General features: G+C 48.2%; 6 protein-coding genes across 12 annotated transcripts; 3 read left to right on the top strand and 3 right to left on the bottom strand.

Annotated features, from left to right (window-relative positions):
* Positions 1-5991: 5991 nt before the first annotated feature.
* Positions 5992-14660, bottom strand: MDH2 (malate dehydrogenase 2). Its single transcript, XM_049803113.1, has 9 exons — positions 14525-14660; positions 12557-12725; positions 11684-11767; positions 10559-10668; positions 9909-10034; positions 9161-9238; positions 7905-8004; positions 7309-7460; positions 5992-6297 (listed from the first exon to the last, which is right to left on the bottom strand). The coding sequence occupies exons 1-9, from the start codon at positions 14594-14596 to the stop codon at positions 6166-6168; spliced, it is 1023 nt and encodes a 340-aa protein (XP_049659070.1). The 5' UTR covers positions 14597-14660; the 3' UTR covers positions 5992-6165.
* Positions 14661-14849: 189 nt separating this feature from the next.
* STYXL1 (serine/threonine/tyrosine interacting like 1) lies at positions 14850-25698 on the top strand. 2 transcript variants are annotated; one of them, XM_049803573.1, is made up of 9 exons: positions 14850-15014; positions 15796-15857; positions 16339-16465; positions 16786-16842; positions 17787-17932; positions 19317-19462; positions 20559-20653; positions 22708-22817; positions 25033-25698. In XM_049803573.1, the coding sequence occupies exons 1-9, from the start codon at positions 14912-14914 to the stop codon at positions 25162-25164; spliced, it is 978 nt and encodes a 325-aa protein (XP_049659530.1). In that variant the 5' UTR covers positions 14850-14911; the 3' UTR covers positions 25165-25698. The 2 variants fall into 2 exon arrangements, with proteins under 2 accessions (XP_049659530.1, XP_049659531.1); XM_049803574.1 differs by lacking the exon at positions 16786-16842.
* A 122-nt stretch (positions 25699-25820) lies between these two features.
* Positions 25821-35454, top strand: TMEM120A (transmembrane protein 120A). 2 transcript variants are annotated; one of them, XM_049802345.1, is made up of 12 exons: positions 25821-25980; positions 28473-28591; positions 29109-29225; positions 29729-29788; positions 30520-30615; positions 30924-31013; positions 31410-31475; positions 31878-31939; positions 32193-32285; positions 33051-33115; positions 33740-33808; positions 33898-35454. In XM_049802345.1, the coding sequence occupies exons 1-12, from the start codon at positions 25906-25908 to the stop codon at positions 34009-34011; spliced, it is 1026 nt and encodes a 341-aa protein (XP_049658302.1). In that variant the 5' UTR covers positions 25821-25905; the 3' UTR covers positions 34012-35454. The 2 variants fall into 2 exon arrangements, with proteins under 2 accessions (XP_049658302.1, XP_049658304.1); XM_049802347.1 differs by lacking the exon at positions 29729-29788 and having other exon boundaries at positions 33898-35410.
* Positions 35411-67011, bottom strand: LOC126039315 (NADPH--cytochrome P450 reductase). Of its 4 annotated transcripts, none has more exons than XM_049802343.1 (17): positions 66924-67011; positions 64606-64741; positions 53657-53849; positions 46252-46300; positions 45264-45392; positions 44492-44641; positions 43490-43614; positions 42470-42559; positions 41897-41995; positions 41113-41229; positions 40166-40284; positions 38776-38957; positions 38469-38618; positions 37632-37899; positions 37028-37173; positions 36679-36764; positions 35411-36427 (listed from the first exon to the last, which is right to left on the bottom strand). In XM_049802343.1, the coding sequence occupies exons 3-17, from the start codon at positions 53833-53835 to the stop codon at positions 36283-36285; spliced, it is 2034 nt and encodes a 677-aa protein (XP_049658300.1). In that variant the 5' UTR covers positions 53836-53849; positions 64606-64741; positions 66924-67011; the 3' UTR covers positions 35411-36282. The 4 variants fall into 4 exon arrangements, with proteins under 4 accessions (XP_049658300.1, XP_049658301.1, XP_049658299.1 ...); XM_049802344.1 differs by lacking the exon at positions 66924-67011 and adding an exon at positions 66809-66827; XM_049802342.1 differs by lacking the exon at positions 66924-67011 and having other exon boundaries at positions 64606-66090.
* Positions 67012-70670: 3659 nt separating this feature from the next.
* RHBDD2 (rhomboid domain containing 2) lies at positions 70671-80305 on the bottom strand. The gene is made up of 6 exons (XM_049802439.1): positions 80253-80305; positions 77927-78076; positions 77471-77700; positions 75907-76308; positions 75380-75530; positions 70671-73153 (listed from the first exon to the last, which is right to left on the bottom strand). Exons 1-6 carry the CDS (start codon positions 80303-80305, stop codon positions 72721-72723), a joined length of 1419 nt encoding a protein of 472 aa, XP_049658396.1. The 3' UTR covers positions 70671-72720.
* TAF15 (TATA-box binding protein associated factor 15) lies at positions 80247-102965 on the top strand. 2 transcript variants are annotated; one of them, XM_049802763.1, is made up of 16 exons: positions 80253-80313; positions 84451-84487; positions 85623-85671; positions 85871-85961; positions 86040-86157; positions 88909-89192; positions 90019-90133; positions 97095-97129; positions 97755-97787; positions 98363-98472; positions 99018-99147; positions 100360-100449; positions 101828-101912; positions 102003-102088; positions 102193-102295; positions 102599-102965. In XM_049802763.1, exons 1-16 carry the CDS (start codon positions 80304-80306, stop codon positions 102636-102638), a joined length of 1416 nt encoding a protein of 471 aa, XP_049658720.1. In that variant the 5' UTR covers positions 80253-80303; the 3' UTR covers positions 102639-102965. The 2 variants fall into 2 exon arrangements, with proteins under 2 accessions (XP_049658721.1, XP_049658720.1); XM_049802764.1 differs by lacking the exon at positions 97095-97129 and having other exon boundaries at positions 80247-80313.
* Positions 102966-104888: the final 1923 nt, after the last annotated feature.

Genomic DNA, 104888 nt, shown 5'->3' with positions numbered 1-104888 from the left:
GCTGTTATTGTAGGGACTATGTAAACAAGGGGCTTAGTCGTACGTTGGACCGGCTCTATTAAACTCCAGCCAAGCAGTGGGGCTGGGTGTGGGAGCTGCGGTGCAGCCCCTGGAACATCACCAGGGCAGCTGCTGCCTCCCTCTGCTCCTGTCTTTGTCCCTGCCACGTCCCCCCAGGGTAAGAACAGATGCCACCTCCTAGGAAAAACCTCCTGCGTGGTCAGGGTCTCTCCTGGTTTAATGCTGGAGGGGCAAAACAGCCCATGACAGGAAAATCCAGCATCCCCAGGGTGAGCCCGTGCCCTTTCTACCACCACCGTTATCTTTCCAACACCTGCAGCGTCTGCAGCGCTGAATAATGCATCAGGCCCTGAGAAACAAAGAAGATGAGGGGATGTGGTCGGGTCCCCCCCTCCAACAGCAAAAGCAGTACAGGGAGACCATGGCACGGGGGGGGCAGCTGCCCCACGGGGCTCCCCAAGCTTAGCTAGGAGCTGCCAGGAGCCAGGGCTTTGCAGCGGGGCCCCGTCGGGATTTGGGAAATAGACTGGGCAAATAGCAATGGGAGATCTAGTACAGCCCGGCCCAGGGTGCAGGATCCCAGCCAGAGAGCTGGCACCGGTGGTAAACACGGCCAAAACCATGCCTGGAATGGGATGGAGAAAGGCAATAGCCATCCAGGTTAAGAAAAATGGAGAAAAGCGGCAAGCAAAAGCTGCCAGGCAGGCAAAGAGCCGGGGGGTGCAGCCAGGAGAGAGGCATGAAGGGATGATCTGGTGGAGAACAAAAGGGGAGAGATGGCAGGAGTGGGGAGACGGGATGGTAATTGCAAGCAAACAGGCAGAGCCAGCCGCGGCGGTGGGGAGAGGAAGAAAATAATCACTTGAAAGAAACCGAGGATTCGGGAAGGAGAAGGGGGAAAAAAAAAAAAAAAAAAGGCGATAAATAATTAAAGGAGATCAAACGAGGCAGGCAGCAGAACAGGCCTAATTGCAAGGATTCGTACTGAGGTTCGACATCTCCACCAGCCGCCTCCTGACGCAGAAGAAAGGGCGGCCGGGAGCGGCTCTGCCGTGCGGGGAGCGTGCCGTTGGCGCGGCACAGGCAATAGCCACTGATCAAAGCCCAGCGCTGACTTTCTTGATGCTCAGCAACCCCGCCTGAGCCGGCGAGGGAGCGGGGAGGAAGGAAACACCAGCAAAAGGGGGGAGAAAAGCAAAGGCCTGAAGGCGAAGGGGATGGGGGATACCGTTAGCCCCCAAGAGCCCGGGGTGTGATGGGGACGAGGCATCTGAACAGCCCCACGTGCACCCAGGGTGACCTTGGGCCATTCGATCGTGGCCCCGTGGCTGGAGGCTCCCATCGATTTGGGCTCAACCCCGTAGCCCCGCAGCCCCGCTCAGTGCTGAGGTGGGTTTGCTGGGTCTCCTCCTGCTCAGCCAGGGCTCCCTAAGCCTCCTAGCCCTGGGCAGGGATTTTTCTTCCCTGTGGATTTGTCTGGCCACTCTTTGAAGCCCTGGGAAACATTTTGCACCCACGCTGTGCTGCAGCGAGGAGGCACCTGCGTCCCGGCACCCACCTCCCTCAGCTCCTCCAGGAGCTGCAGCTTGCTGCTTTGCTTTGGCACCTCCTGACTCGGAGGAGAAACAAGGACGGGAGGAAAGAATGAGCCACCACTCTCCTTCCAGCCTGAAAGGACCTCCGAGCAGTCATTCATCACCAGAGCCAGCCTTTGCTTTTACAAACCCAAAGGGCAGCCCTCCCAGAGCCATCACCCAGCGTGGGAGAAGCAGACCCGCTGCCGGCCCCGAGTCCCCCCACCGCATCTTTCCCCATGACCAGCTCCCCCAACCTCCTCCGTGACACCATCTGATCTGTCCCAGAGTCCCCAAGGACCCCTGCGGGCAGCAGGTGCCAGGGACGGGCAGAGCAGTCACAGAGCTCAGCTCGAGCGTGCTAACCTCTCCTAACAGGCAATCAAATCCCCGCCCCGGCAGGAGTCCCTGCATATTAATTGCACTGCGTTATCCAGCCATCTGTTCCCACAGCCAGGAAAAGAGCAGTCCCTTTGGTCTCCTTTATTAACAGGTTTCCCTGTAAATGCAAACAAACCGTCCTGCCTCAGCACTGCGCTCCAGCTCTGCTTTGAGGCACCCGGGAGGGAAGCGAGAGCTCATGGGCATTTTAGTAAATCAAGAGCAGGGAATGCAAAGGTGGTGATTTCACGCTGCCTGTGGCTAGGTGGGAGAGCCAGGGGAGGGGGGAAGAGGCGTCTGCAAAGCCAAAACTGCAGATCAGATGGTTTCTGATCCTCCTGCTCACATTAAAGCCTCTCACCATGGCCCTGCAAGGGAAGAGGGAAGCTGAGCCGGCTGCAGGGGAGAGCTGCCCGTGCCCCCAGCTGTGCCCAACCCACCTCGGGGTGTATTTCCCCCCTCTCCTTTCCCTGCTCACCCACCATCTCCCTGGGCAGAGGATGCTCTGCATAAAGCAGAGCCCAGGCCGGGCTGCTTCACTGCAGGGAGGTTTTACACCCCTACCAGGGCTGACCCTGCCCGTAAGCAGTACGTGGTGCACCGGAGGGGCTCTGCACAGCCACACGTGGTGGGATGCCAGATCCACCCCGGTGAAACTAAGTGGGAGCTGGCTCTGTCAGCCGGCAAGGAACTCGCTATGCCTGCTGAGCAAAGCATGAAGCCTCCAAAAGGGGATCAGCCGCACAAAGCCTGCCGTCAACCGCCAGCCCCAGTAAACCGAGGCTGAGCAGCAGTGACGGGGGGGGGACGGGACACCAGCATCTTTGCAAGGTATCTCCAGCCCCTCTGGTTTTGCTCCTTTTCCGGAGCTGGGAAGGCAGCCAGCTTTGGCAAGGCAGAGCCTGCACCCAACTGTCTTCCTGTCGTTGTTTCCCCTGCTTCTTCTAAATATCACCAAAATGCCAGCAATTGTCCCCAGGCTGCGGGGGTACCAGCCCTACCCAAAGTCTAGCTGCTGCTGCCACCTCCCGGCTCCTGCTGCCCAGAGCCCTCCCAGAGTGAGATGGGGCTCAGGGTGGCAGGTCTCTACCCCCAACCCCAAAGCACTGGTCCTTAAACAGAACCAGCAAGAGAAAATAGTTTTCCCAGGATTGAGGGACATGGGGCTGCCAGCCTGCACCCTGCTCCTGCGGGCATCCCACCTGAAGTCCCCCTGGGACACCAAGGTCGATCGCGATAAAAGACCCGAGCCGTAATGTTCACCATTTGCTTTTCTCCTCATTTCCTCCTCTCCTGCACTTTACCATGTTGCCCCAGCAGCACGAGTGGCAGGTGGGATCAAGTGACCTGACATCTGGCCATCTGGAGCATCTTTATTTATTGCTGTTAACACACATCTCCTCCGTATCTTGACATCTGGGCTCCAGCACGGAGCTGAGCTGCCTGAGGAGGCGGTGGCAGCTCCATGCACATAAACGATGCTGCAATGGAAGATGTCAGATACTTAAAGACCATCGAGACAAAAGTCTGCTCAGTAAACAGGATGAAACTCAAGAGATCTGAGCAGGGCAGGTTTTTCGCCTCCTCTCATACCCAGCCACAGCAGCCTGGTTACTCACCTCCACGGGAGGTAAAAACCAAAGGCTGCCGGCACCGGAGCTAGCGCCGTGACTCAGCAAGGCAGCCACACCGCAGCAGCTTACAGGACAGAGGATGAAGGTCGTGTCTCTCGTTAAGAGAGACAGCACCAGGAAACAACTTCCAGGGCAAAGCATCGGCTTATCTAGGTATGCCCAGCTAATTCCTACTTCTCCCGAGGAGGGGTACGCCCCAGTTCCTTTCCTCCTCTGCAGAATCTGTTCAGAGAGAAGGGGTGGGATGTCCCACACTTACCTTTGCAAACCATCTTCAGTCTTCATAGCGATTAAGTTATCCACCACAGCAGTGTTCAGCCAGGGGGACAGGACATTTGACCAAGCAGAGCACACCTACACAAGTTCATTTCTGACCCTCATCCAATGTCCTCCCGGTCTCTGCCTTTACTGCAGAAAGCCACAAGAAGGGTGTCTCGGTCCCTTCCCAAAAGAAGAGCAGATTTCCAGGCACAGGGAACAGCTGCAACTCCAAGCACGAGGCATGGGATTGGGAGGGAAAAAACAAACCAAAAACCCAAACAGTGCAGAAAGAGAAGGGACATTGTTAACATTAAGGGGATTTGAAGGAGACCCTGAAGAATCTACGAGTCAGCAGGTGCTGGGAAGTAATCCTCTTCCATCTCAGCTCCACTTAGCCATGCTGTTCCCGAGTCCCTACTGGTATAAGTGAAGCTTTCTGCTTGTCCATGCAATTCCCCCAGACTCTGCTGGATTTGGACTGCTGACACAAGAAAAAGAGAATAACCCAAGCCACACTATGAACCTCAAGTTCTAAAAATCTCCAACCCTCAGCAATCCACTCTATCTGCTGTATTAAAAATAGCAGGACTAGAACAAGTGTATGTTATTTTCCTCCTGGTTGGAAGGCAAGGCTTTCCCCGCAGCCCTTAGCTCAGCAGCTTCGTGTCGTAGTTCCCCTGGACCACCTGGGCACACACACTGGGGGTGCAGACCACTAGCTCTGGCAGATGGGTACGCATGAGTTTTAAATAACCCGTGCTGCCTATTTCTGGATACAAAATTGCTGACAGGCCTGCAAGACCCCTACATCCAGCAACCTGCCTTGTAGCAGTCTGCCACACACTTCCCCTTTATTGTTCTGAACAGAGTCCATGCTGCATTTACTAGGTCTGGCCAGTCACTCTTCCTCTCAGCATCCTCCCCTTCTGACATCCTTCCCTGCCCCCCTCCAACTCTATCTTTAATTCTTTAATCTTTAATTCTATTAATACCACCTAATAATTACTTTGTTCCAAGCCTGCTGAGTAATGACTGCCGACGCTTCTATTTCATTACTATTCCTGTAAAGAAACCAAGCTTTAAGACATTGAATTTCTGCAGAGAGGAGTGACAAGAACTGTGCTTGCTGTCCTCTCTGCCTACAGGTTCCACAGGGCAGGGAAAGAGGCAAGCGCTTTATTCTCAGTGCACCTTCAACAACGTCACAACTGTGTGATCCAGTTCAGAATGATGAACTAATTAAAATTTTAAAAAAATTAAAAACAGTTCAGATAGCTCAGGAGAGAGTTAGAATACAAGAAGTGGGAGGAACTAAGGTGGCAGTGACCAAACAGCATCTACCACCTTTAGGTATCTTTCTTATGAGAAGCTTCTACACCAGGTTCTCTTGCTCAAATCAGCACTCCCCTCAGTTCCTCCAGAGTTGCTGGGCTTTGCTGTTTCCTTCACCTAACCAAAATAAAGACTGTTCAACTTAAAATTCAACCTACATGGATTAGAGCAATTCAAAGCAATAGGGTAAGCAGCCCACAGAGCATGGAGGAAGAGCGAATTAATAGCTTCCTTCATTAAAGCTTACCTTCAAAGAAGTCAGCAACAGAACTTATCATCACCATTTTCTTGCAGACACTTATTTTTATATTCACAAGAGGATGAGTATAAAAGAAATTTATGTAGATGCTAAATCAAGGCTTTTGTTCCTAACTAGAAAGAAGTCACTCAGCATTTTAATTCTTTTTCTTAGAGCTGGACTGATGTTTCAACCACTGTGCTCTTTTACCAACTCTTTTGAAATCAAATTACGTAAGAGATTAAGGCAACAAAAGGTAACAAACAGAGGTAACACCACCTCCTGAAAAAACCCACCTCTTGGATCACTTCATTCAGTTATCCCTTTCGCAAGCCTCTTCACCCTATCTTGATCTTATTTGATCATGCCTGGTTTCCCAGCTGCTGCACCAAACAAGTAGCCCAAGCCAAAACCCAAGCAGCAGCAGAGTTGAGAGTGATTGGTTCACCCACTTTAAGAGGCTATTTTATCCCTACTGAAACTGATAACCTTTCAGAGACCTACAGCTTCTACCTTCAGAAGACAAGCACATCAGGACAATTCCAGATGATACACTGAAAAAATGAGGCCATTTTATTGATGATTAGACTCTGCACCGGAAACAATCATTAAACTAATACAGACAGACTTCAATCAAAGCACGAGCTTTGAATCAGAAGTCGTAAAGTGACATGATGCCTTAATAAATTAAGGAAGTTGTTAATTCCTCTCCGTCATCAACTCTTCACTTGAAGTTCTTCGCAAACTCCTCTCCTTTCTTAATAGAAGCCTTCAGCTCAGACATGGCCTCAGCGACCATCTTCTCTTCAAAGGGGGAGATCTTGCCAATACCTAGGTTCTTCTCAATTCCATTTTTCTGAGGGAAAGAGGATTTAAGGATTAACCATTCATCGAATGACCTAGAGAGTAACTTAATAGCTCTGATTAGGTATTATCCAGCTGAGATGGAGAACCAGCCTGGGACCTGTCATCTCTAGTCTGCCAAGCCTTCTTGGCAAGGCTCAAAAGCCTCTTATTATCTGTAGCAACTTCTACAGCCTTCACAAACTTCTCATTCACTGTTCACAGGTGTGAAACTTGAAGCTAGCCCATCAGCTCCTTCAAGAGGAGGCCGATACCAACTGCTCCTTCATACCTCTTCCTATCTTCAAACCCACTGTCTGGCAAAAGAATTTCTCTCCTCTGGTGTATGCCCTTCCCTTGCTGCTGGCTTGCAATCTGAAACTGCTTCAGAGTTGCACTCATAGGTTTTTGAGATCTCATGCCTACAACAAAACCTTTCCCCCTTAATAGGCCCCTACTTCCATTCCCTCACCAGCCAGCACCTAAGACAGCACACACCATCCTTTGCATCCCAGCAGGCATGACAGGGCTGCAGCATCCTTGTTTTTCACTCCACCCACAGGGGAAGGGTGACAAAAGGAACACTGCTTTTAGAGTTCAGTAGAGGTCCTGAAAGCAATCTATTAATCCTAATCCATGCCACAGTTCCCCATGTGCCTCAATTTCTGAGGGATTTGCTCGCAGCAGATCAAGCTGAGGAGACAGGATTGCTGACCCTGGTTAATCATATGAAAGCCCTTCATAAACAGGCACTAACTTGAGGCAAGCGTGACCTCTTAAGCCAAGTCTGAATCTCTGGTTACTCAGTGACCCACAGCCTAAGAGCAGAAAAAAGCAGCAGCATCCCTATTAAGCATGAGCATATGCCTAAGTACAATACCCAAATATTCAAGAACTATCAAGGTACACTCAACTGTAAACCTCAGTGACACCTAGCATTAGACTGTATTGAAATCACCGAGTAAAACCCACAAGACTAAATCAGTAGCTGCTGTTTATAAGCCTCATCATTTAAAGCACATACTCCGAGTAGCAGGGGTGTAGAGAAGTACGGGCTCTCCGTCTCTTCCGATCGAACAAAGGCACATTCAATAACCCCTTCCTTTCCATTCATTGCATCCACCAGAGAGAACACAAATCGAGCACCAGCATAGGCCATAGACAAGGTGGCAGATCCTGTAAAAGTTAAACCACTTTTAGAACAGATCACACTGAAATCTGGTACTTTGTTTAGCATCAAAGGCTTCCATACTGATATGTTTACAGAGCTGCAGTGTCATTGACTTCAAGCACACAGCCAGTTGGATAAAGCAGCAGCTTTTGGTCAGCTACATGCTATTTAGTTGACCAGATTTATAGGAAGAAATAGCTTAATTTGACAGAGAAGATTCTTTTTAAAGCCATACATGGCATGGGATCAGTTAATGTTTAGTCTTACCTATGTACCGAGCTGCTTCTAGTACCACAGTTCAAGCAGTCGCTGACATGGCAGAGCAGCTAGGTTTGTAATCAGCAGTTCGTAATTCTGCACCACAGTTGTAAATAAGATTAAACTGAAGAGGACTGCATCCATTCAGCTGGCCAACAAGAATTACTTGGAAGCTTTAGTCAAGAACCAACCTGCTCCTGCTTTAGCTTTGACAACTTCAGTGCCAGCTTCTTGAATTCTCCCTGTAAGCTTTTCCAGCTGATCCTGAGGGAAGTCCACTTTTGGTGTGCACTAGATTGGAAAAAAGAAGTTATTATCAGATAGCAGGACCCCTCCAGATTCAGCATAAGGCCACCCACACGATGCTTTTTGTACCATTACAGTTGTTACCAACAGTTCTCAAGTGGGAAAATCAGTTACCCCAGCTCACAGATTGTGTGACACTGACCACCTGCAAGCGTTCACCGAGGCTGCTGGTTATGGCATGGACTGTAACAGGAACCTAGCCATGCCTAGCTTGCTCAAGGACAAGCTGCAGCCTGACAGCAAAACCCGGGCTTGCCACGGTTACTTGCTAGTCTGTGGTCCTTTGCACTAGACAGATGCTCTCCAAGCATGTAACAGGCCTCAGGAATTTCAAAAAAAACTAAGTAAATATTTGGGTCACTGTGGCATTACGGAAGTTGAAAGCCTTATGAATGATCGTCTGCCAGCAGTATTTAGGAAGTTACTGGACCTTCAGATACAGCTACGCAAATACGTTAAGCACAGCTGTGTCTGTCCTGATCGACTGTCTAATGAAAGCACCCTCTCAGCATTCAGCCCTTGCTCTTATTCCTCAAGAACATCCTTCTCTGAAGGATACTTTACTCCCCACTTAGAGCAAAGCTTTCTCCACTTTCTTGCAAATTGCTCCTTGGACATAGCCTAGCCGTCTCCTCACGAAGCGGCAGCCTGCTTTAGAACTGCATTTCATTCTGGCTTAGATGCACGAAGGGAGCCTCTCCCTGACTACCAGTCATTACTGAAGCAGGCCTCCCCACACAGCTTGAGCTACGCCTCCTCATTTCAATGCTGCATGTTGAAGTGGTGTTTGTAGTTCACCACAGCAAAATCAATTTCCTTTTCCTGCTGAAGTAAGGTATTCGTATCATGAAATACCTGTCACAGAAAATAAAAACCAAAACAAACAGTGCCAAGACATGTGAACACCCACACTACACCTCAGTTCTTATCCCAAACTCCTTTAGAGGAGAAACGCTGGAACTATTTTAGCTCATTGCCTTCCAGGATCCTGTACCTCATCTCAGAATGAAAGCAGCCACATGAGCAAGGAAGACTGTCTCTGCTGTATCTTAGCACATTCCATGCCATCATAAAGGCACTTTACATCAAAACTAACATATTGATGGGTGTGATGCCACACACGGCAGTAACTATGACTTACCTGAGAGATCAGAGGGATGATTGTCTTTCCGGCATGGCCACCAATAACCGGAACACTTACTCGAGCTGGATCTAAGCCCTAAAGGAAACATGAAATTTTCCAGCTTCTGAAGCATATGGACAAGAAAAACATCTAAAAACCCCATGCTTCATTTTCTGCCCCGGGTATTTGGACCCGTCTATAACCCAGTGCTACACAGGGCAGGAGTTTCAGAGGCAGCTATACTCCAGGGACAAAGCCAGATCTACAGAGTTGAACTCCAGGTTACCTTAATAATTTTAGACAGTTACAGGATATTATTAATGCAAGTTCTGATAAATAGCAGCACAAATACAAACTCCACCAGAGCTACTAAGAGCAGTAACTTGCTACACCTCCTGATACTTTGCAGAATATCCTGTAACACACAGCACAGATAGTTTGACTTGCAAATACATACTACGATTCAACCCTCTCCTCCGGTTGCACCAGCAGGGTTGAAAATGCCAACAGAATTAAGGCAAACATGTAGCTTGCTCACAGGGGACAGCTATGAAAAGGAAAGGTCAAAGTCTCTTGAACCACATTTTGCAAGAAACCCTATCCCCAGGCTCCTCTAGAGAATGGAAACAGGGAATCATTGCCTCTGCCTCTAGCACCACAGAAATCTGAGCTCCTTTGGCTCTCTGCAGTGATTTTAAAAGCATTTTTGATAGATTTGATGACCGAAGTAGGCAGTATCCCTCCCCCAGCATCTGTTATGACCTACCTTTAGTTCAGCCACAAAAGTATTTGCTCTGACAATGTCCAGCGTTGTAACACCAAAGATTCTGTTGGGATTATACACACCATGCTTCTTGAAGACTTCTGAAGTTATTGGGATGGTTGAATTTACCTATAAGCAAGAATAGGCAAGCATTCATTAAAACCAGTATAATAATGAAGCCAATGCATGAACTGAACAGGCCAGCAAACAACCTGAAGTATACTTCCAACTTGAAGTCAACTGTAGCCAACAACTTTAATTCCTAAATTGAAGAGCAATTCACAGTCAGGCTGGAATAAAAATCATCCATTTTAAATAACCATTAAGACAACAAATTCATTCATTCACATTACAAAAGCTCTTCCCTTAGTGAGCTAAGACTTCTATTCCAGCTAATACATCAGCATGTATTATAACCATAGTCACACAGATGTTGAGATATTAAGCACTTTTTTATCCAAGTTTCCTCTGACTTAAATATAGCCAAGAAAAAAGGGTTAGTAGAACCAGGCTTTTAGTTCTTTTCTGTAAATACACTGCAGACCTTAGAGATACTGGTCAAAACTAATAGGAACTCAGATTACTCTAGTATTCTCAGTCTGGACTTGCCCCTCCCCCCCGCTACATTTTCAAGGTCTCCAGAAAATGCTTACCGGGTTAGAAATAATACAGATCATGGCTTCTGGACAGTGCTTTGCACAGGCAGATGTCAAAGTAGCAACAATGCTAGCATTGGTGTTGAACAGGTCATCACGGGTCATACCTAAAACGCATCCAGTACAGTATTTTAAGTTACCCATAGGCTACTAATTAACGGACAAGCAACCTAATCAAAAAGCAATATTCTGCTCTAGACAGAGAGACATCAGCTTCTGGTTTCATATATCAAGAGAAAACTCTCCAGCTGCAGTAATGAATTGGCTCCAAAGGTAGCTCCTCTCGCTAATAAAAGATTACTGCCCTTTCAGAGAGATCAGCCCTTTTCAGGAGCAACCAGCCCAGCTGTCAGTTGTCAGAACGTATTTCAACTAGGGAGCCTGAAGTACGGTGTGACCATACTGACCCACACCAGTGTACCAGTGGTGCTCAGAGCAGCATAACTGCTCCTGAGATGAATTCTCCTCCCCCCTGAAGTCACCTCCACAGCTACAGTTTGAATGCCAACTGCTCTGTGCAAAATATTGCTAGTTGCTTAAGTGCCACCTCCCATTTCTGTTGCAGCAACTACTTTAACCATGAAAAATGAAGAATTAGGGAGAGCTAGGCATTAAAGTCTAGAATTTTGCTACATTCCCAATAGGATAGTGAAAAACAGAGTAGAAATGGAGCAGGTCAGGGACATTCTAGGAGGGATTAACAGCATTCATTCAGAGACGCTCTAAGAAGTTATCATCCTATTAACGCAAAACAGATTATTTCTATTCTGCTGAGAAATGAAACAAAGAACCAGGGTTGTTTTGGGTTTTTTTTACTAGAGTATTGCTCTGGGCAAGAAACACTAAGGGAGATTCAGGACCACTTGCAGGGAAAGTCTTTGCACCTCTCCACAGAACTCCAGAAATCAATTCTGCCCATTTTACAAGGGACATTCTAAGACAGAAGCAAAATGAGATGCCTGATACCACAAGCTCTAGGTCAGTGTCATTAACAGACTACTTACATCCCAAGCCAACACTGAGAGCACTGTAAAGCACCAGACACAGCTTTATTTGTGTTAACAGTACTGCAGAGATACACTTCAATGAAGCCCTGGGTCTTTTTAACAAAAAACAACATACCTGGTTTTCTAGGGACTCCCGCAGGAATAACTACAACATTACAGCCCTTCAGACATTCTGGCAACTGCTCAGGTCCCAGGAAGCCTGGAATGGAAGACATTCAGGCATTACGTTTTTGCCAGTTATTAAACATCTGACGCTTTGAAGTACAAAATTATGCCCAGAGGCACCCAATTCCTTTTTTAATTTAGCCTTCAATTCAGACTTACACTGCAAAGCAAAGCAATACAATCACAGATGGATCCTATTTGATGTTCTATTGTTGTTTCAAAACTTGCAAAATGAGAGTGATGAGAACCTCACATTCATCTGTTTTGAAACACCTCACTTCCTCCCGTTACGTGTAATTTACTCTCCAAAAACCCTAGCTTGGCACTACAGTCAGTGCCCCCAAAGAACTGCAGATAGGCATATTCAAGTAAAATGTAACCTCTTGGTGATATTCAAATAAAATGAAGATCAGCAGGTTAAGTTGTGATTTCATCAGAACTTGACAGCTGTCCCTTCAGAAAAGCAGCACGCAGAATTCACGTAGACACCCAGGGAGTGTTAAGTCTATCTGTAGTCAAACTTTTAAAATCAATGCTCAAGCTTTTTTCTGAGACAATTTTACTGAATATTTCCTGCCAGGTATTACAAATTCCCCTTCAACAGTGCAACCACAGACCATTTTCATCTCCATACATGTCAACATAATCAGCTAAACCTTAATTAGTGATGCACTGCTTGAGAAAAAGCTACTTAAATTGATACTAGGTTTCAGGTTCATGTGAAGATTCCCCTTCACAAGCACAGCAATGGGCATCTCCAAGTGTCAGAGACACCCAAGAGGATGCCTTCAGAACACAGACCGTTTCCAGCGGCTTGCAGTACCTTTAACATTTGCTCTTGTCTCGATGTGGCTGAGGTCAGCTGCAACACCTGGAGTGTGAGCGATATCATAAAGGCTGAGCCTGCTCACCAGTGGGCTGTTCTTCAGGAGAAGGGAGAGAGGCTGGCCAATGCCTCCTGAGGCCCCCAGTACTGCTACCTTGGCATTGTTCTGAGGAAAAAAGACGACAAATACATTGAAGAGATGTTTTGGTAGTTACTGCAGCAGTGACCTTGGGGATTTCACCACACTTTCTTTACTTTTAGTTCTATTTCTCAATTCCTTTATCAAGCACTATGCAAAATAGATTGCCTAAGCCCACAGAAAGCAACCATCACTACAGCCTCCCAAAGATCCTTGAGGTTTATTGGTAGGACAATTAGAGAAAAATGGGGTTTTTTTGCGATCTGAAGCTCAAAAGGGAAGCAAGGCTGGGCAAAGTAACCAAAACGACCATCTTTCTTCAGATAGCAACATCTGCCTGAGACTAATACCTGCTACCCTGTGGACCTAGGTCTGACTTAGGGCAAAATCTGGTTTGCAGTTTTTCTAGTTTTCATTGCCAGTATCAAAAAAAATATGCCTTCCCATTTGGCAAATCAATACATTTAATGGACTACAATAAACATAACAACCACTGTATGTATGTGAAGAAAATGCATACGCCTGAAATAAATTCAAAATAGTACCTGCAGCTGCCTCAAGGTTGAAGCCTGAGAACATTAAGTGACTATAATTTCCAGCTTTGATCAAGTGTGGCTGAGAAGCAAATAAAACCAACGCTGTTTTGTTGCCCTGGTGAACCAGTTTTACCCTAACATGCTCACTGGAAGAAAGTTATTTCTCTCTAAAATAGCTGTGCTCCTGTTTGTAGAGGAAGTGTCACTAGGGAAGAGGAAAGCTACATTAAAAGTCCAGAACAATCTTAAAACGCAACACTCTGCCAAAGTGATGGAGAACCAGAGGCTACTGCAGGGACGTAACATGGTAATACAATTACCACTGATAAGGACATTCTCTATCACATTGTCTTACCAGATAAAGCCATAATAGCTCCAAGTCCCTGCACGAACAGCTTGATTATTATGCTCTGACAAGAAATAATCTACCGAGGAGCTAGATCAGCCTAACCACAGCTCAGTTTTCTTGCTATTCCAACAAATGTAACTCAGCATGAAACTCTCCAAGGGGAAGCAAAGTCTAGCGTTAGTCACTGTTATGCCCCATATTTATGGCTGACCTGATACCATGAGATCAAAACCGCATTGCTAATAAATATAATTCCTATCAAAATAATTACACAAGCCTCTCTTGTAAAATGCACGTTTATAGCTACAATAATCATTCTGTCATATGCCACTGGGAACTACTTACGTTAGAAAATAGATGTCGGTCTCTATCTACCTACCACGTAGCGGCAGCCCTCTCCTGGTATCAAGAGTCACGCACAATGGATTTCAGCATATTAAGGATTACTGTTAACCCCCCAACCGCCAGCTTTAATTCTTCGTTCATTTTGAAAGCAGGGGCGTATTTTCAGAAGAGGAAGGAAGCAGCGAGCAAACCGGCGTTATCACCCGTTAGAGAAATTCCCCTAGAACCGACAGATTTGGCCAGCAAGCGTCTGGAGAAAGACATCAGCCTCTCTCCCGGCCAGCAGCCGCAGGGCGATGCCCCACAGCGCGCCCGCTTTACCGGCCGCTGACACCGCACCAACCCGGCACCCCCGGCACCGACCCCGACCCCCGCTCCTCACACCTCCCTCACAGCACCGACTGAGGCGGTGACCCCCACCGCCTACAGACGCCCCCAGCCCCTCCTCACCGCACACAGGAGGGCCGAGCCCGCCGGCGGGCCCGGTTGCCCCCTCACAGAGGAGGAGGGGGAGGAAGGCCTGGGCTCCCCACCCCGGCCCCGAGGGGGTGCGGGCCCCGTGCCGGCGGGGAGGCTGACGGCGTGGCGTAGCGTACCTGGGCGGTGGTGGCGAGGCCCCGGCGGAGGGCCGCTGCGGCGGCGGCGGGACGGGCGAGGCGGGACAGCATGGCGCGGCCGCTCCGGTGACTCCAACGACCTCCACGGCAGGGCGCCTGCGCGGGACCGGCCGCTCTTCTCGCGAGACTTCCCGTCGCGGGTAGGGGGAGGGGGGGAGAGAGAGAGAAAGCCTCGCGAGATCCGCACCTGACGTCACCCCTAGCGACGGCCCGGCGCGTGCCCACCCTAGCAACCAGGCGGCGCCCGCGGGCTGCGCTCCGCCGTTGCCACGGCAACGCGGCCAGCCGGGCTGTGAGGCCTGTCGGCGATAATCGCCCCGTCGGCGATAATCGCCCTGTCGGCGACAACCGCCCTGTCGGCGGGGGATGGCGGGGATGGAGCTCTGCGAGCCCGGCCGCCTCTACAACATCCTCAACCAGCAGCGGCGGGTGTCCCGGCTGGCGGAGCCCAACTACCTGTGCCTGCTGGGTGAGCCGGCGGGCGGGAGCCCTGCTCCTGCTGCAGGTTTCCTGAGGAGAAATGGGGTTTGTGGGCTCCGGGGAAGAGCACACATTACGTCTCGTAATTCCTGGGGCCTTGCAGTTGGGGCCTTTCTCCCATCCCATTTCAGGTGCCGTGAGCCGGTACTGCTTTTGTCACGTCCAGCTCCTCCTGCTCTGATGCGTCCCAGGGATACACACTCTTCCCGGCTGCTCCCGGAGGTTGTAGAGGTGGACAAGATTTTTTGACCATTGCATAAAAATTGCTGAGACACATTTGCATCCGGCATGCTGCCAATACCCCCCAAAAGGGTGCCTGATATTGCAACATTATTAAGTGTTTCAGCGAGGGAATCGGCCAGTTTGGGAGTGGGATTGGGGTCTCTCCGGTGCCCCTCTCCCCGTCTCTGGGGCAGCACAGGGGTGGAGGTGCTGGACACCGGGAGGTCAGAGCAGGCCCAGTGAGTGGGGGCCTGGCTACGCCACAGGGCAGAGCAGAACAGAGCATGGGACTGGCGCCATGAACACCGCGGTAGGTACCACGCTTGGGTCAGGACTAAAGCTGCTGGCATCACCTGGTGTTACACGTAGACTCGTATCAGTATTGGCATTCGTTACAGCCACATCAGAAAGTCTCAGTGTCTAAAAACCCGAATCTCTTTCCCTGGTTGATGTTGGTGCCTGAATTCCCACTGACTGAATTACAAACAGGATTCTACCTTTAAAGCATCAAACAAGCCAATTGCTCTGTCTTGGTTGGTTTTTTTCAGATGCTCGTACTCAGCGTGAATACGATGAAAGCCATATTATTACAGCACGCAGGATTGAACAGGTGAGGGGCTTACCGTTTGTGTAAACCATCCTTGGATTTAGCAATTAGCAGTAAGCCAAAATCGGCTTTAAACCCGCGGGAATTGTCCCAGTCTCTCCCCTGCCTGTTTCAGCCATGTTCCATTTCTGCCACTGGGGGGATGTATTCTGTCACAAAGCAAAGGTGGCTTCAGTAGCCCAAAGGGTTGGCACATAGGAGCTGTATATCAGGAAAAATATTGCACAAGAATTAACATATTTGGCCTTGTCTCACAAAGGACTGTGCTGGCATCTTTACCGCTGCAGCTGATGAAGCAATCCGGCGTAGTTTGCGTCATTTCTGAATTCTAACTGGGTCTTTCACCGTCAAGTGCAGACATAGCCCCAAACCTATCCCATAGCTATAGAGTAGTAACTTGCAAGATGTCGCAGGATGTAGCATTGATGCCACAAGAAAAGAGTGGAGCTGTGCTCCTGATAGAAATCCTCTGTGGTTTTGGTAGAGTCCTACAGGGGAGTACCTGGTACCGGATTCAGAGGAGCTGGGGTGTGTCAGATACTGTGTGGTGTATGACTGTGAGACCAGCTCTTTGGATTGCTGTGACTATGAGGAAGAGGAGAAAGAAAAAGGTACGTGTGACCCATGTCAGTCAAGACCTCACTGTCAGATAGGTATTCTTCCCATTTGTCATTTAATTTTATGAGCTTATTAGAAGAGATGCAAATTTACCCAGTTTTATTTGAAAAATGAACATCTGTGCTATACATGTGGTTTTTCACTGTGTTGCATATGTTCTTAGGCTTCAGAAATCCAGGTTTTATTTCAAAGCGTCCTGGCAGACCTGGTTTCCTATCTGTGGACTGATCCCTCTGAAGTTCCTTGTTGCATATGAGGAATTTTTTTTCCCACATTTCACTGAAATTGGGCTTGTCCAATGATTGTCTTTTAGGGAGCAGTGGGTCTTTACACACTGAAAACACTGACTCAAGTTCCGTATGTTCACAGAGTGAGTACTTCCTTCTTTGAGGGTTACAAAAGGCTTTCACATTATCATATTCTAAAAGACTTAGCTTTAATGGGGGTGGTGATTTGATGGAGTTCACCGAGAAGTGTGAAGAGCTGGAAACTTTTCCATGTAATTGTTCAGTCTTCCCTGAACCATGGAAATGTTTAGCTTTCACGCATCCTTTGGCAAGGAGTTCTGCTGTGTGCAGAACCACTTCTGTATGTTTCTTTGGCTCCTATTAGCTTTATAAAGGCTACTGTAGTTTCAGCAAAGATTTACATCATTTGTTCAAGAAAAATATCTGGGAGTGTAAGGGGAATGAATAAAGCAAGCATGCTTATAAACGCTCGGTGATGAGACAGTAGCAAGGGAAGGTGTGAAGAATCAGAAGTGGGTTTCTATTGTGCTGATCTATTTATGAAGCAGACATAGCTAGAGGCAGGTGGGATGGATCCCTTGGGAGAAGGGGGGGGGCAGCCATCTCACATATTATACTTCACTGAGGGGAGTGTTCAAAACACTTGTGAAGAATTTATTCACAATACCTCCTTCTTTCCCCCTTTGCCTAAAGCAGACTAAAGAAAAGGGGCTCCATTAAACTGAGATTATTAGATTTAAATTAATAATACTTCCCTATTAGGGAAATTATTACAAGCATTTCCCAAAGAATACTGGGGAGGGAAAAAAATCTTGATCTAGACTTACAAAAGAAACCAGGAGAGGAATAATAGATCAGGACAAGAGGTGAAAACCAGCATGTTCTGTGACTGACCTGTAGCAACAGTAAAATTTTGAATAAGTCTAGCTTTTAACAAGGCTCTCTACAGACCATTAGGTGAAATGAAAAGGAATTTTCTGTCGGTGTCAGTGGGACAGATGTAACCTCCAGTGCTGATGGAGGCACTCTGAACCTGCCCTGGCAAACAGCTTTTTGATCTCATTAGATGCTGAGGAAGGAACTGCCGTCCAGTATGCCAGAAGCTTAGAGCAGTTCACCCGCCATCCCGTCCTTGTCCTAAGGGGAGGATACAAGCGTTTTTCAGCTTGCTATCATTTTCTGAGGACTCAGAAGATATTGTGGATGCCTCAGGTGAGATGAGACTAATTTGCAAGTAGAAGACGTTAGCATTCATATTCAGCTGATGATGGCTAATGAATTCAAATTAAATGGTGTTGTAAACCTGCTATCAGAATAATTTCAAACAAAGGAATTAAATGTAATTTGAGTTACTGTGCTTGCCCTGAGTCTCACCACTAGTTCTTTTACAGCCACACTTTGCCTTTTTTTCCTCTTGTGTGAAAGAAAGCTCATGAAAACAACCTGGGAGGGTTTCTCTGATAACCCTGAAACTGGCCCACTGGAGAGTACAGATAACTAAACAAACAGTAGCAAATGATGAAAGGAAGCAGGTTCTTCTCTCACACGTGGTTATCTGGGATGGTACACGGTAAATGTTTTCAGACAGAAGTACAATTCCTATCAAGCATTGTGTTCCATGTCTGCAAAGCTTTTCAACAGGAAGGATCACAAAGCAAGTGCTGGTGCATTGTTTCAACAGGCCCAGAAGGAAAACAGCCATCCACGGGAACACTGGTATCCTAATTGTTTGGTTTCATCTACAAACATTGATCTATTTAGCTTATGAGAAACAATTACCCTTTTTTCCACATCTAGGACAGGACCTGAGGCAGTGCAGATTTAGAGGGCGCTGGACAGCAGAGAGCATCTCATCGCAACATGTCTTTTGTTTCCACTGTTCCTATTCACTTCTGGTTCACGTGAAATAGCCCATGACACAGTGCTAACCTGTGGGATGCCACAGCACAGGAGAGAAAATCAGTTCACTTTGTGCTTCTTTGTGAAGGGTAGCAAACTGCTCAACTTCCCCATCAGATTCAGTTGGACAGAGAGTACCTCCTTGGCTCTCAGTTTAAGCTGTTGTTCTCTGTTCCTTTAAATTGTTATGCTGTAGCATTAGCCAAGTATCAGTTAGGGATGTAGAGGCACTATTGGCTATTTGTGTATTTTTATTCTCAGCCTTCACACTGCAGACACTGGAAGCAGTGACTTGTGTTGTGCCACTGCATGGCACCTGCAGCTCTGCAGGTGGCAGATGATTTCGTTTAGACTTGCAAACAGTAACCGGGGAGAACACCAGATGAATCTGTTATGCTGCAATCCCTCCAGACAATGTAAAGAATATATGCTGCCTCCTGTTTAGTTAGGATTTGTTTCAAGTAATGCCACAATGACAGCAATGCTGTCAATTATTCTCAGTAAATCTAGCAAAGACTTCAATACACAGAAAGTCCAGGTGATTGAATTTCTTTGCACTCTTCATTATACTAGAATGTGTCATGGGCTGTTGACTAAGTGTGTGTTCAGTTCTTCACGTGACTTCTGTTTAAGAACTTACCAAGCTAGTAGGAGCAAATACACTCTCTAAACTGAGCCTATGGTTTCTCTCCGGCAGGAATTAGACAACTTCCACTCATACCCTGTAGAAATACTGCCTGCAAAGTTATATATGGGCAATTTCAAGCAGGCCTGTGACCAACAAATTCAGAAAGATCTGAAGATCAAAGCACAAGTCAACATCTCTGAACAGCCTGCAACAGTGTAAGTTAAATAGTTCAAGGTTTACCCTCACCAATGTCTGTGCCTGTGAAAAAAGTGAGGTAGCACAGCACCAGAGCCCGTTCACAGAGGAGTCAGTGCCTGTGAACTTCCAAGGAAACCTCTGTTGTTCACTGCAGATTCGAGTGCTGTTTCATGCTCATTTTTCCAATCTCTACTCCAGAGTTAGAACAGCAGCAATGCAGTCCTGTAGCCTTTGACCATGACATGGGTGGATTGGGTAAGAGGAGGACTGGGAGGCTGTTGGCATTTTGAATCTATTGCATACCACCATCCTTTGGGAAGAACGTGTATCTCTGAATAGCTTTCAGAGCAAAATCTTACAAACACATCAGTGGAAAAGCTAAATCACCAATGTTTCACATTGTTGGTCTTCCTTCCTTACCTACATCTATCCCCAATCATTCAGCAGAGTCTGTAGGCCATCCTGGAAATGCCATTTCACACAGTGAAAAATCCAGTGGCATTTCTCAGTGTGGTGACCAAAACAAAGTTTAGTAACAAACCCAGTTACCTACCCCAGGACATGTGTACCAGCAGACATTTCTCATGTCTTTGGCTCCAGAGGAAAACATCAAAGGTCTCTGTGCCGTGGGTAATCTTCCCATACCCTCTGCATGATGTGCCTTAACATTTCAGAAATTCCTCACCAATTTTTTGCTCCATTAGTTCTCTGAGTTTTCTGAGCTTGTGGAAGGAGGAGGATGCTGTCACAGAAAACCACATGAAGGCAATTGGGGGCTATGTCCACAAAACTGCCAATATGCACACTGTGAAGGCACTCTTGCTTTCAGTTAATCCGTTTTCATTTAGCTCACAGATAAAGGAAGCTGTAGGTTAAGTTAAGACATCAGTGCTGATACTATGTGGAACAGAAAATCAGTAATTAAAACTGGTTCTGTATTACAAGCATCTTGGTGTCTTACCATAACAAATCCCTTATCATAATGTTAATGATGACGATGATGAAAAACTCAACACATGTAACAGCAAACAAAATTATCAGCTTGCCTCCAACAAACACATTTTTTCAAAGTTGCTTCTCTGGTCCATGTCATGGTCTGTGCTCTTTTCCCAGGTTTGCAGAAGGCAGTAAATACCTCCATATATCTGTTCCAGATTCACTCGAAGCAGATCTTTTTTCTTCCTTTGCCACCATTTGTCATTTCATAGGTGAGTTGTTCCTGATCTGGAATTCCTGAGACCTTGCTCACTCTAGGATATTAGATGGGAGTGACTGCAATTCACTCCAACAGGAAGCTCAGACAGGAGGGTCATAATCTTTCAAGATCAGTATACTCCCAAGCAAGCCCACACCCTAATGGATACCAGAGCTGCCTTACTAACTAGCCTGATGGACCGGGAGATTTTACAGGGCATCTGACTCTGATGTTCCTACTCACTTTAAAGAACACCTCACTCTGATAACAGTGAGCTTTCCACCTGATCTGGAAATGCTTTGCTGCAGGATGTCTACCCGGGCTTCATAGGATTGTCTCCTATTCCTTCATTCTTAAATACAACCCTTTGACCCTTAACAGCCCAAATCTTCATCCACCAGAGCTTTACTTGAACATCAGTGTGACACACATTGGAGAACTTACCACAAGGCGCTGCTCATCTTTGTAATTTCCAGTGCAGACCCACCATAGGGCCTAGGAAGATTTTCAGGTTGGACGGCATAAGCCCGCATTCAGCTGATTACATCAGAGAGGGCAATAAAAAAACATAGTCTCCGCAGCATAGTGTCTGCAGCAGCACAGCAGACAGCTCCCAGAGCTCCATCCTGTGATGGTGTGTAACCGTGTCGTTATCTTTTATCACAGTTATGAAATAACACCTACCACAGACCAAGGCCCTGCTGAGTTGAGTGTTGTACAGACCCAGAAGCAAAAGACCACCCTGTCCCCATAGACCTTATAATCTAAGTACAAAATAAGAAATGACAACTGGATGCAAACAAAGAAACAAGGAAACAATATTTGAGCATATAATTTTGTAGTCCTGAACTGAATGTCGTGATCTGCATGCATTAAAACCCAAGTATCAAAATACACTTACTTGCCTTTCATTTCTCCCCAGGGTTTTTCCCAGTAGTATTTCAGAAGAAAGTTTCTTTCCCACATAAGTTTGTGGAAGTTTCCAAAAAGACTGTTAAGAGTTTAGTAGCCGTAGCTCCTGTGGAAGTGTATACTGTTTACTTGATAGACTGTTTACTTGACAATCTAGAGTAGATTACTTAAACTGGAACGGTTATGGGTGAGCAGTAGACTAAAGCTCTCCCCATACTCTGAGAGGAGTGTGAGTGTCCTCATGCCAGGTGTATGTTGGAGTGAGGCCATTGCTGCTCAGGTCTTAGAACAGAAATAGTATCTCATGGTAGAAATAAGTCAGAAAACTCTGTTTTAGAGCTTGAAGGAAAAACCACAAAACCCCACAACCTCTTGACAGCAGTAAAAGAAGAGGCTTTGCCCTATGAATTCTAGAGTTCAGTTGCTGATATTCCAAAAACATGTCATGCTGCCTGCTCTGGAAAGTGAGGGAAAGAATTCAAAAGGCTATTAATAAAATAGGCAACCTTTTAGGCATAGGGAGCAGAGTTGATGTGGTTAGGAGTGACTGACAGCATCCCTGGGCTTGGCTTTTGTAGAAAATGAGTTTGCTGATCTTAGCAATTTTCACTTTAAAGTATCCATCATAAAAACATCATAAAACCAGTGCCCTAGCTGGCATATACAGGCTTCCTGCTGGTGATCACCATAGAGGGGTAAGGGACTGGAAGTCAGTCCCTCCAGTTTGATTGCTGATTCCTCCAGCTTCAGTGGAGAACAGTTAGGCTTGCGTTGATCACAAATTTCAATATCTTTGAACATTTCTGGGAAGAGTTTGAGTAGCTGATGTGATGTTGACCACAGCTGATTGGTCTTGGTAGGCCACTTTTCTTCAGCTATCTGATGTAAAGGCGACACTGATCTGTAATGAAGCATTGACTGGCCATTGTCATTTGTTCTGGTCTTCGAAGCCATATTTTATCTCTGGATTTCTAAGAAAAGCAAACGCTACAGAAACAGGAGCTGGCAGTGCCCATCTGCTGCTGTCAGGGTTCATGAGGGGTCCTGTCGCTCAGGCTGCTAGCCTGTCAGCTGTCACTGAATTAGAGCTCAACTGTACAACTGGAAGTTTGATTTCCCAGATCACTAATTTGTGATTGGCATTTCTTTACTCAGATGCTCAGCTGGATCATGGAGCGGTACTGGTGTTCTCTAGCCTGGGGATAAGCCGGAGCAGCACAGCAACCATGGCCTATCTTATGCATTCCTGTCAGTTTTCCCTGAAGGTACATCACTGTCATATTTCCCACAGATACTGGCTCAGTCTGCAGTTTATTTCTGTTTCTGAAGCCTCATTACTGTAGTAATGAGAAAGCCATTATCTGTGCTTTGATGCAGACTATCCACCTGATAATGTAACAGATTCTGTTGTATCAGATTGCAGCCTCTTTATACTGTTAAGGAGGTGGCTTAGGTGTGATTTTGGATCTGTGAGTCCTTACCCTGGCACCTGTCATATTCTTGTATTTCCCTCCTTAACTACAGGGCTATAAAAATAAAGCTGTGGTTACAGATCTTAGCATTTCTGCTCTCCTGGATCTGAGAAAGAAAGTACCTGGAAGCTACTGGAGTTAATCCCATGTCTTAATACCATGGGGTTACAGGGCAATTAGAACCCAGTGCTTGCAGGGCTCTGATTTACCACTTACTTCAGCATCAGCACTGACTTCTTCCAAAATCCTATTTTATTTCTCCAGAAGCAATCCCCTTCCCACAGGTACTACTGTAGAGAAATCTGGAATGGGATAATACTAGCCCGGGAGGCATGTACAGGTTAGATGGCCAGTACATGCTGTTCCATAGCTCTGAATAATGTAAGAAAAATAACGAATGATGGCTGAGAATGACCCGGCTGTGCAAGAGCCTCCCCTGGTGCCAGGCCCTTTTTCCGTTTGCATACGACGCATGGACATCGTGCTGCCGTAGGCACCATCCCATGGTGGTGCCTGCTTAGCACAGAGCAGGCTAGTTCCCATGGGAACTGAAAGGCATCTCCTTAAAAAGGTTGTCCTATTTTGGAAAGTGTTTCCTCCTTTGGGAGCTTGAAAGAATTGATCCAAGCTTCACTGAAGCTGGGCCTATATCTAATAATTTAATTGATTTTGTGAAAACATTTGCAACATAAGAGGAAATCTCTTACCGTAGCTGTGTGCCAATGGGTAATTTCAGGTTGAGCCTGCCAACAGGGCTGCAGACACTATTTAGTCTCTGCTACTAATGCTGGGTGTGATTGTTTCTGCACGCTGATAACCATTCGCTTGCACGCTAAATTACTGAAGGTGCTTGCAATGGCAGTGCAAAAGTCAAAAGCTGAACCTTGCAATTTCTCTCAGTTGGTATCAACAGGCTTGTTTCAGGATTTTACTAAGTGCCAAAAAAAAGAAGAAGGAAAGGTTGACACAGCAGCAGCATGCTGCGGCTCGCCTGGGGAGTGCTTGCCCACAGTTGACTGGGCGAAGCTTTCCTGGGGGATTACCCTGGCAGACAAGTTTGTTTCTTGCAGACAAAAGCAGTGCAACAGACTCCCGTGTGATCCTTCAGCCAGTCTAGGCAAAGATCTTCGAAAGCTTCCAGAGATGCAGATATTGCAAAAGAAAGGCAGACGTGGGATGTGCAGCCCCTTATTCTGTCAGTAATCGATATGTGAGTAGATCTATTGAGTTCAGGGGAACTAGAGACATCCACACTGTGGGCCCAGAGGAGTAAATATTGGAAGATCAGCCTCGGAGCCTGCAGAATCATTGAGATTAGAAAAACAAACCAATGGAGCACTATCTTCTAACCTTTGGTCTCATTACGCTTAAGCAATCCTCCAGGTGCTGGGGGCAGTCTCTTTTAAAAGCAGGAAGATGAGCACTACTGGGTAAACCCAAGGATGCAGCTGCAGTAAAGCCAAATAATGCTGGCGGATCTACCCTGTGTGTAGCAGAGTTCCTAGCTGATTACTTGGGACTAACAAATAATGAAGATGACTGTGATTAATGCAGTGGGATAACTGGAGTGTCATAGCTGTTTTGCCATATCAGGTCACACCAATCCAGAAACATGATAACCTTTGTTGCTTCCCTGTGAATAGCTGATACTTCACTGCTTTGCTTATCATCCATGGAAGAAAGAGCATTTTAGGGTAAAAATCCAGGGCTGCATTGCTCCATCGGTGTAAAATAACGCAAGATACCTGCCAGGTGGTGAGAGCAGCCCGAGTTGTCCTCGTATCCAGGAAAGCAGAGCATGAAGGTGGCAGGCTTCTCAGAAGTTCACATCTGGATCCAGACTGTCCCTACTTTGGTAGCCAAAGTCTTATCTGCAGGTTCTTGCTGTCCAACACGGGGAGTAAATACAAAGCTGTGTCATCCACAGGTGTAGCTGCTTCGTGTACCTACCTCAGATTCACATTCAGTTCAAATTCCTAACACTTCTTTTCTTTCCTTCTGTTCACAGAGAGCTTGGGACTACGTTCTGAAATGCAAAACTAACATGAGACCACACCGGGGTTTTGTGAAACAGCTCTCAGACTGGGAGACCCAAATCTACGGGGCCACGATCACAGACATCTCTGAACCAAACTACTGACAGGTAGCAAAGAGAACACCCAGCAGGGAAAGGCGCTTCCCTGTCCATACCACTGTGTCGGTAGAAAGTTCCCTGAACTGTTTGGAAAAAGATCTTAATGTAATGGAAAGGCTTTCGTCTTTAGCTCTGCATTATTTTGGGTCAAGACCACGCCTCCCACGTGCCACCTTCTAATACAGCAACCAAAGCTCTTGGCACGGCTGGTAATTTTGAAGCATCAATCCTGTTACGTGGAATCTAAACTCAGTACTGTCCTCTCTCTTACCGCACCGTGAATTCTTCATGTTGGCGTCACAAAATAAAACATTACAGAAAACGCTCCTGGGCTTTCCTTGCACTCTGTGCTAAGGATTTACGGGTTTTTTTCAATTTAGATCATCCCCCGCTCTGTTTGTAATTCAAATATGTGCGCTCAGGGACGGAGCCAGCCGGCCTGTACCGTTCTGTAGGTGAATTTACACCCAGAACCGCCCGAGCTGACAGCGGACCGGCCCCCTGAGCTTCGAAGAGCCCTGAGCGCCCGGGAAAGGTCTCTGATTTTTTGGTTTTTTCTCCCTCCTTAATCCAGGCCGCTACTTACAAGAAAAACCCAGGCTAAAGCTGGCCCCGCCCTCCACCCCTCGGCCCCGCCCCTTTCCCCGCCCCCGGCGGGGCGTGCCCGGAAGCGGGCCGGGAGGCGGCGGCCGCCCAGCGCAGCCCAGCGCCGCGGGCCGGGGCCGCTCGCCCGCCGCCATCGCCGCCATGGCCTGCGGCACTTCGGCCGCCGAGTGCCTGCGGGAGTGGGAGGAGCTGCAGGACGGATACCAGCGCATCCAGGTACCGCCGTCGTGCCCGCGGGCAGCCGCACCCCGCCGGCTACCGGCCTCCAGAGACCGAGAGGAGCTTCCCCCGGGAGACCCGGGCCCGGTGACCTCAGCCACCGGTTGGGCAACCACCACCGGTCGGCGCCGAGGGCGGAGGGACGGCTCCGCCGTTGCATCAGGGTTCGCCTCGTCCCCCAAGCACCGCGGCGGGGACGGCCGAGCCGGGTCACCCCGGGGTTACTGTCACCGGGGGTGAAAGCTCCTCCGCGGGGCGGGGGTGTGTGTGTGTGTGTGTGCCCCGGCAGCATCCCTAACGGGTGCCGGGGGCAAGCGAGGTCTCCCTGCTCGGATTCCGGTCGCTTTTCCCGCTGTTCCCCTGCCCCAGCCCTCGGTCACGACTGATAAACGAGCCCTTGTGCTTCTGGGAAAAGGGTTTCCGAGCAGGGCAGGGGGTGCCAGGCTGTGCCGGGGCACCACCAAGGAGCCTGGACACGGGAGTTTGGCAAGAACTGGGGCTTTCCAGGGCTGGGGCAATCTAATTATTCAGCCTGCGATGGATGTGGCGTGGAGACACGAGGTCTCTGGGCTTTTAAAGGCTTGGAGTGGGGAGCGGCACTGCTTGGCATGGCATGGCTGGGAATGAGCTACGCAGATGCTGTTTCACACTACTTATCGCTCCTCTCAGCCTGGCTCTGGCAAGTCCAAAGCCAGCCTCACAGCAGAGCCGGCCAGCAGAGTGGAGACAGCCAGGAATCTGGTCACGCTACAGCCAGGCGCCTTGTCCCGAGAGCCTGCCTCCCTCGACCCCGGGCACCCTCCCTCCAGTGCCCCATCACCCACCAGGGCTAGCCAGGGGTTCTGTGCTGGGAGGGTGACTAGTATCAGAGATGTTTCCACCTGCTTTGTGTAATCCCCAGGGCGCTCACCGCCAGGGGAAGGAGTGGGCAGGCTTCAGCTCAGGTAGGGGTCACCCAAGGAAAAGATTGGCTAACCATCTTCTGCTGCGGTTCAGCTCAACCAGCTGCATCTGCACCAGTTCCCTTTCCCCCTTCTTCCCCCCTGGGAGCGGGGCAAAGCGGATGTTGTTGCGGTCACGTTGCAGCTGTGCCCAAATCTGGGGCAAGGGAGGCTTTGAGAAACCTCCTCTTGCTCCGTAGGGGTTGTGTGGATGTCCCAGGTTGCTCGCTTTGAACCCTGCGTGCAGCTGCACAGTGCCGGCCCTTTCCTTTGGGAACGTTCTCCTGGAGAGGCTCCTGATCCAGGCTGTCTCCAAGCGTGGTGCTCAGACGCTGGCACATCTAAAGGAATTGTCACAAAAGCCGCTCGCTCTCAGTTAACTCCAGAGCAATAGAAGGAGATGAGTCCAGATGGGAGCAGGAAAGCTTGATGGTCAAGCAGGGCATGTCCCGTGAGAGATCAGGGACATAAATCACTGCTGGGGGCGCCAGGGCTATCTGGGATCCGTTCCCACCCTTCTGCTGTTTGTCACCAGAGGGAGAATGAGTTGTTTCCCTCCTCTGCGTCTTGGTTTCACCTTTCTCCTTTGGGAACAGCTTTGAGATCTGCTGATAAAGTGCTCGATAAGAGCTATGGAGGCTAAAATGTGTGTGTGTCAAGGTCTAGTCCAAGGGTTGTTGTGAGCAGCATTTAATTCCACCTGGTGGAGGTGGCATTCAGGCTGCCTGTGGTCGAGGTGAGGCTGTTTTCCAGCTGACCTGGACAAGGAGCATTGATCCAGCACGCTCTCTCCTCTTCTTTCCTTTCTAAATATAGCAGAAGAGTGGCATCTAGCCTTACCCAGGTGCGGTTGGGTTACCGCCACATGAGGAGCCAGGCAGTTGGCTGCAGCCCTGCTGCAATTCTGTCCCCTTTGTCCAGCTCATTGATGGGCTCCTTCCAGCTTCCCTGGGGTGCTCAGGATGGAGCCCCAGAGCCACAAGTCACGGCAGCAGCAGGTGCTGCATGAACCTCCAAGCAGAGAGTGTTGCTCATCCTGTCCCTGCAGTCAAAGCCACTGCTCCCGGGTGGCTGTGGCCCTCAGCTGTAGCTCTGGCCCCAGCAGCCTTTTTTTCCGAGTCTTTCCTATCCCCTGTGCCGCAGTCAATGGTTTCCCAGCCACGGGAGCATCCCCGGAGCGGGACCGTGTTGCTGGCTGGACTTTCAAAGCCCACAGCTGGAGGGGGGGTGGACGCAAGCCATGTGTGAGGGCAGGACCAGGCTGTGCCGTGTGGATGTGTCTGCACCTGCAGATAACTTCCTTGGGATTGGGGATGGGTGTCCTCAGCGGCTGCTTCTGCCTCCTCTGAAGCAGGGATGGCTGCAGGCTGTCCCCAAACACACCTGGTTTTCTGCCTGCAGTTTCTGCCCATCTCTTGTCTTACCCAGCTGCTGCGCAGGTGAAGTTAAAGACGGTTTTTCACAAATGCATCAACAGATGCCCCACAGGGGACCCAAGGACAGGGATGGCTGGGCAGGCAGCTGTAACATATGCCGGTCTCTCCTCAGGATAATCACAAGCTGTACAAGCAGAAACTCGAGGAGCTAACCAAGCTCCAGGATGGGATCTCAAGCTCCATCGCACGGCAGAAGAAGCGGCTGAAAGAGCTGTCGTTGTCCCTCAAAAAGTGAGTTGGTGTCCTGCAATGGTGCGGGGCAGGAGGGGAAAGCAACAAGGACAGGGCTATTGAACTCGTCTCATGGCTCTGTCTCCAATACAAACATTACTGCAGCCTCACTGATAGCAAAGCACTGTGGAGGTCTGGACTCACCTAGGCAGGTCTTCCTCAGCTTCCCTTTCCTCTGCTCTGGTTTGTGCCTTGTTTGCAGTTCAGAGCTTGCAAGGGCTTTGCAGGTAACTTGAACTGCCCCCCTCCTGCACAAAGCTCTCTCCATCCTTCCTCGAGAGTGAGAAGACCCGTCTGTGTCTGGCCTCACCTTGCCCTCGTTCCTGCTTCCTTTTCTTGAACAACATCCCAGCCTGACAGAGGAGCTCGCACTGCAGATGGAGTTGTGGACTTGCCTCCAGCCCATCTTCCCTGTCCTTGGGGTGTCCTTGTCTGAGACAGTCACATATCGAGTACCAGCACGTGCTGATTGTGTTACAGAGGCTGTCCTGATGCCAGCATCGTGTTTCCTCCCCAGATGCAAAGCCCATGTGAGTCCGGAACAGGAGGAGTCCATCCAAGAGACCCAGAACCTTATAAAAGAGAGGCAGAACGTTTTCTTCGAGATGGAGGCCTATCTGCCAAAGAAGAACGGGTAAGAGGCGCCTCATCTCTGGGTGAAACACCAAGTCCTCCCTCCACGTCCCTGCGGCTGCAACGCTGCAACACACAAACCTGCTGTCACCCTGCTCCCAGCAGCATCACAGCTGCGCTGCTCTGCTCGAGCTCCCCGGAGGACGCTTGGGCAGGAGCCAGGCTGAGCCTCTGCAGCGCTGCCCTCGTCCCCCTCGCTCCTCTGCCTGCTCGTGGCCCTTCACCCACCCTCGAACGGCAGCCGTGCACAGCAGGGAGCCCCGGCAAACACTCCAGTGCTCATGGGAGGTGGGGTGTGTGCTTGGCCACCCGTCCCACTGCCCTTGGGAGGAGATGTCAGGGCGTTTGTGCCAGTCACGCTGCCTGGCAGCTCCGAGTGGAAAACAGCTGGGGGCTCGTTCCCGGCCCCACATCGTCAGCAGTGGCACGAGAGGGGATGGCTCTGCCTCACCTCCGCAGCAGCGCTGCCAGCTCCCCGTCCTAACGCCTCTGCTCTCTCCCCAGGTTGTACCTGAGTCTGGTGCTCGGGAACGTGAATGTCACGCTGCTCAGCAAGCAGGCCAAGTACGGTCCTCTCGTCGCTGCTGCCCTGTGCTTTGCCTGGCTTGGGATCCCCTTGTCACCAGGAAACAACAACTCCTCCCAGGCTGAGCTGCTGCATGTGCAGACACATGGCTGGCCTGACCTGCCTGGTGCAGATTCCCTTCCCGGGCTGTCCCCTGCTTCCTTTCCCAGAATCAGCTGAGTCCTCACCTCCTCCTTAAGCTCCTGCTACAGGGCTGGGATGGACCGTTAGCTCTGATGAGCTAAATAGGATCCTTCACCGAAGCCATGTCCAGGTTTCCCCTGTGTTAGAGACTTCCAGGAGAGACAGACTTGTGCAGCCACTGGCGAGCCCCCTCCTCTTCCCCTGGGAAACACCAATAGCTGATTTTGGCCTACAAGAGCCCCCTCTATGCTGGGACACTAATGTCAGAGGTACCCAGCCAGGAGCCTATGTTCCCCTCTCAGTCCCCCAGGCCTCCCCTTGAAGACCTGAGCAGAGGCCAATCTGTCCAGCTTCCCCAGAGTCCTCTGCACCACCCGCCACGTTGGTGGTGTCTTGAAGCTGTCTCACCTGTGTGAAAGCGGCCTGGTGTGCTCTCCTCTCAGAAATACCCAGGGGTTGAGATTTTTCCTGAGCATGTCCCAGAGGTTCCTAACAGAACAACAGTTTTGTCCAGCCAGATGGGACGGGAGGACACAGACTTTCAGCAGCCACCTTGCTCCAAGCCTGTCCCTCTGCTTCCCTGCAGGTTTGCCTATAAAGATGAGTATGAGAAGTTCAAGCTCTACCTCACCATCATCTTACTCATTGTCTCCTTCTCCTGTCGGTTCCTTCTCAACTCCAGGTGAGTCTGGCTTGGATGTTCTCTGTAAGGGGCCGGGCAGAGATTTCCTCCCAGGGCCCTTGTCCTCTCCCATCCCGAAAGGTCCAGAGCTGAAGAAGAGATCCTGACAAAGGATCTGGCATTTGTCCTAGAGGTGGGGTGGCTTTTGTGGCTGCTGTGGTCTCACTGTGACTGTAGTGGAGAAACAGGTCTCCCTGCCCGTAGGTTGGCTGGGCATCCTGCAGCGACGGCTGTCTCAGTGCCTGTGCCCCCAACACACGGGCAGTGGCTCTGCTGCTGTCTTTACACCCCGCTTTGTTCCCCACCAGGGTGACAGATGCTGTCTTTAACTTCCTCCTGGTGTGGTACTACTGCACCCTCACCATCCGGGAGAGCATCTTGATCAACAATGGATCCAAGTGAGTCCCTCGGGCTTGGGGAGCGAGGCATGCAATGAGTTGGTCCCTCTTTGCAAGGCCAGGGAGTTCAGACCCGCTGTGTAGCTCTGTGCTTCCCAAGGGAGCAGCTCCCTCCTACTCAGGGTGTGTAGCAAACCCTGGTAACGAGCTATACCAGGCGTGAGGAACACCCCATGCAGAGGTGGTGCGGGAAGAGCCCCAGTCCCTGGGTGCTGCCTAGACTGGAGGCACTGGGTCCTGCTCCACACACGGCTGTTTCACAACCAGCCCTGCTCCTCGCCTTGCCCTGGGAGCTGGAGGGCGGCTGGCGCTGGGTTGGCTCTCCTCTCCTGGTGCGTGTTTGGGTCTTGATTCGTGCTTAAGACCTGACGCCCCTTCTCTGTGTCTGCCTTCCAGAATCAAAGGCTGGTGGGTTTTCCATCACTACGTCTCCACTTTCCTCTCAGGTGTCATGCTGACATGGTAAGTCTGCGTCCCCCCATCTTTTGGCTGCGGACACCCCAGCCTACTTGGGCTGCGGCCAGCTCAGACAAAGGGGCCTTCACTACCCTAAGCCATGGCTGTAGACCTCCTCTGTGGATGTTGTGGTCTAACAGTCAATGCCACACGTTCCTCTCCAGGCCCAAGCACCCTGAACAAAAGCAGCCGTCAGCACCTTTGCGTGGCAGGCAGCGTAGGCAGGGTCCCTGGGCTGGGAAACATGATCCCTTGCACTGCAATTCCTGTGGAAGGGCTATCTCAAATCCCTGATTTGGTGGGAGCCGGGGCGAGGCGGCAGTGCCCCTACCCTGGCTGTGGGGTAGGCAGGGCTGGCTGCTTCCCCTTTCAGCCCCACATCCCCCAGCCAGCACTGTTTCTCTGCAGGCCGGACGGGCTCATGTACCAGATGTTCAGGAACCAGTTCCTCTCCTTCTCCATGTACCAGAGTAAGTGCTGCCGCATGTGCTGGGACCATGACTGGCTTCAGAGGCCGAGCATGCCTGCCCAGCTCTGCAACATGTGGAGGCCTGGCTGTAGCTGCTCAGAGCTCTCGGCTCACCTGGGTTTTCCCTTGGCCTCTGTCCTGCCCTCCACCGCCCTGGAACTGAGATGGTGTTTGAAGAGTCATCTCAGAGCTGATGCTGGGGCCAGGGGATGATGCCTGGGCATCTGCTGATCACATTCATGCTCTCCTTGCAGGCTTTGTGCAGTTCCTCCAGTACTACTATCAGAGTGGGTGCTTATATCGGCTGCGAGCGCTGGGCGAGAGGCACAACATGGATCTGACTGTGGGTAAGCTGGGATCTTCCCTGACTGGTTGTCCCAGTCCAACTGGACCTGCCATTGCCGCAGGGCCCGTGGCTGCTAGCAGCCTTCCTCCCAGCACCAGACAGGTGCTCAGCTAACTGGGAGCTGTGGTTTCTGTTAAGGCAACGGTGACCGTTATTTTTGGCTTGAGGTTAGTTTGGCTGCAGTTTATCAGTGGCAGTAATGGTAAAAGCTACAAATAACCCAGAACCCTACGAGCAGCATCTGCTGTGAGGCAGCAGCACTGGGGAGATGCTCTGTCCCACAGGCTGGACGCCCTCCTCCTCCTGCTCTCCTGGGGTCGCCAGCCCACGACTGGCTCCCTCAGGATGCGAGGTAGCAGTGGATGTGGCTCCTGGCATCCGAGCTTCCCCCAGGAAGCTGCTTCACAGAGAGAAAGCCTCCCTCCGACACCCACGTACTTGTGGGCTGCCACCTCCCCGGCCCCTGCGACACCGAGTGCTCAGGCTGAGGCATGGCAGCTGCGGGCGAGGGCAGCTCTACCAGAGCAGGTCTACCAGAGCAGCTTCCTTCAGAGGCCCACGTTAGATTAGCGCTAGGAATCCCTGCCACAGTCCTCCCTGCGCGTACAAACGCCCACGGTGAGGCTGTGTTAGCCTGGCAGGACCTTCTCAGCCAGGCACGGTGTGGCCACCAAACATCCCTGCCTGCAACCTCAGGAGCTGGGCTCTGTCCGGTCCCCCAGCTAGTGTGTTCTCAGGTCTTCATGCAAACCTTCATCCTTTGCAGAGGGCTTCCAGTCCTGGATGTGGAGAGGCCTCACGTTCCTGCTTCCCTTCCTCTTCTTTGGGCAGGTGAGTCTGCACCGATCCTTGCAGGGACATGCAAGAGGCCAGAGCCTCAGGTGGGAGCAGATTGTGCTGTATTCTCAGCTGCACTGGGCAGCCTGGATATCACACAGGTCCCCACAGGCTGCTGCGGCCATGCGATACAGATGCCAGGGGCAGGGAAATGCTTTCAACAAATGCTGAGCCTTTTCCTCCAAAGCACCCACCACGTCCATGACTCGGCTAGCGAGCTGGGGAGGACCTACGGGGCTGCTGGTAGTTCTGCCAAGTGCTTAAGCGATGGGCAAAATACAGCCAAAGTGCTGGCTCTGAGAACCCTTCTGCAGCTGCTGCTGCTGAAGGTCGAGTTCTTTCTTGGTCAGATCATTTAGGCCGATGGCCAAAAGCAGTAGGCTGATCTGAGGCTTCCTCCTGGCTGTTGGGCTCCAGAAGGTGGCAAGAAAGGGGCAGATGTCCCAACTGGGGTCCTCTGGCCCCAAGCCTGGACGGGGTTTCACTGTGTGGTGGGGCAGGCTGGCCTCAGGCGAGGTCTGCATGGGGTTTGTGCCCAGAGGGAGCAGCTGGATAAACATCAGCATGGGGTCGAGCCTCTGAAAGCAGAAACTCCCCTAAATCTCCTCTCTCTTGCAGTTCTGGCAGCTCTACAATGCTGTCACCCTCTTCCGCATGATCCAGCACCCAGAATGCAAGGAGTGGCAGGTAAGGGGGCTCCCAGGCAGTTGCCCTGGGGAGGGGGATGCCCCAGGCACGTTCCCTCCTGCTGACTTGTGCCTCTGTGGCTCCCACAGGTCCTCATGTGCGGCCTCCCCTTCTTCATCCTCTTCCTGGGGAACTTCTTCACCACCCTCCGTGTAGTCCACCAGAAGTTTCAGAACAAGAACAAAGACACGAAGCGGAATTGAAGTGGGGGCAGCGTGGGGGTCAGGACTGTTTCTCCCACCAGCTCTATCTCCCATCCTCATCTTCTCGATGCCGTCCGGACTCTGGTGTCTCACCTCGTTCCTTGGAAGCCTGGGTGTGGGACAGAGCTTGGGGCCTGCTCGCAAATAGACCGCATGTTCACTGCGGTGCTGGATCCGTGCTCACTCACCTGGAGTCGGGAGTGTCCTGCAACTCCTGTCCTGTCTGCCTTCCTCCTCCAGGAGAGCAGGGTGCCTGGGGCAGCTGCTCCCCTCCCCTCTGCCCTGAAGACATTTACTGGGATGGTTCTCTGGGGTCAAGCCCAGCTCTGCTAGCACTCCACACCCCACTGCAGGCAGGGGGCAGCCCGGGGTGCCTGGCTTGCATCAACTCCCTTGGGACAAGGCAGGGTCCAGGGGTGATGGCTGCCTCCCACAGCTCCTGGGGTGGCCAAAGCTCTCCCCCTTCTTTCCCCAGCCCTGCAGCCAGGGCAGCTCCTGCATGTTGAAGGCAGAGCTTAAAACGGCCCTCACATCTCATCAGCTGCAAGTAATCACTTTCCTGGCTGCCCTGGCAGCCCTCTTTGCTTTCAAGTGCAGCTGGAGGCTGTGCAAAAGCGCTGCCTTCCAGGGTGTATTGTACCCCAGTTCCTCCTTTACCTTCAAGCCACAGGGCAGAGGAGCTGTGGGAGCACGAGTCTGAACCAGGCTTCATGAACCAGGCTTCACGCTGGAGCTGTGCAAACAGCACCCTGGTCTCGCATCTCTGAGGGATGCGCACATAAAAATAAAGGGAAGGTGCTGCCTCGGGGTGCCAGGGTGGTCTCGGAACAGCTTGCATCCTCTGAGTGGGCCTGACACTATGTGTCAGGGGGAGGGAATAAAAGCCATCTCCAAGTGCCCCCCCCCCACAGCAGCCTGGGGTGCACGGTGCAGTGGGGACAGGAGGGCAGTGCTGCAAGCTCCCTCCCGTGGCATCCCCTGACCCACACAGCCCCGTGCCACAGGCTGTGGCCAGCCAATGAGCCAAGCAGGACTTCAGTGTCCCTGCAGACTAGGGGAAGAGAAGCCCTGTACTACCACCAGGAACGCCTGAAGTGTTGGGAACCAAACAGCACATCTAGCACAGCTGTGCCTCAGTCCAGAGCCATCCACCAACCCCTCAGCTGCCATCCTTGCTGCTCTGCCAGGGCTCAGCACCCCAGGGCAGGGGCTGCCCCAGCTCCAGCGCAGCCTCAACCACGAGTTGCTGCCTGTTGCCCAAGTTTCCTCCTGGTTAGCAGCCCATTGCTCCTCCTGTCTCCCTCTTCCCTCTGGCTGAGTAGAGAGAGGGCAGGAAGCAAACTACAGAAACAGTATTTTTATTCCAAGGGCAAATGTATTTAAATAATTTACAGTCATTGGACAGCCTGAAAGTTTTGGGGTTTTTTCCATGATTAAATCACAAAGATGTTAAAATAAAAACTATTTAAAAAATGACCGTATGCACCATGAGGGAGGGGCTGGGCACAGGGGAGCTGCCGGCTGCAGGGAGCAAGCAGGGTCCCTGCGGACTGAGAGCCCCCCCAAGACTGGGTCTCTTCCAGAGGGGAGAGGAGCCACCCTCTCCCTGCTGTGTGCTGGAGCAAAGGTGGGCAGCGGGGTAAAGGAGCAGGGTGCCTGCAGGGTCCTGGTGGCGTGGGGCAGCTCTGTGCCCAGAGCCAGCTGCCAGCCCCACATCCTGCCAGGATGTCACAGGGTGGGAGGGAGGCAAGGACAGATAGCTGCCCCACGCCATGCCCTCACGCCAAACCCACAGTGCAGGGGGCTGCCGGCTCCTCCACCCCTCTGCTGTCCCCAGGCTGCCCGTACCAGCAGGCCAGGGTGGTCTCCAGCCCCAGGGGATAAGGCAACACCTTGTGTTCAGGGAAGGACCCCACAGCTCCCCTGGCACCGTCCCCCCCTCCTGCCCCATGTTAGCTGTGTCCCTTGTCCCTGACCTCAAGGCAAACGCTGGTGCCATGAGGTGCTCCCTGGGGTGCCAGGGGCACCGCAGCTCCTGGACAACAGCCTGAGCTACCCCTCTGCCCCTCTCAACCCCTTCCACCCCCCAGGGTACACAGCCTGCCCCGGGGGGCTGCTGTGGCCCAGGAGGGGTTGGGAGTGACATTGGGGTAGCCGTGGGCTAGGGATGACACTGTCACCCACAGCAGTAGTGGGGGAGCAGGCACTTTCCACCTCCCACAGGCCCACGCCCGGGGACCCGTTCTCTCCCCAGCCCCACCAGCCCCGCTCTTAACTCCAGACGTCCAAAGAGTACCGGCCCTTCGTCATCAGTTTCTTTACATAGTCCACAGCCTGGGGCTGGCTCATGTTCCCAAACTCAGCCACGATCTCATAGAAGGTGTTCTGCACATCCCGGGCCATGTTGCGAGCATCACTGAAAACAAGGGTGATCATGAGTGAGGCAATAATACATCAGAGCCGCAGAGCCCTGGTCGCCTCTCAACACCCAAACACGGACAGTTTGCTCACCCCAGCCCGTCTGCCTGGCCGCTTGCCCTCCCCTGGAACAAGGACAGCGTAAGCCTCCCAGGGCTTGTAATGGCACAAGTGGGTAAACTGAGTCACACTCGTTTTCCTGAGAATAGCAATGTTTTCCCAAAGTCCCTTCCCTGCCACCAGACTTACCCGCACACATAGATATGAGCGTTCCCCTCATTAACCAGCTTCCAGATGTTTTCCTTGTTCTTCTTCAGTAAGTGCTGAACATAAACCTGGCAGGAACAAGGTGGGAGTGAGGCAAGAGGAGCAGAGCCCCCACGCCACAGGCCATGGAGAGGGAGGAGAAGCCAAGCCCGTGCTCGTGGCTCCAAAGACAGTGGAGGTGCTGGGTGCTCCTGTGACTGCCATGGGCTTTCCCCCAGCAGTGAGGCTCCAGGCTGGGAGTCTCCAGCCCTCAGGGCCTTTTCTTCCCCCTGCCACGGCTGGAAGCGATGGCGGGCAGCACGAGCAAGTGGCTGGGGGACTAGAGCGGTACCTTCTCAGCCTGGTCCCTGGAGAAGGCGACGTTGAGCTGGGTGAGGACTCCCTCCTGATGGAAGCGGGCCAGCTCCTCGCGGTACAGGTAATCCTCACGCTCGCGGCGGCAGCCGTAGTAAAGCACCGTCTCGCCCACCTCTTTGCCTACAGAGTCACACAGCACGCATCAGCTGGCTCCCTGCAGCCCCCAACCTGGCCTCCCCACCTCCCTTTGTCCTGCCAACCGAGGGGAGGCAGAGCTGTGCGACTGCTTCTGTTCATAAGAGGAAGCTCAAGACTGATTCCCAGAAGTACCCATATGCTTTAGAAATGAGTCTAAGTGACTTGACTATGGTTATTCGGAGATGTGGTGGCAGAGGTCAGAGAACTGGCTTAGGTCTATCTGTCCCCTCAAACATCCTCTGTGGCCAAGAGTAGGACAAAGCATCCTCGTGTTGGGCAAAACCACTCAGCTGCTGTTCACCCTGCTCCACCACCTCTGCTTTTTGCTAGGCCCGTCACCGATGTGAGCAGTACAAGCTGCACCTTGGAGGCACCAAATGGCCCTGCAGAGCACCGTCCTGCAGCACCTCCAGTCCCCAGGGAAGTTTCTAGGCACTCACCTTGCTGCTTCAGCCAGGCCCGCTCCTGAATGAAGCCAATAAAGGGGGCTATGCCAGTCCCTGGTCCGATCATGATGACGGGCGTGCTGGGTTTGAAGGGCAGGCGAAACTGCGACTTCCTGACGTACATGGGCACCAGGGAGTTGCTCCCGTTCTCGTCAGGCACCTTGTTCTTGAGCCAGTTGGTGGCCACCCCTTTGTTCAGGCGTCCCGTCTTGGTCTCATACTCCACTGTCACAGCACAGATGTGGATGGCGTTGGGGTGCACCTGCAGGGAAGGGATATCAGCGTCAGGCAAAGAGCGAGCTGCAGCAATCCCACAGCTCAGTCCCTTGTGCTCAGGGATGGGGAGAAGTTTAACCTAAGATTAATGCTGGGACAGCTATTCCTCCCTAGCAGACCAAACCTCCAGGCATGACCCTGTGAGGCTTCTGTCTGGTGCCCAACTCATCACTGGATCACTGAGCTTTCCTCAGTATTGCCAACAACCTCAGGGCTTCAGGCACAAAGTAAAGAGTAAATTTCGACCAACCCCTAAAATGCCACCTTGCTTCCAAGCCCTGATGGCAAGACCTATGGGCGAAGAGAAGCAGGGCTGCAGGGAGGGCGGTGGTATCAGGGCGCAGCTGGCTGTAGTGTGGGACCCTCTGCAGACCCTATGGAAGTTGGGATAACCCCCTCTTCTCATGCACAGAGGTAACTCAACCTGCCCCCCTCACATGAAGTGTCACCAGGGCAAGTTCCCCATGTCTGGTTCCCAGCTGAGACAAGGACCACGGCATTGTGGAGCTGAAATGGTCTCCCAGCAGCCTCAGTCCCTGCTGGAAGCACACTCACCTTGGAGGAGGAGGCGATGGAGTAGTAGCGGGCCTGCAGGCGGGGCAGGAGCTCACACAAGTGGTCGATGGGGGGGCGCAGCGAGGGCATGTCCTGCAGGATGGCCAGGATGTTCCTCCGGGCCTCCACCACCCAGCTGAGGTAAAGAGCCTGTGGGCAAGGAGGGCACATGCATGACAGCTTCCCTGTCTGGCAAACACTCCCTCAGCTCTCTGCACATGGTGCCCAACGGTCCTGGATCCCTTTTGGGGATCCCCCAGCACCCAGTTCAACCCAGCAGCTTTGCTGGGAAGGTCACAGCTCCCACCTTCCCCTCGGCAGCAGATGATGCCATTTTGCGGAGGCGCTCCTGCTCGCCAGCATCCGTGGCATACTGGGCCAGCTCATAGAGGACATTGGTGCGGGGTGGGTTGGTGATGTCCAGGTAGTATGTCAGGGCTGTACGGTAGGATGTGGGGCAGGGGAAGGGATGTTTCTTATTGGATTCCTCTGGAGAAGAGGGAAAGAAAAAAAAAAATTAAAAATCAGCAACCACATGCTGTCATGTTAGAAATTTCGTGCCAGCAGCTGCATGTAGGGTACGAGAGCTGGAGACAGAGCAAGAGAACGGGCTTCAGGGAGGAGAGAGCAGCCCTAGGCCTGAATCAGCCTGTTGGCCAAAGCCCCGATCCCACACTGAAGCAGCTCCAGCACAGGGCAGCTCCCTCTCCATGCGGCTACGTCTCCCAGTAGCCCGTTTTGTATTTCACAGATGCTGCCTGACAACTTATCAACAAAAAAAATAGCTCACGCTCCCCAGTGGGGCTCTCTGTCCCATAATATCCACGCACAGAGACACCCAGCAAACTCCCAGACCAAGCAGAAGGGCTGTTCTCTACAGCTAATTTGGCCTCACAGACTTACACCTCCTTCAGATCTGGCCTCAAAAGTGTCCTTAGTCTCCTTCAGCCATGGACAGTTGTGCTCAGAGCCCCCTTGGGAAAGGTAAGCACCAGCAGTCAAGGCTGGAGACATTCAGTTCAGCAAATTAAGATGCCCGTAAGGGACAGGAATGACAGCATGAGGCCGGACAACATGGGACACTGCACAGGGGGCCGCAGGCTCTGGCAGTACATTAAAGCTACTTGCGCTCTTGAAACCAGGAACTCTCTCGGGCTTCTGGGCCAGCACATCTGATGGCTCAGGTCAGGCTGCACTGCTTCAGGAGTAAGATGGGCAGCAGCTGCCATGTCCCTCCTGCCAGAGGCCAGCTCTGCTGGGAACACTGCCCAAGAAGAGCTCTTTGTATCAGCACAAGTGCTCCCTCCTGGCAGTTCAGTCCCCAGGCCTGTGCCTCCTCCAAGGACTGAATAACAGCATCTCGGACATGAAGGCCCCTTAACAGCTCCAGGGCTGCTGTGGCAGAGAGATGCTCTGGCAGGCTGATGCTCTGTAATTAGGAGTGTGCTGTTACATAATTTGCTGTTGAATGGGCACACTAAGTACATTTCACAACTGACCCACTTCAGCTGGCTCTCAGTAAGCGGGCTCTGTGCCACTGCTGAAATGGCACGGCATTTGAAGCAGCCACGGGATGTCTCTGTTTGCCTGGAGGTGCCCTACAGGACCTGAAGGTCATCTGGCTCCTGCTCTAGTGGGAAAAACAGAGGCCATAGCTGAAGGAGAACTGCTGACGCTCAGGGGCGATCCATACTCACCATCCAAATTGTTTAGGGACATGATTGTGTCCAGATCCATGCCCAGGATCTCACCAATCTGATTCACCAGAGAAGAGTCGTTGGCTGGGTACACCGCCACATGGTCCCCGGACTCATACCTGGCATGAGAGCAGCAGGAGAGCAGGTGAAACACCACGATCGCTTCTTGTCCACCCCAAGCCTGAGCTGCTCAGCTAGAAGACAAGGGGCAGTAGGACAACACTGAGATCTGAGTTTCTACACAGTGCCTGCATAATCAGGGATCCCAAAGAGCTGTCAGCAATAGCAAAAAGGACCATTGTGAAATAATGGTTTTAAGAACCAGTTTTTTTACAAGGGACTGCCAAGATAACAGCAGTTTTGCCAGAGACTTCAATGAGGCCAGACTTCCAGCAAGGACAGGCCAACTCTCCAACAGAGAAGAAGCAAAGCTGCTCAAAACCTCTGCAGTATTTTGTTATGTTAAGCCACCCAGATTCATGGCTTTCTCACAAGCATACACAGAGGAATTTAAGCCAGCAAGAGGGTTTTTAAGAACAGGCCGTTATTCCCACTATGCTTGTACACCTAAGCCAGGCAAACCCAGGCATGAGCGATCCCCAGCTCTCACCTCTCTCATAGCTCATCTACCCCCTCATTTTTTGAATGACTCCTAGAGAATTCTTGCAGTTGGGACTGCTCAGATAGGACAGGTATGTGCAGCCAGCTCTGGAGGGACCCAGAGCAGCCAGTTGGCATGGCCAGGCAAAGTGCAAGAGCTGGGAGAAAGTCCTGACATGGGGTACCTGATATGTGGTACAGAAGTCCTGAGGGGCAGTGTCAAGTAATTATGAGAACAAGGTCCCCTTCTGAAGTGCTGGATGAGGCCAGTGCCACATGCTTGTTCTTTGCTCCCGATGAAGACTGCTCCTGCCAGAATAGAGGAGCAGTCTTCCATGGGAAACTACCTGATTTTGGAATTGGAGATATCCAGCTCCAAGTGCATAAGGTGTCGCTCTCCACCCTGATTCAGCTTGCGGTTCTCTCTAACCTGGGCCAGGAAGGGGTTCTTGGCATCAAACGGTCTGGAAGGAAAGACAAGGATCCTCTGGGTTACTCTCCTGCAGGCTCATAGTGTTTTCTGTATCCAAGCACGTTCCCTCTGCCTCCAGAGCAGGCTCCCATGATTTCAACATGGGGCTGTCCTGGCTCATGCTTCAAAGCACACCGCAGCACAAACCAAGTTATGATCCTGCTGCTACCTACACTGGCAGAGAAAACCGATCATTTTCCTTCTAAGCATGGCCCAGCAGTAAACAGCCTTTGTCCCATTAAGAACAAGTGATGTAAAAGTAGATTGGAGGAAATGTCACATCTCAAAGAGATATTTCAGTTTGGAAATAATTTATACAGCTAATCTCCCCAAAGCAAAACTGCAAGCAACCATCACACATTAGCTACCCTGGGCGAGGAAAGGCTCTGAGTGACCTCAAGACAAGATGCTGCAAACATACCAGCCAAACAGCACATGTGAACAGAGCCACCTTCTCACACACTAGCTATTCATTAACTGGGGAATCCCTGAGAGTCCCAGTGAAGATCGGAGCCCATTTCTCTTGGGCAGACACCTGCCACATGGCTACATTGCAGAAATGACGCTGCCCACATAGCACATGTTGTTAGAAATATCAAGGACTCCGTTGGCCAAAGACTCGCCCATGTACACCCTGCCCAGGGTGGTTTCACACTTACGGCTTCTGGTTCTCGTAGCTCTTGAGACGACCCATCTCACCAGTGTAGACTTTGTTCATGTTCACATCTGTGTGCACCACCAGCTCATACTGGCGGATGCTGGAGGAGGAAGGGGGAGAGAAAAGGAAAAAAAGTCAAACTGGAAGTCACAAAGTACAGCTGGAACCATCATCTGCTTTGCTGGATTTGCTGCAGTTCAAAAACAAACGCAACCTCCACCCCTTTGCTCCTCTCGAGACATTAGGAATCAGGCAGACCATGCAGAAAGCCCAAACCAAGAGCAAACAACAGCTTCAGTGGGAGCATCGGAACCCAGCAAAGCCATCCACAAAGGAACTAAACCCATCACATCCCCATCCAGAACAGAAATCCAGAGCTGGGTTCAAACTTGCACCAGGACAGGCTCAGTCCAAAACAGCCCCACTCACTGATCTATTTCACATGTGCCCTCTCAAACCTGGAAGGGGAGGCAGCGCACAGGAAAGTGGACAGCAGCTCAGGGCTGATGGTACAGCCACCAGTCAGAGGCGGCCAATCTCTCTGGCACCCAGAAGAACCTGCTCCCATACCCACCTGGACTCTTCTCCTGTAGCCTCCACCCCAAAGTGCTCACACACTGCTGGCCAGAACTGCTCTCTCCAGGTGATGAAGTCTTCTTCCAAGCTAGCGAGGGCAAAAGAGAGATTCAATAACCCTGCCCAAGGGAGAACAAAGGGGTATTCCCAGAGGAGCCATCTGAAATCCCTATGGACTTCTTCCTTCACCATGGGAAAAGGCACCTGCCCTTGGATCCAGGCAATTTTGATATGTCTACATGCCCACAGATCACCAGAAGAGTATCTTCAGATGACTAAGTGGGTGGGAGGAAACTGTTGCTATACCAGCCACTCCTCTCTTCACCAGGTCTGCCAAGGAAGGCTTTGTTATTCAGACTGGCTCTTAAAGCAACTCGGCTCCCGCTTGCCCACTCCTGGCATTAGGTCACCTTCCTAAAAGGCAGATTCCACCATGGCAATGCTTATTTTTCTGGGTTCTGAGCCTCCCCAACACAGCACATCCCTCTCATCAGATCTTGCAGCCCTTGGAGATAAAGCCACAGGCTGATGTAATTTCCCAGGTTAAGCTGCTACCCACAGGGTGCTCAGGTGAGCACAGAGAGGTCCAAAAAGAAAAAATAAATTTAAAAATCATTGTCCAAGTTGGAAAATTGTTGCCTTCCACCATAAAACAAACAGTTCACAAGGAGACAGAGCTTGCCCCCTCCATAGGGATGGGTGAGTTTATCCACACAGGCTGGGTTAGCAATGGAGCTGCAGCAGGGCAAAGGCAAAGGAGGCTGCAAAGCCTCCTGGAGCATATAACTATGGTCATTTAAAGCTGATGTGGGATTTCCCAGACACCAGATCACCTAGGATACTCTAAGTATACAGGGAGCTGATTGTGGGAGAGAGCAGACACACATTTAGAGACATATCAGCTCCCACAACTAGCCCTATGGAGTTTATTTCTTAGTAGTAGAGCCAATTTTCTGCTAAGGCCCCTTCCACAATACTTTAGCCAGCTCTGACTAGCCCATCAAGCCAAGCTACTCACTTGCCATCGTCATCTCCCAGCCCAAGTTCAAAGATGCGTTGGGCTCCAAGCTCCTCCAGTCTCTTGTCAACATACTTTCCCATGGCATTGAAGTGCTCGTAAGTCTTGTTCCCCAGCCCAAAGACCTAGAAGGGAACACTGGTAAGCGTGGAGAAGCAGGGGCTGGACTTTTCCCATCCAGTCGGCATCCTCTGGCCAGTATCACCCAGCAAAAGATGTTGAAGACAGACAGCAAGACCTCTCCCAGCTCCCTGTCAGCTATTTGTGGACCTTGAGTAAGAACCTACCACTGGAGAGTGTCTGGGCAGCAGGCACCACCACCTCCCCTGAGCCAGGCCTCAGGCGTGTCAAGAGGATGCACATACAAGGGCTGCCCGCACCATCTCCTCAAGAGACCAGTAAGAGCGTGGACTGCCTGGAGACCAATTGCTGTCCCTTGCCTCCTACAAACCACTCGGCAAATGTCTGCTCGCTGCTTTATACAGAGCAGTTTGACATCTCCAGCAGTGGATTTTCTCCTCATTTGCAAGTATTATGCTACCTAAGGAATTTGGCTGAGGTTTAGGTGAGGTGGCTGTACCTCAGCCAATTATTCAGCTCATCACAGGAAAAGTGCTACACACTCCTCCAAGTAATTTAATTTGTGGGAGAAGATCTGGCCCAGGGCTGCTCAATTAGCTTCTGAACAGCAGCAGCAGCCTGTAACTCATTTACAGACCTTGTATTCAATGCCTGCTGGGCTATTTGTGGCAAGACATTACCAGCAAAGCCTTGTGATTTAGGGAGTGGAGAAAGTACTCTGACATCTGCATTTAAAGCCCCAGATACATGTTTACAAGTGTCCGTGAAGCTGGGGGAGAAAGACAATAGGGACCACATCCGACACAGGCGTACAAAGCACAGGCATCAAGTCGTGCCTTTACTCAAGCCATGTGCAGGCACAGTGGAGTGCTTTTGACTTTCCAGCCCAAATGCAACATAAACTGAAATTGAGGCACTTACTGCAAATCGGAGACCTGACAAGTCAGCGTCAGCCTCCTGCAGCCAGTCGTAGAAGTCTTGGGCATTGTCCGTGGGATCACCCTCGCCATAAGTGGCCATGCAGAACACAGCTAAGGACTTGTCAATCTCGGAGAGGCGACTCAGGTCCGACTACAACCAAAGCAAAGAATAAACCCTCAAGGATCCCACAATGTGGTTATTGGGCAAGCCTATTCCTACAATACAGCTACCTCTGGTGTGCAGAACAGCACCACATAACGTCAAACAACTGATTACAAAAGGGGTAGGGAAAGGCCAAACCCACCCAAAATGGCAGGGGAAATAAAGCTAACCACCCTCACTGGACTCCAAGTCAATACATCTACCCCACCAGAAAAGAGATAGGATTTTCCATACAAGGTTTTAAGGGACCAGGATCATTGCTCACTCTGGAGAACACCACAATGTCAATGCCTCTGTCCAAGACTGCAGCAGTACAGGACCAATGCTAACTACAGAAGGAATACAGAGCAAGTTTCATGCTGCCAGCAGATGACTTGCAACTCGCAGACACTCCATGCTACCTTCCTCTTTCAGTCGTGTTGTAGTGTTCATCCAAATCAGTAGAATGGCAAGGACCAAGCCCATCTCTGCATCTCTCAGGCTGATCTTTTCTTCCCTAAGTGACACTACTGAAAGGGCAACTGTCCCTTGGCGAGGTTCTTTCTGGGGCTTTTTTTAGGGGACACTAAAAGGATGTTACCTATCCTGAGGCTGTTCATGGCTAAGTTACCAAGTCATACTCCTCTGGATCCGCTGCCATGCCTCGGAGCCCGTAGCGATGAGCGTCTTTGGAGAGACGATTGGCAAACTCCTCTGCTGTACCCGTCTGGGAACCATAGAAAACCACTATGTTTCGCCCCTGGAGAGAAAAAGAAATCCCTGTTAAATGGCAATTACTCATTTTGCAAATGCACAGACAAAACACATCTTGTCAGAGACAAAGGAAACGCCTGGGATCAAGAGCCCTGGACTGCAACCTAAACACAACTAGGAGTCTGCACTTGTACGGGACTCCATGTCAGGTTTGCAGCAGAAAACTCAAGGTTAAGCTGTTAATAAGAACGTGACTCCTGTCAGTCTCAGAGGGGTGACTCAAGTCAAACTAAAACCCAAAGCAAAGAATAAACCTTCAAGATTTATTCTCAGCTTCAAGACTGCAGCTCAAGTCCTCGAAACAGGGAACTCCCTGGATGAGAAAGCAGACTTGCCTAAGCTTTGGGAAAGTGCCTAAGCATCAGAGCTCCTCCTCTGCTGCAAGCCAGCTACTTTGAAGTAAAACAGAAGATATACCCAGCTCTTGCTTCTTCCTCTGTTTCCTCTTGTGTCCAGTCCAGCAGAGTCAAAAGCTGCCAGTTCTGTGTACAACAATTCCCATTCCAGAGTGAGCCAGTTTGGGACTCAACCACGCAGATAAACAACTGCCAGCCAATGACTTTAAAGTCTCTGCCATTTCCCTCCTGACTTTGATCTCGTATTACACTTTTTTTGCACCAAATTTTCACTTTAATTTCTTCTCTAAGAACATCTCTCGGGCATAGACTGAAAGAGCTATTCCTGTCTGTCCACACAGCCTTCCCCTGGATGCTCTTTGCAGCAGACGTGTCTGTATCCAAACCAGTCCCCGCTGCTGACAGCTAGACAGTCTCCAGAGGAAACTGGGAAGGACACGAGCTCCCCCACCTTCCCAGCACCCCACATAGCCAGAGCAAGAAGCTTACCGTCTTCTTCATCTTCTCAATGAAGCTGCTGTCCCTCACCGGAGCTGCTCTGAAAGACAGGAGGAACCTCCTTTCAGATAAGCACGTTCATTCTTTAAGGTCAGGAATAAGCAAGTGGGGAAAAAGCGGCCCCCAGATCTCAGGAAGGCTGCCCAAAGGGGTGACAGTCCCCATTGACCGTTGTTATTTACCCTGTCCCAGGGATGCCCATTGCTCAGCTGCAGGGCTTCTCTGCACACAACTAAGAAGCAGGGACTCTCGAGAACAGAGGGGAAAAGCTGACCCCCTGCCTTACCTCCATTGATAAACCCTCCCGCAGGCAAAGCCCAGACACTCAGCCCTGGGCATCAGGAAACCTTTATCAACTGCTCTGAGATGTTTCATAGCTGAGCAGGTTACAAGGATCTAAACGAGCTACGATGCAAGAGCAGGTCTCCAGGTAAATCTTAGGGGCCAAGCCACAGTGGGAGAGAAGGCAATGGAGAGCTCCTTGTTTCCCCCACCACAGCAGACAGGCAAGGGATCGGTCCTGAGCCATGCCCCCCAGGGTGGATTCCCCAAGCCTGAAGTCAGACAGGGCTAAAAACCAGCTGTTCCAACCTCAAAACAGCATGCCAGACATGAGTCCCAAAGCTGCAGAGCCCTGCGGAGCAGACAGACGCAGCTGATCAGACCCACAGAGCCGCCGGCAAGGCAACCGCTGCCTGCCAAGGTCCCACAGGGCTCATTCCCACACCAGGGTTTCCATCCCCAGTGCGGATCTTTGACACAGAGACTGGTTGCATTATTGCATGGAGGTGGCTTTCTCTAGCTCAGAAGAGGGAACAACTATGACAGCATCAGAAACTTCAAAGCAGAGGTTCACACTGCTATGGCTACCCTACTAGATAGGAAGCCAGAAGAGCTTTGCTATCCTAAGCACACCCATGGGTTTTCAGTGTCACAGGGTGAAAGCAACCCAGCCCTGGGGACCGTGGGAGCCTCACAAGCAGAGGTGGCTCTAGCTACAGTCAGATTAGGCACTGGGGTCTTTTCAAGGCAGGATAACAAGTGCCAGGACCTCATTTGCTGTCTTCCCCACTGGAGCTTTGGTAGTGGGGAAGAACGTGGGACCCATTCCTGTTTCTCTTTCACAATGGAAGAATGCAAGGCTGGGTCTCCTGTGGGAAGAGAGAAGCCTCCAGGCAAAAAACAAATGGCTTTGGCTCTGGCCCATGTGAGAATGTGCAGAGCTCACTAACAGTTTCCTAAACTCTGCAGTCCAGAGGGAGGGATCTTTGCGGATGTGGTGAGACATTTGCAAAGCGTGCACACACACACACACGCACACGCACACAGTGTGGCAGGGTGGAGGACGTTCAGTAAAGCATGCCTTCAAGTACTCCTTTCTACCCAAAGGTATGAAGGAGCTCTGTAACCGGGTCTGACAGCTCCACGCACCAACACAGGCTCATACAGCATGCATGGAAGACAAGCAAACCCTACCCAAAAAAGCTACCCAGGGCAGCTGTGCTCCCAGGAGGGAGCTGCTTCACACCCCCCACTTTGCTCTCTCAGCAGTTAAGAGTCTCCCCATGTTGTCCTTTGTCCCCTCTTGGGAACAGGGATATCGCAAGCATCTTAAGAGAGCAGCCCCAACCCTGCCCAGCCTACCATCGGGACTGGGACTCGGGAGAGCTGCCCCCAAGGCTGCTCATAAGATTCAGCTCTCCCTTAGCTTTTGGCTTCCTGGTGAACCTCTTTGGTTTACTGCCCTCTGCAAATGAGATCCAATTAAAATAGCTGTTGGGTCAACTGCTAAACAAAATGCTTTTTAAAAGAGGAAAAAAAAAAGGGTTTAGATCCTTTCAGCAAGCTCCCTTTGGAAGAGAAAAGGGAGCACATGGAGCTTGTCCATTTTCAAAGGAGGCAACCCTGCACTAAAGTGTTGTGGTGGAGAACAGTCTGTGCCTCAGACACAGAAGAAATAATGAGTCTGGCTTTTGAAAAAAAGGCTACACAACTCCCTGAAATTGCTTCATCAGGGTGGCTTGAAAATCTGAGCTGCAAAAATGCACAGATACCGAAGACAGAAATGATACTCATTTTCAACAGTCAGCCTGGAAAACTTAGAAGAGAAAGCCTGTTTTCAGCAACAACTGCTCTTACAGCTTAGATAGCTCAGAATACCAACTAAGAGAGTTAGAAGAAGTGATGGGTGGAGGAAAGGGGATTAAGTCCATTGTCAGAGCGAGTCTTTTGCTTGTACAGATTGCCTAGCCTTGGTGAGAGCCCACAGCACAAGCAACTCCCAGGGCGCTCTGTCACTTTGATTTCAGGAGAAAGAAAGGGGGAGGAAGTTCCAAACAGCTCAGCAACAATACCAAAGTCTCCGTCTCAGCTGAACACCTCTCCTTCAGAAAGTTCCCATGCCCATAGCTTTCCTCCCGAAAGCATACGTACATCCAGAAGTGAGAAAGCAGCCTGGACGCTGCAGAGGAACTGAGCACCGACAGCAGAGTCTCCTCTGGAGCAGCCTGCCTCTGAGCAGAGCCTCTCCCCTTCCTTCTCCTCCTGCCCCAGAAGGGAGAGGCACCCCACTCCACCCAGCTCTGGGGAAGCAGAAGCGACCCTCCGAGTCAGAGCGATCCCGCCTGCCCATCGGGCAGATTAACTCACCTCACCACGGCCGCCTCTTCTCGTGGGGCCGAGTACACACAGCCCATGGTCAGGGCAGGGAAGAGGCAGACAAAGAGTCGCAGGGCAGCCGTGTCCGTCTGCGAGGGGAGGTGTGGGGGGACGGATCTAACTTAGCTCTGGAGCAACACGCACACAAGCCTGTCCATTCTGCTCCTCCTGGGCATTAAAGCCAAGCGTCAGCCTTTTGTTAAGAAGAAGAGAGCCGGCACAAAAGGTCCCGGCACAGGTCATAGCCGGAGTGGTCCTGCCCGCTCAGATCCTCATGGCGGGGCTTTGGAAGTTACCAAGTGGATCCGCGCAGTCCTGAGAAACTGCAACATCTGGCAGCAGTGGCAGAAAGGAATTAGGAGTGGAGAATGAAACCTCCCAGGATCCTCCGCAGCACACATCCCTCTCCCATCCGTGTGGAGCAGAGGGACGGGACACAAAACCCTCCCCCAGCCTTGTTACCTTGGAAACTGTTTATATCACAGCTGCTTTTATATATATTCTTTAAAAAAAAAAAAAAAAAAAAGTCGATGCCGTAGCTGAATGAAACGATTCCAGACACTGCGTGAGCAATGCCACGGGTAACTATGGCAGTGCCATTACGGAGGTAGCTCAAAGGAGTTTGTTCTCTTCAGGATCCTATTAAATTAAATTAGAGATGGTCTCTCTCTCTCTCTCACACGCACACGCAGGCAGCAAAGAGAGCTAATCAGGCTAAGGAGTTGGAGCAATTCCTGCCACAGGAAGGCCCACAAGCACCAGGGAATGGATTTCTCTATAGCTGTAGAATAGAGATAAGCCAATTTCTGCCCCAAACAATGTTAAACATGGGGGGAGAAGGGAAGGGGTGACACCCAGCATACCAATCACTGCCTCGCCTGCATCTGCCCAGGCCAACAGTCTGCACAACTCCGGAGCGGGCACATGAGAAAGGAAAGAAATCTGCAATTGAGAAACACACAGAGGAGTTGCAGCCAAAGAATAAAAATAAATTAGTGCATTCCCCAGAAATGCCCCTGCGAGGAAGCACAGTGGCCATGGCTGCGTGGCGATCAAGAGCCGTTCTCCCTAATGACATCTGCAGAGCAGGCTGTGGGGAAAGCTGCTCCGGTGGTTTCAATTAAGTCTGAAAATGGTCAAAATGCAAGCAATCCTCAGACGGTGGTATCCTGGCCTGCCTCAAGCACACGTGTATTACACAACACAGGTACAGGACATCTCGTACACAGGAAACCTCCGCATATGCTGGACTCTGCCCCTTCTCTGCATGCTTTGGGCAGGAAAACAGCTCTGCTTGGCTCTAAGCGTGAGGGATCAGCAAGTGCCCGAGCTGTGGCTGAACCCAGAGACGCATCGTCAGGGCAAGATCATGACCACTCCCGGGCCACGCAGGCTGGTGCAGCCACGCAGAATGAACCCAGTCCAGGTGCCATCCAGAACAGGGTAATTTGACCATGCATCTGTTCTTCTGCAATCAAGGGCAGTTGCAGCAGCGACATTTCCTTTGCAGACCCTGCTGAGCTGACGCGGCTTGATCAATGTATGCTGCTCAACAGCAGCTCCCAAAAACCCCAGGAGGGCACGGAGTTGCTGGACGCTGTGTTCAGGTCGGAGACTCTGCTTGCACTCTCCCACGTAGCAAGCAAAAACCATGAAGCAGCAGCCATCATCACACGTCTGAACTGCTGTTCAGCACTTCTGTCCTCAGGTCTTCCAAGGCTGAAGCTGAAGTTGGGGGCCAAAGCGGCACAACAAAAACTGTCACCCAATACCATCAGATAAAGCAGTTCAGGACAGTTTGGCGAGTCAAGGCAGAGCTGCAGTGAATGCGCTGAAGAAAAGCAACACCTCTTAAGGTCAAGGCTCTCCACGTCAGCCAGAGACAGCCCTGCCAAGGGCTCTCTGCCTTCATGGGTCTGGGACAGCTTCCCTGCAGATGCGCCTGCCCCTGCCTGCCCATAGACCAGCTTGCTATATCCAGCCAGACACAGGCAGCGGCTGAGAGTGTGATCCTCTATCTTGCCGATTTGCTTGTTCGGCAGAAAGGAAACTCCACCCCAGACTCAAGGATGATAGGAGGGAAGGAAATCCTGGCTGAACAAGCTTGTTTTCCCCACTCATTTCCCTCCCAGTTCCAAGTGTCCCACAAAATAACACTGCAAGACCTGCAGGAAGTCGCTGTCTCTGTCCCGGAGGACGGACGTGCCACCAGCCACAGTCTTGGCTTACAGGTCCACACTGCCCTCAGATCAGCTTGCTACAATGACCGCAGCAGGGCTGCAGTACGCAGTGGCAGGGTCAGGCTTAATGTACGGGGAAAAACTATTTCAAAGCCTCCTCACTATTTACCTGCCTGGTTGTCACTTTTCAATTATGTCAGACAACGTCCGGAGCAACCTCGCCTCTGCCCCCTGGTTATCGGTGATGGGAGGTGCTGCTTTTCCACAGCTCTTGCAAGGAGCAGTTGCACAGTGCTCCCTGCTAGCAGTCTCCCATGCAGACAGAGAAGGCAGCACAGACCCCCCAGACGAAACATAGGCAAAATGCCCGTGAGTAAGCTCAAAGCCAAAACCTGCAGCCAGTCTCAGATGGAAGCCCACAGGCTGAGGTCTTGCAGCAGGACAAGGTGGTAACACGCACGCAGGGGGAGTCAGAAAGCTTCTCTGCAGCGTGACTTCTCTGCAGCGTGACTTCTCTGCAAGGTCATGACAGCCTCCCGAAGAGCTGCACGTGATGGGTGGTAGGTGGAAACAGTCACAAGGACAGTGAGCACGGGAGCTCTCCGAGTCAATCTGTGCCACGTCGGGATCTAATTTCAGATTGATAGTGCCATTTCTCCAGCCACCTTAGCTCTCATCGCAGCGCAGCCATTCTCGTTACAATCTCCAGAGGCAACCACATGCACTGATACACACAGCCTACTCTCACAGACACAAAAGGGAAAGTATCCGACCTATCCAACAAAACAAATTCCTAAGGTAAGGCCAAGCAGGCACAGATAGCCAGGCTGCTACCAGCCTCATGGGCACCTGTCTGCACAAAGTACTGCAGCCGGGGACATTTCTTCCTTTTAAAACCTTCCAGGCAGAAAATGTACTTTCCATCCTCCTGCAGCACCAGCGTGTGCAGCCAGCCTGCGAGTTTGTTGTGAGCTGTGTGCTACTCCTCCCATTACTCAGGGACTTCACAACAGACCTGGCATCCCAGGCTTGCCTTCAAGCAGAGGACTCTGTCACCAGAGGAGAGGGTTATGATCTGAACAAAGTGGAAATGATGAGATCAAACCTGGTCCTTTTCAATTATGACCTGAATTACAACATAAACACTGGATGACAAGCCCTGAAAACTGAAAGCTGCATAACCCACTAAGGTAGACATACAGGTCTGAGATAACAGACCCACAACTGCTTGCTGTGTTTGATTTAGCTTTTACACACAGGGTAACAGGAGTATCAATCCCCTGCTGAAATGCCTTGGCATATCACCAAACATCCTCATCTGAGCAGCCTATGGACAGGTCCTGCCACAGCTTCTTTCCATGCGGGGCTGTAACACTTCGAAATGAAGGACTGAGAAATATTTCTTGCCAGAGCAGCACCCGCTAAGTGCCACAGGGAGACAGCCACTTCACATAGGACACCTTGCTGGTGCAACTGTATACGTTAAATCTTGAACCTACTGCAAGCAGCCAGACATCACCTTCCCCCTCCTTGTGGCATGGCCTTACAACCAACTACTCAGGACTGGGAGGACTACAGTGAATTTGCAGCCAACGCTACAAACCCAGAGGACTGACCTTTGTTGTGTGGTTACCTTCTGCAAAGGCCTAATACTGGAAACCACAGAGCTGGGCTAAGGCTGAGGCTCGCTTTCTCTCTGGGGCAAACTGCACCTACACAGGGAACAGATCCGAGGAGACTGAGGGGAAAGGTACTGCACAATGCCAGCTCCTATGGTCTCTGCTGCAGTGGGTTTCAAACCTCTATTTAGTGCTCTTACCAATGCTCCAGAAGGAAACAGAAGGAATGAGCTAAGAGGTCCAGAAGAAAACTGATGTTAAGTTTGGTATGTGACTGAGATGAGGAGCTAAATGCACCCAGACCTACACCAACATGGCTTGCTCCTGGCCCTAAGCCCTTTGCAGAAGACAAGGTGGAACAAGGACCTCTCCCTCTCCAAATCCAGTCTCCTGCTGTGGTGGTAACCTGGCAAGAAAGCCAAGCAAGTTTCACGAGAGCTGCCAAGCAGCTCATGCCCAGGAATTATCTCCCAGCTCCCCAAGACTATTTCTTCTCTTCATAGCTAAGGGCAGATAAGACTTCTGACAGGAAACCTTATTAAAAGCAAGTCCACTTTTCTCCAGATTTATCTAAATATGACTTTTATCAGAAAATGCAGAGAATAGCCAAAGCAATCCTTAAGAGTTCTGAAGTACAGCCAGAGGCTTTTCTGCCTTATCTTTTCTTGCCTTGCCTAAGAAAGACAAATTACTAATTTGGGCCACACGGTGGGGTAAGGCAGAACTGCAGCCTGGCTCTTCCACTGGGATTTCTGCATTGCGAGGTGAACGCACAGCTCAGAAGAAATATGAGGGGAGTGAAATGCACTTTGGGACCAAGTCCCCTCACCTGGGGACCTCCTATAATCCAGCTGAGCCTCCTGCACAGCGTCCAAGGACGCACCATAAGCAAGACAGAAAGCTACGCTCACCCCATGCTGTCTGAGAGTTGTTACTTACACTGATTGCATTTTGGGGAGGTCTGGGACTTCCTCCTTTTTCTTGCGGAAGAAGAACCAGTAAGTAAAAAGCCCAACGATGAGTGAGACGAGAAACAGGTCCATCATGCTGAAGGCAGAATCTTGTTGTGCGCTGTTGTCAGGAGGGGAGATGTTTGGTTCCATGCCAGCATCTCCCATGATTGTCAAAGGCACTGCAAGCAAAGAACAACAAATGAACACCAGCAGTCACACAGTTCCACAGAAGACCAGAAGAGCATTAGGGGCCGTTCAGAGTATGCTTTTTCACTGTACATTTAGTCCTAGGAGCACAAGGCAGCCCAACTCTTTGGAGAAAGGCTTTACACCACAATACTGCAACATCCTTTTGCATCCCAAAGTATCTCGCTGTCCCACCAAGCTTTTCCCTTCCTGTTGCATCCATGCTGATCCATCAGAAGTGATTTCTGCTCTCCCTTTGCCAGCACCATTGGAGCAGCCCCAAATTCCAGCCAGGGAGCCCAACCCGGCTCCTACTAACACCCCAGCAAAACTGAACAGGGACTCATGGCCAGCCTTTACTAAAGCCCTTACTCACCACAGAGCCCACGGGGTGTTAGTGGGGGAAGACCCCACTCTTCCAGTCACTCCACAGATCTGCGGCTTTCTCCCTCCTTTCCACAAGGTGATATGATGCCCCAGATCTACTGCTGTGCTTAGTAACCACAGAGCAGAACTGTGGCATGGTACTTCTGTGAGCATCCCCACATTAGGTCATTACAACACAAATTATGAATACTTTTGATTTACTATAAACCGCCACATGCAGATTGGATTTACTATCTATTTACTATTCTTTTTGGGCCAAAGACCTCCCAGTCCTCTCCACTATCTTCCCCAGTTTAACTTCCATCTCCTCGAATTACTCCTTTCCACTTGCCAAGGCAGAGTTTAAGTGACTTGTGACTTGCCTATAGCCATACCCAGAGTCCGCGGTAGTGCAAGGATAAGCACCCAGCCCTGAAGTGCCTGACTAGCCCTATGACCCCTGTCCTTCCCCTGGGGAGCCACCCATCACTCACCCCTTCCTGCTGCTCTGCCAAAGCTCTGAACTTCTCTGACCCTAGTCCAGATTGCAAGATTATCTTCCCAACACACAAGGGCGCACTCTGTCCAAGCAAACAGATAATCAACTCAAAACTTGATTTGTAAGGGCAAAGTGACTCTCTTCTTGTACTTGGGCCAGTCACCCAGGAGACCGTGGACATTTGAACTTGCACACAGAAAACTGACTCAGAGCTGCGGGGATGCCACTGGAGAGAAAGGACATGTCCCATGGCTGAGCCAGGCAGGGAGAGTTAACCTGTTCAGCAAACGTGTCCCTGCTGGAGAAAAGCTCCCAGACAGCTTTCTTGGGGGGCTGAAAGAGAAACAGCAAACTCCAAGATGTGCCTGGGCTGAGAAAGAAAACTGACTCAAGTTTAAGGTTATGCTAATGCATTCACAAGTTGGGAAGAAAAGGGAAGGTGATGCTTAGGGAGCGCTAACAAGGGAGACCAGGTCTTCAGCAAAGAAGAACCCCTTGTTGTTACTCCTACAAAGAAAAAGTCCAGCTCTGGAGAACAGAAAGTACTCTGCCACAGGCCACCAGCTATAAAAGGCAGCTCTGCAGAGTGTAGGGAGAAGTCCACAGCCACCTGACAGTAATCATGGGTGGGCTCCTGGGTACTTTTGCAGCCCAACTAGTTCTCAACCCCACAAGAAGTTTAATTTGGTGGAGAACTTGGCAAGTGACTGTAGTACGAAGGGTACTAAAACACCACGCATTAGGTTCCCAGAGATGACGCTATGCAGGGAGTTGGAAGAAAAATGTGAGTGATGAGACTGCAGACAAGCAAATTGCCCATTCCTCTCCATCAGGCAGGTCACCCTGTCCTCCCTCCTTGCAGACAGGCTTTCCATCACTGGATCTCAGAGCCAGGCAAGAGCTGTGTGTTATTTCTGTACAACTGTAGACTAAACTGTTAGTTAAAGCCTCCACAACTGGAGCTGAGTTGCCAAAAAGGCACAGCTCCCAGCAGGGTGCCTCACCTCCTCCTTATTCAGTTCCAGTAAATCACCAAGGAGCTCGTCTGGCAACTGACACCAAGGAAATGCACCAGTAGGGGGAAAAATGTTGCTGGTTTATTGCCTTCACTCTCAATGAAACCTCAGAAGTTTTAATTGCAAGGTCTTCTCCTCATCACTGCCACCCCACCTCATCTGTAGGAAGATCTCAACCAAAAACTGCCAGATGACCCATCCTCTCACACACAGTTTTGGTTCTGGCTGTCTCTCATCACTTGAATTGCTCATTAAGTCTCCCCTGAGGGCTGCTGGTCAATGCTTCCCCAGGGAGCCTCAGCTGCTGCTCATGCACAGCACAGCCCCAACTCTTCTGCAAAGAGATGGAGGAAGCAGTGCCCGAACACAGGCAGTAGGCTGCCTCGATAAACATCTCCAACACTGCAAGGTGCATTTTTTTCAGTGCCAGCTTCCATTGCCCAAATTACATGAGGGTGACCGGTTCCACTCATACAGGGCAGCGATGGCCACATCAATAAGTTTATCCTCAGCAACAGCCTTTCTTTCACGCACTTTCCTTGACAAGCCCTTTCCCATGGTACATAAGGTAATGACAAACCTTTACTCAGAGGAAGCCATGAAAAAAAACCAAGGCTGGAGACCACAATAAGCTGGTTTGGGGCAGCAAATGCACACCTTCCCTTCTGAGCACCAAATCTAGCATTCACAGCAGCCAAGCCCTAGGAAAGCCTCTTTGCACAAAGCACAGCAGTATCTCTTGTAATAAACTGCATGGGGAGGAGAGTTTCAAGCTAGACACATCTTTGGTGAGTGGCAGCCAGCCCTGGGTGGAACGCTTATAGGCTGCATATGCTTGGCCCCACAGCAATTCCCCTCCCAGCTGCCAATAACTCAGACATGGATATTTGCCAGCTCCCCTTACACAGGACAAGAGAATGAGTTCCTGGGCTCATCAGCAAAGTGAGGGCTATGTCTCCAGCAGCAATTATTGCCATGCCCAAAGCAGCAGAGCTTCTGGCCTCCCAGAGCAGAGGGGACAAGCAGCAGCCACAAAGGGTTTTGCTTTTTGAAGCCTCAGGAGGTGGTCTGCTCTCCCAAGCAGTGACGCCTTGGAAAGACGCATCCTCAGGAATGAAGCTCCCAGGAATGCAGCATGGACAGATGCAGGGGAGGAAGCCATACTATCTCCTGGCCTTCACCACACTGCAGCTCTCCAGCATTTCAAAGGGGAACCCTACAGCTACAGCTGCAGCAGCAGCCAGACCACCCACTAACTCCCCGCACCTATAGCCAGAGGGAAGAGCACCATTTCTGGAGGTTTATGAGTCTGGTGCATGGACCAGAGTCTTGGCTTGGTCTCCCCTCTCCATTCACAAGTCTCCATAGCATAAAGGTTATATACTGACCTCTAACTCTGGAAGGAAGGACAGTTGTTCTCTAGTGATGGAACCAAAGACACAAGAACTGCTTTAATTTTGATGATGGGCTCCATCTGGTCCTGGACATTTAGTTATTCAAGTCCTATATCATAGCTACAGGTTCTTCTTTTTGCTCCCCACCCCTAGGAAAAGGTTTGCTTAGATATATCAAGAGAAAGGCAAAGGATGTGGAATTAGACCTCACACTTCTTTTTTTAAAGGGTTGTCATAACTCAGGAACTATTTAACTCACTTCACCTAGCACAGGAAGATTATTCCTCAATTTATCTCAGTCCGACCTAGTTGGCCGCAACAATTATTTTCCAGAAGTTCACAGCAATTAATTTTCAAATACATGTCCTTTTCTAACTTCCAGTGAAAAGAAACCTGACTCTTATTTAGAATTTAGCTATCCTGGAAATCCTGCAGTTTCTGGAAGGACCCTGATAGAACCAGATCAGGGTTTTAAAAGGGAAAAGAAATTTATGATGCAGAAGTAAAAGTTCCCCTGACACCAGTTTCAAAGGTAGTTATTTTATGCCCATTGTTTATTATGTCTTCAATCAAGACAAGACAGACCTCCATTTCCCCTTTTTTCTTTCTTTCTTTTTTTTTTTTTTTTAAATCATGGCTGCAGTTCCTGGATCCTTGTTTACGCACACCGTATCTGGTGTAAAGCAACCAGTCTCAGCCAAGATGTGAGGCATCTATGTCACACAGAAAAGTCACAACATTTTGAAAGATTGCAATCAAGCGATGCTATATTTTAGCGCAGCTTTTCAGCTTCTGAATGCAGCTTCTAAACCTGGGAAGTTGTTTGATTCGCAATCATTCAAATCACCGGGGACCCTCTCTGCACATCTCCATGCTGCCAAACAGATGCACTTCCTTCTCATATTAAAACCCATATTCCTACGTCTCATGCACATCTCAAGCAAAGGACTGGAAGTACTGTCAGTGTCAGGCACCCTCAAATTCCCCACATTTTCCACGTGGACAAAAGGTGCTATCACATCATAGCATTAAAAATATTAAAATATAAATAAAAATAGTATCACAACAAACAAGATGGGATGGGGAGTGCCCTAAAAGCCAAGTGATCAGGAACCCAAAGAGATCCATTCTTTCCCCTCTCTTGCACACAGCCAATGGCAGCGTTAGGAGATGGTGGAGCAGATGCCCCCAAAAGCACGCTGCAGCCCTCAACTCCAACTGGCAGGCACAGCATCATAGTCATGAAACATGGCTGGGAGGTCTCCCTTTCTGCCAAATACAAGGACATTTCTCCAAGTCACATTGCAGCATCTTCTAGTGACCAAAAGCCTTGTCTCTGAAGCCAAGTTGTCGATCTGGGCAGGAAGTTGGCTCTTTGAGTTGAAGTAGCCTTTTATTTATAAAATGCTTGGGATGAGTTTCAAGTATCTCAGGACAGTTTGGCTTCCTGGTCCCAGATCAGGACTGCAGCCTGTGACTCTTGCTCCAAAAATGAGTGACCTAGCCCTGTGCCATCATAACCACGCCACAACCCACAGCATCAGCCCTGCTCACGTGAGAGGGAAAGGAGAAGGAAGACTGCTGACCAAGCACAGGCCCAGGCTGCTCACTGCTCCCACCTCCAATAACCCGATCCCCAGGCTCCAGCTGATCACAGCCTCTAGCACCAAGAAGCTCCCGAGTTCAGCTCAACACAGCAGAGAGGGCTCCCCACAATCCCTGCACACCCACACAGCGATAGGCACAAATCCTGCTGTGCCCTACGGACTCTGCCTACCCTGGCATGGGGCAGTACAGAGGCTGTACCATCTCCCATGGCCCTGAGCTTATTGAAACAGCCAGTTTTCCTAATGGAAACCAAGCGGCAGCAGCACCCTTTGGATACCTGCAGATAAACACAGGACCTGCAGGCAGAATCTCTATTTTGCAGTATATGCACACAAAAATCTGTGACAACCGAGTCAAATGGGGAATCGAGTGACATAAACACATGCAATGCCATTAGCCACTGTCACCCAACCCTCGCAGCAATGCCAGGCACCGTTCAAAGGATGCTCACTCAGCAGGGCGCAGGCAGCCAAGCCCACAGCAAGGTCCAGGCTGTCTCAGATAGATGCTAGCAGGGACACCAGGCAGCCAGTCTGAAGTCAAACCATGCCTGCAGGAACGAGCTCGCCACACATCGCGCAGCAATGCCATCACGCCGCCATCACGCCGCCAACACAAGCCCCAGAGTGCCCAGTTCCTCCATGCTAGCCGCCCCGTTCACACCCAGCAAGGACACTTACCGAAGGACTGCCTTCTGGTTTCTTGTAAACGGGAATCCATGCAAGTCACCACCACATCTAACAGCAGCACACACTCAATAAGCCACCGGTTCTTTCGGACTGGCTTTCTCAAGTCAGACTCCCAGTAAAAGCCCCGCACAGCTGCACCAGGGAAGGGGACAAAGGGGCACTGCTGGCAGAGCCAACCTGGCGGAGCACTCTTCTTGCTCTCTGCAGCCACATGATGATGACCCTCGTGTCACTGACTCAGCACTTGCATTGCATTAGTGAACAAAGCGGAAACACAGCTGTGTCAATTTCTAGCACTGGAAACGCTGCACAGCTGGGGATGTCAGCATTACCACAAGATCTGCCACAGCCATCTTTCTGATCGAGAGGGACCAACCTGAATTCCCTAGGTGCAGGAGGGTGTCCAAGACCAGACCCCCCTCCCCACCACATGCCTGGCCTGCCCCTGGGATCACCCTTTCTCTCGTGCTGACCATCTTTGCACAGCATGGCACATGGCACAACACGTATCAGGGACATGACCAGCCTCAAGAAGAAGCTTTACAAAAAAACCCCTACAGTTTTAAACCAGAGATCAGTTATTTCCACTGGCATCATGGCACAGCCCCAAAAGACAGCTTCAGGACAGAGGGGAGACACAGCATGGAAATGAGCAGCCAAAGCAAATGGAAACCCCTTCTTTTTATACAGCATTGACCTGCAGCCTGAGCTTTAGAAACAATGGCAAAATAAACAGAAACTAACTTAAAAACCAGCTAAAACACCTGGGAGGAAAAAAAACCAAAAACCACTCTGCAGCCCTCTCGCAGGTCCCTATTCCCATGGCATCTGCAAAGCTCATTGAGAGCTCGCACAGACGGCGGCACCAAAAGGAAGCCGCAGCAAGCCCCCATCGCTCCGTGCAGTGGCGGCAGTGGAGAAGGAAGGGACTTGCTTACAAACAGGAATGCAGTCTTGTGACCGGCAAAGGGTTTTCTTCTTTCACCCACTAAAGCTAGAAGACAGACGGGTTACTGACTTGTGTCAGGAAGAGGAGCCCCACAGACACAAGCCTGCAAGGAAGGATGAGGGTCAGCAGCAGCAGCAGAAAAAGAGCAGGGCTGTAGTGGAGATGGCATTTCTGTGCCCAGTCTCTTCCGAATCTCACCGCAGTGAAGACTTTCCTGCATGCTAGTGTGTGGTATTAGGCCAGGAGACCCTTGGGGCAAAACCGGATTTCTCTCGTTCCTCTTCGGGTATGAATGCAACCGATTAGAATAAGAAATTCTGTTTACATCAGCCTGTGCCAGTTACTGGCCTCAACAAGTCTCAAATTAGCTCTTTTTCCCTTCCTTTTCAGTAAAAGGAGACCTGGCAAGAAAAGTGGTCATTTCCAAAACAAAAGCGGACCACTGAAGCTGGCACTCAGATCCAGGTTATTTAACATTGCCTTCAACAGCCCTTGGATTAGCCTTTTCTCTGCAGCTCTGCTGCACGGAGATCATGTTTCCTCTCAGTAAGAGGCCTTTGGTCCACCCAGATGAGTGGCCGTGCTTGGTCTGGTCTGCACAGGCTCCCTGCTTTGGGTGGGACCACACTACAGGCGAGTTCCTGGGCTCCTGGGGGCTGCACTGGGGAAAGCAGGCATGGTGGGAGACCTCACAGCTTCCTCGCTCCATCAGCCTCAGCTCGAGCACCAGTGTTGGGGCTCGCTGTGAAACAGGGAGGCCACTGCACATGGGGAGCCAAAGGCGTGCTTTCCTCATCACAGCGATAACAAGCGGTGATCCAGGGCTGACTTTCACCAGTGCCCACAACGACAAGGTTTAGCTTTCACTACACATGAAGGCTCACTACGCCTAGCACTTCTGTATCACTTTCTTCCCACATATGTAAAAAAACATCCCAGCACATCCCACAACTTCCCATTAACCACCATCAGCTCAGTAAAGAAGAGTGGAAAGCAGCAGTCTCTTTTTCAAGCAATACTGGGAAAGTGACTCTCCGTGGGCCTCTTGTCACTTCCAGCAACTCGGAACCCCCCACCTAAACAGAGGACTTGGCTGCAGCAGCACCTCAAGCAGGGATAAGAAACACACACCCAACTCAAAGCTGTTTTTTTGGTGAAACAGAACAAATTGCTCTCAATGTGCAAGGTCTCTTCTAGCCAGACCTTGACACACCGGCTCAGACGTCGGCAGAACTTCTATTTTAGGCATGAGATACATGCGGAGCATGCATCAGTCAGTCTGGAGCTTGAAACACGGCATATTTGAGCTTTCACTGTCACACTTGCATGTTGTTTTTTTTTGGCCAATAGGTCCTTATTCAAGGACAGCAGAGCAGCTGTAAAAGCAAGGAAGAGAACAACAAGAGGAATGGTTTTACTGAGGCAGAAAGCAACTCTACGCTATGGGTATACCAAGGTAGGGCTAATGTGGTAAGCCCAGTAGACTGAACAAAAGGACTTAAAGTATTATCCAACACAAAAATTAATTCAAACTTGCCAAGTTGCCTCAAAAGAAAGCAACCCAGAATTACTGAATTTGCACACTTCCTTTCACCAGATAAAAGCCCATCTCTCAACCTTTAAACAAGGATGTGGGGCATCTCACCAGGTTAGGCACCTGAACACCTTCCTTCGTGAAGATTAACATGAGCCAGCACAAAAAAAACAAGTGCTCAAGATTACAGGATAAACAAAACCTGAGAATGGCAGGTAAACTGAACCCCCTGCTAATACTGTTCCCCAGCCTCCCCTCCCAGGGAGGGACAAATTTAGAGCACCACGCTTCAGGCACTGTTTGAGAGAGGAACAGGAGTCTCAACACCACCAATATTCAGGAGTTGGGACAAGTCTGCAGGAGTTTTAGACCACCTTATTACCAACTACGTAGGCACTACTCAGTCAAACCAACAGCTCAGAGGGCTATGCTGCAAAATCTCAGGAGCAACCCATTCAGGCATGCATTTTGCATGGTTCAAGCTCCTGCTGAAGATGTTTTTTTAAGATCAAGAGGGAAATATGGTATTTTTTCAGCAGCCTCTTCTGCAAGTGTTTTACCCAATGCTGCCACAGGTGGAAGTTCACTTTCCCCAAACAGGCCATTTGCTTACCCCCCTGCCTGCATTTGTTGAGGGTTTGTGTGACAAGCCGTGATTTTGTCTGCAGCCACTACAGGGAGGAGAGCACTATGGACAGGTTTGGCAGCCACAGACTTTGACCTCTTCCACCAGGAAGAGTTTGGACAGCAAAACCCTCTAACGCCCTTTTCATCTGGAAGGTTTCCATTGAAACTGACAGCTGGAAAAGCATCAGCAACACATGGTTAAATTGATCCTGCAAAGGTTTAAGAACTGTAAAGACCTCCAATCAGAGCAGTATGTTTTGGGGATTTATTCATTTAAAGGAAACCAAGCACTGTTTGTATGGAACCAGGACATTCTGTATTTATAAGGTAGCTTTCCTCTGAGGATGCGAGAGCTTTTCAGACACTACATGCCTGTTTCCTACGTTGCTGTGAGGGAAGGAGGTGTTACTACACAATCTTTACATCACATGGTAGCTCAGCAAGAGAACTGTCCTCCTGGTCCCAGACCCAGGCTCCACATCTGGCTGCTCTATTAGAAGTGTGTGCAGTCACCCTATGAACCTCCCTGCCTGCTATGGGCAAGGCAATCTGAGCTGGATTGTACTTTCTTGAACACTTGTGAAATACAGACCGCTACCCAGCCCAGTCCCCTGCAATCACACACAACTGCGTGCACCAGCAGACACCAGAACATCAATCCAGTATCCAAAGCGGGTATCCTTGTGCCGAAAAGGGACACCAGGCCACAGGACAACATACAACTCAGGCAGGGAGTAAGTGGGGTCACAGGCTGAAAGGCTGACCCTGAGTTGCAAAAACTGCAGCTCTCCAACTCCGTACTCCCACTCCAGCACCGTCAACATAAACAGGAGTTACTTGACACAGGATTTTTCTTTCCCGTTGTAACACAAACTGCTCCTCTTACCTCCAGTGGCTACGCATACAGCCCTGTTACACAACCAGGGCTTGCACAATCCTTGCAGGCATTTTATCAGCTTGCTCTTCCAAAGCTTGGAGTTAGCTCGAACTGAGAGGTGCTAGCAACGACCCATGAAAGCAAGTCAATAGATGCATTTCACAAGCAACCATGCAGCAAGATCCAGCGTACTTGCCAGCATCGCAAAGACAAACCTACCAACTCCCCAAGCTAGTTACTAAACCTTCCTGACAGACTTGCACATGCGCTGCCAGAGCCAGATTTTCCAAGGAGAAAAATCCAACCCCATCTTTAACTCTGAACCTCCCCATCTTCTACTCCATACAGCAAGAACAGAAAGGAAAATGAGTCAATAACTCTATTCCTTGCAAAGGAATAACTGGAGGCCTAGAAGTGGCTGGTAATTAAGCAAAAATACTACCATAATCTGCCACTATAGGTCAAACTCAGTCACTCTTTGGACCTGTGGCTCTAGAGAAGCCGCTGGAGATACAAGTACTCCTCTTTCGCTCTTTCCAGACTCCATGAGCGATCAACAGCACACAATTGACTTGAATGTTCACTTGGGGAGAAGCAACAAGAGATTACAAGCAGCCTGTAATTATCTGTTCCGACATATGAAATTTCAAATTTTATAAAAAAACAATCTTGGCAGAGGTGTACCTGTCACTGCAGGGCTCGTGACTCACTCTCAACAATAGCGCGTATAAAGTAATCTCAGCACTCGGATCAAAAGATCACTTTAGGAAAGCAACTTATGCAAGTTCTACAAATTTTTTAGAAGTAGGAGAGCCCACGTCAGGAAACGAACAAAGTTCAGTGTCAGCAGAGGTAACTGCCAGGTGGCTTTCTTTTATATCTGGGGAAAGGGATTGGGAGGACATGGCAGGAGCACAGACCTGAGCAGGGAGGCCTTTTCCCTAGTCCTTCAGGATCGAGCAAACACATTGTCTTGGCTGCGTCACAACAGCCAAAGGAGAGAGTAAAGATCAAATGGGATTTCGGTCTAGACACAGTTCCACATGCCACTTTTGCAGCTGGTGAGCTAGGTAAAGAAACCATCGCTCCCAGCTCCTGGCCTGTCAGCTCTCACTGCCAGCCGCCCTCCCCAAACCCAACTGCACCCACAGATGCTCCACAACCTGCGATGCTCAAAAGAAACAGGTTACCTTGCACCTACGGTTCTGCAAGCAAGCGCTGATGGGGCCTGTGAGCTCCAGCACGAATGGCGGTGAGCAGCAGGGAAAGCCTCCCTCAAAACAAGACACGGAGTTTTGGTCGTACAGCCCCGTCGAGCTCTTCCAGCTGCGTTGGAAGAAACAAAATAAAAGTTGCAGAAGGCACTTACTTGCTCAACCGTGGCTACCCAGAAGGCACCATCTCGAGATTATTGACTGAACAGAAGGCAACTGCAAAGTGATGACAAAGCAAGCGGTTTTACTGTGTCAGTTAGAGCAGGACAAATTAACAGAGGGTTAAGCCAGCTGTATGACACTACCTCCTCCTTCCTGCCCACTCTTCACCTTACTCTGCAAGGCCTTTACTTTAGAAAATTAAAAGAAAGTGCTCAGTTACGTAATATTTTTTTTTCCTGTAGCACCGGTATCCTCCCTGCTTCTTCACTGCTTTATAGAAAGTGTTTAGCAAATATAGTTCTTGTGCACCATCACGTCCATGTGCAACACAGAGGACTCTCCAAATCCAGACACTCTGTGCCGTGCACATCTTGTTTCAGTGCAATCAGCCAGCACAAGATGCATCTGAAGGAAAACTGACAGCTGTACTGGGACAATGTCAGGTTCTCCAGGAGGGGTCTGGCTCACCAGCCATTCCTCAACAAAATACCGATTTCCTCATCTGCAGCAGAGTAATCTGCAAGTTGGCTTTGCATGTGCCCAACAGCTCATCAGGATTTCTCAGAGAACTACAGAAATACTGGAAGAAAGCACATTCCCTTCTACCTAGCAGAAGGGATGAGTGCATCAGTGCACCCCACTAAGCACAGCTCTGCTGGCTAACAAAAAATATTAAATCACACAGCTCCTCCCTACGGTCCACACAAAGCATAAAGTACTATGGAAGAAGGGATGTCCCCACCAACGCTAGCACTGTTTCACCTTCAGTATCTAGAAACAGAGACATGATCCTTCCTTGTGCTTTTCCAGCTTCTCAACTGGATATGTTTCTGCTTTTTAAAAAGAGCTGCAAAAGTACAAACCCATTTGAGTTTTCCAGACTCACTCAGATCAGGCAGAAAACCTCAGTGATCCCTCTTATCTATATGCATTCCACTAAGCAGTACTATTTCTTTTCACACTCTGAAAGCTAAGCCAAGCTAACCTGTGGCCTAAACACTGGCAGATCGCACGCTCCAAGCTGCACCAGCTGTGGTTACTCCCGCAAGTAAGACAACTTCCCAAGAATCAATTCCATGCTGATGACTAACTCCCAACACTGCGATCCAGGTTTCTTTGCCCCCTCCAGCTTTAATATTCCCAAACAGGGAGTTTTCCATTATTTCCTTTGACAAGCACATTCCCCAAGGGAATAACTTCACTCTCCAAAGCAATTCCATCAGGAAAAGACAGGGGCAAACAGTCTTCCAACACCCTAGAAGCTTATAAAGAGAAATAAGCGGAACAACAGCAAACCAGACCAGCGTTCAGCAAAGGTGTCAAACGCCAGGAATAACATTCTGCAGAGAAGCGCCAGAAAAATGAGTTCATTGAAAGCTTTTAACCAGCAACAAACAGCCTAGGATGGGGTAAGTATAAGCAACCCTTCAGCACTGTGGAAGCAAAGCAGAGTGGGCATCACCCTGGAGCACCCCCCTCCCAGGCTGCCCACCCTGCCTCACGCCCCCGCCTCAGCCCCGCCGTGGGGGACCCTGCTGACTGGGTGCTGGCTAGCCCCCTGCCCCTGGGGAGCCAGGCATGATAGGGGTACCCCCCCCCAGTCACCCCAGTCCTCCCAGTAACGGGGGCTCAGTCACACCAAACCCCCTAAATAAAAGGGGCCTCTAGGCATCCCAGTCTGTTGTCGTCCCCCCCAAATAACAGTGGGTCCAGTCACATCAACTTCCCCCCAAATGACAGGGGGACCGCTCGCACCAGCCGCCCCTATACAGGGGATCCCAGTCATCCCAGTCCTCCCAGTAACAGGGAGCCAGTCACACCAGTCCCCCCATAGAACATGGGGCCCACTCATCCCAGCCTCCCCTACCAGGGGATGCCGGCCCTCCCCTCTCCATCACAGAGGACCCAGGTGTCCGAGACCGGCCCTCCTCAGCCACAAGGGACAGACCCAGGGCCCCGGTTCCCCCCGGGGAGCCTCCAACGCCACCACGGGCGCCCGTGATCCCCGGCCCCACACATTCCGGTCCCGGTGTCCCGGTCCCGGTCCCGGTCCCGGTCCCCGGTCCCCGGTCCCCGGTCCCCGGTCCCCGGTCCCCCGGTCCCCCGGTCCCCCGGTCCCCCGCGGCACCCACCGCCCCGGCCCGGCCCGTCCGACCCTGTCGGCGGCGGCGCCCCGCAGCCCCGGCGCGGCCGGCACGTAGGGTGGATCGCACCACTCGGGCACACGCGCGAAGGGGGGGACACGCTCCGCCCCCGCCACCCGCCAATGGGCTGCGAGTGCGCCTGCTCGTGGAGATCTTCCCCCTCTGCGAAGGCGCTGTTGGTACGGCCCCACCGCGCCCGGCGGAGGGAACCTTAAAGGGACAGAGATCTCTGGGAGAGGGTGCGGGGTCGGGGTTAGGGGTAGGGTGCTGCGGTCAAAGGTCAAGGAGGGGGTCAGGGAGCGAGCTCAGGGAGCGGCCGAGGTGCCGGGGTCAGAGGTCAGGGTAGGGTGAGGGCGCAGGCGAGGGGTTAGGATTAGGGTGCAGTGTGGTCGAGGGTGGGGGGGGTTCAAGGTGCAGAGGGCTAGGGGTCAGAGGTCACAGTGGGGTGTAAGCAGGGGGTCAGGGGTCAAGGTGGGAGTCAGGGGTTGGGGCCAACATTGTGTTTGGGGACAGGTGAGGGTTGGGGCCAGCACTGGGGTCAAGGTGGGGTCAGGCTTGGGGTTGGGGCTGGGGTCAGGGTGCGAAGCAGCTTTGGGGACAGGCCCCCTCTGAGCCAGGACCCCCGACCATGGCTGTGCGCGGTGCCTGGGTGCACGTGGCGGTGGTGTGGGACCCCCCGAAGCCACTGCCCTGACTGGGGTCTGTGGGGGGGCCAGGTGACCCCAGGATGAAGGCTGGCACCCGGTGGTGGGTCACCACCACCCCCTCCCTGGGAAACGAGGGGCTGCTCCGCTTGGGCAGCCTACAGCCAGAGTGAGCGAACGCTCCCGATTTAACCGCAAACCAGATGATTCAGATGTTTTGGGGAGGTCTTTCTCATAACGCCTGCGATGCCGCTGCGGGGGAGTTGCACAAGCAGCTCTGGAAATGTCCCCGGCAGGGGAGGTTTCACAACCCCGACCCCCAGACCCTGACTCCCACGGAGGGACCAGTGCTCTCCTCTCTCCTTTTTTTGTGAAGCTGAGTCACGACTCTGCCAAGCCCAGCCCGGCCAAAGCCAGGAACACAGCTTGCCCTGACCCCCACCGAGCAGCCCCACGGCCAGGCCCCGGCCCCCCGGCATCGTGCGTGGGGTCACCCCGGGGCCGCTTCCCCTCCCTTGGCCAGCCAGGCGTTGGCACGTCTGAGGTCACGGTCCTGCCGCTATCGCTGTGTTGACACTTGCTTCAGAGTCAATAAAACCCTTGGGGAAGGTGCAAAGTCTGCGCTGGCCGAGCAGGGACCGGCAGGCACCCCAGGGGCCAGGAGGAGTGCGAGGAGGGGGCACCGACCCCAAAAAGCACTGTCTTTGGGGCAGCAATGCCCGGGGCTGCAGGGACACCCTCTTTCATAATGGCACCCGACCAGAGGGCTCAGGGGTGTGAGGCCGCTCGGGCACCTGCTGCCACCCACATCGGCTCTGGGATTGATCCCACAGAAGCTCCCCAGGGTGACCCCGGTCCATGACTGTACCCTGCAGGGTGAACAGCCACAGCATCGGGATCGTGCCTGCACTGGCCCTGAGGGGACGGCAGGACAGAGTTCGTTCATGGTTTGGGGTCATCGGGCCCATCGGATGCCCAGAAAGGGGACCGGCATTATGGCACAGCCCATATGGTTTTGTTCCCTGCGGGGAAGGGGCTGGGCTCCATCACACCCAGACAAAACGTCACAGGGGCACAGGGAAGCCCAGCCCAGCCCACCCACAGGGACCTCTTCGGTTATAGTGTTTTGCCTCCACGCGTATTTCTCCCACCTGCCGTGGGGCGTGTGAGAACTCACACCTTTCCAGCTCTCCTCCATCCCCAGCACAGGCTGGGACTGAACTTTTGGCCGCAGAGCCTCCACGGTGCTGGCAAACAAGCCGAGACCCAGTGGGACAGCCGCAGAGGTGGTGTTTGGCAGCGTCCTGGCCCTGGCACAGGGCTAACCTGGCCCTCGATGCAGGATAAGCATCTGCCCACGTGTGCTTTGCCACAAATGAATGAGCGACAGGAAAGTGAATACAGGCCCATTTTTCTTCTGACATCAGTGTCTCCTGCCGGGCATCCCCACACTGCAGGACCCCGCCTTGCTCCCAGCTGGGGTGGTGATGTAGCTTGGAGTTGGTTCTGCTTCCCCACGTACCCTCGACTCCTTTTATCTCGCACCATGGTGGGTAGGGAAGAGCGGAGGGGAAGGAGCTGGGCTCTCCTGGAGCATCCATCCCACAGCAGGACTGGGCTGTCAGAGCAGGACCACTACCCTGAGCACAGGGGAACGGCCAGCTCAGCTCCCAGTGCTTGTCCCCAAAATATCATCACTCTGCAGTGACCCACCCAAGAAAAAAGGGACAACCCAAGGGGCTTTCTGGACTCACTGTGCACCCTGCCTCCAGGGCAGAAGCAATCCTGACCTTCAAAGAAGTGGTGGCTTTACTGGGAACACACCAGAAGCACAAAATAACAAACCTTCAGGAACAGCATGTTCCCCAGGGGCAGCCATCCTAGGCTGAACTGGGGGTTAATTGATTTTTTTTTTTGTTCGAGTCATCCCCCCCCCCCCCCCCCCCCCGGCTTTATAAACTTTAATTCGCTGTCTCCCCTCCAAGGAAATGACCTGCTATTGCAACATGCAATCAGTAACTGCTGTGAGCTTAGTTAGGCAAATGCCAAAGCCCAACGAGCTGATCATTTTTACATCCCTCTCTTACAAATTTAATTTCTCTTTTCAGCCTTAGACACATTTGCAAATGTCTCATCCCAACCCCTTCCCTCCTTCCCAGCGAATTCCCTTCCCCAGGCGAGGAGTTACGGGTTTGCCTGGGGAACTAGGACTTGGTTAGAGTCCATGACTGGAGCAGCAGAAGGTCCTCAGCTGAATTATATGACAGTATTTCACTGTGAAACGGCTGCCCTCAGGAAAGGCAGGGAACAGACCTTGCTAGAAATCATCTTTATCTCTACAAACATCTGTCTGAAGGCCACTGAACACAGGAATGACACATTTCAAGTGACAGGTAGGCACCAGGGCAGTTGTGCAGCTGGACTTGGAGCAGCCCCACGGATACAGTGGAAGCTGATCACAGAGACCAAGTGATCTGCCAAGGTCACCAAGAAGCTCATGATAGAGCTGGGAGCAGGAGGAAAAAAACCCAAACTGTGGTTTTGTGCCCATCCCACCATTTCCCATCCCCAGAGCTCACCTGCAAGGCTGTGGCAGTTGCCTTGTCCCAGCATGGAAAGGTTAACGGCTGGTACCTGCTCCCTCGTGCATGAGCACGTCCCCTCGCTGCCAGGGCCAAGGGGCCCACCTTACCTCCTGGAAGGGGGTTTGTTGTCTGTTCCCCACACCAGCCAGGCTTGGGACTGTTCTCACTGCCAGCAGTGACGCAACGGTGACTCTTAGAGGCCAGGGCTTCCTTTACCACTGTAAAGTCGTGAAGCTACTCACTGGAAACACGCCATGCCTTTGACGGCTCTGCAGGGAAAGTGAATCTCTTACCAGATCAGCCGATAAGAGTTGGAAAGGAAAAATATCCGGTTTCCAGCCCCACGAGCGTTTTCCAATATGCAGTACCGGTCTTCCCCAGCCTGGCACGCAGCTAGCACCCTCAGATGCCCGCTGCCTGACCTGCAGTCCCCATCGCACCCAGCCCACCACCCGGAGGGGCATGCTCCAGCTCCCCACTTGAAAGCAAACCAGGACGCGTAGCAGTTTGTATTTCAGATTCTGTTTCAAGCTTACAGTTTGGAGGTATACAACATTTGCAATTGCTACCAGTCCTCATTGTGCTTCTGCACGTTTCTGGAAAAAAACAGTCATAAAATTCCTAGGTTTACAGAGGAGGATCTCACAAGGAGGAAAATCAAGGCACTAATGAGAGTGGAGTATCAACATTTCAATGTTATGTCTAGCATTTCTTTCCTGGTATTAAAAACATGCTTTTAAGTTCCTAACAAGCACCTTATCCTGTTTTTGTTCCACACTAAACATGTAACAATGCAATTGCTGTCAGCAGGAAAAACAAGAACATGAAGTCAAGTCCATTTGCGATCCCATGGAGGAGTGAAACAACCAGGGATGAGACATAGCTGGCTGCCAACTTCAGCCTGGTTCCCAAATTGCTGCATCCTCCTGCAGAAAGCCCCTACCCAGGGGTGCCTGCCTTTGTGAGCAGAGCTTCTTACTAACATGCATCTGAGGTCTAAATCCTCAGCATTCACCTCAGTCTTCACCCAAAGCAAGCCCCTGCGAGGCCACACGTAACTGCGGCAGTCATTCGAGAAGGGCTGCTGGAGAAATAAGCAGCTGTACGGCAACACTGGGCTTCTTCAGACACTGAAAAGGGAAAAACAGAAAGAGACACATACATGCTTTGGAGCATGCAGCTGCCAATGCTGCCTATGACCCTGGCTCACTGATAGCATGGAAGGGCCCCAAGACTACTGCAGTTTCTGGGGGACAAGTTAGTCACTGCAAGAACATCTCCAAGAGCAGTAATGGCACTTTGTGCTTCAGGTAGCTTTTTTTTTTTTTTTTTTTTAGCACAAAAAAAACTCTAAGCAAAGAGTCAAGAGCAATAGTTAAGATCCTGGCTGCTTTACAGAGACAGAAGATTCCTCCTGGGCATGGCACAGTAAAGCAGCTACAGCTGGAAATAAAGCTCAAGTCCCACCAACTTGACCAAACTCCTTCATTACTGCCACAGGCACCAAATGCTGCATCCTGCTCTGAATCCCTTGCTGAAAACTCCCCTCGCCCACACACCTTTCCACCAGCTCTAAAGAAAACAGAGAGATTGTGCTAATATTGGTGGGTGAGACATCTAAAGCTGAGCAGTGTGAACACCCCCAGTGGCATTGCTACATTCCAGTTAATTCTTCTAACCCACTGTTAAGGTCCCTCCCAGCTCCTCGGATTTATATACATTTGCTCAACAAATGGCCAAAATCTCCTACTGAAGAGTCTTCCACTACTCTGCATGCATCTGAGGTTGCCTTATTCACAAGTGCTGGCAACACAGGCTGAGCTAGTGCAGTGCTATCAGAAAATGAAGGCAACATGTTGATGCACGCACAGACTGCAGCTAAGAAGGACCTTCAGCATTTTAGAGCTGTGTTTTGGCAGGCAGAAAAGGGTGTTCTGTACTCTGTCCTCTTGCCTCAGCTCTGGTTTAACAAGCCCCCTTCAAGGAACACTCTTAGTGGAGAAGTCATTAGCAGAACAGACATCTGTCCTCCTCCTCTGAAATATTAAGTTATAAACTAAGGTTCCCATAATTTCAACCTCTTTTGGGTCCGAGCTACACCACACCTGTAAACAAGATAGGAGGCTAAGAGCCTCAGTGTAGATAGGACATGTCCTTATTGCTGCAGCCTAGTTAAACCCCAGATTAGTCCAGGGTTTTGACAATTTGGTTCCTAGCTTGAGTCAGGGAGCTGATGCACTGTAACTCTAGTGGCAGTGTGGAAAAAGGCAGCTGCTAAATACAACAATGAAAAAAGACTCCAAAAGGATGAAAAGCGCACAGAGGTGATACAGTCCTCATCCCCATTTTTTACATTATCAAAAAGTAAAAAAAAAAATAATAATAAAGTATAATTAAAGTAGCCTGTGTCAGGGGGCAGGGGAATGGCCTACATTGGAGCTACCAACCCATTCCACTAGTCACCCAGATACAGCAAAGATGCCAGCAATGCACTGCTGTGTGAGCATCACACAATGGTCCTGCCACAGTATGAGAGTCCTGCTGCTTTCTGGAGGATCAATACACCTGCACTCTTGAAAATTCAGCTGAAACAGGAGACACCATGGCTGCTGGATACCCTGATGCTTGCTGAACCCCAGCCAGGGGGCCCACGCCTGCAGGTGTCTGTGGATCAGTCAGACACACGTGCTGTGGGGGGGAGAACTTGCCCAGCTGGCAGCACTGTCCAGGCGAGGCTCCAGCATGGGCCTGCACGTAACACTCTCCGAAGGCACCTCTGACTTGGTAAGGGGAAGAAGCGAGGCTGTGACCTGCAGCATGGCCATGCTGAGATCCCTCGTGTCCCGGTGCATGGCCATATCCTGGAGTGCAGCTGTGTTGAAACCCCTGGCTCAGAGCATTAGGGTGCTGCATCTGGAAAGCAGGAATAGCCAGAGGCGAAGAGCAGTAGTAGCTTTGGGTGGGGTAGGCGCCTGGCACAGGGTTAATCCTGGGCAGGAAGAAAACAGAAGGTTACACTGTGTTGAGAACTGGCATTGCCTAATTAGTGCTGGAAGTGCCCTGGGGGTAGATTTCCTCCTGACCAGTGCTCAGAAAGGTCACTGCAATCCACCAGAGAGACTCACTACAAGGAGAGAAGCTCTTATTATAAGCAGCACTTAAGTAAAAATAGGTTTACTGGCCTCCCAGGACAGACGTTCCCACTCCCACCCCACCCCAAATCCACACCCACTGAACAAGCACGGCTCTTGACCCAAGTCTCTTTGTGCAAAAAATATGCAAGCCAAACAGCAATATGCTTTTAAGATTTCCATACGCATCCTCCCAGCCTTCCCCTGAATGACACATCTGCTAAGTTATTAATCAGAAGTCACAGCTGCCAAGTGTTATTTATCAAGAAGCCATAAAGGCCTTTGGTGCGAGTAAGAGCCCAGAGGATAGAGCAAAAAGGGAAGGAGGAGAGAGTTACAAATAAAATTAATCATTCAGAAGCAAGGTCTAGAAACAGCCTTTTCCAACAGAAGGCATGACTCATCCCGCCAAAACCTATCAAGAGAGAGGCAATCTGCCTAGAAGCCAAAGCCTCCGGGACTTCAGGAGTATGGCTCAGCCCACGCACAACACTAAGATGAGTGCTGAGAATCAAGACAATATTCATGAAGACCATGACTGCCAGATTCCCAGCAAGAATAAAGACTGGCTCATGCTGGGCTTTTTGGGCTTGGATTTTTTGTGGGTTTTTTTATTTTTTTTTTATTTGGGGTGTGGTTTGGGGGTTTGTTTGGGTTTTTGTTTTGGTTTGGGAGTTTTTTGTTTGTGGACACAAACATGATGTCAAAATCTGGACCTTCTAGAAATGTCTCCTGTCTGGTGGCAAGTTGATGCCTGAAGTCTTATGAAAATTTAAAAAAACCCCAACCAACCAACCAACCAAAAAAAACCCCCAAACCCAAACCATCAAGAGCTCTTACTTGGGAATAAGAAACAAAATCATAAAAATTAAGCCTCAGAAGCACATATAGAACTTGTGTCCAAGACACAAAGACATGCAAATTTAGCTGCAGAAATGGAAACATCCTAGAAACACCTTCCCACGTCCTGCTTGATAGTCAAATGTTTATGTAAATACCTTTGAGCCAGAACAGTCTACTTATGTCATCTCACCTAAAGAAAGCAGGTTTAGACACAAAGCAGAGATGCTGTCCGCAACAGTTATTAGCAGTTATTAGACACAGGCTCAGCATGCAGTGAGACAGTCCCTCCTCCCAAAAGCAGCACTTGCACAGAAGGGAGAGAGTAAAAATACAAATGCTGCTGAATCTGCCTGGCCTCTCCTGCAAGCACTCACACGTTTGAGTGCCCTAATGGATCTGGGGTACGCTCCTGCCGCAGGCAAGGGTTTGTTTTATGGTTTCCCCATGGGTAAGGGCAGATGCAAACACTTGGGAATGCTTCCACTTCAAAGAACACTTTACAGTGAGCTGATGGCTTAAACAATACATAGAATTTAACCCTTAATAGAAAGCTATCCTTCCTCTGTGAAACTGAAATGATGAAATAGGGAAAAAATTGACCTACATTTCCAAGCTTTTTAGAATACAAGCTAGTTCTCACAGCTTGTGACATACACAAACTTAGAACCATTCCTGAATGTCAGCCACAGGCCCCAAGGTTTCTTTTCGGTAAAGCAATCTTGTCTTGACACTGAAAACATGCATTGAAAGGTCTACATTGAACTTTGTAAGTGACATCTTTAATTTATAACGCTCTGCTCCTACATAAATTTGGACACAACTCACTTCACAGCATTCCTGGGAGGCGAGGTGGGGCAAAGAAAGATAGAGATCATGCCCCAGGGAACCATACAGCCAGAAACAAATGCCATAAGTCCTAATGTTAGGGCAAAACTGCACAACTTAACTTTCATGGCAGCCCAGCTGCAATACCTTTGCACGTGTACACACTGCCCTTACAGCAAATGAGAGGTCTTTCACCTCAATTTAGCTTTCAGTGAAAGACCTGGTTGAGTTAATGTGTGATAATGTATTAGTCACAGTAATGTCACCAGTGTAACATTAACGGGTCACTATGTTCCCAACACTCAGGTTATGAACACAACAAGCACAATACAGCTTTTAAAGGCAATTTAATGCCTCCACTTACACCTCAAAATTCCCCTATATTGTAAGATTTTCACAGGAACTCTTGTACTTACTTGCTGCTTTCAAAGGCTCTTCTCTCTGCTAAGGACCCTGGGATATATTTCAGCCCTGGTATCCTCTTTATCAGACTGAAAGGGAGTACCCGGTCCAGCTTAGTGCCTACCGACTCTGGAAAATCCAAGCAAAAACAGTAGCCAAGACCATCTGAAGTCAGCAGCATGTTAAGGAGGACTGCAGACAAAACACACTCATTTCTGACACAGCCACACACAACCCCAGTCTGGCCACAAACCACTTTCCCTGGAGAATTCTTCCAGTTCTACCCAGCGCTATCTTCACAGACCATCACCCTTCTCAGCTCCATGTTCTCTGCATGCACTAAAGCAACAGGGGAAGCAGAAGCCCGAGGTGAAAAACAAATGCAGAACTGGGTGTGATGAGACCGGCAAAGCCAGTGAGAATTTAATGCAGAGCAAGAGTGCAAGCCCGTGCATCTCAGCAATGAGAACCACAGCATGCCCTCCCCCTTGTGAACCAGCGATCCCACTCTGGTTCAGGGCTTCGCATGTGGAAAGGATACAGGCTTCCCCAGCTAGAAGCCCACACAGGTTACTCAAGAGAGAAGAGTGGGGGATAAACCATGCTATGCAAAGCATAAACCATGGCATCAGCACCACTGGAACTCTAACCCCAAAAACCAGAGTCCTCTTCATCCGTGAGCGGGTGGTGGACACACCCAACATAGCAAAAGCTACCGGCATGAATCCTCTGGCATCTTCCACCGCTGACACCTTCGAGACAATGGTCTCGAGTAAGAGGTACAGGAGGGCGGAGAGGACGGCAAAAGCGACGGTGAGGAAGCAGTGCTTCACAGTGCCAACGTTCTTCTCAAAGCTGCCCGCAAAATACCAGATGATAATGGCACCGCAGGTCAAGGATATCAGGTCGTCGTAGACAAAGATATAGGTAACTAACCTGTGAACTAAGCACACCAGCATATTAGAAAGGCAGAGGCAGCAATGAATTTGTTTTAAACCACTACAATGACATGCTTGAGCAGAGGGAGAGTGAGCCTACAGGATTAATTAATAGCTTTCATTTCTATCCTGGTGTAGAAGAGAAGGAACTCGAGGCCTTTAAAACCAGGCATAAATAACCAAATAGAGTTAAAACAAGTGCTATCTTGGGTATCACAGACATATGGACTGACTCTTGCTACTTCCTGGGAAGCTGCCTGGGAAAAAGCAAGAGTATCTGTAGTAAATTTCAGTCTCATTAAAAGAGAAGGCAAGAGATATAAAAATGACTGTTATGGTAACTATGGTTTTTCTCCAAAGATAAACACTTCTTAAACTGCTAGAAGGCTGATTTTTCTCACAAAAAATGGCTGGAGGTTATCAGACCTTAGAAGTGTTGCCAGGCTCTGCGGTTAGCTGTTCTCCTGGGCACTCAGTGAGGACTGAGGCAGAGTTCTCTACCTCCCTCCCATCAACCTCAGTCCCATAGCCAGGAAATCAGCAGTCGAGGGCATATCCTGGTGCAACCTGACCGTCCCCCTGGAGACATACGAGGAGGTGGCAGAATTCACCCATCAGCTCAGCACTGGACTGCTCAAAGAAATCGCTGCATGGGGGCAAGCAGGAACATGGGAATTAAAAGTGTGATAAAAATCGTTTTGGGAATACCACAGACACTGAGGAAAGCAAACCCCTCAAGCTCCTAACAGCATACACCCTCTCTGCATAGTGTCAAGGGCCAGAGATGGGGACTGAGGGGAGAGCAGCCTGATATCGGGGGGCTGAGATGGATGTCCAGCAGGCTCACTGCAGGGCAGGGGAAGTGCATAGACAGGGGGGAGCAAGGGGCACAGTGCGGGTCATGGGGAAGGCCCAGAGAGGCGGGCCACGGAGGGAGCAGCAGGCTCGGTGAGGGACTCAAGGAAGTGCCCAGACATGGGGGGTGAGGAGGGGGGGACCAAGGGCTCAGGGCAAGACACGGGGCAGGCCCGGAAAGGAAGGAAGCAAAGGCTCGGTGGGGGATTCGAGAAAGGCCTGGAACGGGGGACCGACGCGGGGACAAGGGGCCGGCGAGGCGGAAGGACCAAGGAGGCGGCGGCTGCTCCACCCCGGTCGGCCCCCGCTCACCTTCCCCCGCGCGGAGGGCGGCGGGCCGCAGCGAGGCGGCGGAGGAGGAGGAGGAGGCAGCGGCGGGGGCTCCCGGCAGCAGCCCGGGCGCGGAAGCTCCGAGCGACAGCAGCAGCGTCAGGGCAACAGCGGCCGGCGGGCGCCCCCACCCCGCCGCCATGCTGCCGCGCGCCGCCCCGCTTCCGGCGGCCGCCGGAAGGCCTGGATCGTTGCCGTGGCAACGCGAGGCGCTGCGGCGCCCCCGTTACCTTGGAGACGGGCGGGAGGTGTTTGGGTCCGTCCCCCCCCCGTCCTTTTGAACATTTTTTTAGTTATTATTATTTCCCTTTCCAGAAGGGAAAAATATCCCCGGGGAGAGGTGTGAGCTATCGCTGGAAGCCCGCCCCAGGCTGGGTTACTGCCGGCCCGCCACCACCCACAGCCCGCCCGGGGTGCGGGAGGCCCTGCCGGTCCCACCGAACCAGGAGGGCCCCGGACACCCCCGTCCGCTCCCCGCTGCCGTGGCGCGGGCCTAGGCTGCTCGGAAGGGCCAGGCGTTTCCCTTCAGGTGTGAGGGACGGAGGTGGAGAGGAGCGCCCACACCGGAGCTGCGTCTGCCCACCCACGCTGGTGCAAATGGAGGGGATGCCCAAAGAGAGGCCTCCTCCATGTCAGTGCGTTACAAACCAGGCTAAACCTGCTGGAACAGCATCAACTTTGCTGTTCGTCTACAGCGTTGTGCACGCACTGGCTGAACACCCCACTGCCTGAAGGGAAGTGGCAGATGGAGGGATGCTCTGACATGGGAGCCCCTTGCCCTGAGAAGCTGCTGCGTGAGAGGGACGTGCAGGAAAAAAGTGAGAAGCAGGGAGAAATAGAAGCTTTGCTCCAAGGGCTGTGGGAGGCCCCAGCAGTGAGCAGAGGATGTGGCTCCTGTTGCCCAGCTCCTGGTGCTTGGACACACATCCGCTCACCAGGAACAATTACGTGGCAGAAACGCTCCCCTGGCCCCGGCTCCTCCTCCAGATATGACCCCAGTCGCAGGCTGCTGGCTCAGGTATAACAAGAGATCCGTGAGGTCTTGTCTACATGGGAAGGATCAGAAGAAACACACCTTCCCACCCCCACCCCCCTCTGATTTTGCAAAGTAGAGAAAGTGTTTGAAACAGCTGGGATCTCTTTCAGCCAAGGGTGATGAGCAGAGGGGTTGAGAGTCCGACATCTTTTTCCCAGTCCAGCTTCAAAGTTTTTGGTTGGGAGCAACGGGAGAGCACAGCACAGACGTATCAGCAGGCAAACAGACACGTCAGCTTGTCTCTCTGTCTCAGTCAATGCCATCTTCCATTTATGAGAATCCTTCAATCTCTGAGGAATGTAAAGGCACTAACAGCTCTATGCAGAGCAAAAGATCCCCCCACCTCCCCTGCCCTGCCCCTGCCTATGAAGCATTGTTTGGGATCTGCCCTAATCCCAACGGAGCATGGCAAAGGCAGCCTTTGTGAGAGGTCCCAGGTTGTTGCAGGCATGGGAAGACTAACAGCACGGGAGAAAATGTCATGGCTGAAAGAACTGAAGTTTTTCAAGGGGAAACCGAAAGACAGGGAGAGAGTTCAACCCCTTTTTTAAATTAATCATTCTAGTCACTGCTTGTTTTGCAGAAACTTATTTTAGGCTGTGGCAGTGAGATTTGCCTCCCGCTGCTACACCCAGGGGGGGAAAGAAACAGCCCAACTTATTTGCAGATCTGGTCAATCCATTCAGCCGAAATCAGAGAATGCTCTTCTCTGCCTTTAAAAAATAAAAACCGGGGTAAAATCTCACAGCGCTGGCTGTTTCCACAGCGGATGCATGCGCAGACTGTCACTAGACAGAAAGTGTGCAATGGTTAACTTTCCCTCTCTAGCTCTTGCAAGAAGGTAGCTTGATCTGAAACAAGAAATATGACTGCTCAAAAACAATCAGATGAAATAATCAATGTTGCTTTTGCTGTCGTTTCAGTTCACTCCTCATTAATCTTCCTTTCTGAAGCAATGTCTCGTTTCATATACTTGCTTCCCAAGATCACGATCCCTTTTCTTAGCCATTCTCCAAGTCAATATTTGGCTTTTTAAGATAGTCAGAAACCCTGGCGAACCTGGTTTGGTTTTTGGTTTTTTCTTCTTTAGGACCCAGATTTTGGATGTTTTCTCTTAGCACCTAGCTTCTTTTCCTGGCTGCACGCACCCAAAGCATAGCGAGGACTTCTCCCCCCTCGGTCCCCCCTAGCTGCTGTGAAGTTTGGCATGGTGAATTCTTTTTTGGAAAGCCTGAAACATCCTCAGGCCCAAACGATGATGCACGATCGAGGTGCTGAGAGGGAACCGGAGGGGGCTGCTGGTGCGGAAAGCCGGGCGTTCGCCCGGCTTTCCGCACCAGCAGCCCCCTTCGGTTCCCTCTCGGCACCCCTACCGTACCCTGCCTGTTTATTAATTAAACTAATCTAATCTTTTAAGCCACTCCCGGCCTCCCTGCACAGCCTCCTACAACCCAGCACTCCCGTACAGCGCCGAGCACCCTCCACCCCCCCCTCCGACCGCCCTAAGTTGGTACGACCCACCTTGCCCCCCCCCCCCTCAACTTCCCCACGCGAGTGGTAGGCGCCGCGCGCGCCGATTGGCTGCCCGGCCCCGCAGTCCGCGCGAGCTGCGGGTGCTTCAGTGTGCGCGCGGCCGGCGCGGCGCTTGGTCTCGCCCTTTCTCTCTCTCTTTCTCTCGTTCTTTTTTCTTTCTTTCTTTCTTTTTCTTTCTTCCCCCTCCCCCCCCACCCCCGCCCCCCGCCTCTTCCCTCAGCCCGGTTAGCGGCCGCCGCCGCCGCCATGGCTTCGGGTAGGTGCTTCAAGGCCCGGCGGTCTGAGGGGGACGTTGGTGGCGGCTCTTGTTTCCCGTCGCCAAGCGCGGGGTGTGGTGGGGGCGGGAGGGTGGGCCAACGCCATGTAGCGCAGGTGGAAAAGGCCGCGGCCATGTTAACGGGGAGACGCGGCCCCCTTCCCTCTCACACCTCCCCCGCCCCCCCCCCCCCCGTTTACCGCCTGCTCCGCGCTCCCAGCCGGCGGAGAGGGGGAGGGGAGCCACGCCCCCGCGGGCTCGAGACCACGCCTCCTCCCCCGGGGAGCCCTGCTCCGCGAGCCTGCCCGGACACGCCCCTTTATGGCCGGGGGCGTGGTCAGTCCGGCCACACTCAACACCCCCCCCCCCCCCCCCCTTTCTTCCCCCCTCCCCGTGTCGCAATGGGTTGGGGGCGTGGGGGCTGAATCCCATTGGGGTCGCCCGCTCGGATGCTGGGTGGGATGTACCCCCCCCCCTCCCCTCCCCCGCCCGTGGGACTCCCCTTTGGTTGTGCCACACCCCCCCGGTGTGAGATGCGGACCCCGTTTCGGTTCATGCCCTCCAGTGTAGACCCCCCCGCTTTGGGTCGCTTACCCCCCCCCCCCCCCGGTGTGAGATGTAAGCCCCCCCCCCCTTTTTTGGCTCATGGTCCTCCCCCGTGTGGGCCCTCCCTCCCGTCCCCCCTGTGTGAGGTGCGGACCCGACTTTTGATCGTGCTGCTCCCCACGGCGTGGTTTGTGTGATCAACACTCCTCGTGGAATGTAAACGCCCCCTCCCTTGGGTTGTGCCCCCCCCCTCCCCTTAGCATGGGACATGCACTCCCCACCCCTCCAGCATGGGACCCACCTTTGTGTCCCAGTATCTGCTACATCTGCTCTGCATTCTGCTCTAGCAGCCCCCCCCCCCCCCCCCAACGAGCATGCCAGCATAGCGAAGGGGGTAGCTTCACAGCCCCCCTGCCGTGGGCTTAAATATGCCCTGGCTGTAATTCTTTTCCCAATGGAGGCGTTTCGTTGAGTATGGAGACAGTATGTCTGCTGTCCCAGATGACTTGACAAGCCCAGCTTCTCCTGGGGCTTCTGCGAACACATCGTGTTGCATTGGTGTTTTTTTCATCCCATTTGAGGTGAAAATGTTTTGGTCCCACCAGCAGCGATGCCCCTGTGAAGCCGTGCATAGGTCGTGTACCCCCAGAATGGGAGAAGAAATGCCAGGGTTGTAAGTGCTTTGTGGAGTAAGCCGTGTTTTTGTTAGGGTTGAGCCATTTTAGTGTTGTCTCACGTTACATATAGGAATGATAGAGAATAAAATCAAAACAAAGCAAGGTATGTTAAAGCAATCCTTTAATGCAAGGAACAATTCTTTACTGTGAGAAGACAACATGTCCAAAGGTACTGTAAAATGAGTTCAGACCACAAATTCTTCTATTAAATGAGTAAAGTTTGGTAGTAAATTAATACCACTTTCTTCCCAGATCTCAAGTACTTACCAGTCAAGCACCTGACTCTGTTTTTACTCTATGGTGATGTTCAAACATCAAATTCTTTTTCTGTTGAGAATACTACAGAAGCAGTGCTGCTTCTTTAGATTAATTACTTTGTACGAGAACTTTACAACACAGCAGACACTTCTATCTTAAGAGCACTGCTCCTCCTGAGCAGTGCAAGGTGAATAGTCTGCTATGCCCCACTTCATTCATGGGAAATTTTTCCATGAGCTTTTTAAACATTCAGAAAAAGTGGCTGCATATCCAGGAATTTCCAGAATAAACTATCTGTTGTTTCCAAAAATAGTTACAGACTCTTGTCCCCATTGAGTCCACCAAAATAAATTGATCAGAAGTCTGTAGACTAAGAGGTCCAACAAAGGGTGTAGAAAAATATATAAATAAAGAAAATTCCTCTGATTCTGTGTGTTCATATTTTACAGGCTCCTTATCTGGTTGCTTTCAAACTTTTTCCAAAATTTTGTGGTTTGGCAGAAGTTCGTAAGGGAGAAGCTAGGATTAAATGTAGTCCTTCAGTTTACAGCTAATTACATCCTTACTCAAGAATTCTTTCAGATAGAACCATTAATATCCTTTGCTTAAATTAGTGGCATTAATGGCATATAAATTTTAGACTTAAACCATAGTTTTAAAATGTGGTTTAATAGTAGTCTTTGTGATCATTTGTATTGAAATAATGTAAAAATTTGACCTTCATCTCATTAAAAACAAGAAACATGTTTGAGTTGCACTTTTACCTCATTTTTTTAATTGCATCTCGTTATGAAAAGGCAATGAAATATTTGTGTAGCAGTGCAAAAGGAGGGGAATGTTTCATATCTGAGTGAAACTGCTTTGTAGGATGTGTGACATGAAATACTTCATCTCATCTTAGCTTTTGGTAAATATTTCTTTTACAGAATATGAAATTTGATGCTTTGTGTTGCTTTGAGGGGATACTTACCATTAAAAATGCTGCTTCATGTCTGAATAGCTTAGGTGATATCCTCATTTTGGAAGTATATATGCATGTGTTTAAGTATATGTGTAAGTACTAGCAGGATTGGATTTATAACCAGATGAGGGAGGTATCGTGAACAGACTTTCAGCGATTTGATGAGTGTTTTGATTGTAAAACAGTTATAGTCTTCTACAGTTTATGACATTTACCCTGCATTGTAATTAATTCTCAGTTTCAGCTTTAATCTGTTTTAGGTATAGAGGTTAAGAGAGAGAGCGCGAGGGATAGACTGAAATCAGGGATGAAAACAGAGAAGTTCCTGATAGTTTTTATTAGACCACAGCACCACAATATTTGTACAAATTCTTGAAACGATTTGAAAGGAACAGGAAAATTGCAGGGCTGTTATCCAGAGTGACAGTACTGGTGAGGCTGGTAGGGAAGGGAAGAAGGTGTTTGGCTTTTGACAAGAAGGTGGGAATTTCAAGCAAAAATGTCAAGAGGAGTTGAGACTCCTGCGTAGAAAGCAAGATCAGCAGAGTCCATGTGGTTAAGAAGTTGGTAGTGCGTAGAGCAGCTTGCGGCATGTGGGTATCTCTGAAGAGATGGAGCCTGCTTGTGACAGTCTGAATTCTGAAGGGTCTGAGGTTGATGGAGCAATGCATGCATGTTCTGTGTGTCTGCATCTGTTGCATGCAGCTGGCTTGGGAAACTAAATCAGTAGGAATGTGTGTTTTCCCCTGTATAATAAGAGCTTTTAACACACAGAAATTTGAAGTTTTGCAGAAGACAAGGAAATCATTGTGCAATTAACAAGATAAAATAACATGATAACCTAAATTAGTAAAGGCAAAGCACCCTGTTTAAGAACTGAATTCCAGCTAGCAGGTAGTAGGGTTTGTTGTAACGTTGATAGCTTTTACAAATTAAATACCGTACTTTAAATACAAGTCAAACAATTTCAGTGATTTTTTTTTTTTTTTTTTTTAACTTGAAGTCATACTTTGAAATCCATATTCTTCCAATGTGTTTCAAGAATAAATTTCCTTGATAACTGATGTTTAACTTAATTGGAAATAATATAATACCTGCCTGGACAACTTGTGTTGTGTAAATGAACACATTGTTGCATGGTTTGAGCTATCAGTAATGTTTTTCCTTTTGCAATATGAGAGAAGGGAAATGTCATGGTTCCTCCATCCCTGATTTTACATCTCCAAATTCTGCCTGTGTCTGTGCCCTTTTGCTAGGCAGAGCTTTCTTATGGTGTCTTAAAAAGGGGTTCAGTGGGACTGACCTACTTAGCTTTGCTTGATTAATTAAGCTGCTGCATTCTGTTCATTGATGATGGCACTGTATTTGATAGCCATTAGAGGGGGTTGTGCAGTCCCGAATATTTGAAGAGATGCCTTAAAAATGGTATTCAGACCCTTCAAAAAGGAAATTTCAAAGTGGCTAATACCTGTGTCATGTCCCCTGCACCTTGTGCTTCTATGCTCCTGCTCTCCCAGTCTTAGCATTTTCTCTTTTATTAGTAAAGAGGAAGCTGTCTCATTTTGCAGGGAAAGTAGTTGCATTATCCAGTGTACTTGAACCTTTCTCCCTCTCCCTCAATTTCTTCCTCTTATAGTAAGTAGAGGAATAAAATGTTAATTGGAAGTTCTCAATATGACTTACTTCTTTTTCTAGATTCTGGAAGTTACAGTCAGTCTGGGGGCCAGCAGAGGTATGTGTGGGGTTTTTTGCTGTTAGCAATTAAATCTGCAAAGTAAAAGACCGTTTAGTATTCCCAGCATGATGTTTGAATCTTTGGGCATGATACAGTGTTGATAGGTTTTTGGAGTTTTGGGTGCAGAAAGCTTGCTGCCCTGGGCCTTTATTAAGATGTCTTATAAAACAGGAAAAAAAATTTATATTCCTGAAGAGAAGACAATAAGCAGGTTTAAAGTGGAATGACATCTTTTATTAGTTAAAAACTTTTGTAATGTCATGAATATAGAGAAATATTTTTCACATGGCTGCCTTAAACTGTTCACTAAGATTTTAGTCAAAGGTTACACAAGTGTAAAGATGATGGGCCATATAGATGTAAAATTTTATTTTTTCCATTTTATTTTCCTGTTGGAGGGAAATTTTTGTTAAAACCCTCTCATAACTGTTTGTAATTGTGCCATTTAAAAGCCAGTTCATAAAAATAGCTCCAAGTTAGGTGGTGGTGGTGGGGTATTTTAATCAGTGAAACAAAAGTGTTTTTGTGGAAATATAAAAATCACGGCTAATACTGATGTGCTAATGAAAATCATAAGGTTTTATGCATATAACACTGCATGAGTTTGAGTTTATATCTGAGTATGATATGAGTTTCAGCACATGGTTCTTCTGTCAGTTCATGAAGTCTTAAAGTGGCAGAATAACAAGTAAGTATAATCTAAAGCTAGTGCATTTTTTGATGATGATGTTATTGTTGAATAGTCCAACAAAGACCAAATTGACAGTAATTGATGAAAATAAAATTAACTTTGTAAGAATATACTAAAAAACTTAAAATGCTTTGGTTCCATACAATAACATTTTCTGTGATTCTGAAGAATGTCAAATTACAGTACGCCCAACTTTCATGTACTTGAAATTTACACTTGAAGCAGAGCAGAAATTAAAATAAGCTCTTCTGGCTTCTGACAGTCAACTATGGTAACCATTAGTTTATTGATGCGGTTCTGATAAGCCTACAACAGCACTACTTGGATTAAACATCTATTTTGGAATGAAAAGAAACTTAAGATAACACCAAAGATACCTTTAGTTTCCAACCCATCTGGAGGGCACTGTAAGCATTTACTAAATGCATTCTTTTCTTACAGCTATTCGTCCTATGGCAATCAGAGCAGTCAAAATTATGGACAAGCACAGGTGAGTTGAAAAAAAAATTTGTGTCTTTCAAAGCAGATGTTCCTTGAGTAAAAATAATTGTTCCTGGGTGACCATATCTGGACCAGGAAGAAGTCCATTCTCAGCTGTGCTTGATGTTTTTAGTTGTGTCTAGCAAAGGAAAACCTTAATTACCTGCTGTGGAAGTTACACTTATTTGAGTACGTTCTTGAAATTACAGGGATATTCTGGTTACGGGCAGAGTGGAGACAATTCCTCCTACGGTCAGAGCTATGGAAGCTATCATGGGAACTATGGACAAAATCAAACAGGTTTGGCTAGCTTGTTACATTCATTGGCAGTAATTAAAAGGTGAATTTTTACTAAAAAATTTCTTCCTCAATTTTCAGGTTATGGACAAGATTCCCAGGGATACGATGATGAATCCAATTATGAAAATCAGAATCAGAGCTCATACAACCAGCAGTCTTATGGCAGTCAGGGGCAGCAGAAAGGGTCGTCTAGAGGGTAAGGAAGCCAAGATTAACAGTATCTATTTAAAGTACTGCCTAGACTACAGCTATAACAAATTTCCTGTTATCATTTCTAAAAAAGGACAAACATCTGAAAATCCACATTCTTAGGACTTTTTTAATGCCTGAAAGGACAGGAGGTGAGGGGCGAATGTTTCTTTATATAAGAAGGATGGATGCAGTTGTTTTGAAGTCAAGCTGTATGGGGAGATACGCTTTAGAAAGACTTTGGATAGTGACTTTAATGAAGAATGGACTTGGTAGAGAGTATTTTGGTTAGGAAAAATATGTATTGAGTACCTCTCCAATCACATTGTTTTGCAGAAGCTTACAGTACTCTTTTATTAACTTCAGGTAAGGTGTTAGCAAGAAATTTCTTAGCTGTTCTTAGATTTGCAGACTTCTTATCTGATTTAGAATGCCTTTTGTTGGTCAAAGAAGAGGAAAGGATTCAGAAATGTCATTTAAGAAATATACTTTCTTTTTCCAATTAAGTAGGTTTCTCAAAACACCATGTTTTTTATATCCTCATCAATAACTTAAGTGTTCGTATGCATACTGCTCTCTGATTCAGTACTTTACACTATTGCAAATGTATTTTACTTGTTAAGTGATGTTGTACTTGAATCAGTTTCAGGAGGATTAATGATACAAGTTTGAAAGTATGTTGGAAAATACAACCCAATTTCCCATAACAACTTACAAGGCCACTTGGTGCTAGGATAGCTTCATTATCTAATTTACAAGCGTTGTGCGTACACCCCAAGGTTACTGCTTGTATTAGATCTTTATTGAGGATCATGTGACATCTTTAAAATATGCTGTCATGTACTAAACTTCATTCTTGTGTCCAAGGTCCAAATATTTTTGTGGTTTTTTTGCAAGCTGATAAAACAATCTGGACTTCAGCAAACTTGTGCTTGGTTTCTGTGTTTGTAGTTATTGCAAAACATCTTAATATAAACCAGCATGGTCTTAATCTGTTAGCAGTAGATGTTGTTACTCAGACTGTCTTTTTCACATCCCTAAAGAAGGCAGGTACGCAGTTAAGTTTTGCTTTGCGTTGTTTTCTGAGCATTAATTAGAGCTGGACAAAAGGACAGAACTAGGCAATAACGTAGTTTTTAAGACGTCTAGGGAAAAATGCAGTATGGCATAGATTCTCCAATAAGTTGGTTTTGACCAAGAAAATGAAAAAAAGACATTGGAGGGAAATTTTCAATCTATGGTTGTAGCAAGTAAGGAGAAACTGAGAAATTAAATTGTAGCAACTTTAAAGAGGATGGCCACAAAATTGTAGCGCTGGCATCCTAAGTGAGGGAAGGAAGGAAAACCAGCAAATAGTGGATGCTCTCACTGATGCTTCCTTCATTGGTGAGGGTGCAAAGGGTAAAGTAGAGCTGACCTCTTTTTTTTTTTTTTTTTTTTTTTTTTTCCTTTAAGTGAAGATATTAACAAAAATCTTTGCAAGCTCTTTACCACTGGGTTTAGTTATGTTATAGTTAAGATCTAGGCTAGAACTGTGGGGGAGCAAATTAGACGACATTTACATGGATTGGATATTTTGAGATTGGTTGGACCAATGTACTTCATCTTAGAGTGCTTTGAAAAGCTGGTGGAAACTTTCTGTAGGCTCTTAGATTTTTTTGTTTGTTTTTTTCTGAGACATTTTTGGCTAGCAAGTGAGATTGCCAAAGATTGGAGGGTGGCAAATGTAGTGCCTTGTCTTTTGAAAAAGGGTGGAAGCAGGGAGGAGGAATAGAAGAAAGGGTGGCAGAGGTCAGTGATTAATTTTAGTTACTGAAAAAATAATACAGTTAAGCTGCAACTAAGTACCCAGGGGGAAAACAAAGGTATGAGTAACAGCCAGTGTTTCCTGGATGCAATTTATTTCTCATAAATCTATATAATGTCTTGCTATGAAAGGGTAACCCCACTGGAACTGTTCTGTCATATATATCTAGATTTTCAAAATACTTCTGTTTCTACCTTGGATGCTGAAGTAGCCTAGGGAAGTATGGTGTAGGTGAGATTTCCTCATGGTTGCTATGAAGTTGTTATTAGTCAGAGAAGGGTTACAACTCCCTTTTAGAATGTATAGCCACACTGTGTTGGAGTATCCTAGATGTGATGTTGGTCTATGTTTCTGATGAAAGGTGGTGGGATTGTATATGTAGATGGCACTAAAGTGAGAAGAACTACAGGTATGTCAGAGGACATCACAAGAGTTAGAAAAGATCTTGGCCAAATGGTAGAATGCCCAGAAAAAGATACGGTTGCAATTCAGTGAAAGCAAAATTTTGGGATGCTTTTTTTTTTTTTTTGTAGGTGGAAGTATTAGCTGCACAATACATCATGAGCAGCAGGTGTCTTCCCTGCAGTTCTGTAGAGAAGGATTGGGTGTGTAGCAGCTCATGGGCTATGCATTGGCCATTGTCATGCTACTGGGGAGAGGGGAGAAAGGAAGCATTGTACTGGGATATCTAAAAGGAGTGATGCTCTTAAGTTACATTTACAGGGGAAACTGAGGATGTCTTGAAAGCAATGGTAATGTAGTTTTCTGCCTTGGAAGCCAGATATATCCCAACAGAGATGAAACATCAAGTATTTTCATATCCATATGTCAGTAATGACTGGGAGGTAACTGTGACTAGGAAATTTTAGCAATGTCATGAATTTTCAGCCATTATTTTGTTCTCTATTCTGTGAACATTTAGCTATTAATACAAATTCTGTTTCTTTTAAGTGGAAGAGGCTCTTACGAACAAAAGTCAAACTATGGTCAGCACCAAAGCTCTTATGACCAGCAGTCAAGCTATGGACAAAACCAAGACTCTTATGACCAGCAGTCAAGCTCATATGACCAGCAGTCGGGCTATGGCCACCAGAGCTCATATGACCAGCAGTCGGGCTATGGCCACCAGAGCTCATACGACCAAAAGTCAGGCTATAACCAGCACCAAAGCTCATATGGCCATTCTCAGCAATCCTACCAGTCTCAGAAGGGAAGCTATAGCCACAACAGCCAAGGTAAAATTCACAGGTTGGATTCAGTATTGGCTAATAAAATTGAGCAGAAACATGGTGAAATAGTTGGATTTCCTTCCACAGACAGCTGATTTGATGCATAGTTAAAGCTCTTTTTCTGTGTTGATATTCTTGGGGAATATTTTATTTGTTAAGACTTTGAAAACATTATGCAGAGATGAAAAACTGTTGGGGCCCCAAAATTGTTGCATTTGCATTTGTTGGAGGCAGCCTTGCAGAGCCCAGCTCCCTGAGTTCTGCAAATTCTAGATGAAATTTTCTTCTAAGCTATTTTCAACCTTCTTGCATGGCGGTGACATGTCTTGATCAGTCATGAAGAGCTTTTGCACTTCACATTCCAGCTTTGTGCTGTGTAGGTGAATTCCAAGATAGAAGGAAATAAGTTTTATCATCAACCCTTTTTTTGCAGTAACTTCATACAAGTGGCACAACCCACGCTCTTTATCCTTGTTCTGTCTTCTGTTACATCTTTTGCAAACTGGGAAGGCTACGTGGAAGTAGAATGAAGAGTGTAGTCTAGACAATATGTGTTTAATGTTTGGAAAATAGAGTGTAAAGAAAGCACAGAGTGTTTACATTCTGAGATACCTTGTGGCCCTGGAAGCCAAGGGAGATAACTGGAGCAAAAATCAAACTTTTCTCCATTACTTTGTGGCGTAGATAATCTGAGAGATTTAGCAGTTTACGCTTTCCAGATTTAAATGGCAGACTTGAGGAGGGGGGAAAAAAATTGTAGGGTGGGAATTTTCACCCAGTAGTGCAGTTTGCACTACAATTTACTCTTGTTTTGTTTTACTCATTCCTCCAGATGATCGTCGTGAAAAGAGTAGGTATGGCGAAGATAATAGAGGATATGGCGGGTCACAGGGAGGAGGTAGAGGGGGATATGACATGGATGGAAGAGGTCATATGTCTGGATATAGGTAAGTGATCTCATTCTAGTGCCTGCAGTTTCTTACCCTTGTTTCTTATTATTTAGCTGTTTTAAATTTTTGTTTACTATATGTCTGTTCCTAATGTGATTCAGATTTAGATTTCTAAAAATGGAAGGTTTCTAAAATTAAACCTTTCTGCACTGCACAGAAATGCCTAGGAAAAGCTTTTAGGTGCAGATAGATTCTGAGACCAAGCATTTGATTGTTAGAACAGATAGCTGCATTTTATTTACATGAGTTGTAATACAAAAACTGCCTGAGCCCATCCCTTGAAATAAGGTATTTTAAAACCTGTAAAAATTTATTTTCAATGACAAGAAACCCAGCAGCCAGGGATTGAGAAATTTTTATAAAATTAATGGCTAAGGTAGCTAGCATTTTAGCAGGGAATTATTTTGACTTTACAGTGACAAATCATTACACTAAGTTTGGCTAATTATCTTTCTGCTTGCTAAATAATTTAGGAATAATTGATTAATAACATTACTTGTTATTTACTATTTTTTTCAGTTTTAAACTTCTATTAAAATACACTTTTTATTATTGGTTTAGCTGTCAGTCTAAACACGTTTATTTTAGGTAGATTTTAAGTACTAACAATACTGTTACCCCTTCTGCCATTGCCTTAGGCTCTGTTCCTGTCAAGAAAATTTATGCACATATTTAATTTTGCGCTTGTAGATTATTTCATGCATAGGTCTGAGAGATTGGGACCTTTGCCTTAAATCCTGTTGAATTAGGCCATATGACATTATAATTTCTTAATAAGCTATCACAATTTGCTTCCCTTTATGTATCTCTGTGAAATGGTTGGGGGTGTAGAGTGCTCATTGATGCAAAGTAAGAACGTTGAAGCTTCCAGTGAGCTTTGAAGTGTTGCTTGTCAGCACCACTTATCCTTTAATAGGCTGCACAGTTCTGGGTTATTGCTAGAACTCCAGATGAAGAACTCTAATTATGTTTGTTTGAACTGATATAATTTAAATAAAACAATCCAACAGTGTGTTAAGACCAGGTTATTTTTTTAAAGTATTTATTTTTAAACTATATTTAAAATTTGACTGCTTCTGAGGTGGTCCCAAATTGTACTTCAGGGCTTGCTGTTTTAATGACATAGGTGGACCCTATCTCTTCTAATTAGGTGTGGTAGCACAATTACAAAAGCATATTAATAGTTATTTTGTGTTATAGTTTGCTTGGGTTTTATATAATATAAACTGAACTAGCAAAGTAATTTCTAAGTTCATTTTCAGTTAAAACTGAACAGTTTTTAAAAAATTAATTTTTTTTGTGTGTATGAAGGTTTTCCCTATTCCTGTGATAAAATCTGGGTTTTTAAAAAAATTGTTAATACCTGAGCCCTTTTCAGTAAGAGGAATGAATGAATGTGAGCTTCAAAAAAACATACTTTTGGTAGATTTTATCACTTTGAAACAAACTTCTGGCTTTGCGAGATAAAGTAAGATAAATTAATGTCTGTGAAAATAAAGCCTCTTCCCATCTTTTTCTGAAATGTAAGAAAAATTTTGTGCGCACATCCATGTAGATAATAGTACTTTAGTGGACTTGAAAGCCAAAAGAAGGAAAGGACTGGAGGTGAATGAATAAGTGGGGGAAAATACAGCAAAGTGTGAAGTCTGTCTGCTTCTGTGAAGTGATACAGTCTTTAATGCCGTTTGCAGTGACATTTTTCTGAAACTACAGTGTCTTATATGTTTATTCAGTCTTTCTGCATAATTATGATGGAGGATTCTACTTCTGACATATATTTTACCAAAGTCATGCTTATTAGAAAAGTGTAAAAGGTTAAATTAAATAACAAACTGTATAATCAAGGGGATGTAATCAAAGGGAAAATAACTTCTAATAAGGTAAGAAATCATGTTTAGTTCTGTGAGAATGTGGGGTTTCAGGGTAGTTTTTTGGTTTTGTTTCTTTGGGTTTCCTTTTTTTTTTTTTTCTCCTCCCCTAAAAGCAGCTTGTGTAGGAATGTCAAGTCTTATCTCCAGTAATTAGTTATCATTTTCAGTTTTTTACTTCGATCACATTTTAGTGCTTAACATTAAATTGTGGAAATCCCATAGCCATCAGGAAATAATCTTATCTAAAAATCTTGTCTATGCAGATATTTGTACTGCTGTAATAACATAGGCTTTGATTTTTATTGTGGTTAGAAAATAATGTGTAAATCAGTTCTATCAACATAAAAAAATTGTTCTTGACATCACAAAAAAAATTAGCAGCGAATTTGAGATCATGAATCTCTTCTGTGTTAGCAGTAATGAAAATTTTGTCTTGACTGGCATTTAAATGCTGGGAGAACGTGTTGCAGCTTGTTCATCGGTAAGGGCATTACCCAGTCATTGGTGTTCTTACAGCTGTATTGCCTAATCACTCTGTAGTGCTGGGCCATCAGTGCATCCTGTTTACCAGCATCATTGCTGACTTGCTGCTGTTCTGTACTGGTGATACAGTGACTTTGGCTGCAACTTCAGTTGTCCCACAAGATTCTTGTGAGTTGCATTGGCCTGTATAATCTTACCCCGCATGAAGACCTTTCACAGCAGTCTGCAAGTGCAAAAAAATTATTCTGTAATACTTGGGGCAAAATCAAATAGCATTTTTAAATTTTGAGAGCTTTCATTTCTTTGAATAACCTTTATAAAAGTACTTCAAAACTCAGTTGGTAATGTTAAGGTATGAATTGTTATTCTGAAAACTAGAATGACTTGAATGTGTACTGTAATAAATGCTTTCAGCACTCATTTTTCTTTTGTGCCTGTGCAAAGTCATGCAGCACTGTGAAGAAAATATCTTTTGAGAAATTACTGTTCAGGTTCCCTAGCTGATATTGTTATGACAGAGAACAGTCATTTTCTTGTGTGTCAGATGTTCACTTTTTAATCTTACTAACTTTTGGTTTCAACATTACTCTTTGGATTATTTTTTTTAATGGTCTTGAATTACTTCTTTGGGGATTTTAGTAGAATTTTTGCACCCTTTCATTCTGAAGCTTGAAAAAGTTGATGATCTTACTAATTTGTATTTTGGCTAAGAAGCAAAATATTTTGTTTTTTAAAACCCATAGTAGAAGAGTCTCAACTTTGAGCTCTTTCAGTTAGAAAGCAGGTATACCAGGTCTTGAGAATGCAGGGGTTTAAGTTATTCTTCCAAGTTTCCTGGTAGAGTAAGTCACCTTTTTGTTAGAGTCCTCATCCAAAAGGTAAGGAATTAATTGCTCATTGTGGTTGTGGGACTGAATTGTTTTGGTTAAGCGTGTAAGTGTGAAATAGAGTAGCAATACAAAGCAGGTTTGTTTTCTTTCATCTTGGGAAAGCTGTTCAGGCAGTCAAGTAGCCATACCTGTGACACTACCCTTTTAGAGTCTGTGTATTAAATGGAAGAAGCTTTGCCCTTTAATCTGCTCATGCAGTCTGTGTTGGTGGAACTACATACACGCAGTTTAGAAAAGGATTTACCATTGCATTAAGATTTGTCATAGAAATCCTAACTTTGCTCAACATAGGTTTGTTTGTTTGTTTGTTGTCCTCTTGTGCAGATTTGATGTTGATATACAATAAGCAAAAGTTACCTATGCAGCTTAATTGCTAAATTAGCTATTATGAGTAGAAATTACCTTATGGTGGTACAAAGAAACTACAACTTGGTGCAGATGGTTTTTACAGCAGTGCTGTTTGTGTTCAGAATTAATATTTTGACTTCTATATGCTTGAGCTTAGTCTTATATAGACTTTGAAAAAATATGAACAGAGGCAATAAATATAGGCAGAAAAAAAGAAAAGCCATCTGTCAGTGACTTTATTGGTGCACTAAGCATTTCTTTCTTGTTTGTAAAAAATACATTCTTACGTGTAACTCCCACACGCTTGGCAAGACATAGATGCATGTTGGAGGCTGAAGTTTGGTTTCTGAATTCTTAGTACTACCTCTGCCAATATCTGATAAATTTTTTTAAGTATATTTCTTGTATCTGTAATGTTCAGCTCTCCATGTAACTGTGCCTGTAATTTAAAGAGTTATTCCCAGCTGAAGTAAGCAATGTTCAGATGAACTCCATTTACACTCAAGTAGGTGATGTTTAAATATATGACTGAGTATAGGAGAAAAGAACATCTGATGACGTTGCTTTCATAGCAGTAAGTTTTTGTCACTATGAATGGTGCCACGTACACATTCTGGCTGCTTGCAGTTCAGCCTCTTATTTTATTGTCTTTGTTGGTGGCATTGCTGAATTTTAGCTACCTCTTCGTGATTCTAACGTAGGATGTTAAAACCCCAAACTCCATCTGGTTGCCCCTCTATTTGGTCTGTGTGCAAGACTGGTAAAGCAATATGGATTGTGAAACACTGCAATTCTATTTTCCACATGTTCCCTGACAATAGTGTGGGAACTAATTCAGTTGCTGAGATTGAGCCTTAGAGTTCAGGTCTCAGTGAGGCATAAATCCGAGACTGTGGCATCAGCTGCTTGCAGCCAGTTTCTGTGTTTGACTTCACTTGCTGCAGCGTATCCACATGCCTCCTGGGGATCTTTGGTAGCTTTGCCCAATCTCAGGAAGTTAACACGCTGCAGCTTTATAAATCACATATGAAATGGGACTAAAAATGGAGGAAAGCATTAATCTATCATCAAAGGTATCTGTCATTGAATTGATGCAGGTTTTTGTTGGGTTGGTCATGTGAGACTAAGCAGAAGGTAACATGCTGAAGCATACTTGGGCAAAAACATTTCTACAGAAGTTAATTTAAAAACTAATTAAAAATTGTGGATTGCACTTGTTAGTGCAGGGTGCAGAATTACTACTGTATTACAAAGTTAGAAATCAGGCATTTGATTGTGACTTCCTTTACATTTTATATATCCAACTCTATCACTTCTCAGAGTTATGGTGCACGCATTTTTACCCCAGCATCTTAGCAAAATCCTCACTTCCTGTAAAATCCTAGTTGTGTTAAACATAAACTTATTATCTGTATGTTTTTAGATTGTTGAGTTTTTCTAATTTATGTCTCTGCTGCTGTGTACTTTCAAATCAGAAAACACATGTTCTGGATAATGCTGTCCTGATGAATTGGGACCATATTCTAGGGTCGGAAAACTTTGATAACATTTCCATGGTTGATGTATTCACTCTTATTATTTCTGAGTTAAGATCCTAGAAGAGCAGGCATCCTACAGAAAATTGTTGTGTCATAATGAAGATTTTTATTTTTTTTTAGCTGAGGTGAATTGGAGGTGGCAGAAAGATATTTACAGTAAATTATATGATCACCATTGTGGTTTTTATCATCAGTCCTTGAAAACAGCTAGCCTCAAATAAAGACCAGCTCTGATGTTGCATATAAAATTCATTCATTTTACCTCTTTAACGAGCAGAATGAATTACTTAAGAGTAAATAACACTGCAGTTTAGCATTCAAATTTTTTCTGTGGAGAAGCAATTTAAAATCTGCAGAAAAAACTTGTTTTAAGAAAAGTCCCAGTAGAAGTGATAGTCTGTCATGACAAACGTCTAATACTCCTTATATGTACTGTCACAGAATGTCAGTCACCCTTCAAAGAATGTCTCTTAATCCAGTTTTGATAATATCTGTTCAAACCTTATTTCTTTTTTGTCCCTCACTTTGGGCAGACTTTATCTCATGAATGTTAAGTAAGCAGTACCTTCCATTCATGACTTTACGTTTGTTGTAACAGAAAACAGATATAGAGCGTGCCAAAGGAGTTACTCCCTAATTTTACTTCATTGTGTGTTTCTGGGGTTCATGTGTCTCATGTTTGGACTCTGACGTGTTGGCAGGTAGATTGAATTAAACCCCAGAGTGACTTCCAGTTGTAAAGCGTGTTGGTGAAGAGGCTACTCGTACTGGCACAATAGTTCCAGAGTCTGGAGATAGCCCTCTACATCAGGGTTTGAACTTACACTGGCTTTATCTTAGCTGCTGAGTGTGAAAGCTGTCAGGATTAGGTGAACCTGCCCAATTTTCAGGTGGCAGCAGTGTCCCCACATGGAGGAGGGCAAGCGGGTGGTTGTACATGGCAGTATGAGACAGTCTTTCTGACACTTGGTTATTGACTTTCTAAAAAATCCAGTGATTGTATTTTTCCTGAAGGCTTTGAATATCGATTATATTGTGTTCATAACATGGATGCAATTAAAAATGCTGTTGTGAAAAATCCTATTAGTATGAACATTTATGTTGAAAAGAGTGAGGGTTTATTTTCATGCACATAATTGGAGGCGTAATGTCCTGTTTAAAATCCCCTTCTAACCTTTGAAAATTGATGTGTGTAATCTCTTAACTTGGTCTACATTTTGTGCCACAGGTTTCAGAATGAATGAAATAAAACTTCACGGCCTCTGCTTTTGAAGCTCACATACACACACCTTCTCTGTAATGTCAAGTGCTAATAGTACAGTAGGTCCCCACAGACCCTTTCTCAGAGAATGGCTGATACCGCTAATTTGTCCCCTGTATATAAATGCATAACAATGGAGGTTAATTAACGTTAGCTCTTCTTACTTCTAGGAAAGTACTGAAGTACTAATTATTCCAAAGTATCAATTAAATCTACAATAAAGCCCATTAACCTTCATGAAAATAATGTTTCTGTATTAAACCCCAGTTTTTAATAGCAGTCGTTTTGGCTTATGGGATGGGAGAAAGTTGAAACAACGACATGTGTATGGGTTAGTTTAAAATACTCTTTAGGGCTTCTCTCCTCCAATGCAGCACCCTGTGAGATTATTCACTTTCATGTAATTTAATCTTTGAACGTGAATGAGTAGTGAGGAGAACATAGAGATGGTGCTTTAGCTGCCAGACAGTAACTCTCAACTTGTGATCAGTTAACTGTAGATTGAGCCTTGGGCTCAGCACATAGAGACTTAAGGAAGAAATCATTTCTTCAATTTTTCCTCTGCAGTGGTGGTGACCGTGGTGGCTTCAAAAATTACGGTGGTAAGTGCCGAGTATCCAAAAATGTTTCAGTGGAAATTCTTTATAAATCTAAAAGCCACCAATATCTTGTTACTATCTAGTAGAAGCATTATAGTGTTTTGGTGAGGCTGGTGTGTTCATGAGTTTTAATAGCAAAACTTGTAGCAATAAACTGGATTTCTACTTTGTCAAATTGCATGAAAGAATTTGTGGAGACAGTGACGTTCACCGGATTTTTTTTTCTTTTCTTTTTTTTAATTTTTATTACAAATGCTTCTTAGAAAGGTACTAGAGGTTAAAAAAAAAAAAGTGGTAAACTGCTTGGTGATCTGACAACCAGCATTTGCAAGATTAACACCAGCATAGCATCAGTGTGGCAACTGCCACACGCTGCAAGTTAAAGAACACGTTAACGCACGTAACGTCCTACAGACACCTTCTGTTGAACGTTTTAATCTAAATATTCTCTAAATCTCTGGTTAATGTTTTAGATCTTAGATGCATTACATACGTACTTTAAATATTTTCTTGTCTCTAAAAAAGTCACTTGAAAATGTTTTGCTAAAAATAGTATTTTTCTTTTTTTTTTTCCTTTTTTTTTTTCCTTTTTTTTTTCTTTTATTTTTTTTTCCAACCCATTTCATAGGTCAAAGGGATTATGGACCGAGATCAGATGCTGGTAAGAAAACAAGCAGTGGGTGGGAGTGGATTGTAGCTTTTAGGTCACTGCTTTTAAAATGTATCTCTAGAAAGATGGATGTAGCTGCAATTCCCATGGCTCAAAAGAAATCTAGCTGAAGCTTGTCTTCCTTGAAAGAAATTTGTTCTGTTAAAAAAGTGCATGTAAATTTTTGGACGTCTTTTCATGCAGCAAGTAAGAATTTGCTGATGAACTTTGAATCTGCTTGAGCCAAGCAGCTGCTTTCACTGCCACAGCACTTCTGCTAAACTTGTGTTCTTTAAAACGTATACTACGTTGATGGGTTTGGGTGTCCTAGCTGCTTAGACAAGTTGAGTGCATGGCAGACAGCCGGTCGGCTGTCTCAGATGTACTGTAGCATCTGAAGGTGCTGTCCATGCATTTTTGAAGTTGATGGTGTTAACTTCAAAATTATGCTCTCTGCTCATCTTATTTCACGCAAGATGTCTTTGGGATTTAAGGATCTGCTACTGGGCAGCATAGACCTGAGCTTAAAATGTTGCTTCTGTTGCTACCGCAAAAATGCATGGTAAATATAGCTTATTTTTTCATAGATTCAGAGTCTGACAACTCTGATAACAACACTATCTTCGTGCAAGGACTTGGAGAAGATGTTTCAACAGATCAAGTAGCAGACTATTTCAAACAAATTGGTATTATAAAGGTATGTGAAATGAGAAATCATTGGTAAGAAGGAAGAGAACTTGGGGAGCTATTGTATTGGAAATGTACTGGTGTCATTCAAGGCGGGTGCTTCTCTGGCTCCCCAACAGTTGTAGATAATATTTTTATCCGGGTTCCCAGATGACAGCTCATTTGTAAGCCGGCAGCACTGACAGCTTTTTTCTAGTGACATTTAGATTGCTTCGTATCTCTTCTTTAGTCTTTATAACTCCTAACACAGACACTCTATCCATTGTACCACTCTTAAACTTCAGCAAGTATGCATCTGTGTTCTATGGCTGTTTCTTCTGTTTCTGCAATTCTAAATTAGGGCTTTCTGCACTTGACCTCATTTTTTGTTAAAACTGTGCCTGTCATTACTTCATAGAGAACAGCCAGTCAGTATCCTTTAGTCAAAAGCATCTGTTTCTGCAGGCTAGCTCCAAGAGAATCTTCTTTCTAATGATACTTAGCTGTTACAGTTTATGCTGTGAACTGGCTTTACCAGTATTTCTCCTATGCCAAGTGTACAACTTTTCTTTTCAGACCAACAAAAAGACTGGCAAACCTATGATAAACCTTTATACAGATAAGGATACTGGCAAACCAAAGGGAGAAGCAACAGTATCTTTTGATGACCCTCCTTCCGCTAAAGCAGCAATTGACTGGTTTGACGGTGGGTGAGAGTACCTTTTCTTTTTGTTATTTATGAATCTAACAAGCAGTGGAAGAAGCAAATCAATAACCTCATTAGAGACCCATGGTACTTTTTGTTTGGCTTTTGGTTTTTGGTTTGTCTTGGGTTTTGGGTGTTGGCGTTTCTTTTGTTCTTTTGTTGGTTTTTTTAACAAAGACTTCTATTTCCTGGCATTTTGAGTGTGCTGGCTTTCTCTCTTATTCGGTGGAACAGCAGCTAGTGATTAAGACCAACAATGTGTAATGAAACCATTAGGGTTTGCTGCTGTACTTCAGTCATCCCTGCACAAAGTATGAGAGATGGTGTTCATGTCACTTGGGAGAGCGTAACTTGTTCAGACCAATAGAGCTCTAATCTGTGTTAGCAGCTGGAGGGATTTCCTACAGTGTTAGTATTGATGTTATTAGTGTTATGGTAGCATTTTTAGAGTTTGGGAAACTTTTTAATCTTGATGCAGGAAATACAGTGATACTCTTTTGTAGTAGTAAACTTGAGGCAGGAGGGAAAGTGCCTGCTCCTGTGACCTTGTGTGTTCACAGAATTTTAATAATATTGGGCAGAAATAAAAGGACGTATTCTGCATCTGGTGTGAAATGGTAATGCATAAAAATTCTGGCATGGCATGCTATTTGATGGGTTTGCTAATAAAATGCAAATTGACTTTTGTTTAGGAGGGTAAAGCAAATATGACTGTATTAGACACACATGCAGTCCTGTTTGTTCTGTGATAAACCTTGTATCTATGGAGAACTGAGACTTTGTATCTAAAAAGTTCATGTTTTTCACTTGGGGAGTATTTTATTTGTGTGTTGGCTGTTGAATTGTATAAAAGCTGTGTTGCCTGACTTGGGGGAATTAAAAACAGAGTTCTAACATCCAAACTACTTACCCATGAACATGGCCAAAAATGTTTTAAATATTCTTATGTGTCTAGTTAAATTGCAACTTACAGATCACATGTAACTTAAGAGAAATACCTGTGGGTTTATGGAGAACCTAACAAGTACCTCAGTGTTTGTCATCTCACATTTGGACCAGTGTGTTAAAAAAATAAGAGATTTAATCCAGACTCCCTGTGTCTTAAGAGCTTTGTATTCAGTCGTATGTGCAAATCACTTCTGTTCTCCTGAACTTGCTGCTGTCTTGTTGGGAGCTGTACTGATCTTTCTCTCACTTTCTGTCTTTCCACAGGAAAAGAATTCAATGGCAATGTTATCAAAGTTTCTTTTGCAACTAGAAGGCCTGAATTCATGAGAGGAGGTGGAGGTGGTGGACGTCGAGGTGGGACTAAAATCTGTAGAATCCTTGTTTTTGCATAGTTAAATGCTTTTTAACTATTATTGGTTCATAAAAGAGAAGTTGGCTTTGAAGCGGTGATTCATCAAAGCCTTTGGGATTCTGCCATGAAAGGGAGTAACAAGGATTGAACCAAATTAAGTAAACTGAAATCTGTAATCTCTTTTGCACAGCACAGAATTTATGCTTTCCTTTTGAACTGGAAAGTCTCCAGATTGTGTCTCAGCATTGCTTTTAAAGAGATAGTGTAACAGTGATGTTGAGGCTGTACAGGTTGTACAAATATAGGTGTGAATGCCCAGTGCGTACTTGCTTATTACAGCAAAGCCTTGAGATACTCTGATGTTTCCAGATGGTATTAAGCAGGGTAAATGATTCAACTGCTACTGACTTAGAGCAGCAGTTGGATGTCTGACTCCTTTAATTAAATAGATGTTAATCTCCCTGATTCTCTGCATAATACAGTTTTGTCGGTAGCCCACTGGATATTAATTTCCATTTTACAGGAAGCATGCTTTGTGTGGTGGTTGTCAACAAATTTTAGTTCTTAAATCAGGCAGTTTTGTAGGCTGATAAAAAATGCTTCTTCAAGAACTTCAATTGGTATAAAAGTTCTTAATCTTTTTGATGCACAAAGCAAGAACTGTGTTGTCCCTGTGCTTGTGTCAGATGCATCCTGGCATTAATCTAGAAAGATTTCTTTTTTTTTTTTTTTTTTTTTGTTAAATTTTTGTTCTGTGACTAAGTCTGGCCATATGTGATTGATATTATACATTGTTAAATTTTTATGAAATTTTATTAATGCACATAGTGGGTTTATATTTACCCATTGGCAATTCAAGCAGATCAACTTTCCTTTTACTGCTGAAAAAGAATTTATAAAAAAATACATGGTGGAGCAAATTTTTCTGGCTGCCATGTGCTAGCCTTGCTTCTTATTTTTCCCCATCTGCCTAAGTTACAGATCTGTCCATATGAACATGTATATTTCAGCTGTGCAGATACATTAACTTCAGGACATCGAATGCTGTTGAGATTTGGTGGTGGCTGAAACTTCTGTTGTCATTTGCTGAAATCTTCTAGCTATCTTGTAGCTAGTAGTAAATCAGCTGGTAGATGCTGAATTCTACAGTGGTACAATTTTTTGTCGTTGGCACTACCTGCTTCTTTCAGAGTTCCTAACATGGTTTCAGAGGCTTGCCTGGTGGGGTTATATGTATTTACATTAAACACTTACTCCTTCTTCCACCTGAAAGGTCTGTCACTTGGGTTCTGAAGCCAGTGACAGTCTTTAATAAATGTTTCTCATGTACAAGTCATAGACACTTCCCCTCCTTTATTCTGATTATAATTTTGTCTACAGGTTCACGAGGTGGATATGGAAGAGGTGGGGGCTTCCAGGGTAGAAGTGGGGAACCCAAAAATGGTGATTGGGTTTGTCCTAACCCGTAAGTGTCATTTTAATTGGGCAGTGGTGTTTCATGTATGTTCTCTGAGTTTCTTAGCATCTAACTCTGGGGAATCCTTGTCTTTCCTAGGGCCTGTGGTAACATGAACTTTGCTCGCAGGAATTCCTGCAACCAGTGTGGTGAGCCTAGACCAGAAGATTCACGTCCATCAGGAGGTGTGTAAAAACAACTGTGTCTCTTCTGAAGTGTTAGAAGCATTAATGACATCTGCAGCTTTTTGAAAAACCTGGCTGATGTGTCGGTTTGCATTTTCCTCCAGATTTTCGTGGGAGAGGTGGCTATGGAGGAGAAAGAGGGTATCGAGGGCGTGGTGGCAGAGGCGGTGATCGGGGCGGCGGCTATGGTGGTAAAATGGGAGGAAGGTAAGCAGTTTCTTTGCCCTTTCTTGGTTGTGTAGCATACAGACTGTGGAATTGATAGGGACTGTGGGAAAAGTGTGCTGTTTATGTGTGCACGCACAACTATGCTGTGAAAATATTAACCACAGATTGGAGCTTCCTGAGAAAATGAGTCAGTTTGCCTGTTGAGTGTGTTTTGTGAGCGTTTTTGGACAAGGCTATCTAAACATAGAAGAATACACAGAAGTCGGCATAGAGATGTTTGCTTGAAGGAACTATTTGTTATTTGCTTAAGTGATTCCTTATAACTTTTTATTTCCCTTTCAGAAATGATTTCAGAAATGATCAGCGCAACAGACCATACTGAAGACCACTGTGAATGTTTTGTTTGTCTTGATGCGTTTGATAGTGAAATTGCCAGAGTTTTGCCTGCCGCTTCACCCATGGCCTCTTTGGATAGTGGAATTGAGTGAAACTAGATTTTTATTTTGGTGGGAGGGACTGGGGTGGTTTGGGAGGATTTTTTTTAAGCAAGACATTGAAATTTAATCTTGATTTCAACATTCTCCTCTTTTCTTCCCCCCCATACCTTTTGAACAGGGCCTAAGAAGGAAAAGGATAAACTGTAAAATATTGCCAAAATATGAAGTGTTTTGTAATACAACAATAAATGCTGATTGTTTTATTTGTGAAATCTTACTGTTTCACAATTACTTCAGTTGCATGCATTTCTTTACATATTCCCTGTCTTCCTGTGATATGAGCTAAGTAGTAACTAGGGTCTTGTTTGAAATGACACTGCTGCTTTGACCCTAGCTCTGTGCTGTTTGCAAACAACTGCAGTTAAGTCGGTGGTAAGCCTACTTGCTATCATTGCCCTTTATCCCAGACTTGCAGAGTTATCCCCTGCTCCTGTCTTGCTTCCCTCTGAGGCTGAAGTCCTGTGTTGCCTGCGTTTCCTGCTACACATGCTTTGGTGTGCCCTGCAGCCTTCATGAGGAGCAGGCAGATGGCAGTGTGTGCTCGTGCTGCCATGGAACATATTGTGTCCAGGCCAGGATAGCTCCAAAAACAAGGTGGGATGGCTTCAAAAAAAAAAAAAAAAGGTAATTTGTTACATATTGCTGTGCCTTTTAATTGCTGGTTTTGAAGTGTGGGTGATAGCAAACAAATGTGTGCAGCCATTTCATCTTTGAGATAAGATGCAGGCGAGGTTTGGTAGACACATTGTAAGCATTTGGGATTCCTCACTGGAGCCAAGGTTTGAAGAAGCAAGGGAGATTGATTATCGCTCCTCCTTGGACTAGGTCACTCTGCACGCTGGAGAGGTGGGTTGGTGGGAATCTATGAGAAGCTAGCACTGCCACCATCAGCTTGTGTCCAGTGCTACCTTTTCATGACAAGCCTTTAAGAGAGAACGTCCGGTCGTCCAATGCTCCAGTGGGCAAAATACTACAGATGCAAGTTTTCGGGGTCTGTAGTTACAGTCTTGATAACTGGGTGTACAGCTGCACAATATCCATGACCTCTCACAAAGAAATGAGCAGAAATGGCTTTTGTTAATGTTTGTAAGCCAACTCCCTAGCTTGGTGTACATTTATGGTCATGGTAACGGTTAAGTTCAAATCAGCAATTACCCGTGGGTGTAAATGTAGTAACTATGCTGTGCCTTTTTAAGGTTTCTTGTGGAAAGCACGGGTACTGTTGGTACTGTCAGAAAAGGCATTTGTTGCAAATTCTGAATGGCTTGTTCCTCTTAAAACAGTGGAATTTGAGGGGTGTGTATCTATATATCAGTGACATTATAAAATTTAATGTATGGGTGAGGCTTTAGAAAGGCAAACTGTAGACAAATAAATTCCGTATCTGTTGTTTTGCTTGATTTGAGATCCAGGGACTGATAGTCCTAACTTGGTTCTGTCAAAAATGAGCCAGGCTCGAAAAGTCCAAGTGTTTATCGTTGTTAAGCTAGTGTGATTATTTTGAGCGATGCAGGCTAGAGGGTGCTCTTGCACGTAGCTGCGCTGGCAGATCTGAGGGAGTGGTAGCTGCTGGATGGGGTGAAAGAGGAAAGCAGTGATAAGCAGTTGAGAACAGAATGGGACTTGTCGCTGCCTAAGGTTTCTTCCCGAACACAGCTGTGCTGGCGCGTTGCACTGTGCAAACACTTCTTGGGGCTGCACTTTGAGTCCTCAAAGCTGTGCGGAAAGAGGGAGGAATGGCTGAGCTGAGCAAAACCCAGCTGCTCCAAGGCAGGCGCGGTGTCGCCTGTCTGGTCCCACGAGTTCCTTGGTGGGGCTCTCGCTTTTTCCCTCCTGGGGAAAAGAATGGTGGTTGAAAAAGCTGGTACTTACAATATTGGGAGTAACAGTTCTAGCTCCATTTAATGCTGACTTGGCTTCCAACCTTGCTTTCTCCCCCGGGCTAAGAGCGCTTATGTCTTTAAACAGTCACTACCCAACTGGATTACTAAGTAGGCTGGTATTCAAGCAAGCCACGAAACTGCTGGAGGTGTCACCACCTTCACAGCTTTTCCAGCCTGGCAACAATGCTGAACATTTGTTTATGTTCTATTCTGCATCGGGGCAAAACAACCTGTGCTCCTACGTGTTTTTTT

The sequence above is a fragment of the Accipiter gentilis genome, chromosome 6, assembly GCF_929443795.1.
Source record: "Accipiter gentilis chromosome 6, bAccGen1.1, whole genome shotgun sequence".
NCBI classification, from domain to species: Eukaryota; Metazoa; Chordata; class Aves; order Accipitriformes; family Accipitridae; genus Astur; species Astur gentilis.
The sequence above is the reverse complement of the archived record's forward strand: the minus strand, read 5'-3'. Positions and strand labels throughout refer to the sequence as shown.

Bases quoted from the DNA above. Each gene is read 5' to 3' on its own strand.
- TMEM120A (XM_049802345.1), top strand. From the start codon at position 25,906: ATGGCCTGCGGCACTTCGGCCGCCGAGTGCCTGCGGGAGTGGGAGGAG. The intron at 25,981-28,472 runs GTACCGCCGTCG...GTCTCTCCTCAG, and splicing joins ACGGATACCAGCGCATCCAG to GATAATCACAAGCTGTACAA. The intron at 28,592-29,108 runs GTGAGTTGGTGT...TTTCCTCCCCAG, and splicing joins CTGTCGTTGTCCCTCAAAAA to ATGCAAAGCCCATGTGAGTC.
- LOC126039315 (XM_049802341.1), bottom strand. From the start codon at position 59,459: ATGGATTCCCGTTTACAAGAAACCAGAAGGCAGTCCTTCG. The intron at 38,958-40,165 runs GTGAGTATGGAT...CCTCTTCTCCAG, and splicing joins GTCCCTAAACAATTTGGATG to AGGAATCCAATAAGAAACAT. The intron at 38,619-38,775 runs GTGGGAGCTGTG...CCTTGCCCACAG, and splicing joins CATCTGCTGCCGAGGGGAAG to GCTCTTTACCTCAGCTGGGT.
- MDH2 (XM_049803113.1), bottom strand. From the start codon at position 14,596: ATGCTGTCCCGCCTCGCCCGTCCCGCCGCCGCCGCAGCGGCCCTCCGC. The intron at 10,035-10,558 runs GTAAGCATTTTC...TCTTGCTTATAG, and splicing joins TCTGTATTATTTCTAACCCG to GTAAATTCAACCATCCCAAT. The intron at 9,239-9,908 runs GTAGGTCATAAC...TGTTTCCTTTAG, and splicing joins CTTTTGTGGCTGAACTAAAG to GGCTTAGATCCAGCTCGAGT.
- RHBDD2 (XM_049802439.1), bottom strand. From the start codon at position 80,305: ATGGCGGCGGCGGCGGCCGCTAACCGGGCTGAGGGAAGAGGCGGGGGG. The intron at 77,701-77,926 runs GTGGGACCGGCA...GGGGCGCCGCAG, and splicing joins TCCGGGGCCCTCCTGGTTCG to CGCCTCGCGTTGCCACGGCA. The intron at 73,154-75,379 runs GTAAGTACAAGA...CTTCCTGCCCAG, and splicing joins AGAGCCTTTGAAAGCAGCAA to GATTAACCCTGTGCCAGGCG.
- TAF15 (XM_049802763.1), top strand. The intron at 97,788-98,362 runs GTAAGAAAACAA...ATTTTTTCATAG, and splicing joins TGGACCGAGATCAGATGCTG to ATTCAGAGTCTGACAACTCT. The intron at 98,473-99,017 runs GTATGTGAAATG...TTTTCTTTTCAG, and splicing joins AACAAATTGGTATTATAAAG to ACCAACAAAAAGACTGGCAA.
- STYXL1 (XM_049803573.1), top strand. From the start codon at position 14,912: ATGGCGGGGATGGAGCTCTGCGAGCCCGGCCGCCTCTACAACATCCTC. The intron at 16,466-16,785 runs GTACGTGTGACC...ATTGTCTTTTAG, and splicing joins GGAAGAGGAGAAAGAAAAAG to GGAGCAGTGGGTCTTTACAC. The intron at 17,933-19,316 runs GTGAGATGAGAC...TCTCTCCGGCAG, and splicing joins AGATATTGTGGATGCCTCAG to GAATTAGACAACTTCCACTC.